The 106,764-nt window shown below is 45.8% G+C and overlaps 4 protein-coding genes across 18 annotated transcripts; 2 read left to right on the top strand and 2 right to left on the bottom strand.

Moving 5' to 3' along the window:
• Positions 1-18,726: 18,726 nt before the first annotated feature.
• Positions 18,727-59,451, bottom strand: SEC31B (SEC31 homolog B, COPII coat complex component). 14 transcript variants are annotated; one of them, XM_059169188.1, is made up of 27 exons: positions 59,120-59,451; positions 58,151-58,321; positions 56,063-56,186; positions 55,584-55,707; positions 48,957-49,152; positions 48,686-48,781; positions 47,621-47,764; positions 47,150-47,292; positions 46,249-46,348; positions 45,984-46,145; positions 45,330-45,464; positions 41,928-42,158; positions 39,929-40,003; positions 39,570-39,668; positions 39,116-39,215; positions 38,440-38,618; positions 38,053-38,179; positions 37,537-37,682; positions 36,659-36,832; positions 35,993-36,154; positions 32,961-33,138; positions 32,213-32,527; positions 31,910-31,968; positions 31,466-31,612; positions 31,052-31,171; positions 30,515-30,586; positions 29,134-30,282 (listed from the first exon to the last, which is right to left on the bottom strand). In XM_059169188.1, the coding sequence occupies exons 2-27, from the start codon at positions 58,178-58,180 to the stop codon at positions 30,103-30,105; spliced, it is 3,618 nt and encodes a 1,205-aa protein (XP_059025171.1). In that variant the 5' UTR covers positions 58,181-58,321; positions 59,120-59,451; the 3' UTR covers positions 29,134-30,102. The 14 variants fall into 14 exon arrangements, 13 of the variants coding, with proteins under 13 accessions (XP_059025172.1, XP_059025178.1, XP_059025171.1 ...); XM_059169194.1 differs by lacking the exon at positions 58,151-58,321; XM_059169191.1 differs by lacking the exon at positions 58,151-58,321 and having other exon boundaries at positions 56,063-56,149; positions 59,120-59,450.
• WNT8B (Wnt family member 8B) lies at positions 21,267-26,146 on the top strand. Its single transcript, XM_059172487.1, has 5 exons — positions 21,267-21,281; positions 22,472-22,610; positions 23,482-23,607; positions 24,345-24,487; positions 24,696-26,146. Exons 1-5 carry the CDS (start codon positions 21,267-21,269, stop codon positions 25,239-25,241), a joined length of 969 nt encoding a protein of 322 aa, XP_059028470.1. The 3' UTR covers positions 25,242-26,146.
• A 3,550-nt stretch (positions 59,452-63,001) lies between the features above and the next one.
• Positions 63,002-67,691, bottom strand: NDUFB8 (NADH:ubiquinone oxidoreductase subunit B8). Its single transcript, XM_059169184.1, has 5 exons — positions 67,531-67,691; positions 67,144-67,270; positions 65,755-65,854; positions 65,187-65,342; positions 63,002-63,187 (listed from the first exon to the last, which is right to left on the bottom strand). Exons 1-5 carry the CDS (start codon positions 67,613-67,615, stop codon positions 63,095-63,097), a joined length of 561 nt encoding a protein of 186 aa, XP_059025167.1. The 5' UTR covers positions 67,616-67,691; the 3' UTR covers positions 63,002-63,094.
• A 19-nt stretch (positions 67,692-67,710) lies between these two features.
• HIF1AN (hypoxia inducible factor 1 subunit alpha inhibitor) lies at positions 67,711-80,760 on the top strand. 2 transcript variants are annotated; one of them, XM_059169183.1, is made up of 9 exons: positions 67,711-67,826; positions 70,261-70,485; positions 70,767-71,017; positions 74,003-74,151; positions 76,179-76,324; positions 77,140-77,246; positions 77,666-77,729; positions 77,966-78,076; positions 78,903-80,760. In XM_059169183.1, exons 2-9 carry the CDS (start codon positions 70,303-70,305, stop codon positions 78,945-78,947), a joined length of 1,056 nt encoding a protein of 351 aa, XP_059025166.1. In that variant the 5' UTR covers positions 67,711-67,826; positions 70,261-70,302; the 3' UTR covers positions 78,948-80,760. The 2 variants fall into 2 exon arrangements, with proteins under 2 accessions (XP_059025166.1, XP_059025164.1); XM_059169181.1 differs by lacking the exon at positions 67,711-67,826 and adding an exon at positions 67,882-67,950.
• The last annotated feature ends 26,004 nt before the right edge of the window (positions 80,761-106,764 follow it).

Raw genomic sequence — 106,764 nt, 5'->3', positions numbered from 1 at the left:
CCTTAAATTTATACAATTTTTATGTGTCATTCAACCTCAATAAAGCTGAGGGGGAAAAGAAGAGAGAACAGAGGACCTAAAGTTGAGTGGGAGTCAAAACCCACCAAGCTTATATCACAGAGTTAGGAATCCCAAATAACGACCTGGTCTGGAAGATTCCGGGTGGATGACAAAGATAGTCAAAATATTTAGGTCAAGAGCCCTCAATCATCCCGCCTGAATAATTTGATAATGAATTAACCTGCTAATTCTTTATTTGTCAGTTGAGTTTGACAGTGTAGATCTGGCTGGAAAGGGTTCTGAAGAGTGAGCAACAAGGATGAAAGACAGACCATTGCCTCTGGGGAGTCCTCAGGAAAGGAGGTGCAGATGCCAAAGTAGGAGATGTGGCCATGTGGAAGTCAGTTGGGGGCCCTTTGAGGACCCCCAACACTATGGCTGAGGTGACCCTTCCTCTCTAGCGGACAAAAGGGGCAGCAACTCAGATGTGTGAGCAAGAATCTCAGTGCCCTACTTGCTTCACCACCAGAGTCTTAAGAAGTTAGGGTTTTGGTTACTTATTGAAATCTCAACCCGTCTTTGAAGTTCGGATTCTACCTTTTGTAGAAAACCTTCCCTAAATAAGCCTATGTGATTTACAGGCACTTTGAAACAAGTTAATACCTTATTAAATTACATTCTTATCTTACCACCATACTGGGCTGTAAGTGTCTCTAGGGCAGAAATCATGTTTTGTCTTTTTAAAATGTCCACGCTGCCTAGCGTGGGGTTGAGCATGTAACAGGCGTTCAACAAGTAAGTGTTCCCTGGAAAAGTTGAAAGGAAGAAACCCACAGGTACCCTAAAGTAGCCCAAGCTTCTTTCTAACTTACGGAGGTGGTTGGGTTGAATCCCCACATTTGCAAATCAGAGGGCTGAGGCTCACCCAGTACATGGTATATTTTTCTCTGAAGAAAGCTACTCTGAATGCAGATTAAGGCTCAAAGCCCTACAAAGGACAACCGGGAAAGCACAGTCTCTTCTAAATCCCCTTGGGGACCAGGCTATCCTCTCTGTGTGTCTCCGTCTGCGGGTGAGCGTGCATGGGTGGGGGAGGTAGGGGTGGGGCGGGAGGGCAGAGGCAAGAGGGAGGAGAGAAACCCCAAGCGCTGATTATGTGGAGGGGATTTGCTATGTCTCTGTTCCTCCCCCCCTTCTTTCTTTGTCCTCTTTCTCCGTGTTCCTCTCTTTGTCCCCTTTTCCTTGTCTCCTTCTTCTGCATTTGTCGGGGAGGATCCTGGAGTGTTCTTTTGATCGACTCAATCTTTCTCTGGCACTTGAGTTCTGATTGGCTGAAGGACTTAGAAGGGGGGAAAAAACTTTAATTAAGTAGATAATCTCTTCTTTGGAAGTTTGGCAGCTCCATTTCACCTCCCCTTAACTCTGTTTGGGATCGCTTACACACCACGAAAGTTGGGACTTGAGGAGAATTCCACCCCACTCCCACTGAGGAGTATATTTCCCCACCTTGTCTGGCTCCCACGTTTTTAGAATTTTCTATCTCTGTTGCTCCAGAGGATTATGTTGCTTACGAAGCCTTCTGTGTGCATCTTCCTTTTCACCTGTATCCTCCGACTCAGCTACACCTGGTAAGTAACCTGGACTCCTACCTGGAACAGGACTAAGTAAATGTATGTAAGGGAGAGAGCTCTTTTTCATTTCCTGAAGTGTGGGAAGATTTGGGATCTTTCCTAGGAAAAACTGTTCTATGGAGTAGGGGCTCTTCCTAAATTTATGGCTGATTTCAGTAAATCTTTAGGACCCTGACTAATTAAGTAATAGATTTAAAAGTAGATTAATAAATTGCTATACTACAAATATTCTAAGTGGTTTTGGGGGAAATGGACAGCAGTCCCCCCCCCTCCCCTTTTTAACCAAATCCTGATGTCAGCATTGTGGAGAAAAGGAAGGTGGTTCAAAGCAAGTTCTACTGTGTTTGAATCTGATCTTTGAGGTGAAGGCTGGAGATAAAATGCAATGGGCTCTTACTTTGCACTTTCTGACTTAACTTCACTTTTTTCAGAATATTCCAAGTAACTATGTCATCATGTCTTAGAGATAAAAATTAGCTTGAGCTGTTGAGTTGGTATTGGGTGAATAAATGAAATGAAATATTCTAGAAATCTAAACTTTCTACAAATTTATTTAATGTATGCAATTTACACACACTTCTACGTTGCTCTGAAAATGAGGCAATGTTGGCGAAAGTGCTTTGGAAATTATAAACCACCTCACCAAGGATAGGTGATGTTATTGTCAGTTTCATGTAGCTCTTGGGAATCACATGAAGTATCTATACATGGAAATGTTAACAAGTAACTACGCAATGGGATACAAAAGAAAGACCTGGGAAGTGCATGTTGCTAGAGTGTTTGGAGTTTCTCCCCAACTGAGATACATAAGCTCAGCCTCTTTATCGGTTTGCATTTTGACCATCTGTTTAACCAAGGTCTGAATCCAACTGCTGCATAAACTGTTGAGGAAGCAAGGGTAGGCATTTCTTTGCTGTAATCAGCTTCCTGTGCCAAGAAGGTATTCTTATCATAAATGAGTATAGCTATCTTTATTACAGAGTTGGTAAGAAATATGCCCAATTTATACAATGATTTGCAAGTTAACGCAGTCATTTGCAACACTTCCAGTTACAAAGTGAACCACCAAATAATTGGTTCATTTCTAACTGGCATTTTAATTAAAAATTTCACATTCAAAAAAAAAAAGTCTCTCTCTTTTTCCCCTCATGAGAACAAAAAGACAAAAGGGAGCAGAGACTATTTCAGAGCATTTCTACTGATGTTCATGGTATTTATTCTTCAGCTGATTCAGTATCAGCAAAAGAGAAACACGAGATTCCTTTCCCCAGTCACCAGGGCAGTGTGAAGAATTGTTCTATAAAAAATACCTTTACTGTGTGTTCCTTCCCTGCTGGAGGGGGTCATGTTCATTTCATTCCGATACTGACACAGCCACACTGAAAGGTGGCTGGGTTGCTTGTCTGTCCAAATTCAAGTGTCTGGATTCAAAAAGAAAAAAGAAAAAAGAGATGTGAAAGAAAGTTCTAATTTAAAAACAGGGTTTAAGAACCCCTCCTCGCCTTGCCTGACTTTGAGGAGAAAATGTACAAATCTCCTGTATAATGTAATTAGATTTTAATTGCTTTTTCTCTATAAGCTCTAATTTGAATTAAACACTTACACTTTGCCAAGAGTCTGTTTTTGGTAGCATTTGAAGAGTGATTTGTAAATTTAACATTAAATCTTGATTATTCTTATAATGGAACTATCAGGGTTCTGCATAAGGTCACCTTCCCCTTTGTGCCATGCAGAGAAATTTGACCAACCACAGCCTTTCACATATTTCTCTTAATACTTCATTGCCAACCTTTTATGTAAGGACCTCAAAAGCATTTAACAAATAGAGAACCACAATTTCTGCTTGGCTGTTCAATTGTAGGCTTGCCTGAAATTACTGTCAAAAAGTCCATCAACAGAAGCTCTTGGGCTTGAAAGGAGGAAATAAAGATGACACTGACTTACAGCATGCAGTTTAACTAGGGTTCTCAAGGCAAGAGGACTGGAAACTTTTTTAAAAAGCATTCTCTACCATTTCTTCTTGTTGGGACAATTCTGAGAATTATCGTTTGGTAACTTGAGAAAAATCTTTTCTTTGAATCTGTTTTCCTTAATCCAAATGGCTCCCAAAAAAAGAGAATGGGAACGCGTGATACAGCTAAGCAGAGAGTGATGGTTACAATGGTGGCCAGAGATGAGCCAATTTGAATTTTTGTTTCCATTACTCTTACTCATCTGGCATGAATGGTCCTACAACATGTTTTTCCTTAATTGTTGCCTTCATTTTACTTCAAATGATGTCTCATAATGATCCTAGGTTTTGCCCAGTTCTGCCCATTTCTCCTTTCTCTCTCTCTCCCCTCCACCTGCCCAACTTGATGACCAAATCAAAAAGATGCACTGGAACACAGAGGTTAACTATGGCTCTGCTCTCATTCTTTCCAAAGGCTTTAAAGGGGGTCAATTTCTTTTCTGCAGTACAGCAAGAATTTATCGAAAATCTTTGGGTTTTAAGACAGCTTTTGAAATACACCATTCCTTGGTTTGCTACATTTATGTATTTAAAGTAACCTTTTTATGAACTTTCTATGAATTTCTATGAAATTTAATCTGATGATGATTGCAGAACCCCTGATCAGCAAGGGCTTCAGTGAGTGTAGGGGGGCTGTCTTGCATCCATACTCTCTCCAAGCATCATCTATAGCAAAAATTATTCTCCACATACATGTGCTACTATTTTTCAAATATGTATTATGAATAATAAAAATACATACTTAAAAGTACTGAATTCATGATAATTTGTGGTTAAGTTTCTGTTAAGTTTTTCCACTAAAAGATACAAAAAAGAACAGGATGCACTAAACTTTGCTACCATAAAAAGAAATTCTCATCCTCAGAGAGGCTGGGAATCTCTGAAGTTAGGGAAGTAAAAGGTAAGTGAAAATTGCTTTGGAATCTGGAAAATAATATGCCAAAACCAAAGAGTCACATACCAATAGCTCCCCCGATCAACAAAAAATTCATAACCCATGAAAAAACTTGGGATTTACAGGGTAACTCTGAGGGGATTAGGTCAGTAGCTACAATGTTGAAGGTCCTACTAAGGGCTTGAGACACAATCACCGAAGTTGAATTCCCAGTTTTATCATTGATTTGTCAACAATTTGAGCCCTACATTTTTGCTTTCAGAGTCTCAATACTTCCTGCCATGAATAAAAATAAGTTAGCTAATAATAATTAATTAGTTAATGATATTTATTAGTACCATCATCATCATCATTTACAAAGTCTAAGAGGTCCTGGGAAGAGACACTTCATTACAACTTCTCTTACAAAACCAGTTTGTATAAATAAGGCAGATGCTCCATAATACATGTTTATTTTATGTGTGTGGATGATAATATGACACAAAGAAGCATCTCCTTTTTGTGATATTATATAAGCAGGGATATTAAAAAAGGATCAGAAGGAGTTTCAATCCAAACCCTCTCTCTTCCATGGAAAGAGTTTACTTTTTTCTCTTTTTCCCAGCTGGGACACTTGCTTTAATGCTATATCTTAGGGAATGCTATTCTCTCTTGGGACTATAAATATAAATCCCTTTTCCTGGGCTCCAACTACTCTTAGATTTTTTCTTTTCCAACTGATATGATCAAGTTCTCTTAATCTGCTGGATGTTTGCTATTATTAAAATAGGGGCGCCTGGGTGGTTCAGTGGGTTAAAGCCTCTGCCTTCGGCTCGGGTCATGATCTCAGGGTCTTGGGATAGAGCCCCGCATTGGGCTCTCTGCTCGGCAGGGAGCCTGCTTCCCCCTCTCTCTTTGCCTGCCTCTCTGTCTACTTGTGATCTCTCTCTCTCTCTCTCTGTCAAATTAAAAAAAAAAAAATCTTAATAAAATCAGTTAGGACATTTAGAAAGGTAATAAAATCAGTTAGGACATTTAGAAAGGATTTTATTTGTTTATATTTTGGGTGAAATATTTTTTGGCTAAAAGATTCCAAAGATTCCACTAGACCTTTGCCATCTACTCATTTTTGAAGACTTAGTTTAGGTATTCCCTCCTCCCGGAATTCTTCACAGTTAAATTAGCTACCTCTTCTCTCTGTCCCCATTATAGCCAGTGGCAGGTTAAGCCATCGTGGCACTTGGTACCTCTTACTGAATCCTGCTTTTGAATCTATCTTCTTCACTAGCCCAGAAACTCCTCTAGAATCAGACACCTTGCCTTATTTATCATCATGTCTCTTATGCGGAAATTAACCACAATTGTAATAATGGGTAACTTACTGTGTAGGCAGATACTGTTGTAAGTGCTTTACCAATCCTTCTATTAATCCTTCGAATTAGATACTATGGTCATCTACATCTTACAGGTGAGGGAGCTGAGGCCCAGAGATTTTTTTTTTTTTTTTAGGATTTTATTTATTTATTTGACAGACAGAGATTCTAAGTAGATCTTGGGGCAGGCAGAGGGTGGGGGGAAGCAGGCTTCCTGTTGAGCAGAGAGCCTGATGCAGGAGGCCCAGAGATCTTAAATAACTTGGCAAGATCACCTAACTTGTAATGATCCAGATGGAACTTGAACCCAGAAGACTTGGTTCTTGAGGCTTCATGCTGAATCACGATGATGATGAATGTGTTTTGAACTGACCTTTGCATGTAAACCATTTTACATAAGGGAAGAACCATGACAGGAAACCTTAACCTTAATTTAAACTTAATCTTTTCTTAAGTTCAGAAACTCCTAGAAGTAGGTATCAGTTCTCAGAAGTAGAGCATCTTCATATTTTCTAGTTTAAAGGTAGAAGACTCCATGGTTTACTTAAGTCCTTACTCTTGTATTGCTATAGTCTTCTGAAAAAGGATCATTTAAGATTAGCTTTGGCCCTGCCCCATAACCTGGGGCAAAATCTATCTCAGAAATAATGATAATGTGGGGGCACCTTGGTGCCTCAGTGGGTTAAAGCTTCTGCACTCGGCTTGGGTCATGATCCCAGGGTTCTGGGATCAAGCCCCGCATCAGGCTCTCTGCTCAGCAGGGAGCCTGCTTCCCTTCCTTTCTGCCTGCCTCTCCGCCTACTTCTGATCTCTGTCAAATAAATAAATAAAATCTTTAAAAAAAAAAAAAAGAAAGAATGATAATGTGAACCAACGCTTAGTACATGTTCACTAAGTAACTGGCCAAAGACACAAAAATTGTCACTGGTGAGACAGAATTTGAACCCACAGCACTCAAGGCTTCTCTCCAATAAGCCTTTCCACTTCAGATAGGACCTTGCTTTGTTTTCCCTGCCCACATTCATAGCCAAGAGCCAGAACACTGGACCATGGTCCTTCCTGTTGTGGCCATCCTTCTTTCTCTGTCTGATACTCTAATTCTTCTGGGAATGTTTAATAATGTTAACAGTAGTCTCATACACATTTAGAAGTCTGGCATTAAGAAACAAAAGCTTGTGCCTGATTAATATTTTTATATTAAAAAAATTAGTTCTGTTAGCTTATTTAAATTATCTTACACTTATTATCCAACAAATTTATATTTTTTCGTACTGTTATTTCATTCCTTTCATCTCACCGAAAACTGTCTGCAGGCTGATTTGGATTACATGTGTACTGTCACCCAAAACCTCAAGTTACCTGTTCTTTTCAATGTGGTGGGCCTGTGTTTGTTCGTAGATCACTCAAAAAGTATCTGTACTATCTGTACTGCTTCTGATGGTTAAGGTTTTATGTGTAGTATAAGAGAGCTAGTTCTGATGATATTTTCCTAAGGATAAAGACCCATTTTTGTAGCACATCTTAGGGTCTGCAGGAGCCAGAGAATTATTGTAGTGTCCTCCATTTCATTATTTTTCATGTCACAGCTTTTAAAAAGACACTTAGAATCTTTAGAGCTCTTTTGTCTTTTGATTCCCCTTACATTCAAAGTAAAAGGCAGAGGCAAAAACAAATTCCCCAAGATCCCTAATTCGAGCATGTGATAAGGAGATATAGTGAATAAAGGTACAGTGTTGGTCAAGAAAGAGAGAGAGAGTGAGAGAGAGAAGGAGGGAGGAAGGAAGGGAGGGAGGAGAAAGAAAGAAAGAAAGAAAAAGGGGCACCTGGGTGGCTCAGTGGGTTAAAGCCTCTGCCTTCAGCTCAGGTCATGATCTCAGGGTCCTGAGCCCGAGTCGAGTTCTCTGCTCAGCGGGGAGCCTGCCTCTCCAAGCCTCTCCCTCTATGCTTGTGTGCACAGTCTCTCTCAAATAAACAAATGAAATCTTTAAAAAGAAAGAAAGAAAGGAAAGGAAAGATCTCTGTTCTATCTCCTTCAGAAAGGCAGAGGAGAATTCACAGGGCTTGGAGAGAGAGGTCAATATAATTTTTCTTAGGATAAGCCCTGACTTTGCAGAAAGCAGATTTTTTATACTAAATCAAAGACTAGCCTGGAGGAAGCTGAGCTCTTTTCACAGAAGTAACATTCCCCGTTGCCTCCCATTGAAATACGTCTACATTCAGAGGACCTCTCAAAAGAAACTACCATTCACTCTGGACAGATTCTCTAGTCTCTTTATAAGCCAATAGCTTGTTTTTCTCAATTTTTTTTTTTTTTTTTTTTTTTTTTTGTAGGCACTGGTTATTGATCTGTACGCTTCTTAGGTCAAAGTTATCTCTAAGCCAAGAGCAATCAGACCATAAGGGGATCACTTAAATTCACCATTACCCAACCAGTCCAAATTCACTTTTGGTTGTTTCCCCAACTTCAGCATCCTTTTGGACCCAACACACCATGAGGCTGTGTTCCAGTCATCTCCATAAGGCCCTGTAAGTGGACCAGTAGTTCAGTCTTTCTGTACAACTCCGTAGATGAAATTCTTAGGTTTTCTAGGCCAAGCTTAAACCATCCTGCCTTGTGAGAAATTTCCTCTTCATTCAAAACTAATTCTCTTTTGCTACCATAAATCACAGTCCTTTTCCTTGACTCAAGCTCTTCAGGCTCACCATAGTTGAACTGAAAGATTCCATTCTACACAAGTAGCCAGGATAATAAATAGCGAACCATATTATCCTAACATTTCTTCACGTTAATCCAAGGTGCCCGGTGGAGCCCATGCTGCATACATGATTGGTTCAGAAGCAGCATATTGTTTAATTCTGTGTTATGGAAAATTTCATTTTTCAACAAAGAGAGAGAGAACAGTGTATAATGGACCCCCACAACTCTGCTTCAACAGCTGGCCTCTGCTAGCTCATCTTGCTTCATCTTCTCTCACATTTTCAACTGCATATATTTCTCTTTGTCTAAATCTTCTAAATACTACCATGGTTTAAAACTGGAAGAAGAGCAATAGGAAAAGAAAGCTCCTATTGTGTCTGAGAGATCTAGAGTCAGTGAGTAAAGTGAATCTTGGAAAACGTATAGATAAGACCAGCCGCCCTTGGGGAGAAAAATGAAGAATAAAAATTAGTAAAAAGAGAAAATTCATTCAAATACATTTAGTTTATTTCTGTTTGAGCTGCGGCTGATCAGCAAAGGCAACAGAAGTGGAGCGTTGGATTGGATTTAGTTCCATTAAATAGTTCCTTTAAATTGGATTTCGTTCCATTAAATAGTAAAAAATGATACTAAAGTGTCATAACCTGTCAATTTTCTCACCTTGAACTGTACAGCTAGTTGATTTGTAGGCTAATTCTCAGAGTTACCGTATACACCCACCTTCCTGATCCTGAAATAACCTGATATTGTATCCAACAATGCAGTTGAGAACATAAGTATTTTCTAAGGTCTATACTACAGGGACCAGAATAACAAAATCAACAAACAAAACAAAATCTTCTGCCTCCATTATGATCCCGGAAGAGGTTCCTGTAGTCCCAGGCTTTCTGGGAACAGTGGCTTGGGCTGTTCCTTAGCAGCTTTTTGCTTAGAGGGCACAGAACAGAGAAAGAATACAGCTTATTCCCAGTTAGAGTCCTCATTTAAATGCTAAGTGTTGAAGTGCTTTTCAGTAGCTCAGCGTTTCTCAGCAGAGTTTGCTACAATACATAGAGAAGGAAGGAAATGAGGACAAGGAAAGACAGCCTGTCGATTGATAAAACATCCTGGAATACACATGGCATTTTAGTTTCAGAGGAAAAGACTGTCCCTTCAACATTTGTGATTTGCTCGGGAAAGAATCGGCCTGGGATTGTTTTGCAGAGACCTAGAATACACAATTGTCCCATCAGCTCTTATATGGTCTTTGCCAAGAATTATTGGGCACAGGCTGGATTTGAGATATTATGGGAATTTATTATAAATTTTAATATGATTTCTACTAAAACTGATGCATCTGTTTAACTTTTTTTTTTTTTTTAAGATTTTATTTATTTACTTGACAGAGCACAAGTAGACAGAGAGGCAGGCAGAGAGAGAGGAGGAAGCAGGCTCCCCGCCGAGCAGAGATCCCGATGCCGGGCTCGATCCCAGGACCCTGAGATCATGACCCGAGCTGAAGGCAGAGGCTTTAACCCACTGAGCCACCCAGGCGCCCCTGTTAAACGTTTTTTTTTTAGCTAAGTGGTTTATAAGACTTTTCTTTTTTGTTGATTTTAGGGCACTGCATTATAATATGGAAAATTCACATTTACCAAAAAAACAGTTTGAGAATTATTTATAGGCCTGAATTCCCTTGGAAGAAAGAGATATAGATATGGGAATAGGATGAAAACTACACATTCTTTCATTTTTTTAATACTTACCTTAGGGAAAAAACCTTCACTGGGCCCCAGTCTGCACTGAAATCATGCCTGTCTTTACTTTCAAGGCCATCCTCCCTCGGTGAGTCTACACTGACGGCTTTCATTTCATAACTGCTCATTTGCTATAACCTCGCTTCAGTTCCTTTGCTCTACTGAAAATAGATCTCTCCGCTGCTATCACCTCTGTCCCTTCTGGGCAAATTTTTAAGTAGGAGGCAACGTGTCTTTGAATTCTGGGTATTTCTCTTCCCTTCAAGACTTCGGAGATCTGTGCCTTCTGTTTTCTAATCCCTTCCCCTAGCTAAATGGGAAAGAGCCTGATTTCAATTATTTGGACTTCTCAGTGAATAAGAACTAGCCACGCTGTTCACTCCTTAAAATTTTTTTTTGCATCTTAACTTTAATGCATTCCAATTGTACAGGGAATTGCTCCTAGCTTAAATATCCTTGGGTATTGTCAGAGGGGATAGTGAAAAACTTCGGACCAATGGGATATTATTTCACAGCCATTCGTACAACTTGCCTTCTATGTCATTGTGTGTGCGCCCAGCTCCATGTGTGCTGATGCGCCTGTGTTCTGCGGGCCCAATGCTGTAGAGGATGGAGAGAATCACAAGGAAACTCCCTCAGAAAGAGCTATCTTTGGGCTCTCCCTGGCCAGAGACATCCTGTGAGTTCTAGGAGGTGAAAAGCCGGCTGTTACACATTCCTTCTAAGAGAAGTTGCTTCACTGGGGCACCTTGTAGCTACAGCTCCAGGCAGCAACTCTCCTCAGGATCCTCCCCACAGCCGTTCGCTCCTTTCCTGTTCTCTCTCTGTGCTAGATCGCCGCCACACAGAGATCCGCACCTGCATTTGTTTACGGCCACTTCTCTGTTTCCCCTCACCCCAAGCTGTAATCAGACGGTCCCTTCCGAAGTAGGCCAGCTAGAGCTTCAGGACCCAGAGACTTTTTATGGACCTCGAAAGACGAGATTAAAGGGTAGGGAGAAGCCAAACCTATTATTCAAAATTTGTGAGGAAAGTGAAGGTGTGGGGCGGGGGGGTTGTTGCCAAACCAACAAGGTGTCAGAGTGCATTGAGATGAAAGTTTGGGGCCCTGAGAGGAAAACACTAAATTCTGGAGATTCACATTCAGAATTTTGCTTTTTAAAAATATGTGGGGGAGCGGGAGGCACCTGGGTGGCTCAATCGGTTAAGCGTCTGCCTTCAGCTCGGGTTGTGATCTCAGGGTCCTGGGATCAAGCTCTGCATCAGGCTCCTTGCTCAGCAGGAAGCCTGCTTCTCCCTCTGCCTGTAACCCCTGCTTGTGTTCTCTCTCCCAGATAAATAAATAAAATCTTTAAAAAAAAAAAAAAACCCTATACATAGGTGTGGGGAAGGCAAAAAGGGGATCCTAACTTAAATCTAAGCCCCTACGTTAACCACTGGGATTCAAATGAATCAGGGCACACTTGGCCAGATAGTGCTCACCCATGAGAAGTTTGCTGCATGGCACTGAGTTCTTCCCTGGGAAAGGACTCTCATACTCAGGGGAGATGGAGTCCAGCACATGAATTTGACCCATAATAAGGGCCTAGTGATGCAAAGGAAGAAGTAAGTCTGAAGACAGGATGGTATTTGGTACAACTGGTCCTGTGTCCATCTGTGCCCCAGATCATATAGAATCAGCCATGTGTTCTCACCACAGCTGCCAAACTGCTATGTGCTACAGCCTCATGGGCTACGCTACTTTGGAAAATGCCCCCAAACAGGAAGAAATTGTTGAAACTAATAGGATAGTGGTTTAAACTGCTCATCCATAATTAGACATAACTACCAGAGAATGGGAACTTCCAATTTTCTGTGAACTTCCTAAGGTGGTAAAATAAATTACGTCAAATGGTATCAAATGAAGAGGAGCTTTGAAAGTAGGGTGTTTGGATCTATGGATCATAAATGTGAGGTAAGGAAACACAAAGGAACAAAAGAAACTTGGAGACTTTCCAAGAGCTAAAAGAGAAGCTATGGCATTTGTATTTGGGTTGTCCAATGTCCCTTCCCTCCTGTAGCAGCTCTCTGGGAAAAATTTTTGCTGGTGACCAGGCTGATTATGAAATAGGCAACTCAGGAGGCAAAATGACTCATGAGAGAAGCTGCATAATACTGAGCTGTGGGTGTTTGGTGGTTTACAGTCCTGGAGATCAAAGAATTTTCAGTTGGGGTCAGATCGTGGCTGAATATAGCCACTGAGGTGTTGCAAGGCTAGGAGATCCATAGGGCAGAGAAGAAATGGGAAAAAGATGGAAAGTGCACAGGACTCTCCTCTAGCATGACCCATAGCTTCAAAACTACAAATGCATCTGTATCTAGATGGTTGTTTAACAAGAACTGAAAAAAATATTTAGTAATTAGGAATAGTAAAGACTTGGACACACATTGAAATGAAGGGGAAAGAACTGATAAATGTTGACAGTCGAGGAGCTAGGCAGAGGGCAGAGAAAATGGGACAAGAGGGCATGATTTAGCTAACCAGCCTAGATGGGGGCAAGGGACAGCAGAGGGTATGGTGAAACATTATTGTAAGAGCTGAGAAGGAATGATGGAAAAAGAGGGAAACAGAGAGAGAGAGAAATTACTACTCTCCCAAATTCTTACTGTTGGTAAATGAACTTGGGAGAAGGATGAGATGGCATCAGAAGCTTGTAGGAAAAAGTACAAACCGAGGACTGAGTTAGAGTCATTGATGACAGTGGATTGATCACAAGAATATGGTCTAAGAATATAAAATCATAGCTATGGCATTGAAGACTTCCATGAACGGAGGTAGTCAGCAAGTTTCCTAGAGGACAGATGGCCCTTAGACAAACACTCAGAATCCTTGTGGGCACATTCCACCTACCCCCCCCCAAATAGTTTATTCCTGGTATGACAAAGGTAAACATGAACAAGTCAGTTATAACTGCTAGGGGGGAAAACTACCGTACCAAGAAAAACCGCAGGGAAGGAAAGAAATCCCCATGATTTTAATGATCAGTGCAGCCAGAGACCCAGCCCCTCAAGGCAGTGACCAGAGAGAGCTATGAGAGCTACCAAAACCAGAAGGTACTCTATCCAGAAACAAAACAAGACAATGTCCATCCATTGCTACTGTTACAGTTGGAGCAGCAATTGTCTAGAAGACTGAAGCAAAAATTTAAACTTTCCAAGCCCTCAAATTATTACTTAGGCATTAGAGGCCTGTTCTCCCTCTGGACCAGTGTTTCTCGAAGTGGACTCTGAGGATCATCTTAGGAATGTGGTATACACAGATTCCTACCATCTATTCCCCCCATTACCACCACTCAACAGGAGTCTCTGGAACTGGGACCCAAGAATCTTCATGTTTAATAAACTCCCCAGAGGATTCTTATGGACTGTACCAGCTAATCCATGTGGATTAATTTTCAAATGCCTACACTGAAGTCTATTCTCCAAATCTCTTGGCATTCCAGACCATGTACGTACGTATGTATATATGTATGTAACATTTAATTTTTATATATTTATATATATTTTTATACTTTATATATTTAAATTATAAATGTATTTTTTAAAGATTTATTTACTTATTTGACAGAGCAGGAAAGAGAGCACAAGCAGGGGGAGAGGCAGGCGGAGGGGGAGGAAGAAGCAGGCTCCCCACAGAGCAGGGTGCCCGACATGGGGCTCAATCCACCTTAGCTGAAGACAGACGCTTAATCGACTGAAACACCCAGGCACCCCTATCAACTTATTTTTATATAAATGACATTTTACAGATTTATAGAAGTTTGCAAAGAACTGTACCGGAAAGTCCTATGTACCCTTTCCCCAGCCTTCCCCAGCGTTGAGATCTTATAACCATAGTATCTCTTCCATAAAGCTTACTCAGACTTCTCAGTTTTACATACAACACTAAAGTTTACACTCCATTGCCCTAGACTGGAACCCTCAAACAAAACAAAACAAAACAAAACAAAACAAAAAGCTGAAGCAAGACTAACACCAGGAGACAGGAGGTAGAAGACTGCAGTCCTGCCTAGGTCAGGCACTATGGCCACCTGACAGTTAAAGGGAATTGGTGGAGTGTGGCTGTTGCTTACACACTTCACCGCTGGGACTCACAGGAGGGCCAGGAGCAGGTCTGGGGGGATGCTCTCACCAAAGCCACCTTCTTTGGGCATCTGGGGAAAGGGGCAGGGCTAGTTTCAGGCAGAGTCTCATTGAAGAATTATCCTGCTTATCTGGCAGGAGAGCCCCATCTATCTGCTTTTAAGCCAATGGACACTGCCAGCTCCCAGCATAATAAAGAGTCTCACCTAAATCAGAAACTGCACTGGTGCTTATTCTTGAGGGAGTCGTCCTAGGGATGGAGGAGGTCCAGTGTGGGTGAATCAGTAATAGCCGGTGTGCCAAGGCCAAGGATATGGCTCCTGGGTGGACAAAGGCACTTTGAGCAGGAGGTCACTGAAAGCTGAGCCCAGGAAGGGTCTCAACAAAACACGAGAGAAAGTCTAGTTGCTACTTCTCTTCATCGCCCATTTCTTTGTGAGGATGGCACCTTTTGAAGGTGCTCCAGGCTGGGCCCACCACTTGCAGTCTGGGTATATGGGCAGGTCAGGAGTACTGGCAGGGCTGATGGCTTTAGAAATTTATCTAAATGAGTGGCTATGGAGTTTTCCCAGGATAGCATGGGATAGGGATAGCAAGATAGGGAATCAAGAAGATCCCAGCTAGGAAGCTAGTCGCTGGAACATGTTAGCAAGCCCCTCAGCTTTGGTCCAATGAAGAAGGCTGGTGGGTGATGAGGAGGCCATGTTACAGGCCAAACCTGAAGAATTATTTTACCGAAACCTTCTAAGACCATGCACACAAATGGCAGTTTTGATACCTAAGTGGAAAAGCAAAGCTCTAAAATGGATTAAAAGACATCTGTCCATGTATTTAAAAAAAAAAAAATCTCTGATTCCTCTAAGAGAAGTTTTAGGTTCACAGAGAGCTTGACAGAAAGTACAGAGTTCCTGTAAATACTCGCCTTCCTCCCCGCACAGTTTCCCCATTATTAACATCCCAAATTAGTGTGCTACATTGCTACTTTTTTTATGCATTGAACTCAGTCTAAGCAGAAACAGTCCTCCCTACGATGTGCCCAGGGAATATGGTGGTGCCCAGATAAAGCAGAGGCCAGGCCTGGCAGATATGGGTGCCTGGTGGACATACACACAGAGGGAGGCTTGGAGCAATGGAAGAATAGAAAAGCAGCAAAGACAATGTGATAGTTAACCGTGCTTGTTTATCAGTGTGTGCAAAACATCACTAAGACCTTCAAGAAGTAGTTACCAAGAACTTTTTGGGGATCAGAAGTCCTGAATTAGCAGGTGGGAATATGAGCAAGAGAAACACGGGTTGCGGAAAAGCATAGCAGCGAAGGAATACATGCTCCGGGATCACCCTGACTAGGTTCCCATCCTGGCTTCACCACTTACCCAGCTGTGGGATGCTGGCTAACCGCTGCATGCTTCAGTTTCTGGTTCTGTAAAATGGAAGACATTATAGTTTCTACCTTATTCAATGGTTGTGACAATGATAAGAGCTGAAAACGTGCAAAGAAAGCACTTAAAGTGTTTTCTGTGCACAGGATAAACATTCAGTATATAGCATAGTACCTACCCCATAGGGTTGCCATGGAAATTAAAAATGATGATACAGGTGAAGCACTGGTTTAGAAGAGACACACTCCATAAATGTCAGCTATTATTGTGTGATGGAGGTTAAATTTTAAATGGCATCAGTATATATACTGGAAGACTGTCAAAAGGAGAAGAAACAATTACACCATTTTTATTTGGCAGCATAAAAACAAAACTAACTGCAGTTATTTATGTAAATCACTTACCACTTATGTCTAATTACTATGAAGCACAATAACAATTATACATAACATTAAGTGTGTCAGATTGACTTTGCTAAAACTTTTGATTATAACACCAACCTCTGTGTACATATGCTTAGTGTTAACTGTCTGATGCTCTTGTGGTATGATCATCTGCTAATGGGGCATGGTCGTCTGCTCTCAATGTTAGAAAATTAGTGGGAGCACTGGCTTGCCAGTCTTCCTTGTCCATATCCTCCCTTGGATCTTTTCCAGTGATCCTATTATCCTACAATTTTCTGTTCGTTCTGATGATCTTTCCATCCTTTTTTCAAAACCCTTTAATTCAATCCATTTTTAAGGAGCACTTACTCTGTTCAAGGTACTGGAATAGGAGTTGGAGGGGAGACAAGTCAAATATTAGGGAATAAAAGGAAATCTTAATACGAGGCAGAAGAAAGTTACTATGAATCTTCAGGAAATGCTGGTTGTGGCTTTTGAACTAGATATTAAGAGTAAGTAAAATTGTTATATGGAATTGACTACTCTGGACATTTTGTATAAAGAGAATCATACAATTTATGAAGCAGAGAAGGGTGGGGGAGTTGCCGTTTTAAATAGGATGACCAAGAAAAGATTTAGGGAGAATGACACACAGGATTTAAAGGCTGAATGCAGGTGAAGGAACAAACTATGTGGAGATCTGAGTAAAAAGCATTCTGGGCAGAAAGAACAGCCAATGTGATGGCCCAGAGGCTGAATGAAGAGTGCCTGGTGTGCTGGAGGAACAACAAGGAGACCAGTGTGGTGTTAATGGGGGCCAGACTGCACAGGATTTTATAAACCATGATAAGGTTTGGCTTTCTGCTCCGTGTGAAAGAGGAAATCAGGGCACCTGGGTGGCTCAGTGGGTTGAGCCTCTGCCTTTGGCTCAGGTCATGATCTCAGGGTCCTGGGATCGAGCCCCACATCGGGCTCTCTGCTCTGCAGGGAGCCTGCTTCCTCACCCCCACCTGCCTCTCTGCCTACTTGTGATCTCTGTCTGTCAAATAAATAAATAAAATCTTTTTTTTTTAAAGAATATATTTTTTAAAAAAGAAAATCATTGGAAAACTTTGAACAGAAAGTAGCAAAATTTTTTTTTAATTTTATTTATTTATTTATTTATTAACTTTTTTATTTTTTATAAACATATATTTTTATCCCCAGGGGTACAGGTCTGTGAATCACCAGGTTTACACACTTCACAGCACTCACCAAAGCACATACCCTCCCCAATGTCCATAATCCCACCCCCTTCTCCCAAACCCCCTCCCCCCAGCAACCCTCAGTTTGTTTTGTGAGATTAAGAGTCACTTATGGTTTGTCTCCCTCCCAATCCCATCTTGTTTCATTGATTCTTCTCCTACCCACTTAAGCCCCCATGTTGCATCACCACTTCCTCATATCAGGGAGATCATATGATAGCTGTCTTTCTCTGCTTGACTTATTTCACTAAGCATGATACGAAAGTAGCAAAATTTGATTTACATTTTATTTTTCTAAAGATTTATTTATTTATTTATTTACTTGAGAGGGGGTGGAGGGCAGGGCAGAGAAAGAATCTTCAAGCAGACTCCCCACTGAACGTGGAACCTGACATGGGGCTCAGTCTCATTCCACATGGGATCATGACCGGAGTCAAAACCAAGAATTGGATGTTCAACTGACTGAGGTACCCAGGTGCCCCTGATCTATATTTTCAAGGGACTGATCTTTAAATAGACCAATCATTTTGAGAATAAAATGTGGGAGAATAAGGGTGGAAACAAGGAGTTCAGTCAGGAGGCTTTAACAATAATCCAGGCAATGGAGCTCCTGGCTGGCTCAACTGATAGAGCATGTGACTCTTGATCCCAGGGGTTGTGAGTTCAAGCCCCACATTGGGTGTAGAGATTGCTTAAAAGAAAAACCTTAAAAACAAAATGATCATCCGTGTTATTGAAGGTATCAATTAGTTTATCCAGGCAGGAGACAATGATAGCTTGGAACCAGGGACAGCAGTGAAGGTGTTAAGAACTGATTAGAGTCTGGATATAATTTGAACCAGAGTTGGCAGGATTTGATGACAGAATGAATATGGGATATGAGAGAAAGAAAGGAGCCAAAGATGATTACAAGATTTTTGTCTGACAACTAGAGGAGGAAGTGTCCTTTACTCCAGTGGGTAAGACTACAGAAGGAGCAGGTTTGGGATGATGGCAGCAAAGATCAGGAGTTAAATTTTGGATGGATTAAGTTTGAGATGCCCATTAAACACTGAAGTGGAACATGCAAGTCTGGAGTTCAAGAAAAGGTCTGAGAATTGTTAGGAGGGTAAGGCACAAACCTTCTGAATGACATTCCATCTGGGTGGTATCTTCAGCAACAGTCCATATGGGGTATGGGAAGCTTGTACTTCGTCTAGGAGCATGGTGATTATACCGTGTTCTATAGAGCTGTCTCCGCTTGGTAAACAAATTTTGGATCTTCTACTGTTTATTAGCATCTTGCCTCCAATCACATAATTGTCCCTGGGAAATATCCATAAAAACACTTAAATTCCTTCCTTTTTCGCTCTCTTTGCACTTTCTAACATCACACACTAACTATGCTATCTGTAATCCATATTGTATTTTACTCCCCAATAAAATATCTTGCCATTGTTTCATTAATTAAGAACAAGATCATCCTCCTTTGGTGTTCACAAGGACACACTACCTTTTTTTAAATTGAGATATAGTCAACACATAACATTATATTAGTTTCAAGTATACAACAGGATGATTTCATATATGTACATACTGCAAAATGACCATTACAAGAAGTCTAGCTAACAATCCCGAGTCTTTTCTTAATATTGGATGGTCTGGATATGAGGAAGCCAGCCATGGTTCACATATGTCTGCTAATAACTCTGGGGTTGACAAACATTAATTAATGGAAATGTCCACACAAAGCCTACAGTCTTGTCCCATGGCAGGTGTTCAATTAAATCTAACTGATTAATCATTTTGGCTCAAACAGCTCATCATACAGATCTTTACATATTGTAGGATCTTTTTTTTTTTTTTCCATATTGTAGGATCTTGAGTAAAGAATCCTCTACTATCCCCCACCATGGCTCTCTGTGATCCCAAATTAGTATCCTCTCACAACCCAGGCTCATGGCAAAGCTTTCTCTTTTCTCTACGACTTGATTTTTGTTTTGTTGCTGTTTTCTTTCCTGATACTGTCTATCCTCTGAATGGGAACTAGCCTCTATCTGGCCTGGTAATGTCCAAAAGCCTTTGCAAATTATGACTAACATAAAGATCGCCTCTATGAGCCAGAGCAAGACTCTCCAGTGTTACCCCGTTGTAGCCACATCCATCCCCAATCCCAAACCCCTGAAAATCACTAATCTATTCTCCAGCTCTATGATTACCTATTTCATGATTGTTGCATAAGTGAAATCATGAAGTATGTAGAAATCATGAAGATAGAACATGAGTGGAGTAGAGGAAGAGAGAGAATCCTAAGCAGGCTCCATGCCCAGCGGGGAGCCTGATACGGGGCTCTGTCTCACGACCTTGAGATTGTGACCGGAGCAGAAATCAAGTCAGATGCTTAACCAACAGAGCCAATCAGATGCCCCAATGTATGTATCATTTTGAGATTGGCTTTGATCACTTTGATCATCCGTGTTATTGAAGGTATCAATTAGTTTATTCCTTTTACCACCCAGTAATGCTCTGTGGCATGGATGAACCACAGTTATTTTATCCACTTACCCTGGGAAAGGTATTTGAATAGCTTCCAGTTTTGGAGTATCATCCATATACATCCATGTACAAGTTCCTGAGCAAAGACAAATCTTCATTTCTCTGGGCTAACTACCCAAGAGCAGAACTGCTAAGATGAATGGCAAGTCCATTTATTTCGGTTTTGAAAGAAATGGCCAAACTACTTTCCAGAGTCAGATTATTTATTTTTGGAATTTAATTATGACTCAGTTCCTAGAAAGACACTCTATTACTTCTTTCTTTCTTTTTTTAAGATTTTATTGAGAGAGAGAGAGTGCGTGTGCAAGCAGAGGGAATGGCAGGCAGAGGGACAGGGAGAAGCAGCCTCCCTGCTTAGCAGGGAGCCCAGTGTGGGGCTTGATCCCAGGACATTGGGATTGTGACCTGAGCTGAAGCAGACACTTAACCAAATGAGCCACCCAGGCTCCCCTATTTACTTCTTTCTGATTAGAGAACTATCCTTCTCAGAGTCCTATGGAGTCTGATGGCCTTGGATTTAATCCTGCTTTAATCACTTATTAGATGGGTGAGACTGAACAAGATATTTACCTTTTTTGTGTCTCATATTCTCTATTTAAAAAATAGGAACATTAACGGCCAATACAGTAAGAATTTAACAAGATCGGCATGTAAAATACTCACAGTAGAGTGCTGGTACACAGTACTAAGTTCAAGCTCTCTCTTCCCACTCCATGGCAAAAATAATAATCAAATATTACTTGCAACATTTTTGTTATTTGACGTTTTAAAAATCAAAAGAAAGTATGTTAGCTCTTTTTCTTCTTCTTCTTCAAATAATAATCAAATATTACTTGCAACATTTTTGTTATTTGACGTTTTAAAAATCAAAAGAAAGTATGTTAGCTCTTCTTCTTCTTCTTCTTTTCTTCTCCTTCTCCTTCTTCTTCTTCTTCTTTTTAAGCAGCTTCCACACCCAGCATGGAGCCTAGTGCAGGGACAGGGACTGAAACCACAATGCTGCGATCAGAACCTGAGCTGAGATCAAAAGTCAGATGTTTAACTGACTGAGACATCTAGGCGCCCTGATGTTAGCTCCTTTTGTGCATATTCTATTAGATAAATTTATCTTTAATAGCTCCCTTCTGCATAATTTTTCCTAGGAAAAACCATTTTCATTTCTTCCTATCAATTATGTTTGCTGAGGTAATCCCTATAATGCTTGGCAACAGAAATGAGTTGGTATATCCCCATTATGCTCTGTGGTTTTTGTCTCTTCTAGGTCAGTGAACAATTTCCTGATGACGGGTCCAAAGGTAAGAAAGAATGGCCTTTGATTTATTTGGATTTCACTGATTTTAAGTGAAGACTATACACGTCAATTTCTTTTCATGATATCCACATTTTGTATTAGCTGTGTATATTACAGAAGCAAAGACGTGGCATAGAGAGGGTTAGGGATGCACCCAAAAGAACACAGCAAACTACTGTCAAGACCAAAGCAAGAACTCAGGAGAACTGATTCTGAATTTATGGCCAGAAGTTCCAGAACCACAAAAGTCAATGGCCTTTCCCAGTGTCAGGTTGCAGCCACACATCCTTCTCAGTGCAGTGGTAGGACACAGCTCTCCATCTTTAAAATGCTGACTTTGTACTCCATGATCTCTAAGGACAGTTCCAGCTGCCAAATGTTCTTTTCTAAGACAGTAATGGGATGAGAACAGCCGAAAATTCATGAATTATGTAATTTGGACTCATTTTGGAGAGGCAGAATAGTATAGTGAACAAAGGCTAGCGAGGTCTAGGGGCACCTGGGTGGCTCAGTTGTTAAGTGTCTGCCTCTGGTTTAGGTCATGATCCCAGGGTCCTGGGACTGAGTCCCACATGGGGCTCCCTACTCAACAGGAAGCCTGTTTCTCCCTCTGCCCCTCCCCCTGCTTGTGTTTTCTCTCCCATGGTCTCTCTGTCAAATCAATAAAATCTTAAAAAAAAAAAAAAAAAAGGCTAGTGAGGTCTAGATCTGGTAACATTGAATTTCATTCCTACTGTTACCATGCTAGCTGTGGGACCTTGAACAAACTGCTTTACTTCACCTTTCTGGGCCTCAGGTTCCTAAGCTATAAAAATAGTACCTATTTCACAAGGTTATTTGTGATGTTAAATGGAATAGCATATTTAATTTAAATGCTTACTCTGTCATTATTTTATTTTTTAAAAAAGATTTTATTTATTTGTCAGAGAGAGAGCACAAGCAGGGGGAGCAGCAGGCAGAGGGAGAAGGAGAAGCAGGGTCCTCACTGAGCAAGGAGCTGAACTCATTCCCAGGACCCTGGGATCATGACCTGAGCCAAAGGTAGATGTTATACCGATTGAGCCACCCAGGCGTCCCTGTCATTATTTTAGAAGGAGAAGAGAGTGGGCAGGAAAAGAGCTGCATGGCCATTTCAGTGCAAATGCCTCCCAAGTTCAGCTGGGAGTCTGAATTTTGACCCTTGTGTTTCTGTAGGCCTACCTGATCTATTCCAGCAGTGTTGCAGCTGGTGCCCAGAGTGGTATTGAAGAATGCAAGTATCAGTTTGCCTGGGACCGATGGAACTGCCCCGAGAGAGCCCTGCAGCTGTCCAGCCATAGTGGCCTTCGCAGTGGTAAGGAAAGCCTCGGCCACAGCTCCCTTGACTCCCTGGCCATAAGTTAGAGCCCTGTTCTTCAGGGATGGCCTCCTGCTGCTTCTACATCAGCATCCTAGGCCTCACCTGGTCTCTATTCTCAGGTGATCCTGTCTCTGGGATCTTTTCTCTGTCCCTTTTCCATCTCCTCCTTCTTATAAAGCTTTTTTTTTTTTTTCTCTCTCTCTCTCTTCACAACACCCTCACTGCTCAATGCATAGACCTTGCCTCACCCCTAGTCTATAACATCCTTGGCCTCCCAGTTGGCTAAGGGCTTCCTCACACTATAAAGAGCATCAGGAGGTAGGCAGGAGTATTAATTCTTCATGCCACTTAGCCCCTTCTTTCAGCAGCTCAGCAGAGAGGTACAGGATAAGTGGGGACTAACTTGGACACCAGATTCCCAAGAAGATAAAGAGTGGCCAGACCAGTCAATGAAATAGCTGCTAAGCGAGGTTTCTTCCAGGACTAGCTGGCCCATGCCTCTTAGACTTCAGTATTTCAGGAAGGAAAGGGCATGAGTTCTTTACAGCCTGGTCTTCAGATTCATCTCCTTCCCCATTTCTTCCTCTGGCTCTTTGCCACCTAAATCCTTAAGAATCCTATAGGTCAACAGTCATCTAGCCACCTAGTCATAATGTGTGACCTGAAAAGATGGGAGGGGAGAAGCATAGCGCTCAGACGGAGGCTGAAGCAGACCGTGGAAGAGAGTAAGGTACATTGTAAAGGTGGGGAAACAGGTTGGAGCTGCGGACGAGAGCACAGTGATGGCACTCAAGGGAGACAGCACGACTGGCACTCTCTGAGTTGTAACCCCCTGCTCTGACTCCCCCATTTCTGTTCCTGCCAGCTAACCGGGAGACAGCATTTGTACACGCCATCAGCTCTGCTGGGGTCATGTACACTCTGACTAGGAACTGCAGCCTCGGCGACTTTGACAACTGCGGCTGTGACGACTCCCGCAACGGGCAGCTGGGTGAGTAGAGGTACGGTGGGTGGCCAGGGCAGGCCAGTGAAGTCAAGAAAAGTTCGGTGGGTAGTTTGGTGGGAGGACAGTGGTATTCTTCTAAATCTGGGGAAATCAGGGCCTCCCAGTTTAAGCCAAAACCCTAGAAGTGACAAACCAGGCTCAATGTAGCTCGGGGCCCTCCTTCTCCAAGTGGGGGGTTTCCTTAGTTTACACAACCAAGGAACACTCCCTGTGGATTCAATCCTGCTACTCTCTCAGAACAGAAGGAACATCATTCCATGTCCCCGTATTGGGGGACATGCCTACCCATTTCCTTTCTACGCTTTACCTCTGCTGTCCTCTGGAATCCTCTCTGACCTCCAATTCAACTTTCAACTTGGTTGATCCATATTATTTCTATTGTGCCCCTGCCCCCCAAGCTGGTGCTTTCCTCTCCTTTTTCGGGCCATTGTCAATCGCTCACCAGGCACGAACACACTCTGCCCAAAGACCAGAGACTGCGTGTAGAGGGCCAAGCCGCAGGCGCCTTGCAGAGAATCCACTCCTCAAGGACTTAGGTCATGGAGCCCAGAGCAGGGAACTGGCTGAGGCTGGAAGTGGAAGCGGAAATGAGGCCTAAACAAATCTAGGATGAAACTGATCTGGAGAGGATACTTGCCCAACGCCAAACGCAGTTAGAAACAGTAGCCCAGGAGCTCATGCTTGCCTGCTCAACGACCTTTCCTCCCCTCGTACCCTTCCAGGGGGCCAAGGCTGGCTGTGGGGAGGCTGCAGTGACAACGTGGGCTTCGGAGAGGCAATATCCAAGCAGTTTGTGGATGCCCTAGAGACAGGACAGGATGCTCGGGCAGCCATGAACCTGCACAACAACGAGGCTGGCCGCAAGGTGAGTCCTACAGCCCCTGGGGTGAGGCAGCTGGCTCCACCCCCACCAGCCCTAGGTGCGGACCCCTCTTCAGTTCATTAAACAGATTGGAAAAGCGAGGGTCCAAGCCCGCCAGCTACATGGACTAGCTAGCAGCCTCGCAATCCCCCAGCGGCCAACTCCCCCGCCGCTTACTCCCTGGCCAGCTCACTCCTAGCTCTCTCCCCAGGCAGTGAAGGGCACCATGAAACGCACGTGTAAGTGCCACGGAGTGTCCGGCAGCTGCACCACGCAGACCTGCTGGCTGCAGCTGCCCGAGTTCCGCGAGGTGGGCGCGCACCTGAAGGAGAAGTACCACGCGGCTCTCAAGGTGGACCTGCTGCAGGGGGCCGGCAACAGTGCCGCCGGCCGAGGCGCCATCGCCGACACCTTCCGCTCCATCTCCACGCGGGAGCTGGTGCACTTGGAGGACTCTCCGGACTACTGCCTGGAGAACAAGACGCTGGGGCTGCTGGGGACAGAAGGCCGAGAGTGCCTGCGGCGCGGACGGGCCCTGGGCCGCTGGGAGCGCCGCAGCTGCCGCCGGCTCTGCGGGGACTGCGGGCTGGCGGTGGAGGAGCGCCGCGCCGAGACCGTGTCCAGCTGCAACTGCAAGTTCCACTGGTGCTGCGCGGTCCGCTGCGAGCAGTGCCGCCGCCGGGTCACCAAATACTTCTGCAGCCGCGCCGCACGGCCGCGGGGGGGCGCCGCGCACAAACCCGGGCGAAAACCCTGAGGGGCTCCTTGGCCCCCTCCTTTCCCCTTCTGTCCTAGGCTTCTTTTAGAGAGACCCCAGTGATAGAGGAACCTAGGGAATGCCCCCGCCCCAGCATCCCCCTGCCCAGGGATCCCAGGAGCGAGAGACACCACCATCTCTCCAGTTTCCAACCCTTTATCCCACCCTTTCCCCCAATTCTTCTGTGCTCTCCTCCAACTCTGTCCCCATCATCCTCACCCGCCACACTTAGGTGTGAGAACTCCCAGTCCTGAGATTTTGAGCTCCTGATCTTCCCTGGACTAGGGTGAGAACAGGCACGTCTCCTCCCCTTCCCTGCTGCCCTAAGGCCTGGCCTGGCCTGGCTGATGGAGCCTGTGGAAGAGCACAGCCCAGATTCACAGGGCCTGGCCCGGGAAAGCCATGCTTTTCCCTTTCACCCATTTTCTTGCACCCCTCCCCCTATTCTTCTGCTGCCAGGTCTCTACCACAGCCACATCTTTTCTTTCTTCAGAGCTCCTTCCGTGCTTCTGATTCCCTGCTAACCGCTGGCAGACACCCCAGCAATCTCTAATGCTTTCTCTTGTTCCCGTTCCCTGAAGAAAAACTGACAAAACTGACCCTGGAAAAAGCATGTGTTTGGGGCTTGTTTCCCAAAGGCAGGGCCTGAGGATGGAAGAAATGGGAACCCTAGCAGGGTGACTTGCTGGAAACCAAGGGTACTACTCAACCATGTGATATTGACTCCACCCGTCAGGCCATGACCTAGTGACCTTCAGACAATCACCCGAGGTGCCCCAGGCATACCCACAATGTCTGGGAACTATGTAAGGGCAGACGACCAGCTACTCCCTGCCCCTGAAACTTCTCCCTGCTCCTAACCTATTCCTTCCTAGCAACCGACTTTACCTCTCCTCCTTCCTCAAAGGATCCTTGTTTCTCTGAGCCAAGACTGAATGAAATAAAGAACATTTCCCATTCAGACCCCACTCTGTACCTCTAAAAGCAGGTCATGAGGAAGGAGAAGCTGGGACCTTTCCTTTTCGCAAACCTGGATCTCAAATAGGCAGGATTCAGGGCATTGGATATTTGCCTTCAATAGGTAAACTTTCTGTGATGAAACTTTCCAGTTGGAAGCTCAGCACCTTGAACTTTAATTTATTGAAGTCCCTGTGATATGTGCCTTCTTGTCTAGGTATTGAACTTATTCTTGGGGACATTGGGGAGGGTGGGTGGAAGACAGAACTTCTAGGCCCTCTCTTCCTTCCCCGCGTTGCTAGAACACTATCCTCCCTCAAGCCTCACTTTCTCGATGGCCTACGTAGTTAACGCTGGGCTGACTGAGGCTAGCCTGCCAACAATTAGTGAATCATTCACACAAACCTTCCCTCAGTACATTCACTCAGAAGCTAAGAGCTCACTGCTTGTGAGCTCGCTGCTTGAGAGAAAAGCAGTACAGCAGGAACTTGCTTCTGAAAGAGGGCTCTGGAAAGGGAAGAGTCAATCCCTGACAGATTCTCTGTAGCCCACGGAGCTTCCCAGCCGTCTCCCTCCTCCTAAGCTGGTCATGGGTCTGGACACGGGACAGCTCTTTAGAACTGGTCAGATGCCAGCCCACCTCATCCTACCTCCCAGAGTAGGAAAGGGCACAGAGATGTGGCTCCAAGTAGGTAATGGGCTAAGGCTTTCGAGGCCAACCCAGGAGAGTGGAAAGGCTCCTTGTCTATTCCAAACTGGGACAGTGGCCAGGTCAGACTCCAAACCCCTAGCCTCATCCCTGTACATCCTCTGGTCAACTAACACTTACTGAGGGGAGAGGCTGCCTGCCCTTCCCCATGGGGGACACACTTCCCTTCAGGATCTCCTAAGGCTTCATTTCCAGCTCTATCAGCAAAAGCCTTTTTTTGCTCCTTCCCTCAGCTTTGATCTGGGCCTCGTGAATCTCCCAACTTGTCCTTCTTCCCTAATCAAGTAGCAGCATATGCTAACCTGGCTGTCCTACTTGGCAGAATTACTTGATAGTGTACCATAAGAAAATCTGGCAAGGCCGCTAGAAAATATAAAGGAACGGGGCTGTAAGGGAAAACTGCATTCTCCAAGTCTCTCAGCATGAAAGCAGGACAATTATTGTGCTTCATATTTGATAATCCCAGGCCGGTACTTGAAACCCATCATTGCTGCCGGAAAGTTCTTTCATAGGTTGTTGTTTTGTATTGCCAAATGGATATGATTGATAAGCAGATTCATCTGAGTTCTATAAAGAAAACATTATTGAGCTAACGCAGATCTGTATTGCTTTCTTTCCTCTCTTGCATTATCCACGCATTCCTCTGGTCAGTCAGCAAACCACGGGTGAACAAATACAGTGGTGAACAAACAACACAGAGACCTCCTTGCGTTCATGGAGTTTAAGTTCTCTCTTACGCTCAATCACCAGGGTTGTGCTCCCCTTTGCAAAACATGGATGAGTCCAGAACAGCTGCTTGGTAGGACACCTTGGAGGTCAACCAGTCAAACCTTTTGTTTTATAGATTAAAACCGATGCTGAAAAAGAGGTCTGTCTTGTTCAGCCAACTAGTAAGTTACTGTGGGGTACATCCTGGAACCCTCCTTTCCTTCCTCTTGCATACCCTTTAAGGCCCATGCGTCTCCACCAGAGAGAAGCAGAGGGAGATCCTGAGAAGTGACAAGGACACGGCGTGGGGGGAAGGGGGGGCGCAAGACACTCTCCTTCCTGTTGCTGGCCTGTGGGCCTACACACAGGCAGGGCTTTCTTTTCTTGAAAAGAATCCCAGCTTCAACTGGCCTTAGCAGCAGGTTAGGGCAAAGACAGAGCCAGGGTCGTGCTCAGCCCTGGTGGTGCTGGCGGTGGTGGGAGGGGAGGGCAGGCCAGGGCACCCGCCTATTGTGGGTCTGGATTGGATGCTTCCACTCATTCATTTCCTTTTAATTAACCCGCATTCCTGGAGGAGAAATATTTATGTTGGCTCCCATAGAGGCAATCCGCAGACTGGAAAAAAGGGGGAAGAAAGCCTGCCTTAGCAAAACAATATCTCTAAAGAGCTCAAGGAGAGAAAATAAGAGAACAAAATGCCATTAAAATAGCCTTCTACCCCCACTGGAGTCCATGAAAACTTCATTTCACATGCTAATCCCCCACTCCGCCCCTTCTCTTCTCACAACACCTTTCCTGAAAGTGTTTGGGAAAAGTCTCCGCAGTCAGTACACAGCTCCCTGCAGCTCAGACTTCTCCTTGTGTTAGTTCAGGGCCCCAAGTGGGGCTCTCGCTCCAGCAGCGGCTTTTTTCTCCCCCCCTTTAATTTAAACAAAGACTTCAGAGTTCATCAACCTCCCACTGAAATTCACAGCTGCTGAACAAACTAATCCCCTCTCCCTGCCTTTCTTCCCTTCAATGGGCTCTTGGCTTCAAAGACACTTTGGGAAAGGACTTTGCAGGGGCTCACACTGCTTCCTCAATAGAAGTTAGTGCAAGTATTATCTGAAGAGCAAGTGGCTTTACAAACAAATACTGCCTAACAATCCCTTCCTTCCAAACACACACATCTAGCCCACAGACATGATGGGATCTACAACAGGATTAGAGATAGTACCCCCAGCTTCACACCCAGCCCCTTTGTGCTGCTGAGCTCAGCCCTGAAGTGGTGTGGGGAAAACCCTAGAGCTGAACGTCAGGCACGGACAGACACATACACACACACACACACACCAGAGTGGCCACAGATGCTGCAAGGCCTCCTCCTCGCACCCCCTCCTTTCTTCAACTCTCTAGACTCCCCATGGGTCTTCAAGCCTCTCTCCTACCTTACTGGGGTGCAGGGAGCAGGAACAAAGAGAATAGGAAGAGAGGTCAGGGCAAAATAGGACCCAGAGGAGACAATAATTGGGAGATGACTGAGGAAACCAAATCAAAGCAGCTTTATTGCCCACTAAGTACATCAGTGCTTCAAATGCAAAGTTCAACCATGAAAAGTGCAGCCAGAGAAGGCAGCCCTGAGACATGTGAGGGCTGAGGAGAAGGGCCTCCAACCCTTGAGGAGCAGTGCCAGAAAAGTCTTTTGTTAATATGGCTCCTGTTGCAGAATGGGGTTGATAATCACAGAATGAATGGCCGAGGGCCTTGGGCCAGGGTCTGGGCAGGTCAAATCAGGTCAGGTCCCCGCAGGCAGTGGTCCCTCTGCTCCTGTCTCACAGCCTAGGGTAGCTCCCAGCAAAAGGCTGTGCGCCTTCTACTTTCCGCCTAACCCAGCCCATCTCTATGATACTGGCAGAAGAGAAGGTCTTGTAAAACGGGCCAAAGTTCCTCCTCTTGGTTCCGCCCAGCACCCACCCCCCATGTCCATCACTTGTTCAAAAGATGAACAACAAGTCAATTCTAGCCCAGTCTCTGGGGCTCAGAAATTAAAGGACCCGGAAATATGAAGTCAGAGGCAAGGAGAAGGTAAGGTCAGGCTCATAACCCACAGAAGGGGAAAACAAATCCCCACAAGATGCGTACAGCAGAGGTAGACTTGGAGGTAATGATCCCACTCAGCCCCTCCGAAGCCACACTTACACAGAATCCCCCTGGGGGAGAAGATGCCCTGCTCCGGGTCCTGTCAGAGCCCAGCATCAGGGAAAGGGAAGAACTGGCTCTCTCTGCCTCAGAGGCTGAGAGCCTTCGGCAGATTCTAGAAGGCCAGGCATAAAGGGGTGGAAAGCAGGCACTCTGCTAGCTTTGAGGCAAGCCCACTGCATCATATTCCTGGCAGCAAGGGAAGAGGGTGGGGGAAAACAAAGAAAACCCATTCCAAAATTCCCCCTTTTCTGCAGGGAGAAGTTAAGTCACAGCAGAAGTAGCTCCTGGCAAGGGAGGCTCCCTGGTTTACATGTGTAGCTTCTGCGCAATGGTGAGGACGGCCTTCAGGACGAGCATAAAGCTGGAGACCTCGCTGAAGCTGCTGCAGGCCACCACCTGGGCATGCACTGCCAGGCCCTGCTCGAAGTCTCCCGCATCCACACATCGGGCTACCTCATGAAGCCCAGCCAGGACATGGGGTGAGAGCTGTGGGCGGACGGACGCTTAGGTCAAGGGAGCCCAACCCAGCCCCTGCCCTGGGAGCGTGGAACAGTAAGAGAGGATTTAAGTTCTGAAGCCCAGGGTCAGGCAAGAGGTCTATGTGTATATTTTGTGGGGAACCCAGGTCACTGAGACCTATGGAAAAGGACAGGGGTCCCTCTGGTCACAGCTGACGGTGTAGGGCAGGGGACAGAGGAGCATCACTAAATGTACTTACTGTGCCCTGGCAGAGCTTATCATATAGGCATTCTAGACGTTGGGCTGCCTTTTCCAGCTTCCGTTTTGTCTTCTGCAGGGAGGGAAATGGATTCTGACCCCAGCCCCGAGACTAACACTACACAGGACTATAAAGAATCACAGTATGTCAGAGCTGGAAGGCCTTCATGCTACTGCTTTCATTTCACAGGAGACGAAATGGAGGCCCAAAGAGGGTAAGTGACTTGCGTAAGCTGACACGGCCAGTGCACGAACGGCAGGTCTCCTTACTCCTAGCTGCACCCTCCCTCCGGTGCCCCGTGCTGCCTTGCCAAGAGTTAAGCCTTGGTGCTGCTAGGCCCTGCTTCCTAGGTGCTAGACTCAGACCAGACGAGCCCCCATTCTTGTCCCACATGGAGATATCTAGTAGGTACAAGACACAGACAGCGGCTCAGGGACCCTGAGAAAAGAGGCACACAAGGAACTGATCTACAGCTCAGGAATGCTGGGAACAAGCCAGTGCTGTGAGGCGGACACTGTGGGGAAGGCTCAGACTTACTAAATCAGTGGCAGACAGGGAACAGCGTTGTAGAAGCTTCTCAAAGCTGGTCTTCAAGGACTGATGCTCTGGAGGCAGCTCTTTCCTTTCCACCTTCTCAGGGGGCCGCTGCTGAAGTTGCTGAGGAAGGAGCAGGGAGACAGGGGAGACTGGCAAGCTGTCCTTCTCACAGCTTCCCTACAGACTAGTCCTCCGTGACTCAGTGTCACACTGCTCCCACTAAAGCACAGTTGGGGAAAGGGGTACTCCCTCTTCTCTGGAGTAAGGACATTTGGGACCTGCCCACACCAGTTCCCCAGTGCAAAATCTGCCTGCCCCTTGATGCCTGAGACCCATCTCCCATGCTCTCTGCTTTTCTATACCCAGGGGGAGTTGCAGTTTCCAAGAGGAAGGTTAATGCACTGTTCCCCTCACCTGCAGGCTGAATTCTCCTGGAGCTCCTGGGGGAGCATGGCCCATCCCAAGGACAGAAGGCTGTGAGGAAAGGACCCCTCGTGGCTCAGGGGTGAGGCTCATCACTGGAGCAGTGATAGGTGCTGGGGGCATAAATCTCTCTGACAACTAGACACAGAGAAAGAACAGCATATGAGTCTAAGCTGAGAGACTTCCTAGGCCCTGCTTTGAGAGAGCAACAAAAGTTTTGAGTGAGCAAGGGAACAGAGTAGCAAGTAGGGAACCAGGAGACAGGGAGATTGATACATGCATACAAGAAGGAAAGAGAAGCTGGCTGAGAGGAGAAGAAAGAGTGAGGAAAGGGACAGGACAGTGTGTGTGCTGACAAGCAGACGGGCTGAATTCTGGAAGAAAATAGAATATGGGTCATTGGTGTATGTATGGGGGTAGGTGGCATGAACTGACCTTTTTCCTCTGGAGGTTTGCCCTGGGCATTGGGGCATTTTTCAAGGAGTCTTGAGGTCCTGCACAGCACAAAGATAGAGATATTTAGGGGCACAGTCAGGAACCCTGGAAATTCAGCCTGAAGGCCAGCAGAATTATTTGAGCTAGAGTCGATCACACCTCCCTCTGCAAACCAGACAGGCTCAGCTGACATTCTTCAACCCAATGGCCCCCACATCACTGCTGTGAGGAAAGATGGTAGTGGAGGGGGGAAGGGAAGGAGGCAATGACCCAGAAGACAGAAGCCATGGAAAGAAGACTGACCTGGGTGAGCAGTCGAGGGGCCAGTGATCGGGAGGGCACTAGAGCAGGCAGCACCTGGCCCTCCTGGAGGGTGTGTCGTAGAGAAGTTGACAGGAGGGGCTAGGGACCCGAAGCTTGCAGGACTGACACCTGGGAGTCTCACGGGAAGTGGAGGGAACAGTCGAGTCGTCTCAGCCAGAGAGGTAGAGCTAGGCTGTATGGCGTCTGAGGATACCACAGGTGGAGGTGGACCAGGAAGAGGCCATGCTCCAGGGAACCCCAAGGGGTTAGAAATTTGGGCTTTTTGCCCACTTAATAGAGGTGGCTCAAAAAAAGCTGAAAAGGAACAGAAACAGGTCATTTGCCACCAAACTTCAATTTGGGAGAGACTCAGAGCTTATCAGGGAAGAATAAGGCAGCAATAAAATACAAACAAACATCCCTAATAATGATAATGAAAGATGAGTATGTGTGTATGGAGACCAACCATTTACAGAGTACTTTTAACTATTCCTCATTTGACTCTGAAAACAATCCTGTGGGGTTGAAATGACCAATATAATAGCTATTCTCACTTTTCAAAAGAAACAGTGGCTAAGTCTGTTGCCCACAGATACAAAGCCAGTAAGTCATAGTACCAGGGATTCAGACTACAAATTCCAAGGTTCTCTCACTATACAGTAGACATAATGCCCCCCAAATCCATGCTGGCCATGCCAACTGTTATCCTCTGTGCTCTGCCCAGATACATCTTGACTCACTCACTCACCAGGCCTTACACTAGGGGCCAAGGGCAAAGGCTGGGCTGCCTGGAGCTCAGGTGCCCTGTAGGCACTGATATTCTGTGTTTGGGAGCTTTGATAAGGGCCAGGATGGGAAGATATCAAGGGTGTCACTAGTGATGACTGAGGTGTGAAAATCCTTGGCCTTGGAGATGGAGTTGGAACCTGTGAAGAGAAAAAAGGGTCAGCAGGAAAAGAAGGGTAAGTAACTGAAAATAAAAGAACAATAAAGAATATGGAACAAAAAGCTAGTTCTTAAAAATCAACAGAAACTATGTCTCTATAGAAAGTGACAAAGAGGGGCATCTGGGTGGCTCAGGTCTGTTAAGCGTCTGCCTTTGGGTCAGGTCATGATCCTGAAGTCCCAGGATCCCTGTGTCTGGCTCCCCGCTTGGTGGGGAGTCTGCTTCTCCTACTCCCTCTGCCCCTCCCCCTGCTTGTTCTATCTCTCTCTCATTCACTCTTTCTCTCTCAAATAAATTATATCATAAAAAAAAAAAAAAAAGGAAAAACAGAGTGGGAGGAATTATTCATCCTCATGTCAAGACTTACTACATAGAGGTAGTATTCAAGAAAAAGTGGTACTGTCAGAGAAGACACACAGATCAACATAATAGAACAGAGATCTGAGAAATAAATCCATACAAATATGCCCAGTTATTTTTTAATAAAGGAGCAAAATCAATTCAATGGAGGACAGACAGCCTTTTCTTTCTTTTTTTTTTTTTTTAAAGATTTTATTTATTTATGTGTCAGAGAGAAAGAAAGCGTGCGCACGGGTGCACACACAGGGAGAACAGCAGGCAGAGAGAGAAGCAGGCTCCCTTCTGAGCAAGGAGCTGGATGCGGGAATCCATTCCAGGACCCTGGGATCACAGCCTGAGTTGAAGGCTGATGTTTATTTTTTTAATTTTTTTTTAATTTTTATTTTTTTTGTAAAAGATTTTATTTATTTATTTGACAGACAGAGATCACAAGTAGGCAGAGAGGCAGGCAGAGAGAGAGAGAGAGAGAGGGAAGCAGGCTTCCTGCGGAGCAGGGAGCCCGATGCGGGGCTTGATCCCAGGACCCTGAGATCATGACCCGAGCCGAAGGCAGCAGCCCAAACCACTGAGCCACCCAGGTGCCCCTGAAGGCTGATGTTTAACTGACTGAGCCACCCAGGCATCCCAAGACAGCTTATTCTTTTTTCTTTATTTTTCTTTAAAGATTTTATTTATTTATTTGACACAGAGAGAGACAGAATGAGAGGGAATACAAGCAGGAGGGGTGGGAGAGGGAGAAGCAGGCTTCCTGCCAAGCAGGGAGCCCCATGTGGGGCTCGATCCCAGGACCCTGGGATCATGACCTGAGACAAAGGCAGACGCTTAACCACTCAGCCACCCAAGCGCCCAAGACAGCCTTTTCAATTATGGATATCCACTGGCCAAGAAAAGAAGGAGCTTGGCCTAAGCTTCACACCATATGCAAAAATTAACTCAAAACAGAACATAGCATAACTGAAAAACAAAAACTATAAAACTTTTAGAAAGAACACAGGAAAACTTTAGGGGAGTGTAGACTTGCAAAGACATAAAACGTGTGATCCATAGAAAGAAAACTATAACTTGGACCTTATAAAATTAACAATTTTTGCTTTGTGAAGGACCCTGTTTAAGAGATGAGAAGATAAATTCTTACATAGTTACACACACACACTCATGAGATCTGAATCTACAGATTGTACTAGTATCAGTTGCTTGGTTTTAACGTTATACTATGGTTGTGTGGGACACTGGCATGAAATGGGGTGGGGGAATGTGATGCATGAGACCCCCCCCAGTACATTTCTTTACAACTTCCTATGAATCTATAATTATTTCAAAACAGAAAGGAGAGAGGGAGAGGCAGAGAGACAGAAAGAGAGAGAGAGGGGACAAGGAGAAGGAAGAGGAGGGAGAGGTAAACAGGGGGAAAGAAGAAAAAACATTAGGGTGAGAACTAAAGGTGGGACAGGATGAACCGTCAGAGCTTCTGTCTGATAGCTCTATTTACCATCTTGCTGGATTTTGTTCCCCAGTCAGGTATTAGGATCCAGGCAGGTATCCTAAGTTAATAGCACCCTAACCATCTGGGCACTGGTTGGTACCTGGGGGGTCTGTCCCCCAACTTTGCAGACTCCTCTAAGCCGTCACCGATTTCTGTCCATTCTACTTATTAAGTATCTTAAATCTAACCTCATTCTCTAGCCTTAGGTCAGTCATTCTATGCCCTCACATCTCTTGCTATTGCCTTTTAGTTGCCTCCAGCCTTGCCCTTCCTAAACACATAGCTAATCATTCCCCTGCAGAAGACCATTCAATTTCAGGGTCAAGTCTAAGGTCTTCAGCACAGAATTCCAGGTCCTTCCTGCTCTATCGCCCACCTCTTACTCCAGCTTCATCTAATCTCACTTCCCTACAACAAATACCTGTTTTGTAGCCCCACTGAAATATCAGTAGTTCCTCAAGTGGGCTTTATTTACACTCCCTTCAGTGCTTTTTTACATGCTGTTCCCACTGCTTGAAATAACCTTTACCTATTCCTTCCTTTGCCTAAATAACTTAAATTTCAATACTCAGATCAAACATCATACTCATTCTAAAATAAGTCCTAAGCTTCTCCTGCTCCCCCAAAGACTAAGTTACTTTTTTCTGTGTGATCCCATGGTACCGTATCTTACCCCAATCACGGCATTTATGAATTTTACTGTACTAATCTTTTACATATCTGTCTTTCCATGAGACTATGAGCTAATGAAGGACATGAATCATGGTTAGGCCACATTTCTGTTCTAAGAACCTAGCAGTTGTTTGACAAGCAGTTATTAAGGGAAAAAAAAAAAAATCTGAATCTATATTCTACAAAGTTGGGAATTTTCATCATTTTTATTCACTAATATATTCCAAGTGCCTAGAACCACGTTTGGTACCTGGCAGACATTAAATAGGTATTTTTGAATGAATGAGCAAATGAGTGAACAAACCAAACCAGGCCCTACCTGGTGAGAAGGCTGGAATCCCAATCTGTAAGAGGATGTTGCTTTAGAGTGGGGGGTAGCTCCCACCACAACCCGAGCGAAGGGGAAAGGAGGACACTGTTGGCCCAAGACACCAGAACCCTGAGCGTGAAAAAGTCGATCTCTCAGCTGCTGAACTGGTGCCTACAAAAGTTATAATAATGAAAAACTGTGTTAACTAAAATTAAAATGAGTAAACATCCGTTCTTATAAGCCTGGCCCCATATAGCATTCAAACTTCAGTTGACCCTCTACATTTCAGCCACCTTAGATGACTCAAAGGTCCTAAACCCTGCCAAGCCTCCCTCCTTGGCGTTCCTTCTACCTAGAATGCCCTACATCTGCTGGGAAGCTGCTTCTCTGTGAAGGTCCAGCTCAACTGTTTTAACCACTGGAAAGCCTTCCTTGATGACTACTCTATGCAAAACCAGCCCCTTTCCTGGAGTCTCATAGCACCTAGTATAAGCTTCTGTTATAACACTGTAAGTTACTGACATCTGATTTCCCCCAAGGGATGGTGAACTTCCTGAGGGACTAGATCTCATTTATTCTAGAATTTCAGCATCTGCGGAGTGCCTGGAACATGGACGTGCTCAGCCAGTGTTAGATGACTGAAATGGTTTGCTCCCTCTCCATGGTCCCACTCACCTGAGTACAGTCCCTGGGTAGATAGCTCATGGCAGTGGCCAGGCTGCCCTGGGCTGCCAGGAGGCTGGCATACTGAGTGACCCTGAAGGTTGTGGCAGGGCCTGAGCTCACCCTGTCAGGACCCCGCAGTAGCTCCAAGCTCCTATTAAGGACCATCACCTTCTCCATCAGGTCCTACAGGAACAGGGATAAGGGCAGTCAGGTGTCTTCCAAGCACATCCTACTCTCTCAGGCCAGGCAGTTCACCCAGGGACTTCCCACTATAGGTCTGAGGGTATCTGGCCATGGCCAGGTACAAGCAGCAGGTGATGATTTGTAGAAGATGTGACAGTTAGAGAAAAGCCACTTGGCCTCACCTCCCAAGCTGTTAGCATTGCTCCAACTGAGTCCATCTGGCTCTTAGACTCTCCTACATCTCTGCCTCTTTTTTTGCTTTCTCTACCCTTTACCCTGCTAGTACAGCATCAACTTCATGTTGTTACACTATCGTTTCATCTGCGGCTTTGTCTTCCTGTGAGTCTTCTCTAGTTACCTGTGGAATGTCTTTCACAATTTAAATACACAGAACTTTTCATAGCAGCTAAGAGACCCAGGCTCACAATTATTCAAACAAAGAATAAACTTGTAAAACCAAACCTAAAGTGGGAAAAAATTGTGAAAGTTAATGCCTAAGCAGCTCTTGCTCAGTCTCCTCTGACTGAGGAGAGAGGAAGGTGCAAGCTCATCCCAGACACTGAAGGCCCTTTTCTACTTCCTAATAGACTGGTCACAGCCTGGGGACCCGGAAGCCTCGCCTCTGATGCCCCTGCACATCCCCGTCAACAGCCTCTCCAACGAGCCTGGTGTGGAGTGACCAGGGCCCTGCACACGGAGAGTACCTGCAGAGCCAGGGGGTACGAAGCCTGGTGGCACTTTGCCCAACACTCCACCAGCAGCTCCACACTCCCTGAGCACACATAACAGAGTCTGGCTTCGGAAATTAGTGCTCCGCCACCCTCCTGCTCCATGCGGGTACCCAGCATGTCTGCAGAGAGATGGAAAGTTCTTTAATGGCATAGCTTTCCTGTGCTTCTTCTCATTCTCCTATTTGAAAATAGGCAGAGGACCATGAGCTGTGGGACAAGTAACCACAATGGCTTTGGACAATACTGAGGCCAGTTTTGCTCTACAGTGAAGGGCAGAGTTCTTGCATAGAGATATAATGAGAAAAAGTAAAACAGGACAATATGTGATCACTACTGTAGTCCTAGCCTCCCAGCTGACCCAGACCTTGGCCTTGACAACACGGCCTGGCCTCCCAGAGCTCAGGCTGCTCCTCTGCCTCCTCCCTCAATTGTGTCTGTTAACTGCCTGCCAGAGTCACACCACTCTGTCTGAAACCTAGGGCTACCTACCACAGAGCTCAGGGAATTTTTCTGGCCCGGAGTATGTCAGTAGTAAGGCCAGTGCCTCCTTCCAGTTCTGCAGGTTACAGGTGTGCACCATATCCTCCCAATTCTTCCGCACAACACAGGCTATCAGCTATAATGGGCAGAGAGAGAAGGAGGTCATCAGCCATCCATCCAGAACAGGCAGTCGGAGTCACACACAGGGACATGCTAAGAAAGGCCACTGGTGAGCAGGCTTCTTGTTAGACCACTGACTAGGGGTTGCGGGTGAGGGAGGGCTGGTTGGAGCAGGGAGAGAGAGAGAGCCTGGCAGAGCTTCTAAACCCCGAGGTGTAGGCATCCACCTGACAAAGTCCAAGTAATCCCCTCCCCTCCTGCACAGTGGGCAGTTACCGAAGAGATTCTGGTTTTCTTCTTGGCCCAGTAGCACTCCTGTGTTCGCCTTAGCAGATCTGCGCCTCCAGCCTGGGCCAGGATGATGGCATCAGCAAAGCGCTCTTCCTTCAGACACAGTTCCACAGCAGGGCGCAGTGCTCCAAGCAGGAGAGCCTGGCTCAGGAGTCCATCCGTGTCTGCAAGCGGAGGCATCCCCTCCATGTCAGCCTGCCCTCAGACCCTAGCCTCCGGTCCCCTACAGGGCCCACAGTAGACCCCTTCTATCTCTGTATCTCCCTTGCCCCAAATAAAACTCCCAAGTTTCGTTCCTCAGCAACAAAATATAGCACACTATCCCCGAGTACCAGACCCAGGACTCTAAGGACAGGGCTCGACATGAGGGAGGGCCTCACATGGCAATACCAGAGGGACAGCGTGTGCTTGCTCAGCAAGAACAGGGTCGCAGTCTTTTAAGAAAACAGTAGGAGAGAAAATATCTTGCTAGAAGGCCTTCCACAGCAAAGATGTATCCATAAAAATCCAAGGAGGGCTCTAATCACTAACAGAACCACCCAGCACTTGTGATGGTGGGAGGGAGGCAGGAGGCAGGGGACAAGAAGATGTTCTCAAGTCCAAGAACTCTGAGCCCACCTACTCCCACACAGAGCATTTCTCTCCCTCAGGATCAGAGTACCTTCTGTGATGGGGATCTCCAATGGAGTCATATTCTGAGGGACCAGCTCATCAAAGAAGGATGAGGAGGCAGAGGCTTCCTCTGTGAGGTGTTTGGAGGTCTGTGCAAGAAAGGATGGAGGTGGCTATTTTGGAAATGAATTGAAAACAGATAGAGAGCTAGCTTAGTAGCTCTCTCTGGGAGCTTTACTATCTGGCCCATAATGATACAGATAAAAAATAACCAGATAAGGTCTAGGAAGGGCTCTAGTCCATGGTTAAAACAGAGCTCCACTCCAGCCCAAAAGTTTATGCACTCTGTGTCTCACTGTGGTTCCAAGAAACGAGGAGTCTGAAGACATCTATGGAAGCCAAGCACTTTATGAGAGCAAAACAAAGAGCCAGGAAGGGGCAGATGCCCTAAAGACAGGTCTCCTGTGCTACCCCAGGTCCAGCTTTCTGGGCTCCCACCACACCTGGCTGCAGAAGACCTGCTGTCTGTTACTGTGGAGATCGTCCCCCTTGGACTGAGGGCTCTCACCCAGCCCCACGTCACTCTTCCAACACGTGGCCACCTGCAAGGAGAGACCTGTGAGTATCCTCTTCCCAGCACAAGGTCAAACATCCAATATGCTTCCTTCCCACCTTCACACCACACTGACTGGACTCTCTAAGATCCTGGCCTATTTACCTGGGGAGAAGCCTACCTCCAGGAGGTACAATGTTTATATATGCATTAGTGAAGCCCAGAAAGAGGTCACTGAGACAGTTTCCACTGAAGGCCTTCTCTTCTTCTCTGCTTCAAGTATGTGCTTCTGATGTAAAAGCAGCTTACCTTCTTCTGAAGCTCATCTTTACTGTATCCTAATAGTTTTAGAAATTTCATTCTGGAGTCTTCCTCTAAGGTCACCTAAGGAACCACAGAACACACAAGTCTCCATTAAATCAATGTGAATGATCCTCTCTTGCGTAAGTCCAACGTCTGTGCCAGTGTACCCTCTAACAGAATTCTTCGTGCTACCAGAATCTCTCCCCTTTCTCTCCCCAGATTTGATTCTGCTGGGCTAGAGGCATGGGTGTTAACAAAACCCTTGCCCACTTCTACATGAGAACTAGACCTTCTGTTGACTTACTAGATCTATTAGCCTGGTTACCTGGTAAGAGTCAAATGTCAGCTATGTTTCCAGGCAACACTGCTTGCAATGGATAAACTGCATCTGAACTGGAACTAAACAAACAATAAATAGCCTCTGTGGGCACCACACCCCAGGCTGCCCTCATTGCAAGGACTCTTGTAACTGAACAGATCTTTTGCAGGGACTCTAGAAACGTTTTTGAAGTGGGTACAAGAGACATTAGCTTTTGTAGGCATGAGGCTTCTCTGCCGGGGCCACCTACATGCCTGCCTTGTGTGCATCTCATCTCCTTGCACCTAAGCTGTCTTCTGGGGTGTTGAGGAGGACTCTGAACTCCTGCATGGGCTGCTCCAAGAACCCCTACAGAAGAGCGCCACCTCCCACTGCCCCGCCGACAAGCTGTGGCTCCTGTCCCACATCCTTCTGGGCAGACTGATGCCAAGAGAACCTACAGAGTCTTGTAAGTCTAAAATATCTAGGTGAAAACATAGTTCATGGTGGAAGCTGCCCAGATATAAACCAAGTCAGCTTACCCAGGCAGCGTGCCAGATACTGAGGGCCAAACCTTCCTGAAGCCCTACCCTAATCAGGGTTAGGGAGCTGAGCCCTTCATTTGTCCTACACAGAACCATGAATTCTGACTACTCCTTTCTCACAGTCTCTCAGGGCTCCTGCCTTCTCCCATATTCATCCTTTGGAAATGTTCAACCACGTTCAGCTTCAGGACCATCATGATGGACAGCTCTTGGGGAGGTTTTTGACCAGACTCCCCTCTGTCCTTAGGTACTGCTGCCTCCTTTGTTCAGAAGAATAAAGGCTCAACTCCTGAAGGTGACCTCTATTCTCTTTCCCATTCCACCATTCCTGGAGCAGTAGATGCTTACAACAAAAGCATCATTTCTTATTCTTTTCTTCCCACACCTTTTTCTAGCTTCACTCAGCAGTTGATGATCTTTCTCAAATCTTGTCTCCTTCCCGGATTCCTGGTGTCTATGTTCATGAAGTTCTACTATGTCTGAAGCACCAACCCCAAGTCTTTCTTAGACCCCCAGGGACAGGATCTCTCCTTTTGTATTGTTTACTATGATCCCAAAGCTTTGAATAATCTTCTCACTGTCTGTCCAGTAGGTTCTCTTTCTCCCTTTAGTTCTCTCCTCCTATCTGCTCAATTTCCTTAATAGGTGGAGCACTCCTTCTGATGTCATGCACAACTTGAAATTTCATTAGCACTGGAACTTGATCCACGCCTCCAAAATAAATTGGGACTTAAGCCCTGAGTCCCATCACAATAACTTGCCTTGGGTTACCTGAAACAAGCTCAAAGCCTTCTCATGATGATGTCCCCTTCCAGCCAATCCTCTTTCCTTCCTTTCCCTTCTCTTCTCTCTTCCCATCACCTTATCTGCCTTTTGGCATGGCATAAAAGCCTTCACTGTGGCTTTGATAAAGTATCTAGGACATCAGCAATAGAAGCAAAAAAGGCAAGTATCACTTGTACCTCTCAGCTTCCTTAGCTGCAAAAGGTCTCTGAGCCACTGGTAAAAGGTGAAGAGTCTGTGTCCAGAGGGTGGTGTGGTGTAGGAAAAAGCCTGAGAGGTCAGGGCCTCTGTAATCTAGGTCACAGTGTGGTTGTTCATGTCCTAGAGTTTCCAGCTTTGAGGGAAATACTTCAGAGCAGCCAACCTTCATGCTTCTTACCTTCAGGAATTGCCAGAGCATCTTTTCGCTTTGCAGCGATGTTTGTTCCATCTTGTCCTGACAATAATTCAGGAGATTTCCTGATTCCAGGGCCTCCCGCAGCTCAGCTGACCGCCTCAGGAATTCAGATTCTATGATGACTTGACTGACGAAGACTAGGCGGAGGCAAGGCTGTGGCACCTGGTGGGCAGGAGTGCTGGGGAGGGCAAAGGTAACCAGCTTCCCCCCAAACTGGTAAGAAAAAACAAGGGTAAAGTTCATCTCTTCAGGCTAAAAATTAACACCAAGTCTACATTATAGGGAAGGCTATTTAACTGGTTGGCCCTAGGATAAAAAACCAATAGTAAGAACTCCTGGGGGTTGAACAGGATCAGGAAAGGAGCAGCAAATGCGCCCCCATATACGAAAACCACCTCTGCATTTTTAGCCCCATCAGCTTCAGACTCTGGCACATAGTTCATCTTCTCAGCTGTGCTAATAACAATCTTCTCCCAGTCACCTGGACTAAACGCCTTGGCATTATCACAGTCTTTATACCCACACAGCCACAGCCATGAAACAGCAGTCTCACCTCTTCTTGTGCAGTGTTTCTCGTGCAGGGCCCCTCTGTCACATTTCCAGGGCTAGCACACCTCGGTTATTGGAATAAGCTGCTAGCCTCTGGGTTTTCCTCCTGCAGTTCAAGCCTCAGACCATCACTCTATACCTACAGCTGCTTAGGAATGTGTTATGGTTTCACAAGGCCACAGAAGAAAGCTTAAACTTCTCTGCCCGTGGTGTACAAAATCCCCAAAGTCAGGGCCAGACTCTCTAGCCTTTGTCTCCCTGTTTATTTATGTGATCACTCCACATCCCCAAAGTGCCCAGTCCATTCCTGCTTCTGAGCCTTCACCCACAAAAACAGCCCTACCTGAGCGTCCTTCTCACCAAAACAGGCACCCTACCTAAAGCATGTGTCACCAAGCAGAGCTTATTAAAGTCCCTTGACTCCAGCAGGTTTCCATCGCAGCCCCACATTAACACAACACCACAGCTATCCCGAGTCATCAGGCTGTACTCTGGACAACAGAGTCCGAATCTGGGACGTGGGGGCAGGGAAGGGCCCGGGGATTAGGCTCAGTATATATGAAAGGTCTTCAGGTTGTAGCCATGGTTGACAGCTACTGCCTACTCCCCAACCTTTCACTATTTCCCTTCCGGAGACCTCCTCCTTAATGAACTTTCCGAGTTGGAATTCTTCACTGGATTCCTACAGCACAAACCTACACTACAGATCAGCACTAAACAAAACAAACTTAACTTTTGATCTGTTAATATTTGCTAGTCTTACAAAGTGCTTATGTATATTCTTGAGGTTCATGTCAATTCACTAACATAAGCTGACCAGGTATCACTATTCCTGTTTTACAGATAGTCCTGAGTTAAGCGATCTGCCCAAGGTCATCAGCTGATAAGTGACAGAGCTATAACAAGAATGCAGGCCTCGGGCACCTGGGTGGCTCAGTCTGTTGAGGGTCTGACTTTGGATTTCAGCTCAGGTGGTGATCTCAGGATCCCAGGATAGAGTTTTGTGTTGGGCTCCATGCTTGGTGGGAAGTCTGCCTGAGATTCTCTCTCTCCTCTCTCTGCCCATCTCCTCCAACCCATCCATGGGCATTCTCTCTTTCAGATAAATAAATAAATAAATAAATAAATAAATCTTTAAAAAAAAAAAAAAGTAATGCAGGCCTTTATGGGTCCAGACAGACCCATAAATACAGAGAACAAGTTGGTGGTTGCCAGAGGGTTGGGGAGTGGGAGGATGGGCAAAATGGGTGAAGAAGAGTGGAAGGTAGAGGCCTCTAGTTATGGAATGTATATGCCATAGGGATGAGAGGAACAGCATAGGGAATATAGGCAACGGTACTGTAATAGCGCTGCAAGCTGACAGCTGGTAGCCACGTGTGTGGGGAGCATTGCCTAATGTACAAACTTGTCAAATCACTAAGTTGTACACCTGAAACTGAATGTAACATTGTATGTCAATTACACTTCAATTAAAAAAGGCAGAAAATAATGATTAGAGCTGATGTAGAGAAAATGAAACTCTTAGGCATTGCCATTGGAAATACTGTGCAACTGCTGTGGAAAATGGTATGGTGATTCCTCAAAAAATTAAACAGAGAATTACCTCCTGAAACAAACAAATAAACAACAGAATGTACCTCTCTCAACATCAGAATTCTTCACCTCCCTGGCTCCTGAGTATGTCAGCCTTACCTCCACAATAAAACTGGTGGCTCAGAACACAAGAACCACATCTTTGATACATCTGTTTTCAATTCAAACCTAAATTTATTTATTTATATATATATATTTTTTAAATATTTTATTTATTTACTTGACATAGAAAGAGAGAGAGAGAGACAGCGAGAGAGGGAACACAAGCAAGAGGAGTGGCAGACAGAGGGAGAGGGAGAAGGGGGCTTCCTGCTGAGCAGGGAGCCTGATGTGGGGCTTGATCCCAGGACCCTGGGACCAAGACTTGAGCCGAAGGCAGATGCTTAACAAGTGGAAGTGAAGTTTGACAAGGGTTTAAAGACAGGCATTGTGGAGGTGGTGGTATTTAAGCAAGGGACCATAAAAGACCATAGGAGGATTCAGTGGCTCAGGAGGGAAGGGTACAGGCAGAAGCAGCAAAGTTGAGGAGTTATCTATAGAACAGAAAAGAGTCATATGGAACTGGAACCCAGGGAACACATAAGGAAAAGTTGGGAATAAAAACTGGAAAGGTGGGGCGCCTGGGTGGCTCAGTGGGTTAAGCCTCTGCCTTTGGCTCAGGTCATGATCTCGGTGTCCTGGGATCGAGAACCACATCGGGCTCTCTGCTCAGCAGTGAGCCTGCTTCCCCCCATCTCTCTCTCTCTGCCTGCCTCTCTGCCTTCTTGCAATCTCTATCAAATAAATAAATAAAATCTTAAAAAAAAAAAAAAAACTGGAAAGGTAAGCAGAGCCCTGTGTACATTTGGCCTTGAGTTCATAATGGAATAGAGGTCAAAGGTTTTGAGCAGAGGAGTGACAGGATGGACTTACAAATTTTTTTCTTTCCTGCTTTGTGTTTCTAACCCTTCCATGTCTGCACTCAGTCCCAGTCCAGACATGTAGGGGTTAGAGAAAAATCAGATGGAGCCCTCAGGCAGTTCTCTATAACCAAACAGCCTACAGCAACCAATACTTTTCAGACTGCACTGGCACAGTAAGCAAGGTGAAGGGATAGAGAAGAGAGCAATAGTGACTCTGCTTGAGCCCAAAAATGGGCCCTGATGTGAGCACAGGCAGTAGGAATAAATGTCCCATAGAACACAGCTATGTGTTGGGCATACGTGAGGCTTCACAAACACACATGCACAACTGTGCACTTACAGCAAATGAAACACCTGCTGGCCTTCTCATCCATTTGGGGGGTTTCTTTAGAGGAGGTATCAACGATGCTTGGGCCACTTGCTCTGGTACCTGCAATGGTGGGAGAGGCTGGCCTTTGCTGAAAGAAGAAGAGATCTGAAGGCAAAAGGACACCTGTATCACCAACCCCACATGGGGCCGCATCTATAAACTTTATTCTGGGAGGAATCCTGGAGATACCCAATCTGGACAAAGGCTGGACTCCCGTATTCTAGGGAACTGGTAGTGAGGGTAGAACTCCCATGCAGGAAGCTCTTGGAAAGCCTACTGCATCCACGGTCTACAGTGGAATATAGACACAGAATGGATCTACAGGAGAGAAGGAGATGAGACAGTTCGTATTTCCAAAATAATGGTCCCGGCATGGAGATCCAGTGTCCCCGAAATACTACAGGGAACATCCAAGAGAAAGAGTCAACATGAAGGTCTGTTTCGTATTGTAGCAGGAACGACACCGTCCCAGGAAGATGGGCACTACACCAAAAGTGCAGCCCTCCCATCCCAGGGCCTCCCAGTCTCCAATAGCTCCCCTTTCCTCCCGGGCCATTCGTCCTTTTCTCTCCCCCCACATAGAGACAGCATTCCCTCCAGCATTCTCCACCAAGCCTTTCAAACCTTGTCAGCCTGTCTCATCTGCTGGACCTCCCAGCTCCTACCCATCACGGAGTACAAACTGATCCAGCCGTCGAAGGAGGCAGCAGAGAACACTGGAGGGTCCCGGGGGCACCACTGCACATCAAAGCACCAGCTGCTCTGTGTGGGTAGCTTATATACTACCTGTGAGGGAACCCCACCATTAGGGAAACCCTGACTAAAAGGAAGGTAAGCCAGAACATAGCTTATTTCTTCTCCCAGCACGCCCACAGAACGGCCAGCCTACCTCACTGCTCCCCAGGTTCCAGCACAAGATCTGGTTGTCCTTGGCACTACTGAGCAGAAGCTCAGCATCAGCCTGGCTCCACGACATGGATAAGATCCCCCTAAAAAGGAAAGAGCAGCTAACATTTGTCGAATGCCTACTCTGAGTAGGGTACCTTATATATCTTGGATAAATTTCACCCCTGTAAAATGAGCAGTCTGATTTCATTTTACAAATAAGGAAAATGAGCTTTGAAAATTTGAGGAACCTTCGGCAGTCACACAACCAGAACCCAAGTCAAATCCCAGAGCCTGTGCACTACACACTCTATTACTCTGTCTCCCATAGGTTCCTGCAGAACGGCCTGCTTCTTTCCCCAGCTGCAGAGTAGGGACTATGAACAGCAAGAATCAGACACACACTCAACCATATGGGTGCTTGTTTTAAAAAGAAGGGTAGTGAGGACTCAACTCTTCAAAGTCCCCAAAAAGGTATAAAGGCAATATAGCCCTTTAGTAAGAAAGAACAGTGTGGGGCTGCTTTTTCTGCTATGGGCCCAAGAGCTACAGCTTCAGGGGAAAACCTTCAGGCTTTCTTAAAGAAAGAACATTATCCTTGAATCAGAGCCTGAAGATTCTCCCAGAGGCACTAAACATTGTCTCCAAATATTTCTCATGATCCCATCTATACGCCCTTTCTGGAAGTTAAATGGAATCTCAGGTTCTTTTCCACGACCTCAGGATCTCAAGGAGCTCCTCTTTATTGGAGCTACAGCTAGGACTTAGAGACTGTGTGTTCACTGGGAATTGCTTTGAAGACAGGAAAGATGACTGGTAACTAAAGTGAGCCATTCATTGCCTCCTACCCAGGTCAGTTATGCCCCACCATCCACCAAGGATGTAGACAGAATTTAAGACTTTACCTGCTGTGGCTCTCCAGCACCTTCAGGGGCGAGGAGGCAAAGCGCAAATCCCATAGCTGAATCACCGGGAAACGATCATCTTCTGAACACAGCACCAACTGGGTGGCTATGTCTGGGTGCCAGGCCAGGCCTGAGCTGTGCATCTGTGAACAAAGCAGACCGCAACAGGTGACGTAATCTGAAACTTCTGGTTATGAACCTTTTCTGCCTAGTTGGAATAGGACTTCTGAGGGTTGGTTTTATGTCTTTTCTCAGTGATAAGTGATGACCATGAGTAAGTAAGGAACATTAGCCTTTGGTGTCAGCTGTTTAGCTTCCCTAAGCATTCACTCTCAACTGGAAATCTGCTAAGAGGCTGGACCTGCAAGTGCAAGCTGGGAGCAGAACACTGGCCTGGGGAAGAGCAGCTCTGAAGTCTAGGCACAAGAAAGAAGCCAGAGCGCGAGCCTGTATTCTGCCTTCACGACTCACCCTGTTGCTGTGATCGCTGACTTTGATGATAGGTTCATTCTTCCTGAGATCCCACACAACCACCTTGCCGCTGGGGTGAGCAGAAGACAGAATGTGTTGAACCTGCCGGTTCCAAGCGAGTGCCTTGATGTCTTCTGGAGGCTGCTGAGGCAGGAAGTGGGGAGGGGGAAGGGGACAACTTGTCATCCCTTGGACCAAGAGCCATTTGCTCTTCCACTGTTCCCAACCTCCCCGCAGAAAGCCCAAGAGTCGAGATGGGGCTTCCCAAACCCAAACAGTGTCAGGGTGTGGGAGCTGAATTTTCCAGAGAGGATCCGTTAGGGGACTGGTGTAGAAGGTGAGAGAATGGCAGGCAGACTTGGAATTTACTCCTATCCCAAGGTGTTCCTGAGAGGATGGAGTCAAGATTTAAATCAGCCCTCTTATCTATGACAAAGAGAGTGGCAGAGAAGGAGGAAGGGAGGATAATAAAGACATGTAAGACATCCAGAAAGAATAAGGCAGAAAGACAAGCCATTGCTATTTTTAGGGCACAAGGTGCTATCAAATTTATACTTAACTTACCTCAGGATACTGTAAGCACAAGATAGAGAAGAGCCAGGAAGCAAAAAGACGGGCCTAGTTACAGACTGACAGGTAGGTATACTCAGAGACAGACATACACAAGATGCCCAACCACATGGGAGAACCAGATATAGAGGCAAAGATGACCCACCCCACAAAAGGACAAGGATGTATCTGGCCCCACTCCAGAGCCCAGGGTCTTACTCTACTCTGCCTAAGCTCTACTCTGATAAATAGTATTCTCACTCCTTTTCTCAATGTCTTTTACTGCCTTTCTTCATCTTTGTTCCAGAAACCCTAGGACAGTTAATGACCACAAAGCACCACCCTTCCCCTCCATCCCTGCTATGGGTTGGCTGGTAACGTGTTAGTCTGTGGCGCTTTACTGCCCTCCAGTGGTGAAGTCCAAAGTCTCCCGGGCTCTGGGTGCCTCAAGAATTCAAGACTTTCCTGGGCAAATCAGCTGCACACTCTAATCAGCAGCCCTGGGAGTCTCCTTACCTGTGACTTGGATCCTGGGGTCATTGGCACATTGAGGTTATTCAAATCCCAAATAAAGATTTCAGAATCACTGGCCCCCGAGGCCAGGAGGTTGGCCTGTATGAAGAAAAGGCCTTTGGAGATACACCATCCCAGGAAAGGGGGAAAGAAACCCACATTTGGGGCTTCCAAAACCTCCCCCATAACAGTGTGAGAAGGGCTCAGAATTACAGACTAAAGGTCACAAGTGGCTCCACGGCTTGGCCATGTTAGACCAAATGAAATGCAGTACCTGGAAAGGATTAAAGTCAAGGGCTCTGACAGGTCCCGTGTGCTTCTGTCTCTGAGCAATCACAGGTTCCTTCCCCGAAGACAGGATGTGGGTCACATTGTATAGAGTAAGCAGGCCATTGTCCCCGCCGCCTGCAATGATCCCGGAGCCTTCTGGAAGCCCACTGCCAAAGCTCCCCCAGATCAGCTTGTAAAACCTACAAAGAGGAGGAACCAGCATCAGCACCAGCTCAGATTCATGTCAGAAGAGGCATTTCTGTCAGCCTCTGTCAATACATAGGCATCCCCACCAAGATGGAGTCTGCCTGTCTCCCTCACTTACCAGACACACAACACAGGTTTGCTTGCTTGGTCATGCCCTTTCTCTGAAAAAAGATTCTATCTTTGTAAAATAAAAAAAAATAAATAAAAAAAATAAAAATAAAAAAATAAAAAAAAATTTTTAAAAATTTAAAAAATTTAAAAAATTTAAAAAATTTTAAAAAATTAAAAAAATAATAATAATAAAAAATAAAATAAAATAAAAAAGAGGGGCGCCTGGGTGGCTCAGTGGATTAAGCCGCTGCCTTCGGCTCGGGTCATGATCCCAGGATCCTGGGATCGAGCCCCGCATCGGGCTCTCTGCTCTGCGGGGAGCCTGCTTCCTCCTCTCACTCTCTGCCTGCCTCTCGCTGACTTGTGATCTTTGTCTGTCAAATAAATAAATAAAATAAATCTTTAATAAAAAAAAAAAATAAAAAAAAAAAAATAAAAAAGAAAGATTCTATCTTTGTTACACCAGAAGGCAGGAGAACACTGCCTCAGAGCTGTGTGGCATGCTTTTTTTTTTCCCCCTTAATTAACATTACTGGGGTTACATAGACCCAGGGATACATATTTCAAATAGATTACTTAATCCTCACAACTCAAATGACAACAACAACTAAGACTTACTAGATACTTCCTATATGCCCGGCACTGTTTTAAGTGCTTCACATGTATTAGCTGATTTAGTATTCAATAACCCTATGAAGTATTATTATGGACTCCATTTTTAATTGAGGAAACTGAGGCAGAGAGAATTTAATGAAACTTCTGTATACACAGCTAGTAATTTTATCCCTTTTGGACAGCTAGGAAGTGGCAGAATCAAGGTTTAAAGCCTGGCCCATCCTATTTTATTTATTTATTTTTGTAGAGCGAGAGTGAGAGAGAGAATCTTAAGCAGACTCCACACTCAGCATGGAGCCCGACGTGGGGCTTGATCTCATGACCCTGAGATCATGACCTTAGCCAGAATCAACAGTCAGATGTTCAACCGACTAAGCCACCCAGGTGCCTTGGTCCATCTTATTTTAGAGCCCAAGCTCTTAACTATCATAAAATAGTGTATTCTGCTTAGAGGAAGATCCAGACTCTTTTATACCTGACTATGAAGCAGTTTCCCTACACAAACAGTTGCTGTCCCCTCTTCCCTCTCAAACTGGAGGGAAGAAAAGACCCACAGACCTCTCCACCCTGTGTGTCTTCCATGTGACTGCCCTGGGCCAGCCCTACCAACAGAGAAGCGTAAAGAATAAACATACCTCTTGGGAAACACTTTTGGCTTTCTAATGATGCTTCTAATGAGACTCTGCCAGTGTCTTGCACAAAAGAAAAAGATGGACCCTGGGCTCCTGCAGACAAAGATGGTTCCTCTGCAAAGCCCCCAGGGAAAGCATGTGAAATCCTCAAAGCCTCCCAGGTAGCTTGTCCTTCATTCACAGTTGCCAGCCAAGGCTATTTCCACAGCCCTTCAGAGAAGCTAGATTTCACATCAAATGATACCATAAGATCCCAACCTGGAAATGAAATGTTCCCACACCCTGGGAACTGAGTGGGGTGACCAGGCAGGACCCTGTTCAGCTAGTCATGAGAGCAGCAACCGCCTGTTAGAAGTAAAGAGCTGAACACTGGTTGAGACCAGGTCAGCAACTGAGATAAAACAGCAGAGCTGACACAAACGGTGGCTCCAGAGCTACTGTCCAAATGGCAATGTGTTCTAAGGTCGCCCTGATCTTAATAGGGCAGAAGAATGTGTGCCACCCTGGTTCGAGAGGCTGCCATGTCCCCCTGGGGCTAGAGGTCAGTGTGGGCAGAGGGTAAGTCATCAGAGCAGCTACAGAAGCCCAGAATAGGTCTCACAGAAGTCAGAGAGTGTGGCCAGAGAAAAACTCACACACAGATGGTGGAGGATGCTACAGTATGGGCACAACTCATGACCTCCAGACCGAAGACAAAGGCACGTGACACCTCAAGGGGGAGTCACCAAAGGGCTGGAAAATAAATCCAGTTTTGAGAGACCAAAATGCAGATCACAGCGCGTGACAAAATGACTTCCTTTCTCTAAGCCTACAGGAAGTACAGTCCTACGGAAAACCATTTCACTGGCGAGGATGAAGCAGGAGCCCAAACAGTACATGACCCTTCAGTGGGCTCAAGGACTGTCAATCATCTCTGCTCTGCAAAAGGACAGGGAATCGCATGTTGCAGGGGCGGGAGTGGGTGGGTGGGTGTACGCATGTGTTTGGATGCAGAGAGAGAGCTCAGAAGCATGCAGGCAAATGCAACCAAAAATGAATAACTGACAAATCTAAGGAAAGGTATACGATTACTCATTGTACTAGTCTACAACTTTTCTATGTTTGAATGGTTTAAAAATAAAAACTTAAAAAAAAAAAAAAACAAGTTGGCCTTTGGCTTAAAAATGGGATTTTTCAGACATTAGAAGAAGAGAGATTTAAGGAGAAGTTATCGAAAGAGTTTATATAGAAAAATGGGAACTTCAAAACATGAGAATACCGGTAGAATTCTCTGCTGAAGAGGTTCCCATGCAGGTGGCAACAATGAGCACCACAGAGCATCAGGAATGATGGGTGGCGCCTAAAGTAAATACAGATTCTTTACATACCTACATAATTCACATTTTTAACATGAACCCCCAGGTGATTCTAACAAGCAACCAGGTTGAGAACCCCTGTACTAGATACATCAGACTAATACCAGCCTAGACCAATAAGGGAAGGATGTTGAAATCCATATTGATTCTGATGCATTTACGCACGCACTCTCAGTCTACTTATAGCCTGAGGCAGCTCCTTGTCTGCACTTGTACCCAGTGTTTCAGAGCAGTTCTCTTTCAGTCAGGTATTTCTAAATATGTAACATTTCTCTAATGCATCATGGATTAAGGATAAAGAGGTCTTCAGGATTCAAATGTGGTTGAGCCATAAAAAGGACAGGCAAAGGAAGGGGAAAGGTTTTGAAAAGTGTATGTTTAGGTAACAATGAAGAGAGACACAAGGAAGGTTTCTTTTTTAAAAAAGTGGGGAGTACCTGGGTGGCTCAGTTGGTTAAACATTCAACTCATGATTTTGGCTCAGGTCATGATCTCTGGGTCCTGAGATTGGGCCCTCAGTCAGGCTCCACGCTCAATGGGGAGTCTGCGTCTCTCCCTCTCCTGCTGCTCCCTCCGCTCTCTCTCTCTCTCTTTCAAATAAATAAATAAATGAATAAATCTTTAGGGGATAAAAGGAAAAGAAAAAAAGAAGAAAAAAGCAAATACATGACTTGTGTGTTGACTTGTGAACTGAGTACTTAGCTGCTGCTTTTTTTGCTATAAAAAAAGAAAGGGAAGGAAGACTGAACATTAGACCCGAATCTAGAGCCTAGTAGGTTCTTAGCAGCCATCTTGCACAACCTCTTCTTTATACATAAGTAAGGAAACTGAAGAACACTGTCAGAATACAACCTGCGCAGTCATGGACCTTTAGCGAAGGATGCAATACAATTGTACTTTCCACTAAACCATGCCAAAGATGACACAGAAAAGAGGAAAGCATAAAGCAAAGAATGGGCAGCTCTCTACCTACCTGATCAACTTGGTCAATAGTTTGAAATGTGGGTTTCTGAGTGAGTGACTGAACCCAGGCTGAGCCAAAAGAGGGTGTCTTAGACTCTGGAGTGTCTAAGATAATTTCTTCAACAAAACTCAATAGATTGGGGTGCCTGGGTGACTCAATCAGTTAAGCAGCTGCCTTCCACTAGGGTCATGGTCCCAGGGTCCTGGGATCGAGCCCCGCATCAGGCTCCTTGCTCAGTGGAGAGCCTGCTTCTCGCTCTCCCTGCCGCTCTGCCTACTTGTGCTCTTTATCTCTCTGTTGAATAAATAAAAATCTTTAAAATAAAACAAACAAACAAACAAAACCACAACTCTAATAGATCCAGGTCTAAAGGTAATTCTTTAGTTCTTTGAAAATGCGAATCAATATTTGGATACAATAATGAAGGTGGAGAAGAAAGTAGAGATGAAATACTATCAATAGGGTTAACTGTACCATTTATTTTGGTTATAGTCCCCAATCCTTGCAGGATGGAACAGGGTATGAAGTGAAGTTTATGATTCCTTTATTGGGTACCTACATTTCAAAAAGGGTCCCTTCAACCTAGTTGGCTGCAAAACCTACCACTCATCACCCCTGAAAAGCTCTCCAGGCATTAAGATTAACTGAAGAATAACTATAACAAACTGAAATTGCAGATACCAATGCTCGCTTTGGTAATCCAGACATTTCTAATGTCACTTGTTCATTTAACGGATTTTATTAAGCATCTAACGACAGGCACTGTTTTAGGAGCCAGAGATACAGCAATGACTAAAACAGACAAAATCTCTGCCCACAGGGATCTTAGGATTCAATTTCAAGATTTCTTTTTTTAAAAGATTTTATTTACTCATTTGACAGAGAAAGAGAGAGAGAGAGAGAGAGCACGCGCACAAGCAAGGGGAGCTGCAGGCAGAGGGAGAGGGAGAAGCAGGCTCCCCCCTGAGCAGGGAGCCGGATGAGAGGCTTGATCCCAGACCCCTGGGATCATGACCTGAGCTGAAGGCAGATGCTTAACTGAATGAGCCACCCAGGCACCTTCTTTTTAAAAAACAAGAATTTTTTAAAAGATTTTATATATTTATATATAAAATAATTGATTATATATATATATATATTTTATATATATTTATTGTGTATGCACAGGCATACACAAGCATGATACAAGATTTCTTAAGCAATTATATTGCCTCTATTAGGAACTCTTTGCCCTAAGGAGCCACTGCTATGCTAAGGCTGCTACTTTGCTGGCTGAGGAGAAGGGTCCTTGCCCATGCCCCTCTTCTTAACTCCAGGAGTACGAATGTTATTGCATTAGTTCACCCCTTTTGGGGGCCCTTGCTTAGATGCTAAGAATATTCCATGATTATTGGTAAACCCTCCAGTGGCTGCTCTTCAAAAGGAAAGGTACTGGAAATACAAAGATATGCAAAAAAACTATAAAATAAGGGATACTGCCGGAAAGTGACAGAGGGGCTCCAGGAAAGGAGAACAATAACTAACCTTTATTAGGTTAAACCATGAAAGGAAAAAAAAAAGGGTACTTCTGTTTAAATAACTTAATTAATCTCTCAGATGAACCAAAAAACGCACAAGAGAATGCAAAGTTGCATTTTGATCAGTGATCTCTAAAGTGGGATGAGCAAGGTAATTTTCTGAGCTGTGGGAAAAAGACTTACTTTTTAATGTATAAAATTATAGAAACTGCATTCTTAATAGTAGATTAATATATTACTTATATTCCCCATATAAGTATATAAGTGTGTGTGTGTGTGTGTGTGTGTGTGTATCAAGTATAGTGAATATTCACATTCTTCCTGGTGGTATGAAAATCTGGAGACCACTGCTGTAAGCCACATCTTTACAAAACCTATAAAGGTTGAATAATAGAATAATAGAAAGAAGGTAGATTTTGGAGTTAGGCCTAGAGGTAAATCCTGGCTTCTCAGGGTTTCAGTGTCCTCCTATGTAAAATGGGAATAATGGTATTTATGGCTTAGGCCCATTTTGAGGGATGAATAAATATACAGAGCTAGTGTCTGGTCTGTATACATACCCTCTGTGAATGCTAGTACTCAGCCCTGAAAGCCCACCAGAGGCCATGAAATCCACGAGTACCCAATCAGTGCCTAACCACGATGAGGAGAGGCTCACTCATTCTCCTTCCACTGGCAGAAAAGGAGATATTGTGTAAGGTTATCTTCGCAAGAGCTGAGGGAGGAAGGAGCCAACATCTCTGGGTCAGAGAGAGATCAGGTACTTAAGGGTTCAGCTCTGTGTGAGGTGTCTCTATCACCTGATTCTTTTTTTTTTTTTTTAAGATTTAATTCATTTATTTGAGAGAGAGAGAGAGAGAGAGAGAAAGAGCATAAGCAGGGGGAGCAGTAGAGGAAGAGGGAGAAGCAGGCTCCCCGCCGAGCAGGAAGCCCAATGCAGGATTCGATCCCAGGACCCTGGGATCATGACCTGAGCGGAAGGCAGACACTCAACCATCTAAGCCAGGTGCCCTCTATCACCTGATTCTGCCCAACACTGCCGCTGCTGCTGACCAAAAAGGTGCAAGTGGGTGTTTTAAAAAATCCTCTTGCAAAATAAACCCAGGGTTAACTTCTCCCCTCACGTATCTCCTCATGAGCTCTGAGAAGTACACATTACTACCAAGATTCCTCAACAGGGTCTATATCAGGATCTGTCCCACACACCCATCAACAATTAAGATATAGTACCTGCTTGAGGCAGAAAGGACTCCCTTGTGTTTCAAGTCCAAAGAGGGGTCCCTGAAATCAACCTCAAAGATTTCCAATGTGCCATTTGTGCTAAAGGAGGCATCTAGCTGCTGGGCAGATGTTCCTAGGCACAAGAAAAGTTAGGAAGAGGCAGCATATAAGCAAAAATACATGCAAGGGTTTGGGGTATAAATGGTTGGGGAGTGGAGAGGCAGAAGAACAGGAGAGGACTGTGAATACCCTTTTCCAAATGGTAATTCCAAGGAAAGGAAGAAAACAGGAGGTGCTCAGGCTTGAGCCATAGTTCAAGGCTGCCCTGAGGTACTCCAAACACTTAATGTCACTTTGCTTATGCTTCGAGCAAACCCCACCGTTCCATGACTCTAAAGCTTTCTCTGAAGCTCAGTAAGGAATTCTGGATATTAAGTCTCCCCTTGACTTATACTTTCAGCAGATCGTAGTCCACAATATAATCATACCTGTGGCCAGATACACAGGGTACTGGCTGGCTGGGCTCCACGCTTGGACAGCTGGCCGTTCAAGTTCCTTTAGCTTCATGGTCAGTCCTGTGTGGGGTAGAAAACTGACATGGCCCTCAGTCCACTGAAAATAGAAACCTGCAAACTTAAGGGTCAGATTCAAGGAGTACCTGCAGACATGAAATCTTGTTTCTCTCTCCCCACCATGGAATGGGGATTTCGGGAAAATAAGGGGTAACACACACATAATGATCTGTAGCTCTGCAAGGACAGTTCACTTACCCAATTACGGAAATCTAATGCATTTACCCCCAAAAGATATCCAAACATAGTGGCTGCCACAAGCCCAATGGTGATGATAATTATCAGATCAGATAATATCTCAGTGACCTCATCTACTCCCTTGGCTTTATATATCATCCATATGCTGATGCCCCCCAAATTTGTACCACCAACACAAATTTCTCTTCTGAGCTCCAAGTTCTTATATATGTTGTTAATCAAACATTTCTATTTGGATATAGCAATGATACCTAAATTAGTCTGTCTAAAACAGATTTCTCTATTCCACCATCTCCTCTCGCCAAATCTGTTCTTCCTCCAGTTTTCTTCATCTCAGTAACTGGTACCACTCTCCACCCAATTGCTCAACCAGAAAACCTGAAAATCCCTGATTCCTCCTTACCCCCTTATTCCCTTCTAATTCATCATTAAGTCTTTCTGATTTCACTTCCAAAATTATATCTTAATCTGTTTACTTCTCTCCATCTCCATCACCACCACACTCTTTGAATATACCATCATCTCTCACCTGGGTTACTGCAATAATCCTCCAACCAGCCATCTTCACTCTACCATCACCCAATTAATTCTCTACACAGCAGTGGAAGTGAACTTTTAAAATAAAAAAGGGGGGAGCCCTGGGTGCCTCAGTCATTAAGCATTTGCCTTCCACTCCGGCAGTGATCCCAGAGTCCTGGGACTGAGCCCCACATCAGGTTCCCTGCTCCACGGGGAGTCTGTTGTTCCCTTTCCCTCTCATGCTGCTTGTGTTCCCTCTCTTACTGTCTCTGTCAAATAAAATAAAATCTTTAAAATCAAAGAGGATTGGCATTCCATGCTTAAAATATATATATTTTTAAATTTATTTGACAGACAGAGATCACTAGTAGGCAGAGAGGCAGGCAGAGAGAGAGGAAGGAAAGCAGGCTCCCTGCTGAGCAGAGAGCCCAATGCGGGGCTTGATCCCAGGACCCTGGGATCATGACCTGAGCTGAAAGTAGAGGCTTTAACCCACTGAGCCACCCAGGTGCCCCTCCATGCTTAAAATCTTTCAATGACTTCTACTGCACTCAGAATAAAATTGCATTCAAACCCCTTTATGACCCTGCTCAAAGGCTCCAGCCTACCCCTTTAACCTCATCTCTTGCTACTTTCCCCTCTTATTCATTGTGCTGCAGCCACATTAGCCTTTTTTTTTTTTTTAAGATTATTTATTTATTTATTTATTTGGCAGAGAGAGAGATCACAAGTAGGCAGAGAGGCAGGCAGAGAGAGGAGAAGAGGAAGCAGGCTCCCCTGCTGAGCAGAGAGCCCGATATGGGACTCGATCCCAGGACCCTGAGATCATGACCTGAGCCGAAGGCAGCGGCTTAACCCACTGAGCCACCCAGGCGCCCCCACATTAGCCTTTTTTCCTTTCCTGGCTTTATACTTACTCAAAGCCTTTTTTTTTTTTTTAAAAGATATTATTTATTTATTTGCCAGACAGAGATCACAAGTAGGCAGAGAGGCAGGCACAGAGAGAGGAGGAAGCAGGCTCCCTGCTGAGCAGAGAGCCTGATGTGCGGCTCAATCCCAGTACCCTGGGATCATGACCTGAGCTGAAGGGAGAGGCTGTAACCCACTGAGCCACCCGGGCGCCCCCCTCAGAACTTTTGTAAATTGTTTTCCATACTTTGAACATTTCTTCCTTTCATTCTCTGCATACTGGTTCCTTATCACACCTTTCTGGGCTCATCTTCTCACCCCCTCCAAGAGGTGAGCCATCCAATGAAAATCAGACTCAATCTGTTTCCCCTTGCTAACCTTATCTGTCGAATGAAGGTAGACATCCATTTTAATTCTGTGGTTTCCAATCCAATTCTAACGCATATTCAACGTGCGATCCCAACAGGCTGGCAAAGTGGCAGGAAAGTGTTTTGTTTGTTTGTAATGTAACACTGAACTTGAGGGAGGAGACTTGGGACCTGCTGTGACCTGCTTAAGGAAGCCACCATCAGGTTAGTCTCAACCTAGAAAAATAGTAGGTAGTACTACTCAATCTGTAATGTACTTTCCAGCCTGAAGAAAGTCTGAGGCTGCCAATTCAGTCAAGATTCTCAGTGGGCCTCTAAACACTTGAGGCAACGCAATCACGTACGGACTTGCGGCACAACACATCATATAGTCACCACCGCCACCTGCTGGTCAAAGCCATTTTCACGTTTCCGGGGAAAGCCCTTAACAAAAGTAGAAGCTGTGTTTAGCACTACTCATTTAACGTGCAAATCTCAAGTCTCCCAATGGCTCTCCGTGGCAAGTACTATATGATCCCCATTTTTACGGGGAAGAAAACTGGCCGGGCCGAGACGTGAACCCACAACAGCCCCCACAGCCCAGTGCTTTTAACCATTATACTGGTTCAAACTAAACTCAACCGCACATGAGGTGTTAAATCCCCGACGATCTGGAAACTGGGAAGATGGGCTTTTAAACTACTTTCAACCAAGAGCCGAACGGACTCCTGCAGTGATGGAGGGCGGGCGGCAGCGACCCGGCCAGGCCCACGCCCGGGACGCACGGGAAGGCGCGAGGGCGGCGCTCAAGGGAGACCCTCGTCGCCGCAGCACCGCCGCGAGGGAGCCGAGCCGGGTCCAGCCCGAGGGCGGGCGCGGTGGGGCCCTGAGAGGCGCGGGCCGGGGTCTCCGCTGAGGGCAAGCTCCCCCGCGACTCTCTCCCGAAGGAGGGGAGGCACTCCCGGGCGCCCCCACCCCCAAAGAGGTGGGCAAGACCCACCTGCACGGGGAGCCCCGGTCAGGGTAGCGCGGCGCAGCCAGAGCCGGTCTCCTCCGAGGGCCTATGGGCTCAAGTGGGCGCTGCGGACGGCGGCTGCCGAAGGCCAAAAGTAGTCCTGTCAGGGCTTGGCGCGCGCAGAGCGCGGGGTCGAGGAGCTGGCTGACCCGCGGAGGAGGTCATAGGATTCTCGCTTTTGCTCCGGGCTCCCTCACCTGTCCTGTGGTTGCGCAGTTCTGCGGCGGTGGGTCAGATCCTGCGACGACCAATTCTGACCTACTCGATTTGAGCCAGGTTCCGGGAACAGCCCCCCAACCCCGCGAAAAGGGAAAATACTAATTCATTATTTGTTGAAGTGGAGAAGACCTGGTACTAGTTCCAGAAGCTCTCAGTGGAATCCTAATTGAAAAGGTAAATAGCAATCGAGGCCATAAATAACAGCAACGCACTATAGCCCAGCACCAACTGGTAGCCAATAGCTGTTGGCTTTGTGAATTGTTTTTTGACTAATGAAAAGGTACAGGCATGCAGGGGGGTTGGCATTGTAGACCAGGGGCTTCCTGGAGGGCTTCAGGAACATGAGACAGGTGGTCATACGTTGCAGCAGCAAGGTAGGTGATATCTCATAGAGAAGGAACAGCCCAACGAGCTAGTGGGCCCCTTGGCATTTCCGTTACCATGAACTAAAGAGGCCGGATACAGGTTGGGAATACGAGTTCAACTCTGGGGGTAATCGGTAGTTACAGAGAATTATGAGTAGGGATGCAGTAAGATGAGGATTGTTATTTTGAGACAAGTAATATGGATTCCCTTGAGAGAAACCAGAGCTGGAGGCAAGGACTCCAATTAGGTGACTAACAGTCCAGGTATCAGGTGATGACAGCCTGGATTAATATAGCGGCAGTGACTATAAAGGAAAACTGGACAGACTCTTGTGACTGATGAAGGTTAACAATTGAAGAGGGAGGTGAAAAAAATATCAGATGGATTTTTTTTTTTAAAGATTTTATTTATTTGACAGAGAGAGATCACAAGTAGGCAGAGAGGCAGGCAGAGAGAGAGAGAGGAGGAAGCAGGCTCCCCGCTGAGCAGAGAGCCCGACGCGGGACTCGATTCCCGGACCCTGAGATCATGACCTGAGCCACCCAGGCGCCCCTCAGATGGATTTTTTTATGTTGACTGAGGGAATTACAGCATTTTCAAATAAAAATGTTCTGCCGGGGGCGGGGGGGGGGCGGTGCGCCTGGGTGGCTCAGTGGGTTTAAAGCCTCTGCCTTTGGCTCAGGTCATGATCCCAGGGTCCTGGGATCGAGCCCCGCATCGGGCTCTCTGCTCAGTGGGGAGCGTGCTTCCTCCTCTCTCTCTGCCAACTTGTGATCTCTGTCAAATAAATAAATACCATCTTCAAAAAAAAAAAAAAAATGTTCTGCCGGGGCACCTGGGTGGCTCCGTGGGCTAAAGCCTCTGCCTTCAGCTCAGATCATGATCTCAGGGTCCTGGGACAGAGCCCCGCATCGGGCTCTCTGCTCAGCAGGGAACCTGCTTCTCTTCCTCTCTCTCTGCCTGCTTGTGATCTCTGTCAAATAAATAAATAAAATCTTAAAAAAAAAAAAAAAAAAAGTTCTGCCAGCAGCTAAAGAACTTAGACCTGTTATCTGTGATTCAAAACTTTGGTTTAATGTGGAAGTTCCACCATGTTTTTGCTGACTACACCTCCAAAGATGGTGAATTGGTTGTTATTTTATGACTGAGCCCCAAATCACTGTGACACAAACCTAGATTTCCTTTTTGGGTGGACTGAAGGGTTTTGAAGTCAAGACAGACCATTCACACTCTTCCTGTGTATTAAGTACTTACCAAGCATTTCTGGAGCATCTTAGCACAACAGTGGATGAGATGGGAGGGCAAGTAAACAGGGTGGAAAATGGAATCTTAGAATATACCTCAAATTAGGGAATGAGGCAGAAATGTCACTGATGGGAGCACTCTGGAAGAAATCTGGACCAAAAGTATAAGGCAGTTCCAAGCAGGACAGGATTTAAAAAATGAAAAGTACAGGCATTCCTGGGTGGCTCAGTTAAGCCTTCAACTCTTGATTTTGGCTCAGGTCATGATCTCAGGATGTGAGATCGAACCCCTTGTCTGGCTCCACACTGGGTGTAGAACTTCCTTAAGATTCTTGGGGCACCTGAGTGGCTCAGTGGCTTAAAGCTTCTGCCTTCGGCTTAGGTCATGATCCGAGGGTCCCGGGATCCAGTCCCACAGTGCACTCTCTTCTCCGCAGGGAGACTGCTTCCTCCTCTCAATGTCTACCTCTCTGCCTACTTGTGATCTCTGATAAATAAATAATCCAAAAAAAAAAAAAAAAAAGATTCTCTCTCCCTCTCCCTCTGCTCGCCCAAAAAATAAATTTAAAAAATTTTTTTAAAAATTAAAATTAGGGACACCTGGGTGGCTTAGTCGGTTAAGTGTCTTCTTTTGGCTCAGGTCATGATCCCAGGGTCCTGGGATCGAGTCCCACATCGGTCTCCTTGCTTAGCGGGTAGCCTGCTTCTCCCTCTGCCTTCCACTCCCCATGCCTGTGCTGTCTCTGACAAAAAAAAAAAAAAAAATACACTCTTCTGTTTACACATCTCTTAATTCTTTCACTTTATTTTGTTAACTGCCAGTTTCAGCTTCTACGTAAGTACTTAAAGGCTTTTTGTCCTGTCCAATTTTATATCCCCAGGACCTATCAGTGTCTGATTTTATATATATATATAAAATCACACAGTATTATATATATTAGGTACACAGATGTCTGTTTGTTAAATATATTATCAAATGTGACTGAGGACAGAAAATGAAGACAGATAAAAAGCAAGTGGAGACACTGAAGTAGAGGCATTTTGGTATTAGTACCCACCCCCGATCTCATAAAAAAGTCCCTTTCAGTGCCTGAACAAAAACAAACTTGGATGGTCCTGCTTCCATAGGTCATACTGAATGTGTGCTTTTTTTATGGGACAGGTTTTCAGGCAGCATGACTGTTACTTTAAGAAAATGTCCCCAAAGGGCGGGCCCCTGGATGGCTTAGTGGGTTAAAGCCTCTACCTTCCGTTCAGGGTCATGATCCCAGAGTCCTGGGATTGAGCCCAGCATAGGGCTTTCTGTTCAGCAGGGAGCCTGCCTCCTCCTCTCTCTCTCTGCCTGCCTCTCTGCCTACTTGTGATCTGTCAAATAAATTAAAAAATCTTAAAAAAAGTTCCCAAAGGGACAAAGGACAAAAAGAAAATGAGTTGGTTTACTTAGCATTAAGATAAGTCCTCAAAAACAGGAGCAAAAGCCCTGCACAGGTTCAGAATAACTCACTGAACTGTCCTCTAATTCATAAATGTAGGATTCAGGATACATAAATGTAGGATTCAGAAGTGGATTCATGGAAGCCACACTCTTACAACACAAAACAAATTAGAGACTGTCACAGCCCCAGGTTGAGTCCAAAAACAACTATTTATCCTGGAGTATACTTGACACATGTTGAAGTATAATTTTTTAAAAAACTAGCCACTATAAAAAGGTGTTTTTTTAAATTGGAAATTCTTTTTGTTCCAACTTGGGAACTGAGGAACAATTTTCCTTCTTCTTCAACCCTGTAAAAGGGAAAAGGAGCTCCCTTACCACCTGCTGCACAACTTGAACTCTCAAATACCCTCATGGCCCCAGCAAAATTAACAAATTATCAAATTATCATTTTCTTGTGCTTAACTCCCCCCACCTCCTATCTTTCTAATCTCAGAGAGGGTAGGGGTTGGGAATGGACTGCAGACCAAAAAAAAAAAAAAAAAAAAAGGAAAAGGATGAGGTCCTCACGGTAGTGCTATTCCTGCAGAAATGAGACACAGATACCAAGCACTACGTTTTATTAGGGATTTCATTAAGGTTAAACCTCTAGAAATGAGGGAGTCAGTTCAGGGGCACAAAGTTGATGAAGCCACCTCAGATCTCATAATGAACCACTGGCTCAGGCTCTTTGGCGGGATCGCCGCCTCGTTCCAGGTACAGATTATTATAAGGATACTGCTTTGGCCCCTAAGGAAAAAACACAGGTCAGCAAGATAGCATACATCCCAGTCAATACCTGGCTACACCCCACTCTGGGTTAACAATCACACATGGCAAATGGGTACAAGGTAGCCTTTGGTCGGACCCAGCTGGGCTGGAACAGCAGGAACTGCACTTCTCTTCCCTAATCAGCCCAAGGCAGAGAGAAAGCCTAGATTGTAAGAGAAGTGGTGCCTACACTGTGCGCGTGCGTGAGAGAGTGTGTGTGTGTGTGTGTGTGTGTGTGAGAGAGAGAGCGAGAGAGCGAGAGAGAGAGAGAGAAAAGGAGAGAGAAAAGGAGGGAGGGAGGGAGGGTAAGTGCTTTCTAAATGAGACGATGCATCCATCCATCCCACTCTCTCCTGGGGTCTAGACAGACTCAATCTCCTTTAAGTCACTCAGCCTCTAATGGTTCCACCACTAAAGTGGCCCAGCAAATGAGGCGTGCAGGAGCAGCGGTGGGGGAAAGCACAGAGGAGACACGGCTGGGACGTGCTTTAGGGGCTGCTGGCTTTACCAACAAACAGCTGTCAGAGAACACAGCTTAAGGGGAGGAGAAAAGGGTGATGTGCTTACAGAACTGAAAAACGGAAGAGCCACACTGTGTTTCTTGCTCTCCTGAAGTGAAGTTAGTGCTCACACCAGCCCTATGTGCACTCTCCAGCCTGGAGCCCCTGGGGCTTGGTAGGAAGGCTCGTGTCAGTGCACACCGACATGCCAGCTACCATCAGGACACTGATTATCTCTGCAGAGGTAGCACTGAGCAGCCAACTGAAAACACAACAGTCTTCCTGCTTTCAGTTCCTTCCAGTACCATCTACCCTGTAGATGACTCCCAGATTAATCATCCTAAAATCCTAACCTTCATCATGTCATTTCTGTTCAAAAATTCAACATAGTTCCCTTCTGCTTAGAGGCAGACCCAGTCATCACTGGATCCCCAACCCCCAGCACAATCTGTATCTGATATATAGTTGGTCTTCATAAATATTTGAATGAATGTCTTACTCTGAGTCCAAATCCCTAACTTCTCAGTCAAAGCATCCCAACCTAAATGACCAACTCACCTCACAATATTTTTTTTTAACATGGCAATTTCCACACCTAATTTCCCAGAACATGAAAATTACCTGGGAACTTGTTAAATACTGATGCTAGAACCCCACCATGGAGCTACTGAACCAGGAGTCTGAATTTTTACAGCTCTCCAGGTAACCAATATAACTAGTTATCTAGGAATATTGTATGTCTCTATTCCATTCCAGCTAACTAACTCTCCTTCTCCTTCCTTCATTCTATTTTCTCTTGCTCCAAATGTTCCCTCCAGCTTCTGCCCACCATCCAAATTCTATACATATTTTTAGTATCTAGCATGATCCTTCTTTTCAACAGGACCACATACCCCTTAATACACAGGTTCACTACATACATAAAACTGCCACCACATTCTTGTATCTCCATTCAAATGTTGTTTGTTGTGTCATTTATCTATATCTTCTTGTTATCCAAATCAAACTTCCTTAAACCTAGACAATATATTTTCCACGTCCTTTACGCTCTCCAGGATAAAACTGTCTGTGCTCAGAGTAAACCAACTGCTTCCATACCTTGTAGGACCTAGTGTCCTTCACATCTCCAGCAAAGAATAAGGTTTCAGCTCCAGATTCCTTGACTCTACCTTGGAAGATCACTTGCCAAAATATAATTGGTAAGTAAAGTCCCCAAATGGCAACTGTAGAAGACTAGTTGACTTACACATTCTCATTTCTCATCTAGTCCTAAACTGTTTCTTCTCACTCAGACTGACCCAAGAAGTAGGCATGGAGCAGTGCTCTGAGGCCTGTGCCAGGTCAATGGGTGAGGCCTTCTACAGGCCTTAACAGGAAGCCAAGCGTGGTATTGGCTGGATCCCTACTCCAGAGACTTCATTCCCTCAGGAAACAGCACTAAGTAAACGTACCTACCAGAGCACTTCTCAGATACTCACCACAGGCTGGTAGGTGGGGTAAGTCTCCCCAACCCAAAACATGAACACCATGAAGGCCACGAAGCCGAAGAGGTGCTTACACATGACATTCCAGGAAACAGGCGTGGGGGATGTGTCCACACGGTTCCTGATATACATGTCAAGGTCCCAGTGTATCTGAGGCAGAAAAAGAGTTCAATGTCAAATTCTGCTCTTCCTGCAAAAAGGTGTTCAGAGCCTGATACAAGGTTCAATAAAGGTACTCTACTGCCCCAGGACAATATTCTGCAAATCAAGTGTGAGCTACTCTACTACAGAGGTCTAGGCGCTGGCTTAAGCCGAGGTTCTGCTGACCAAAGACTGCATGGCAGTTCATAATTTTCAAAGTACAGAGCTCTGATTATTTACAGAAGTCTCATTCCGTGAACCACACATGGACCCTCAGACCTCGGATCACCGGATCTTGCTTTCTTAGGCATAAAACCTTAATGTTGCTTAGACGGCAAAATACCATTTAAGCTAAAAAAAGAATCCTCACGAAGATATTAGGGAGAAGGAAGAAAGGTCAAATGAGATATGCATCTCTTACCGGTTCACCCCAGTTCAACCTCAGGTCTGAGTGGTCCCAGTTATACCACGGATCCCTCTCCTGCTGTGAGCGGTCAGGGAGCTTTGGGTAGTCGCCATACCTGAGAGACAGAAAAACTTCTGGAAGGGGCTTTGAGCAGCATCACTCAGGCAATTCAAAGTACCCTCATGTTAAGAGATGAGCAACCAAGTGTCACACAACTGCCTCACCTAAGGACAGAGAAACCCACTTTCAAATTAAGATCTCAATTTATAGTCACTAAGTACAGAACTAATCACAGAAGTCCAAAGTGTAAGTCAAAGGTCATGTCAAACTCTCAAACACTGTAACATACATTATAACATACATGCTCTTCTTACCTTCTTTCAACAACAGTCATGCAATGTTATAATGTTAGAGCTGGAAGGGAATTTAGCAATCAATCACTTAGATTCCCTCATTAGACAGAAAATGAAACTGAAGTTTAGTTTGAACCCAAGGTCATCTAGCTAATTGGTATACAAACAAAAGGGGTTCAGATTAGGAAAGCATTCTCTTCATAGCAAATGTGCCCCTCAACCACCGAGTTAACATACATCTCCATGTTTCAAACACCTCATGGGACTTCCTGATAAGCTGAGTTTTCCCCCAACAAATCCAGTTTCAACTTTAATAGACTCCTACCAAGGCTACTATTGTCCACAACAAAGAGACATAGGAAATGATGACAACTAGTCATGTGTCACAGAAAATGATTGGAAAACAAGAAGAAGAATAGGAGCTGCTAAAACCACTACTGAAAGAGTGATGCTAGGAAAGAAAACGAGGGTGACCGTAATCACTTCAGATAATTAATTGCAAGGATGTTATGTAAGGGGGGGGATGGGTAACATCAACTGGAGTAGGGAAGTTGGCTGTTTAATCTGCTTGACAGTTACTTCAACTCCACAGCCCTAACAGCAAAGAAATTTTTTTTTTTAAAAGAAAGATATATACACGAACACAGAGTATCCTATCTACAAATAAGGCTCTCAAGACTGGAGTCCAGCTCCAGCGTGATCACGTGCCTGGATGACAGCACCTGAGCCCAGCAGATGCTCAATCTAAATGAAACCTCGCACTCTGGTTGAAGCCAAGGAAAGTTCCTGCTATTCAGGGGTCCTCAAGGGAGCTATTAAAATCTCGGCTTCCTCATTTGAGGAAACAGCCTGAGCCAAGGAGAAAATTGAAGTCCTCTAGGCTGCAGCTGCTCACCCATCACCTCCCACCTCCCTCCACTGAGAAAGGCATTCACACCATTGACTCTGAGGGGTCACGAGAAGGTTCAGGGAAAACAGTCAGAGTCGAGCCACCCAACCCAGCTGGCCATGTCACATCACTACCCAGCTGCAAGCAAACTTTGCATCTCACCCCATGCCATCATCAGGGTATGGTTCGTAGTCTTCTACCCGCATATTATATTTCTTGGCGGCAGCGGCCCGTTCTTCCGGGGTTTTGGGATAGGGTCCCGGGAGCATGTCCTTCGTAATGTGCGAAGCTAGAGAGCAGAAAAGGGCGGGTCAGGAAAGACCCTGTCCTTCCTGCCGCCCCGAAGGCTTCAAGCTGCGGTGGCTGCGGCGGCCCGGGCTTCAAAGGACCAGTAAGATCCTTGACCCCCTTTTCTGGGTATACTAACACCATCCACCTCCGCCCCGTCGCCGGACAGGCCACCGCAGTACCCGCAATACCCAATGCCCAACTCTCGACACACCAAACCTCAGGCATCCCTGCATTCAAGCCTCGCCCGTTCTCACGGACCTGTCCGTGCACCCAAGGGCACCACGGTCCGGGTAGCCCTTTGCAGCCATCGGACTCCCAGGACCCGCGCCCTGGCCGTCGCCATCTTCACCTTCCTCTCAGTTGACCCTGCACATGCGCATAGGCCTTAGCACGGCGGCTGAGCCGGGCCAAACGCTACGAGGGAAGCCGAGAGCGAAGGAAGGTCTTTGGGCTCCCATAAGGGCGGGGCTTAAGTCGCTTTGGGAAGCCGCAGGGAACATGAGAGGCTGGATAGAGGCAGAGAGGGAAAGTGGAAAGGAGAGAAAATCAAACAGGTGACTACTTTGACATTTCATATTGTTGTATCCTTTTCTCCGCCAGCTGACTTAGATACTTCCAAGGATAATGGGGACGCAGAACGGAAGCATCTCAGGTGGACAGCTAACTTACCTCCCGCAGGTGCAGTACAAATCAAACCAGCCTGTCTTACTTTCTTTGACTGCTTGTCTGTTTCCTCTCTTTCACTGGCAGTTCCTCCTTTCATCCCCAAACGTGATCATTCTTCAAATTCAGCCTCTGGTCTTTCTTGCTCTTGTTTTGCAAATTGGTTGATCTCCTTCACGTAGAGGAATGATGCAACACACCATTCGCCCCAAATTCTCTTCTCAGTTTTACTCCATATTTATATTTGAATATCCCAGTTACCTCAACTCAACAAATGTAAAATCAATCCTAGCACCTAAAGCAGCTCTTCCCAGACTGGCTAAAGCCTCAGATTGGCGAGGACTTGTAAAGATTTCAAGCTGGACCACAGTTAACAAAACTAGCTTAAAGAAGAGTGGGGGATATTATCAGGTTTACATATGAATCTATTTTCATTTTTACATAAAGAGCGTTTGCATAATTTACACAATATAAATGTACACATATTTCCAGCGACTTTTAGGGTGATGACTGTTTTGGTGCAGAATCTATTATTACAGACATTCTCAAATATATATTAGACCAATAAAAATTATGTATACTACTTGGCATATAAATTTGGAGGAAGGGATGCCTGGGTGGCTCAGTGAGTTAAGCTGCTGCCTTCAGCTCCTGTCATGATCCCAGGATCCTGGGATCAAGTCCCACATCGGGCTCCTTGCTCAGTGGGAAGTTGGCTTCTCTCTCTGCCTCTCCCTGCCCCTCTGCCTGCATTTGCTCTCTCTCTCTCTCTCTCTCTCTCTGACAAATAAATAAATAAATAAGTAAAATCTTAAAAAACAAGCAAACAAAAAAACCCCAAGTTATCTCCAAGATCTTTAAAAAAAATAAATAAATTTGGAGGAAGACTACCTCACAACAACTTGCCCTCTTGTAAATGAACATCACTAGTTCATGTTAAAAATAATTGTACAATATCTGCATTCGATCAATAGCAAGCCCTGATCTAATTTGGATTAAGAAACAGTGTTGGCCTAATTTACTTACTATTATCAAGATATAATTCACATACCATAAAAATCATCACTTTAAAGTATACAATAAGGTGATTTTTAGCATATTTACAAAGTTGTGTAATTATCTCCACTAATTCTAAATAGTTTTCACTACCCCTGAAAGAACCCCCATCCCTATTAGTGTATTTCCCTAACCCCTAGACCCTGGCAATCACTAATCTACTATCTGTATGGATTTGCCCATTCTCGACACTTCATATAAACAGTTTCATACGATATGTAACCTTTTGTGTCCGACTTACTTATCTTAGCATAATATTTTTAAGGTTTGTCCGTGTTGTAGCATGTGTCAGTTTTCATTCCTTTGTATGACGAAATAATATTCTATTATATTGACATACAACTTTCTGTTCATACACTCATCAGTTGATGGACAATAGTTATTTCTAGTTTGGGGCTATCATAAATAATGTTGCTGTGAACATTCTTACACAACTTTTTGTGTGGATGTATGTTTTCAATTCTCTTCAGTATATTGCTAACAGTAGAATAGCTGGATCAAGAAAGAAAGAGAGAAAGAAAAAAGAGGGAGGAAGGGAGGAAGAAAAAAAGAGAAAGGAAAGGAAAGATAGAGAAAGAAAGAAAAGAAAAAAGGAAGAAGAGGAAGAATTGCTGGATCATAGGATAACTCTATGTTTAACTTTCTGCAGAACTATAAAACTTTTTCAAAGAAGCTGCACCATTTTACATTCCCACCAGCAGCATGTGCTTATTGACCATGGTATCTTCTTTGGAGAATTGTCTACTCAAGTCTTTCATCTGAATTGGTTTGGTTTTCTATTGTTTAGTTGTAAGAATTCTTTATATAATCTAGATACAAGTCACTTATCAGCTATATACTTTGTAAATATTTTCTCCCATTCTAAGGATTAAATCTTTTGTCTAGGCCTTCAGAGCAACCTTTCCCCAAAATCCATCAGTCTGACAATTGCTTTTCCTTCTGATTTCTTAGGCTGGTCAAGAGTTTGCTTCTCTCCCCATCCACGACTGTACAGTTATTAATGCCCCGCTAAACTGGCCTCCTTTCTCTGCTTCTTGTGTAGACCTGAGCATACTGACGCAGCAATAATACTTGGTGTATTGGTTAACCAGGTGATCAGTGGGTCTAACCTCTGCGCCCCAGGACTTCACAGGCCGAGCTTAGGGTGTAAAGCTGTAGGTCACCATGAGGAGGCGCTCCCCCACGTCCCGGTTCCGCGTTCTTTGTGTCTCTGGACCACTCTCGTGCGCGTGCATCTCTATGGTTTCCGTTGTGTTTTGTCCGGAATAGGAGGAGTTTCCGGTTCCGGTGGGGGCGGCTGTAGCGACGGAGATGGCGGCGGCGGCGACGGCGGCGGAGGCTGTGGCCTCCGGCTCTGGAGAACCCCGAGAAGAGGCCGAAGCTCCGGGCCTCGCCTGGGATGAGTCCCAGCTGCGTAGTTATAGCTTTCCGACTCGGCCCATCCCCCGTCTGAGTCAGAGCGACCCCCGGGCGGAGGAGCTTATCGAGAATGAGGTAGGAGGCGGGGCCCGGTCTGAAGGGGAGGGGGAAGGGTCCAGGTTGAGAGGAGAGGTCAAAGGCGAATGAGGATACAAGTGGGGGACTGTCAGGGCTGTGGACTAGGGCCTAAGGGAGAGTGGAGAGGGAGACGAGGAGAAATGGAACTTAAAGGAGTTTGTGCTTGTTCACAAGAGAAAGTATTCAGAAGTAGGGAAGTGGTTGGAGTCATGGGACAAGAATCCACCGGCTTCTTGGGATGACTTCATTTGTTTTTTTCACTTGTTGTTTTCATTTAGGAGCCTGTGGTGCTGACAGACACAAATCTTGTATATCCTGCTCTGAAATGGGACCTCGAATACCTGCAGGAGAACATTGGCAACGGAGACTTCTCTGTGTACAGTGCCAGCACCCACAAGTTCTTGTACTATGATGAGAAGAAGATGGCCAATTTCCAGAACTTTAAGCCCAGGTCCAACAGGGAGGAAATGAAATTTCACGAGTTTGTTGAGAAACTGCAGGATATACAGCAGCAAGGAGGGGAAGAGAGGTAAGTCCCCAGATTGTGGCGTCCCATTGAATCTAGGGCATCCTTTTTCCTGTCTTGTAATTGTTTGAGCATATGGAGGAGTTGGGTGAGCTCCCTAGTTTGAGAGATGAGAGAATGATTAGACTTGAATTGTCACTCTGTCATTCTTTGTTGTTTTCACAAAATGACAGTCACAGCTGCCTAGAAGGGTTAAGTAGGTGAGTAATATGAGAGACGTTGTCTGGGTGAAAACGACAATGAAGCTGAAAGCATGTGCCATGTTCAGAGTGAGAAGTCGTTACTTGATTCTTGTTTCCAGTTAGGAGTGCGGTCCCTGGGTTGCCAGATACTTTCATTTTCAAGAGAAGCCAGAAATTAGGATTTTTTTTTTTTTAAGATTTTATTTATTTATTTGACAGGGATCACAAGTAGGTGGGGAGACAGAGAGAGAGGAGGAAGCATGCTCTCCGCAGAGCAGAGAGCCTGATTTGGGGCTCGATCCCAGAACCCTGGGATCATGACCTGAGCCGAAGGCAGAGACTTTAATCCACTGAGCCACCCAAGAGCCCCAGAAATTGGGATTTTTATTTAAAATTTTTTTTACCTCGGCAGCTAACTCAAATTTTTAAAAAAGCTGTGGGGTGCCAAACAAAACCAGCTGTCATTGGATTTAGCCTGAGATTGCCAGTTTGTACCCCGTGTCCTAAAATATTGGGCTGGCTGAGGACAATGAAAGCTAAAAAATTTTTATAGATTGTTGTGATTCTTGGCTGAAGGGTGTCAGGGTCCCCTAGATGAGGGAGATCAGATTCGGTTGATAACAGAGTTGCACATTATACTAGAGATGGCAAACACAAGACGCACTCAGAAGTGATTCTTTTTCTGTGCTTTCATCTTTATATGCGAGGCCAGCCTCCTCGGTAGGTCCCAGACAGCATTCAGTTCCACACTGTAACATTGCTTCTGGGGAATTGCTTTCACTGAGTACTTTATGGTGAATGACCATCTCCATCTCACACTTGGTGCCCAGCCCTGGGCTTCTTTTAGTCTCCTGCCTCAGTTCTTTTCCTGACTCTGTTAGCAACCTATGGCTGCATGAATGGATTTGCAATATCTTTTTTTGTGTTTTTATGTCTTTCTGACACTTAGCGGTTATCATAGTGCTAGAACTTTGACCAAAAAGAGTTTCCAGGGTTACAGCTGTGATTGATCAGTTCTTTACGTCTTACAAAGACTAGTATAAGTCATCTTCTGCTTAAGTTTCCTCAAATTGAACATAGCATGTACATGTGTATGTGCACACATCCACACATCCCCAGGGTTGCGAGATAGGGGTCAATTTAAATGGTGCTGGTGGAGTGTAATTCCATTGCATGAACATTCGTACTGGAAGGAGCATGAGATGAGACACCTGAGTCCTGGTTCCTCAGTCGCTTCAAGTTTCTTACCTCCTATAGGGAGAGCAGTTTGCCTTACTAAGTACAAGTTATGAGTGTAGTTTTTATGAGTGATTCAAGGAAAATGTTTTCCTATGCACGAGTTTTGCCTGACTAGCTTACTTTACCACCAACCAATTCCACTTTGGAATTGTTAGGATTCAAGGAGTTCTATAATTTCTCTTTGAGCTCTTTTGACCATTTACTGTTCTGATGTAATAGGAGTTGTTTGGATTCATGTTTGGTGAGTGTTCTGCCTCTTTTAAAGTTACTTGACAAAATTTTTGTATGATATATTTTATAATTTCTAAGGAAAGGTTGTATTTGAGTCTTGAGGATTCTTTGTCCCCCAAAAGGTAGCTAGTGTTTACAACTTACCAAGATTTCTAGTTAATATTGCCTTAAACATCCTGATTCTAGGCACTGAGATACTTTTGAGCCATTTGAGGTAACATTCTCGGGACTAGAACAGGACTGCTTTTGTTTTTTGTCTTCATGTTTGCCCTTTTATTATGTCCCTTATGGGACTTGAGCACGTGTCTGGGTTTTCACATCCCTTAGGTAATTTCTGATGTTCCTCCGTGATTGGGTCTACAGAAAGCCTGATGAGTCTTTCAGCTGTGGAAGGTGGCTGAATTAGTTAAGATAAACTAGGTTTCAGGCCAGAGGCAGTGACTTGAAACAATGAAGGTTTATAACAACAATAACAGTCGTGCTACATGTCCATCCATGTCCATCGAACGTCACATGGAGGCTCTACTCTTATGTCATCTTCCTTATTTTGGGACCCAGGAGCTACCATCTGAAACCTTGCAGTTGATTAGCAGAGGGAGAGAGATACGGTAGCAGTGAGTACTGCTTCTTCAAATTACAGTTTGGCAGCAACATAAGTCATATTTGTGGACATATCATTGGTTAAAGCAAGTTGAATAAGGAAGTTTGGCTTCAAGGGGATATAGGAGAATTAACTCTCCCACAGATAGGGAACTAGATCTTGGTGAACAGTAATACAATCTATCATAAAGGCCATTGAGGACCAAAGGGGATGTCTGAGGCTCTGAGAGTTTCTAGAGAAAGGCTGAATAATCATTTTAGACTCTGAATAGGTGTTGAGGAATCTGAAATTGTATGAAAGTTCCATGTGTATGTACATTTTTATGGAAACATTTCTTGGATTCTTTGATTTATGCTGTGACCCAGAAAAGGTTAAGAATAATTTCTTTTAGGGGCACCTGCCTGGCTCAGTTGGTAGAGCATGCAACTCTTGATCTTGGTCTAGATCTTGATCAAGATCTTCATCTACATCTTCAGACCTCACATTTGGTATAGAGTTTATGTTTAAAAAAAAGGGGGGGGATCTTTTCTTTAAAATAGCAAGTTTGGTGTTGAACAGAGCTCATAGGACGGGCAAGAATTCAGTTCTGTGAGAATCTGTCTTGGTTGACACTTGCATGGCTGCAGCTGGTCTCTGTGGGAGGTGCTGGTGTGGATTTGGATTTCCAGATGTGGGGAGGCCATGCCAAGGGACTGTGTATGTGCACTAATGGGATTTTATTCTCTGGAAACATAGGTTGTATCTGCAGCAAACGCTCAATGACACTGTGGGCAGGAAGATCGTCATGGACTTCTTGGGTTTTAACTGGAACTGGATTAATAAGCAACAGGGAAAGCGTGGCTGGGGACAACTGACATCCAACCTACTGCTCATTGGCATGGAAGGTAAGAAATCTTTCAGAAAGCAGCATAACTTGGAGTCATTCAAACCTGATTTCCAAGCTTGTCTTCACTCGTTTGCTTTATGACTCTGAACAAGTCATCTCACTTTTTAAAATCTCAGTCTCCTCTTCTGTGAAAGGAATAGCTTATAAATCACTATGAAGATTAAAGAGATAATGTATGTAAAATGATTAGGCTAGTTTCCCGCACTTTGAAAAGAAAATTAGTTCTCTTTTCCCTTCCTCAGTTGCCGCATGAGCGTGTATACTCAGATATGAGGGGTCTTCCTGAAAAACTGTCCTTATCTATTGGATCTGCTTGTATTCAGAAGATTTTTTATTCCAGTCGAAGAGGAAAGCTTACTTTTTCAGTATAAATTGAACCTTATCTTTTGAATGTTAATATATTTATGGAGTTAAATTCAAAAGGTATAAATAGGTGTGTAATGATAAATCTCTCTTCCACTCCTCTATTTCCCAGCCTCCCGCTAACTCTCCTTGGAGGTACCACATGTTAGTTGCTTGTGTATACTGCTAGAGGATTTTATGTATACACAAGCAAATATGTGAGTATGTTCATTCTTTTTCTAATAGAATGAGAGGAGAGGCCTTTGAACTCCAGTTCAAAGGAATAAGAGGCTTGCAGTACAAAAGAAGTAGAGCTGCTTACTGGCCAGGGTCGTTGTCTTATTCTTGTTTTTATTTCTGGCACTAGCCCAGGCCCAGGCCCGTAATAGGTACCTAGTAAATGGTGAATAAATTGGATTAAACAAGGAAGCAGAGTAGTTATTTGTTGTCATTCACCACTGGGTTCTGAAGTCTCTCCTTTGTTCTTTCTTCAGTTTTGGATCCTTTGCTGCCAGTATTCATAAAGATTTCTAGCAGTGCAGCTTATGGATTGCACCTCCAACCTGTCCCTTTGAAACCAGCTCTTCATTAACCTGCCAGGAGCTAGTTCTGACCTACTTAGCTCTAAGTTTTTCTTTTGCCTTCCTGTCCTTTGGTAGCGTGCACTGAAGCGGATCCCTCAGGTAGAGATGAGAGAGCAGATCTCCTCTGAGGATGCACATGGACTCCGCATTTACGAAAGCGGCTGTCTTGGCACACTCAGGCAGGCCAGGGAATGTTTTCTGAACTCCGTGCTCTGAACTCCAGATGAGAATGCCATGTCCTGGAATATTTTCCAGGAAGAGAGTAGGTTAGTGTGTTTATAGGATTGAACAAAAGCCTTGTCCCTGCCCTTGGTGGACATAGAATGCTTCTGCACAGGGCACTCAGCTCTCAGGGATTGTACAAAGGATAAACAACAGATAAGGTCCCAGTTACAAAGAGTAGATGGAGCAAATACACACTAGTGCAGAACCAATTCAAGTTGGCATTTAAAATAATTCCCCTTACTCAAATTATACATCAGGAATCTGATATGCTCTCCTCATGCCCCCACGACAATTAACAGCCTCCGTGTTGCTCTAAGAAGTATTGCATCCCACAGATGTGTTGAAGTGAGAACAAAGGTTGAGAATCTTTGAGCTCCAGAAGAGCTACTCAAAGCAAGTACTTATTCATACAACTTCAAGTGACTGATTAACTCCATCAAAGACGGTTACACATGCATTGTTGATACCAGTCACTTCAGTTGTTTGTTACTCCTGTTTTATTTACCCTTTGATTCGTGCCATAGTCAAGACGCATACAAGTATGCATGGTGTATTACTTTGCCAGACTTGTGAATATCATCTCGATGTGCTACTGCTTCCAGTAAGGGCAGAAGCATCATTTATGAAAGTTTGCTTTACTCCGATTGATGGTGAACCCTTAGCTAGCGATGGTTTCTGAACAACTTATTGCCCACTGAAAGTTTAACAATTTGCTGAGAGTTGTAATTGCAGTCGCCCCAGTTGTGCTTGAAGTTTTAATTAGAAACCCTTAGCTGAGAGGGCAGGCTGGGTTTCTCTCCAGCATTGGGCCTTGTGTTCTAGCCTCTGCAGTCAAGCCACCGCTCTGAATAAGAAAATGTCTTTCCTCCTACAGGAAATGTGACACCTGCTCACTATGATGAGCAGCAGAACTTCTTTGCTCAGATAAAAGGCTACAAGCGATGCATTTTATTCCCTCCGGATCAGTTTGAGTGCCTGTACCCATATCCTGTTCATCACCCATGTGACAGACAGAGCCAGGTGAGCTTATGTGGTCTGAGGAGGGTGTAGCACTCCTTTGGGATCCAAGGTTGGCATGTCTTTCCCCTTCTTTGTGGATAAACTCAGGATAATTTCACAGTGTAGCTCACGTATTCCAGGCCCTTGTGGTGGTTCTCTTTAGATGTGCATAAGGATAAACAGTTCTGTCGAGGTAATTCTGGAGGGCAGACCATCACTGATGCTGTTGGACTCTGGTCACTCTGTTTGAATGTGTATGTCTCCACTGGGTTTAATAATTGCTTTCTGTTGTCATGGATGCTGCTACTTTTTGATAAGGAGAAGGGTGAACAGAATTGTCATATGTCATTTACTGTCTTTCCTGGATCTAAAAGAAGTATGTGGTTGACTTTATGGCCAACCAGGGAGGGCCTCTGCTTTCTTGAGAGAACTGCCTAGCCACTTCATGTAGAAGTTTTTGCTGACAGGAATATGTGTGTGGGAGAAAGTTTCAGAAGATTTGGCTGAAGGGTGCATCCTCATTTCTCATGTCTGCAGGCCATGACTAGGTTTTCTGACCTGTGAGCTGTGATGATTGGCTTCTGACCTCAGGAGTACTGAGGCCCAGTATTCTTTAACACTTAATCCTCAAGCCTGGCTTGTCTTATACCGCTCTCTGAGAGAGTGTATATGTTTAATGTGTGTGGTATCTTCTGCCGGATGTAAATTCTAAACACATCTTTTATTCTTAAAGCCATCTTTTTAAAGAATCACTACCAAACTAGCACATCGCAGTTTATATTAATAAAGATTTGGCAATTGACTGATTTTTTTTTTCTTTCTCTTGAACCTCTCAGGTGGACTTTGACAATCCTGACTACAAGAGGTTCCCCAATTTCCAGAACGTGGTTGGTTATGAAACAGTGGTTGGCCCTGGTGATGTTCTTTACATCCCAATGTACTGGTGAGGAGGGGGTTAGGACTGGGGGCTTTTTGGGAGCTTTCTTTCCCATTCCCCGGAAAACTGTATTTATGTCCCTTTCAAGTTGTGGCAGGATTGGTTTTATGTGATCTACAGAAAGGTCAGCATATCCAGATGTGACCATACTGAACATGGGAGAAATGACAACACAGTCTGTAGGACAAGATGACAATTCCTCAGGTCCAAAGAGATCCCAGAGGTTTGAGGCTGAAGAAACTGTTCTTGGCTCTTCTGTAGTTGGAGACTGAGCTGAACACCCACTGCCTCTGGTCCCAGGGTGTTTGGCAGGATGAATGTAAAGATAATGTGCTTGTCATTTGCTGTAGCCGGACTTTACCTAGTTTTCTCTCTCTCTCTAAGCAATATTGGTGGCAAACAGGAGCATGTTTATTTTCTTGCAGGTGGCATCACATAGAGTCATTACTAAATGGGGGGATTACCATCACTGTGAACTTCTGGTATAAGGTGAATATGGGGTTTTTTTTTTCCTCCCTAGATGGGATTGGGGTGAGGTAGGTGTAATAATTTGGGGGCAGGGTGGGGAGGTTGGCTTTCTCTGAAAGTGATTCCCAGGTCTTTGGAGAGATGAAGAGGGGTGGGATTGAACTGAGTTTCTTAGAAGGGGTAAAGGTGCTAGAACGGTGGGTTACACTGAAGCCTGCTGCTAAAGGCATTTTCCTGAGCTGCTGCTTCCTTTGCAGGGGGCCCCCACCCCTAAGAGAATTGAATATCCTCTCAAAGCCCATCAGAAAGTGGCCATAATGAGAAACATTGAGAAGATGCTTGGAGAGGCCTTGGGGAACCCACAAGAGGTATGTGGCTACCCCAAGGTGGCACTCCTGTGGCCCAGTGGGCAGAGTGACCAGGGAAAGTCAGAATTGATGTCACATTCTCCATAGCTCTGTTTCAGTATCCAGTGTCCTTTCTCTCCATAGAGGTTATGGGCGTGTTCAGAAAATCTTTGTTTTCTGGTGAGAGTTGGGCTTGACTGGTGGATCAATTATAATCTGTTCCATGCTAGTGGTAATGTTCCCCATGGGGCTTGTGTGCCAGCTGGGGACCCCTGGGGGGATTCTTCTGGAATGGGAAGTGAGCGGTAAAGCATCTCCTCACGCTCTCCCAGCTGTGCCAAGGCTGCTCTAGGTAATGTTGAGACCTGCTTCCACACAGGTGTGCCAGTGGCCCACTGGGGACCCAAGGGAGGTATTTGTAATGCTCTTGCCTTCTTCCCATGGATAGCCTCAGCATCCAGAGGACCTGTGGGATTGGAAAGTGGCACCAGCCCCAATTGCGGGTGACCATTTCAGGATACAGAGGCATTTAACCTTCTTAAAGCTCATTTAAGAAACATGCAGGCACTCTTGGGTTTGGGGGGATTATTGGCTCCTCTGACCTTATGTCAGTTTGGTGCTATTTATAGGGTATTGTGAGAGAGAAGGTAACATACAAGAGAGACCCAGATGAGAATGCCATGTCCTGGAATATTTTCCAGGAAGAGAGTAGGTTAGTGTGTTTATAGGATTGAACAAAAGCCTTGTCCCTGCCCTTGGTGGACATAGAATGCTTCCAGACACACCACGTCTGGCTCCAGGGCCAGGGGACAGACAGTTCTGACTGGCTCCTCATGTCTCTTCACAGGTGGGGCCCTTGTTGAACACAATGATCAAGGGTCGATACAACTAGCCTGCCAGGAGTCGAGGCCTCCTGCCAGGTGACTGCTAGCCCGTCCACACCGCTTCATTGATGAGGACAGGAGACTCCAAGCGCTAGTATTGCACGCTGCACTTAATGGACTGGACTCCTGCCATGGCCCTGGAGGCAGGTGTTTGGGGCAAGGCAGGGTGGTTGGCGCTCCACTCCCATTTGGAGGGACTTCTTGCCCTTGCCTCTGTGCCCCAGCATCTTCCCTCTCTGCCCCCACTAAGGCCTGCATTCAGTGTGTGGAGTCCCAGCTTCTGGTTGTCATCACGTCTATGTGCGTCAGTCTGTCACCCTTGGGATGTGTGTGCGTGTGTGTGCATGCACACGCGCGTGTGTATCTGTTCCTTGCTTTCTCCTTCTGAGTCAGGATGCCACTGCTGGCTCTTGGGCCTGTCTCCTGCAGCCTCAGTGCCTCAGCCTGAGAGAGAGGAGATGGTCTCGGATGCCCACTATGTCTGGGCTGCGGGGCCAGAGCACTCCTGACCACCAGGTCAATCTGCCTCCTTCCAGTTTTCACAGTCAGGCTCTAGGCTGGGTGGGAATGGTTACTGGGACTCTTCATGGGAAGAGTGAGAGGGGGACTTGACTCTGAGAGCCTAGATAGCCTTCCTGTCAGAGTTCCAACTTGGACCTTTCAGCTCAAGCCATACATAAAAAAAAACCCTCGGGACATGAGAGCCAAGGATTATACCTAAGTTCCAAATTGCAGACACATACAGCTTCTCTCTTAATAGCACCAGCTCCGGCTCCCTGTGCTGAGTACCAGGGGAGTTCTCTTAGTAGTGGCTTCTCTAGGTTCTAGGGGTATGAGCCTCTGTGTGGATGTGTGTGTGATATGTGTGCACACACGCACGTGCATCTGTGTCCGTGTCCACACTGGCCTGCCTCTTGGCTTACTGAGTTTCTCCACTGCTTAACCTTGTCCAGTGGGACACACAGTGTAAGCCCCAGGGAAGTACTGCCTGACCTAGCCTAAAGCTTTTAAACTCAGTTTTAGCCATTGGACGCTGGTCAGGTCTCACTGCAACCTACCTGAGGCTGAGTGGTGAGAGCCTCCAGGTCCTGTGACCCTCCCTGCCCAGGCCACGTCCTCCACTCCTGCGGAGCTTCCTGGCCAAGTAAATGAAATGGGGTCAAACCTAGGCAGCCAGCTTGCCACCTGTCATCCACCTCAGGGCAAGGACAAAAATATAACCTTGCCTCTTAAAGCCAGCACCTCTGCCAGACCCCTCAGTAATGTTCCACAAACACCCTTGAAAGTCAGGGCAGCTGATAATGGAGCACAGAAGTGGAATTTCTTTTTCTGTTCATTGTTACTTGTGGGAACCCCTCTTAGGGCTGCAGCTTGGAGCTGGGTACTGCACAACCCAGAGGGCCATCGGTCACATGATTCAGTGGAACTGGGGCCGCTGGAATTGGGCAGTATGGTGGCCCTGTAGTCCTGTGTCTTCTCACCTCTACTCCCATCTCCATGCCACTTCTCTCTGGAAGGAAAGAGGAGTTGGAAAACTCTGGGTTTTTTTGTTTGTTTGTTTTGTTTTATTTTTTGCCAAAGGTTTACTGTCAGCTTCTGAGCTGTGGCTCTAACCCCCAAAGCTCAGTTTACAGTTACAGTTACAGCGCACTGATGGTCTGAGAGGATGTATGTGTGTGCATGTGTGCACCTGTTTGGGTATTGGGATAAGGGTGTTTATTTTTAGTACCCCATTCTGGGGTTCTCTGATGCAGCGTGGGTGTGCAAACACGGTACCTTCTCAAGTGTAGTTCTTTCAAATATAGCCAATGCTGGAAAATATGATTGCAGTGATCTCCATCCCTCCATCTCTTGGGAAAGAGGAGTGCAGCAAAGAAAACAAGGCAGACAGGATAAACTTCAGCCCAAGCAAACTTTGAAAGATAGCAGATTATTTTTGTTCTCTTTAGGAGGTCTGCTGTGCCCCTGCAGCCTTCAGAGATGTGGGCGATGTGCAGCAGGGAGGCATGTGGCCCTCCGTTGCTCCTGGCTGGGTGCTGGGCTGGCACAGATCTGACCTAAGGCAACTGGGTGTGGGGGGAGGGTCCTTTACAGGATTGGTGCTGACTCTTGGGTAATACAGTAGTGACCCTGATTATTAGATACTCAGTTTCTGCCTAGTGCTCTCATTTTTGTTCCTCACTATCCTGCAAGGTAGGTATTTCCATTTCACAGCTAAAGAAACGGGCTCAGAGGGGTTTCAGTGATGAGTGGCAATCAGGATTTGAACCTACTATTAATTTGACTACGGAGTCCCTGCTGCTCCTTTTCCACCATACACTTATTTCTCCTGCCTTGCTGCCTATCTTGTCCTACAGGCTGTCCTCAGATCTCACCACACTGGGCATTGCCCAAGAGGGTGCACAGGCTACAGCTTAGGGTAAAAGCTCTTTTGGGCTCCAGCTAAAGACCTCTTGTGAAAACTGTCAGGAAGCCTTGTTCTGAGTTAAGACTGCTGGAAGTAGTTGTGGGGAAACTGAGTTCTAGATCCCAGTGCATTATTTGTCCTTTAATGGGTACCATAACTCTTCCCAGCTTGCTTTTGTACCTTTAAGATTGAAGATCCAGTTCTAGATAATAACTAAGAACATCGATTGATGTTCTGCTGCCTCCCTTTCCCCCAAGGAAGAGAGCTAGTCTCCTCCCTTCCCTTAGGGCTAAGTAAGGGCTTTTTAAGCTCAGATTCTACTTGCGGCTAAGGAAACATATCTGCTCTGTTGCTTACTCCTCTGCTGACCAGCAGTGTGCAGGCCACACTCCAAGGGAAGGTGGGGCTTTGGACCTGAAAGGAGGTCAGCCATATTATAGGCTCCCGTTTTTACATCAGCAGGTATATAGGAAACTGTTCTTTTGTGAAGTCAAATATTTGTTGGGGAGTTGGAGTTCAGGGGAGGAAGGAAGGGCTGTTCTGGGCATCAGTTGAGCAGATGCCCAGGATGCCTGGGGGAGACCAGCTTCCCCTACAAATCAGAGCTCTAAATTACAAGGTTTTTACCAACGCGAACAGTTGGGGGAAGTCGTCTACTCTCATTTGCGTAATGGTTTCTGTCACTGGTGATTAGACACAGGATGAAGGAAAAGAAATTTGACAATTAGGAATGAGCGATCATTAATCTGAATCTGTTAGGAGACAGAGAAGGGAAGGATCCTTATCAGTGGGCCAGTCCGGTGTGGGGAGACCTCCTTCTGCCCCCACCAGAGACTCTCAAGCCACATACCCTTCCGTTGTTCCCACATGTGGGCTGAGCTGATGTTTCTTTACAAAGCCTGGGTAGGCCCATTCCCCAACCTGAGGTAGAATACGGGTGGGTGGGTATAGGAGTGGGACATCAGAGAGAGAGAGAGATGGGTGTCAAATGCAAGTGACAGGGCAAAGAATACCAATGGAAAAGTTTTGACGCATTTGCTGTTCGTGGAAAAGTTCTTTTAATCAACACTCCAGGTACCCAGCCTGTGACAAGTGTCTGTTACATTCCAACACTGCAGGATGTAGAGAAATCCCGGTTTTTATCCTCTAGGTTCTTCTTAGTGGAAGAGGAACCACACAAAATAGAGGTTGTGAAGCCATGAATCTTGAACCTTGTGAGGACAAGATGAGAGATTGTTGAGAGGAGGAAGATCAGTAGAGAGCAAGCTCTGCCCCCAGGATCCTCTGAGTTCCTGGGCTCTCCTGGGAGGGACTCTTCCTTCCAGGCCTCCCAGCATGCTGGTTTTCCCGAGTCATTGCAGCTGCAGTGCAGGAGCTAAGGGGCACTGACGACCCCATCTGGGCATGTGAACAGGTGATGAGAAAACTTCAAGTGGGCTGAGTCTTAAGGTGTAGAGAGTCCCAACTTGGATTTTCCTGGGTCCCTGTTGCACATTATTATTCATTCTTCTGTCTTCACACTTCAAGGACTATATTAATTTGCACTAGTTGGTGGTATTTGTTCCTCAGTTTCGTGACTTGTGTGTGGTAGGTTCCTTAGGGTATCAGAACGTGAACTTCCCAGAGATAGGACTGTGTTTCTCCCATGGTAAACTCCCTACCTCTGAGGCTTCTACCCTTTCAGATCGGGTGCGGAGTTTAGTAGGGTGACAGGGAATAGCCCTCAGTGACTAGTTTTACCCAAACAGGTTGGATGCTGGGATGCATCTGGAAGTGGCTTCTTGGGGTTCCAGAAGCTCTGACCTTTCAGCCCTGCTTTCCTCGTCCTCTGAAACCTGCAGTGCTTGTCCTCCGGTCCATGCCAACTTCTGATGTCCTCTCAAGCTCCTTGCATTGAAGAGCTATTCCATCTTCCGTTTTCAGGGCTCCCCCTGTTTCTCGCTCTCCCACTCAACTTCCTTCTGTCGAGTCTCTCTCAGGCAAGTGCCTTTTCCCTAAACGATTGAGCTTTCTTCAGAAGCCCCATGGCTGCAGGTGTTTGGATAGACTTTCTCTAGGATCTCTCCCCCTAGAGCATCTTTGCGTTATCGTCCTTTTTCGACCTGTGATTAGTCCATTTATTCTGTGTCTGCTCTGCCCTCTTAGTGTTCCTTTGTTAATTCTGTGCAGCCTGCTTTGCTTTTCTAACTCTGGTGGCCCTTCTGCAAGTCTTCAGCCGTCTCTGTTTAATCATCATCGGTCTTAGGATCCTCAGTGGAGCCAAGCTGAGTGCTTTTGGCACGCTTCTGGGGGATGAGGCCTTAGACACTGGCAGCCTTGAGGCCCAGGGACCAATGGGCCTTGGGGCCTCCAGAGGTGGGCGAGGGGAGGGTGGGTACCTAAAGTCTTGGACAGTGGAGAGCCAGTGAGGAGGAACTGGGTAGGAGAATCCCAGGATGGGGCCAGGCCTGGCAAGCCAGGATGGAACAAGCAGTTTTGTGCTTCCACCTGAATGCCTCCTGTGTGCCTTACGGCCCAGCAAGCAGTTCAGGGATGGTGGGCATCTTGTGAATGTCTCCTAGCTTCTCTTGGGTGTCTTTGGCCATGCCTCAAGTCACCAAGTTTGGTGACCTCTGCATTCCAGTGTTTGCTAGAAGGGAAACAGCGTATTGGTAGTTTTATGTAAGGATCGGAGGTCTTAGATGAGAAAAGCCATGGAAGCTGGGGTAGCAGGTGAGAGGGACTCATTGGTCAGCTTACCCAGGCTGTCTTCATTCCTCCAAGTGTTTAAGTATAAAAACTGATTAAAGAAGTGAAAAAATGAGGCCTCGCCTTTTTCCCCCCCTGAAGTCTGGGTTTCAGATGGTGTTTGGGGAAGGAATATATGCCCTTTAACTTCCAGTGAGAAGCAATCTAGCATAGTGTTTTAAAGAATGGATTTTGGAGTCCGATGTCTTTGGTTCACTTTTGTAGCTTTGCTACTTACCAGCTGGTTTGACCTTGTTGATTGATTTCTTCTTTCTGAGCCTGTTTCCTCTCAACTCTAATGGTACTTACTGGGGTGGGGGGTAGTGTTGAAAATACCTACCTCAGTGTTGTCAGATAACTGAAACAATGTAAAGCTTGAGCAAGGTGCCTGGCAAGCACTTACTAAATGGCTGTAGTGGTGGTGGTGGTTTATGATGTGGCTTTTTCAGAAACTTGATTTCCGTGATTTGTGAGCAGATAGATGTCCAGTGATTTCTTTTCTCTAAAGAAAACCATAGGGAGGGATGCCTGGGTGGCTCAGTTGGTTAAGCAGCTGCCTTCGGCTCAGGTCATGATCCCAGGGTCCTGGGATCGAGTCCCATATCGGGTTCCTTGCTCGGCAGGGAGCCTGCTTCTCCCTCTGCCTCTGCCTGCCTCTCTGTCTCTGACAAATAAATAAATAAAATCTTTAAAAAAAAAAAAAAAGAAAGAAAGAAAACCATAGGGGAAAACAAGGAAAATGCCCTGGAGATGCCCATATTGAGTTGGGCAGACAAAAGGGCCCTGGTACCCAAAACTGTCCTAGAGGGAGGGAAACAGGGAATTGTCTGATACCTTTTGCCTGGGTCAGTCAGACATGACCACTCTCCACGACAGTCCCAGGGTAAGGGTGAGAAGCCATCTGGCGTAAGCTCTCCTTACACCATTGGAGAGGTGAGGGCAGCTGAATGGGTTCCCATCACCCTTGGAGAAGCTATGCCAACTTCACGTCATTAGATACCAACGCAGTCAAGTGGGGCCCTGTTCGTTCAGTTTTATTCTGTGAGCTTTAGTGTATTCAAATTGTATGTGTGTTAAGAGGTTCTAGGGCAGAAGGGTATTGATAAGCTGGTATCTGGAAGATAACTGGGGACTGGGGAGTAGTGAAGAGCATACATTTCTCCTCTGGCGTATTTCCCAGTTCCCAAACACTGTCCTCCTCTGTGTTTAAGGGTTCTATTAATAACTCCTAGGAAGGAACTGGGTGATGGACCCCAAAGGAAGAAAACCCTTTGGTTAGCCATAGAAATCTTTGGAAATCATTCTGGTTTGGTTGCTGGGCCAGGTTTGTCCTGGAGTGCAGAGGGATTGGACTCGCTCCTTTGTAGCCTTTCTCCTGTCCTCTTTCTCAGAGGTCTGTCTGCATTCTGGCCTCTGGAGCCACTCTGCCACCCTACTTGGAAGAGATTTCTGAATACAGTCACTCAGACATCACCCTGAGGTATATTCTGGCTGCCTGGAATTCTCAGCTTCTTCTACACCCCCACCCACTCCCCTCCTCCCCACGGTGAGCTGAGCCAAGCCCCTCTGTAGCCATGTACAGCCTCTTTCCTGCAACCTTGGTCCCCAGCCTCATGTGTGAAGACAACTCCTCTCTAGCTTATGCCAAGTCATTTCTGGACTGTAGGTCATCCTGTAGTCACCTTGTATTCATTCACCTCGTTGCTTCTAGATTTCTTTGGCTGTGGGCCTTAGAAGACTTCTCCTTGGGCCCAGAAAATGTTGCTGTGTTGTATTCTGTTTGCTTAAAACCTACTCGGTCATTGAGGTCAGTTCTGCCCTTAAGGGAAGCTCTGCTCCTTAACCCAAAATCTAAGCTATATTTGGGCTAGGTTTTTATTATCTTTCTAGTATATAGTGTACAGTGCAACATAGGGTAGTGGTTGAGAATGAGGGCTTTGCATACCTGGCTTTGAATCCTAAATCTGTTATTCTGTATGACGTAGGGCAAATGACAGACTGCTTGTAACTCCATATGTATGGGACAACATTGCCTACCATGTCAGGGCTAAGAAAGTCTTAGCAGAGAGACAGTTCCAGAGCAAGGCCCAGCCCTTCTGTCTTTCAAGGCTCTCACCTCTCTTCCTCATCTAACTTTCCAGTGAAGGTCCTGCTTCTGGTCTCAGGGCAAGTCTAGTCGTTGACTTGTGAGCAGGGCAGAGGTATGAGCATAAACTCTTTTGCTCATTCCTGTCTCTACCCCTTCTCAGTGACCTGATTTGCAAGGACCCTCTCACACTACTATCACTGGGGAATGATCTTCCAAAATCTCTTTTCTGTAATATTAAAAATCCCCAAAACACAATGTCAATGACAGTAGAAAACCTCAGAACTGCTACTGAGGGAGTGGGAGTCACTGAAGGTGTGTGCAGGCTGGAAATGCGGGAGAGATGGAGCTTGGTGCAGAGGCCACCATGCTAGTCCAGAGGCAGCAAGACCTTGGGCTTAAGAAGGTTCCCTCTGAGTTTTCAAATAGTGAGTTTTTGACTATGTTGTTTCAGCAAAATCCTATGCATTTTACTGTCACTGTGGTCATTGTTTTCACAAGAGTTTGTGTGATGTCTTGATAGGAGTAGAGGCATTCGATTTGCCTCCTGGGTTTGAAATCCCTATTTGCTGCTTCCTAACTCTATACTTAGGTGAGTTTAAGAGCTCTTGGGGGCGGATGGGAGAGCTCTTGGTCTTGGCCACTTCACCTGTGGGAAATAGGTGGGAAATAGCACATGGCTTGCATTATTGTTTTCAGTGTATGTGGAAATGTTCCAGAAATATTCAGTTCAGTGTGGGTGCTTAGGAGATAGTTTATTATGAAGATCCGAGTGTCTGTGAACAGTGTTCAGTTAGTGCTTGGAGAGAAGGAAACTGTGACAGCAGGGCTTTTTGGATCCTACTTTCTCAGGATACAGTGCTCAAAGCAGAATCTCCGAAGACATGGCTTGCTGGGGGAGCAAAATGGAAAAGGTCATAAGGCTTTGTAAGAGCATGAATGTCTGTGAAAGGCAGGGCTGAGGACAAAGATTGTTTTGCCAGGATGGGGTCTTGAGGAACAGAAGCAAAGAGCTAGACTCTAGTTTACCATGTAACCCCCAGAGGAATAAAGGAAATGGAGCAGGAGAGTGTCTGTGGAGGACACTGGCTAAGTAGAAAGAACACAAGTTTCAGGGATAGTGAACCAACGTGTGAATCTTAGGTGTACTTTTCAGAGACTGGGCGACTTTGAACTTGATTGTCTCTAAGCTTCAGTCCCCTCACCTTTAAAACTGGCTAGTAACTGCTGCTACCTCGCTTACAGAATAGATGGGACAATACATGTGAAAGTGCTGTCTAAACCAAGCACTGTGTGTTCGTTGTGGTTTAGGAGAGCTTCTCCAGAGTGGATGGGTTACAGAATTTTTAAGAGTTCCCAGATCCCCCCCCCCCGCCCCGCCGCCCCCCTGCAGCAGAAATGGTAAGACGGCGTTCTTTTAGTCTGCCACCATTTGACTAGGAAGGATTTTGACTCAAGAAGCAAAAGCAGTGTAGTGAGAAAGGACAGGTTTTGGAGTTGCATGGACTGTGTTTAAATCTTATTTTCACCGTTCCCAGAATTGAGTTGGTCAGATCACTTATGGTATCTCAGCTTCGGTTTCTTAATAGTCCCCTTCATGTGGTCATTGGGAATAAAGGAGACACCTCAAGTGGAACAGCTCAGTGCCCAGTGCCTACCTAGTCAGTGCCCAGGAAATGTTCATTCCCTTCCTTTCTTTCATTTCTTTTCCCCTTAGGAAGCATCCATTTACCCAGCATAAAAGGTCTCGCTTATCCATGCCTTAGTATCAACAAGTAATATCTGATCTTCTCCTTCTTTTCTAGGGTGAGATTGGTTGCCTTAAAGAAGTGTGAGTGTGAGTAGGGGCGATTTGAGGTGAAGGAGCCAGAACACCACAATATTGGGGGGGGATGGAGTACAGATACTCTGGTTATCTGGTCAGCATAGGGGCAGGTGAATGAACAAAGGGTGATATCGAGAGGTGAGAATTTCAAGAAAGATGGTAGGTGCTCAGTGCTAGAGGGAAAGCTAGTTGAGCAAGGGGTTTGGAGTAGAGTATGGAGTGGAGGACAGACAGTGAACTAAGTGCCCGAAGACCAAAATTCTACCAGGAAAACCTTGGGAATTGTGATTAATGTCAAAGTTGTGAAGAAGTCTTGTATTTTGCCAGCTATCATTTTAATACCTGTAAGGATTGCGATCTTCCCAGAAAGAAAGAATATAAAAAGAAAGCAGGAATCCTCAAGATGGAAAGACTCTGTTTTTTTTTTTTTAAGTAATCTTTATGCCCAACATGGGCTCAAACTCAACGACCCTGAGAGCAAAAGTTGCATGCTCTACCAGCTGAGCCAGCCAGATACACCAAGATGGAAAAACTTTCTAAGTGTTTTCAGAGCCAAGGATTTGCATCATCCAATGAGGGCATATGGTAGTCCAGTTGGGGTTCTAGACTTCTATAAGAAAATGTAGTTAGGTCCTAAAGAGCATAGACTTCTGGAATCTGAGCTGGGTAACCACCTCTGTAAGTAATGGAGGTCCTTCAAGCTTTCAGAGGCTGCAAGTAGGACTTTCTCTGTCCCTCAGAATCCAGTCACTGGTCCAGCCAGTGTTTCCAGTTGTTTCACACCTTCAGCGCTCTGAGAAGGCAACCTTGAAACTCTTCAGGGCAGCATCAGTTGCTTCCTTGATAGGTCTGTATCTTTTCATGCTGGAGGACTTAGAATGAAGAACAGACGTATTTAAGAACGTGAGAGCCACAGCATTACTACATGTGCTGTAAGGAACCTATGCTGTTGGTATTTTCAGTCCTTGACACATGGAAGAGAGTTTGCCTCGGTTTAATAGGTTTACTTTGTAATACCAACTAAAGAGTGTTGAGTAATTTATTTAGACTTGAATTTTACATTGAAATCTTCCCGAGTGTACAGTTTTGGAGCATTTTAAATGATTTAAGATTTGCTGTTTTTATAAACTTAATTTATTGGCGATATAACAGTTAAGTACTTCGGAAGGTTTGCATCAGTCAGATAAATGAAATACTTGAGGAAATCAAATACATAACCTTCCATGAAATCATACCCCTTTGTTTTATAAGCAAAATAATAAGGTTTGTAAGCTGAACTTAAAAGCTTAGACAAGAATTGGGATTTTGAGTATGTAACTTTGAAACTGAATATAGCTTTTTAAAGTAATCTCTGGTTAATTATTTCTGTACACAAAAGTCACCCTTGTGGGTATCAAAAAACTCAGGGACTGTAGTATTATCACAAAACCAAGTCTTTAGTCTCTCCAAGTACCAGCTGACAAGATGGCCAGCATGAGTCAAATCAGAGCTACAGACATGTTTTTTGAAAGCTTTTAAAATTCTTTCACAGCATTTAAGATAAACTCCGATCTAAAAAGCCAGATTTTGGCTTCTCTGGAAAATCAAAAGATCGGACAATAAAATTGCATTTTCTATATGACAACAGTTGGCTAGGGCTGAGTAGCGGCACCTACCCTCCATTGGGGGGTGGAGAGGGGTGTTCCTTCCAGTTTGCTATAGTCACTGCTTCTCATTTTGGTACCTTATTCCTGGTTTGTTTAATTTCTGTGCCCACATAGATTTTTTGAGTTGTGTGGCCCCTGAACTAGAGGTTCTGAGGTTCCTAACAGCTGATGCATAGTCTGGGGTAAGGGCTCAGGAAAAATGTAGGCCCCACCCTTCTCTCTGTCCTCAGTGTATGCACTCCCAACTCCACTGTCTGCCCATCTGACTTGGCCCCAGGACTGGGTTTTCAACCCCTATAGGGAGTATGTAAGAACTTCCCGGGTTCAGACTTCCCTGTGTTTGCTGCTTTTTTCTGTGACCAGAGCAGCTCCAGGTCTTTTCTTGCACCGACAGTTTGCCTAGGCTCTCCCCTCGTGTCTCAATTCCTGTGCACTTCTGATGGTTACCTTTGTAATTTGACCACTGCCTCACTCTGTTGCATGAGGATCACCAGGCTCTCTGTTTTAGCTTATACTACCTGATCTCTCTGGCCTGGTTGTGGATCTTCTGACTCAGACTCCCAAACCCTGACCCCATCTCCACCATCACTGCTCACTGTCTGGGCAGTGTGGTTACACGGCTGAGGGGTGGAAGATTGCTGAGGGTTCAGGAAACATGGGAGATGAGGTTGGAAGTGTTTGGATTTTCCAGAGAAGGAGGCAGAGGCCAACCACAGTTTAGAGAGGCAGCTAGTAGAAGGCTCTTTAGGGGAGGGAAATCACTGCACGTATTTGAAGGCAGAGGAGAAGACAGTAGGAGAGAATTTAAATGTGAGAAAAAGGTCTCAGACAAGACACAGGATGATAAGCTAGGAAATGGCAGTAGTTGCTTTTACTCGGGGATTCTAAAGCTCAGAAATATCCACAGAGGCAAGACATGCAGGAGGGAGCACCACCGGGAGTCTGTAATCCCCGACTGTTCTAGTTAAATAAATGACACTATATACTTTGGAAAGAGGGGCCTGGTCATGATGTTGGGGTTATGGCATGGGGCGAGACGCTCACAATATCTGTAGATGTAGTAGAAACATCTGAACCAAATGGTCATGTTGCTTGGTGAAGAGCCAGACCCAGCGAGGGTTGATTTATGGATCCATGTCATCCTAGACCAGAGGGAAGTCTCCAGCAGAATGCTGTAGGGCTCAATCTGGGCCTGTGTCCTGTCTGACATTTTTATTGACAACTGACCAAGGCAGCAGGCTCATCAAGTTTGCAGGTGATAGAGCTAGGAGGGGCAGCTAATACTTTGCATGAAAGAGTCAGGATTCAAAATGATTTCAACAGGCTGGAACACTGGGCTGGAACCAACAAGATTAAATTTAACAGGGATAAATGTAGAGCCCTGCACTTAGGTTAAAACAAAATCAATGACATAAGTACTGGGCGGGGGGTGGGCCCAGCTTGACAGCAGTTCATGAAGAAAAGACCTGGGGGGTTTAGTTGACTGCAAGCTCAATATGAGTCAACCATGTGATGTGACTGCTGAAACCTCTAATACAATCACGAATTGCATTAACCAAAAAGGAGCAGCCAGATCAAGGGAGGCCATTACCCTGCTGCTTTCTCAGATTGTCAGGCCACCTCTGGAATACTCTGTCCAACTCTGAGGTTCTTTTTTTAAAGGTCAGTGACAAATAGGAACATTTTGACAAGCAGCCAGCGTGGCATTGGGCCTGAATACTGCCAGAAACTTGGTAGAAACTATGGTGCCATGGTTCTGGGATGAAGGGCAGGGATGTATGATCTGACCCCAGCAAACAGTTGAATCTAGAGTACTTCTGGAGGTGGGGTGAAAAGTGGGGGGTGGGCTCTGGTTTTTTCCACTTCCTTGGGATACCTGGAAGCATTGGCCTGTGAGTTTCATCCCAGGCCTTTCTGAAGTCAGATGACTAAGGGTTACTTAGGAGGAGTCCAGAATGGGGATCAGTGGGAAAGTAAAGAGAACGGGTTAGTAAAGTGTGAAGTAACCTGCAAATCTGTGCCTCCGAACACCACCTTTCCGTCACCTTTCCATCCTTCTCCACCCTCCCCCGGGATCTGCAGTCCCCACTTTGGTCACACCGTGGCGCCCTCGCTCCACACGGATGCTGAGCCAATGGTGGATGCGGAGTGGGCAGCCAGGCTGCTGCTGCACTTCCCGCACTCCCCGCTATGGGGAGCCCGAGGGGCCGCTCCACTTAGTCGCTCCTGACTAGGGACTTCTGTGTGGCAAGAAAACAACTGAGGTAAAACAAAAAAACAACTGAGGTGTGGAAAAGCTCGCCCACGGCACAGGCACACGTGGATCCAGATGTGACTCCATTAGGACCATGTATTCCTACCTGAGCCACACTACACGTGCCTCTTGTCTGCCCTAGCGTGGAGCCTGCGGTACAGAGGGCTACTCCTATGGCAGGAGGAATTCTGGGGCACCAAGAGCTCCATCGCTGTGTGGTGAGGAATGAGCCTGAACCCCCCTTACAGTGACTGGCTGTATTACTGCCACCAATTTACCTAAGCTCTGTATGTCTTGGGTTCCTTAACTGAAGTAGAATAACACTGCCAAGTTCATGGAGTTGTTAGGATTGAATGAGTCAGGCATCTAGGGCAGTGATTCCAAACTGGTATAAGAATCACCAGAGAAGCTTGTTGAAAACACAATTTCTGGCCCCACCACCAGTCATTTAATAGTTCTGGATGGAGCCCAGGAACATGTCTGTCTAACCAGCTCCCCAGGTGATTCTGATGTCCATGGTTCTCTGACCACATTTTGAGAAACTGACCTAGGACATGCAAGGTGACCTAGTTGAGTATGCATTAGTTCTTTCTCAGAGCCTGTGGGAGAGACCGCGGGGATCATGGGGCTGGGCTAACAAGTGTATCAGCTTACTCTCCAGGTGAGTAGCCTTGATGAAGAAGGAAGGTAGATCTGGAGATGGGGACATGATACTAAAGCTCAGAATGGATGTTTGAGACCTGACAAGATTGGATATACTGAGGGCCATTGAGGACTGGGGAGTGCTGGCACCAGCACTGGGGGACACTTGGTGGGGTATCAGGGTGTGTTGCTGTATTGGAGTGTTGGGTATAACATATTGTTGAAGGGAATGGGGGGGTCAGAGTGCACCTGGAGGGGAGGGAGCTAAGAGGATGCCGTAGGGAGCATTTGCATTTTCTTAGGGGACTGGAGATGGAGGTTTGTTATATCATCACTGGGCCAAGAAGATCTAGCGATGGGGATTGCGATGCTCATTGAAGCCCCGTGGGGGCAGCCGTGATTTGTGATTTGTGATGCGGCATTGAACCCAGGCTTCTATTCTTTTTCTTTCTTTCTTTCTTTCTTTTTTTTAATAAGAGGGGAGGAGGATGCTCCTTAAGAGCTTCTGGGGGAACTTTCCTGCCCCAAGAGGGCATAGGGGTGTGTATGTGTCTGTGCGCGCGCGCGCATGTGTGTGTGCACGCGCGCGCTCACGTGTGTATAGGAGGTTAGCTTATGTAATGAGGTTTTTGAAAAGACCCTTCTTGGATTTCATGATTGACTTGAGAGGAGTCAGTCTCCAGGACACACTCTTCTCTACCTCCACACACACGGTAACATTTGACCTGCCTGATTTCTCATGGGCCTCCGTTCCCCAAAAGGGGGCACTCTCGTCAGCTGCTCATGAGCATGTGGATGTCTGCCAACTGAAAACACCTTCCGGAAACTCTGAAGACCTTCTCACAGGAACATTCTAGAAAGAATCCTCAAATTTCAAAGCCTCGAACACTGGAGCTGGAAGAGCTTACATACCATCTCATGCAGTCTCCCTCCGCTTGGTCCTGGGGGAAAGACACCTTGTGTGGACACTTACTTTCCAGGCTTTTGGGGACCCTAGAACCTGGTGTGGGAAACAAGTGTCACCCATTACCTAGCAAACAGGGACACTCAGTAGAGTAGGGTTGCGGGTTCTGCTGGGTGAATGAATAGCTATAAAGAAGGCTTCCTCAAACGGGACAGCGAGACCTGTACCTTAAAATGGATAGGGTTTGTTTTTAGTTGTTTTTTTTTTTCAATGATTTTATGAAAAATGAAATAAAAAATACTGAATGAGAGGGTGGGGCATGTTGGTCTGGTACAGGGGAGCAAAGCCTCAGAGGCCTGGAACAATCTGAGGTTTGGGGGGACAAAGGTTTGATTATAGAGGGTGGGTGGGGACCTCTGCTGGCAGAGTGAGAGAGAAGGGCAGAAAGGTATGGCTGCAGTAGGAGGTATTCTGAGGCTGGAGGCCAGCTTGGGCTCATAGTGGGGACACTGAAGATTGAGGCTAGAAAAGCAAATGAGAGGAGCACCTGGGTGGCTCAGTGGGTTAAAGCCTCTGCTTTCGGCTCAGGTCATAATCCCGGGGTCCTGGGATCGAGCCCCGCATCAGGCTCTCTGCTCAGCAGGGAGCCTGCTTCTTCCTCTTTCTCTGCCTACTTGTGATCTTTAAAAAAAAAAAAAGCAAAGCAAATGAGAGCAGCCAAGGAGACAGTGTGAGAAGAGAAGAGAGGTAAAGGGGCAGTTGTGAACGTACCAAAGAAGCACTTCATAGGGCATCAGGAATAGAGCCAAAAGAGAGGGGGTCATTAGGGTGGGGGGAGGACACAAAAGGGGTGGTCACAAGCTTGAACTCGAGTTGGGTGTAGAGGGTGGGAGTGAGGAAGGAAGGTCATCAGATTCTGTGATTAAGAAGTCAGAATGGTGAGGGTTAAAGAGTTGGAGAAGAGATAGGAGCAGCAAGTATAGACAACTATAGGCTATTTGGGAATTAATACATGGAGGGCTGGCCACAGGCCCAAATTTTGAAAAGCTGCACAAAGCTTTGTTAGCCAGAGGTAGAGAAGCAAATTTGTGGTCAGAAGACAGAGGAGAAGGAGCCATTAGAGGGGAAGAGATTGATGTCACCAGAAGGACTAGACACTGGGAAGAAAAGTTCTAGAAGAGAAAAGGAAGAATAATGGAAACAGCCTAGAAAATGTCAGAGTCTCAGATGGGGGAGAAAAGGGTGAAGTGAGAGACTCCAGTTGGACCCAGGCTTTGATCTAAAAACAGGAGTCCTGATTGAGGTCAGGTTCTTCAAGTAAAGGTAGCTGGGGTGGGGCTGGTCTGTAGAACATAGAGGAAGGCCACAGTGGAATCAAAGGAACAGTTGAATGTCTGACATGTTGTCCGGTGGGGCCGGGTCTGATGCTGTGCCTCTGAGAGCAGGATGGAGCAAGCGAGCCACAGTATGACCAGGTTACAGCAGTGGCAGGAGCCTAGAGACCAGGACATAATGAGGGCAGTGAGGGGCCTTGCTGAGGGGAAAGGCACAACTCTCAGAGCCCAACCTGTGAGGGCTTGATGGAACAGTGTGGGCAGCCATGCAGTTGGGGGGTTGAGTCTAGATTCAAATGTGAGGAACTACTGTTGTTAACCGTTTTTAGGTGGGCTCTGAGTGGAGAGAACATGAGGGGATGCAGAGAGGGAGCATTGCTTTGTGCCAGACACTGTCTATATTAACAAATTGAATCCTCACAAGAGCCACTCCCTCTCTCCTGCCATGAATACTATTTCACAAATGAGGAAATTGAAGTTCAAAGAGGGAGAGTACCTTGGCCAAGGTCTCATAGCAAGTTGGTGGCAGAATTTGTATTTGAAAGGTTTTTCTGACTCCAAAGTTTGTGTTTTCTGCTGTTTCTTTTTATTAGTACTTAACAGGTGGGTGACCTTGAGTGAATTACTTAATTTCCCCCTCACTTTCGTCATCTGAAAAGTGGGATAAGTTGTGAGGTTTAAACAAATGAATATATGTAAAGGCCTTAAAACAATGTCTAGTACATAGAAAATGCTACTTAAGGGGATGTCATTAATTGTTGCCATTATTTTATTACTGTTTCTATTTCTTCTAGCCTCTTACCAGAAGCTGAGGACTTTGAGGAAAGTGAATGAAGGTCCTGGGGCATATTGGTCATTTAGAGAGGGTCAGATAATGGGAAAGGGGAGAGAAAAGATTCCAGCCAGTGGTTCTCAGCTGGGGACATGTTTATCACCGTGGCCTGGGTTTTGGTAGTCAGGAGCCAGGAGTGTTAACAGTGGGCAGTCACAATCTAGTTTAAAATGTGCAGGAGAAATAGTGGGAAGGATACTTGAAATTTAACTCCTCAGAGAAGTAGCAGTTCTGGACATTAGAGCAGATTGAACAAGTGCTGGGTGTTTGGAATGAACTTACAGGTCTGTAGGGACCTGGGAAGAATCAGACCCAGATGGAGACAAGGCTCCCTGGAGGGAATGGCAGGGAGGGGCCACAAAGGTAGACTGAGACCAACCCCCAGAAGGCCAGGCTGAGGGGTCTGGACACTGAGCTGGAGAGCTGTGGGATTCTGGAGGAGGGCATGTTGTATTTAGGAAGATACTTGTGCAGTCAGAAAAGAGATTGGTTGAGAGGAGGAGAATGTGGAGACTCACCAGGGATGTGGGGCCAAGCCCTGGCAGGAAAGGCACATGAGCTGGGCTGAGTTTGGAGTTGGAGTGAGCAGATAAGTGGAAACACGAAGGAAACTCCCAGTGGAAAGATGTATGAATGGCAGTGGGCTGGCCTGGTTCTGGCAGGCACTGACCTGGGAGGGAATTCTGGGAGAAGTGGACTGGGTTGGGACCCACGTCTGGTGTTTGGGACATGGTGATCATGGTGAATTTAAGGGAATTTAATAGGGAGTCAGAAAGTTTAAGGGAATTTAATGAGTCAGAAAACATGTCGGTGAGGAGCCAGAGATGCTAGCCGAAGTCAGAACTGAAGTACAGATTTGGGAGTAATCCACATCTGTTGAGTGCCCATACACATATGAAATAGGGCCCCTTTGAGGGCCGTACCTGTGGGATTGCTGGTTGAGTTTGAAGTCCCACTTGCAGATAAAGTGGTCATGAGAGAGAGTGGAAGGGAAGCACTGAAGCCTTCAGATAGCCTGGGCCTCTGCATGTAAGGGAGGGTCAGGCCATGATACTAGGAGGAGGCCAAGAGCTTCCTAGAGGGCCTCACCAGCATCACACACCACAGAGAAAATGCCCAGGGGCTGACTGCTTCTGCAGAAAGTAGCTTCAGGACAGTGACAGTGGAGCCACTGAAGGAAGGAGGCAGTGAGTGAGGATGGCTGGTGAGCTGGAGGTTTTGGAGTTCAAGGAGAGAGGGACAGAGCTAGGGTTCTGCAGGCAGGCTGAAGAGAGTGTACACGTGAGGAAGCAGTGAGGCTGGTGGAGGGGAAGAAGCGAGAGAGGAGGTTCTCTGACCTAAGGGTTCCCAAGGAGCTGTCCTCGCCTTAGGTACAATGGATTTCTCCAGACTCAATTCTGTGGCCTTTCTCTGCACCTCTTAACCCCCAGTTTAGGCTATTTCCTCTGCTCTTCCAAAAAAGAACAGATAGCCTGTGTCCTATAACTATTCTGATTTATCTGGCTTTCCTACCCTGCCTTCCAGACTCTTGATTCCTGCGCTTCATCCTTCCCTTCCCAGGATAAAATTCACTCCCGTGAAGTGATCTGACCATAGAGTTTCTTCCTGTTTGACATCCTCACTGCACATAAACTTCTTCAGGAAGCTTGTGGACCACCCTGTGCCCTTCTCTCCCTCCCCCCCATAGTCTTTTGCTACTCCCATTCAGGCCAGACTTGCCCGTTTTTGGCCATCACTTTGATCACCGTTCCTCCTGGGAAGTGACACCCCGATCCCTTCCTCATCCGCTCCCTGATCTCTTCAAGTCTGTCACCAGAGTTAGGAATCAGCCCAAGATGTTGGATCAGCCCAAGATGTTGAAAACTCTCCTCTCCTCTAGGACTCCTCCTCCAGTTGGGCTCAGTCACTTCTTTTTTTTTTTTTTAAGATTTTTATTTATTTATTTGATAGAGAGAGATCACAAGTAGGCAGAGAGGCAGGGGGAAGCAGGCTCCCCGCTGAGCAGAGAGCCCGATGTGGGGCTCGATCCCAGTACCCTGAGATCATGACCTGAGCTGAAGGCAGAGGCTTAAACCACTGAGCCACCCAGGCGCCCCTGGGCTCAGTCACTTCTTACTGCTCCTTTCCTCTGTTGATTCTGCATAAGGTGGGGGGGTCCGCTTAGAGAACTTGGCGGATAAAAAGCAGTACGTGCTCTGTTATCTTACTGGTTTGGAACTATTTTGCTTCTGTTGCATTGTAATATTCTGGAAGGGAAGTAGAGACCACCTAGTCCAGAGATTTCAAGGAATATTTTAAACTTTAGAATCTTCTGTTCAATTCTGAAAACACACACATGCATACACACACACACACACACACACACACACAGCGAGCGAGCTAAAAGTAGAAGTGGCTTTTATCAGCAAGCTTCCTTACCCTTGCTCCAGCCTTTGCCCATAGCAGCCTTGGATGCTTCTGAGGACCCTTAGAGCCCCACGGCGCATATTTTGAAAGTCTGATGCCTTCATTTATAGATGAAAAAACTGAGATGAAGGGACTTGCCCAAGGTCACACAGCAAAAGCAAAAACTCAGGATTTCCTAGGATCACTCCCAGTCCTAGCATTCTAGGAATTAATAACTTCTAGCTGAGCTATGCCTCTAGTGTTCTTTCATGTGCTTTGTGTTTGTCATTCATTTACTTAGCGGCTGTTACTGAGCACCTGCTATGCATTGAGTACACAGTAGGCACCCAGGACTATTAGGTACCAATCCTGGGAGTTAGTAGAAGCAAAAGCAGCCACTGTCTGTCCTCATGGGGCTTTCAGTCTAGTGGTGGGGGCAGAAAAACTACATCTGTGGCCAGTACCATGAAGGGGAGCATGGTGTGGTAAGGAGTTACAAGTGGGTATCAGGCCAGTTGCGCTGCTGGAACAGAAATACCATAGAGTGGGTGACTTAGAAACAACAGAAATTTAATTTCTCACAGTTCTGGAGGCTAGGAAATCTAAGATCAAGGGACTGACAAACTTGGTGTATGATGAAGACACACTTCCTGGGTTACAGAGGACCATCCTCTCAGTGTCCTCACTGGGTGGAAGGAGTGAGGGAGCTCTCTGAAGTCCCTTTTATAAGGGTACTAATCCCATTGAGGAGGGCTCTACCCTCATGACCGAATCACTTCCTAAAGGCCCCATCCCAAACACTACCATCACATTGGGGGTTAGGTTTCTACATATGAATTTGAGGGGGACACAAACATTCCGTTTGTAGCATGAGGGATTTAACCTAGTTAGGAAGTGACCTAGAGCCCAGACCTAAAGGTCAATAGAGGAGGAGAGAGGACAGAAGTGTCGCAGGTGGAAGGAAAGGCATATGCAAAGCCCCGTGGCAAGTGCGAGCAAGCAAGGTAGATGGAACATGCCAGGCTAGAGAGGCTGGAGAGCAGGAAGCCAGAGCACAGCCAGGCAGGGGCTGTGGCCGTGCACGCCACAGGGCCACACAGGGGCTTCATCTGAGGATTAGATTTGTGTTTTGAAGAGATGTCTCCAGTTGTAGAAGCTACCTGAATGCCCTGTCCCCAACCCTGTCTCAGCTGAGTTCCTTTCATTTCATTTGCCATCTCCTTTTCTGACTTCTGTCACACACTGCTTGGGGTGCTCTCGGCAGGTCTGGTTGCCACTCTTTGTGGCATATGCATTTAGGCTCTGAGACATATGTGTGTGTTTGGTGTGTGAGTCTGTTGTGACTGTATCATTCATTCAATAAATATGAAGTTATTAAGTGTTGCAGTGAGCGGGCTACTGTTCAGTTACCACGATGTGCAAGTCACCATGATAGGTGATAGTGTGTGTGATGTTGGTGCATTGTGTCATAGGCGAGTGCTTGTGTGTAAATGTGTTAACCGTGTGCTCTGAATGGTGGCCACTGTGGGTAACTGTGTCAGGCTCCTCTAGGTGCCATCATGTATGCCTGTCATTGTGGGTGTTCTGTCTAACTTCATGTAAAAACAACAGCAGGTGTGGCTAAGGTGGGCTGTGTGTGTTGTCAAGTCATGTGAATGTAGGGCTGTGGTGTCTGTGTGTCCTGGCAGGGGCGGGAGACCTTATCTCCTGCAGTAAATCCAGCAGAGAAAGAGCTTCCTGGAACTGTTGGAGGCGCTCTCCATAGCCCCTGGAAGGATCAGTGCAGGGAGTGGAGCCTCCCCTGCGGGCGCTGGAGGCAAAGGGGAGGTGAGGGCCTGTAGGCAGGCCTGGCTGGCCAGACGGGGCCGGATTAATAAAGTGGGACCTGGGAGAGGGCAGGCCAGGGCAGGCGGCTTTGGCAGGAGGCGGCTGAGATGAAAGTGGCCCAACTGGCAGGCAGGCAGGTGGCCTCTCCCCTGCCCTGTCAGCACTTTTTAATGTCCCCTTGGTTAGAATGTGTGGGAGGAGTGGGGTGAGGGAAGCTGGAGCTCACCTTTCCCAGGCCCTGAAGGAGGGGCTGGGGCAACCAGGAGCCTGGGTGGGAGGAATGTGGTTCTAGGGGTAACTGAGAGCAAGAGTCCCAGCCTCCTCCGTCCTGTCTGCCGCCTTAGCTCCAGCTCTCCAGGGAGGCAGGATGGCAAGTAACTGGAGAAACAGAAAACTGAAAGGGAGCAGAAGGGGGTGGCTGAGACTGTGCGCCCGCATGCAGGTGACTGTCCGGGTGTGACTGTGAACCTGCGTCAACAGATGAGCGTGAGGCTGGGGTCATGAGAGAGTGAGCAGGACCGTGTGCGTGTGTGTGTGTGTGTGTGTGTGTTCAGCTCGCTGCATGTGGGAATTTGAATCTTAAAATAGGAGGCTTGCTTCCTGGCGTTGGCCTGTTGCTGGTGCTTGGCTCTGGGCAGCTCATTCACCCTTCCTGAGCTTGGCTGCTTCAGCTCCGAAGTGAGGATGAGGGGACCTGTTCCACAGGATGATCGTGGGGGCTTAAATAGACTGAAATAAATGGTCAACTGTAAATCTCTTTATAAACGTGCAGTATCATTGTTAATAACTGCATGTGGGGTGTGTTGGGTGACTGTGTGTGATGGTGTGGGTGTATCTGGGGCCCTGGATGTCTGTGCCTATCAGTCACAGCGGGTGTCTGGGTGAGAGAACCGAACGTTAGTGAGCGTGAACTCTGTTTGTGATGAGTTTGTTGCAGGAGTGAGTGAGTATATAGGTGTTAGATGTGTACATGGTCGTCATAGTGAAATGTATGAAAACATCTATACGATCCAAGAGCAGTGAGGATGGGTGTCTTTGTGTGACTCTGAGTGTGTCTGTGGGTGTCTGTATCATTGTGTGGGTCTGTTTGCCACGGCTGATTTTGTGTCTTGGGTACGTCTGAGTTGCCCTGGCCCCTGAGATAGACATGGAGAGCATGCTGGCTGGGGGGGGGGGGGGGGGGGGTTGGCTTTAGTGTGTCCATGTGCCTTGTGTGTGTCTCTGGGTGTTTGTCCCAGTGCGAATGTGCTTGAATGTGCCTTTGTCTTGGTCGTGTGAGTGTGATGGCAGGATGTGGTGCCTTGGTGTGTGTGTGTGTGCGTGTGTATGTGTGTGTGTATCTGCGCGTGCGAGTGTGTGTTTGGTGAGCGGCTCTGCTGCCTTAAGCACCTTTCGAATACATTGGCCACAGCTCATTGAATCCTTTAACAATCTGACTCTGCTCTTCCTTCCCCGTTTTTTCTAATTCAGTTCCTCTTATTACAAAAATAAAAAATAAAGCGCTGCCCCTTTCCAGTGGCTGGCCCCGCGGAGCCCCCGCCTCGGGACCAGCCTCGTTTCACTCCATTTCGGAGAAAACGGGAAGTCGGTAATTTTAAAAAATATTTTCTACTTTATTTGGGATTTAATGTTCTTACAGAATCCTGCTGCCTCCCTCTGTCCCCCTCCTCCCCAGCCACCCCCAGCCCCACATGCAAGAGGTGTAATGGTCCGTTCAGCATATTAGGGGAGCCAAGTGCGCGCCTGTGTGTGTGTGTGTGTGCACATATACACACTTTGATAAAAACACACAGAGACCCACAGCAGACACACATAGGAATACACAACAGCTCAAATGTATACTCAAACATGAACTCAAACACTGTCCTATGCAAATTGCACACAAAGACAGAGACCCAACCCCAGACACTGTTACATTCTAAAGGGAAACACAAAAGCAGGAGCATTGTCAGGAGGACCCTCTGTAGACAGGAAGCCAGACAGGCTGAGAGGGGAAGAAGGACAGAGACATGTTTCCAGTGAGAGATTGCAAGCGACTTTTCCACCACAGAGGAGCGTGAGTAGAGTAGTTCAGAGAATGAGAAAGGGTGGAACATCCCTGGGCCAGACATTGCCCCTGTTGTACAAGGGGATACCATGTGGTCAAAACTGATGAGTCAAGGTCATGCAGGGAGTCCAAACTGGACATGGGATCAGAAATAAGATCCCTTTGCCACTTGCCTGTGCCCTGCTTTTGGGGTTCCAGGGTAGTAAAAACTCTGTAAGTATGTGGACATGTGTGCTTTTAAAAGAAAGATAAGCTTTTGAACAGCACTAATTTAAGTGCCATACATGTATTTTTTTTTTTTAATTTAGTTATTTGACAGAGAGATCAGACATAGGCAGAGAGGCAGATAGAGAGGAGGAAGCAGGCTCCCCGCTGAGCAGAGAGCCCGATACGGGGCTCGATCCCAGGGTCCTGGGATCATGACCTGAGCCGAAGGCAGAGGCTTAATCTACTGAGCCACCCAGGCGCCCCAAAGTGCCATACATGTATTAGGCTCAACAAATGTTTGCAGAGCCTGAGTGTGGCTGTGTATGTCTGTAAATATGTATTTGAGAACCAGTGTGTGCACACATGGGAGCATCTCTCATGGTGTATAAATGTGGCTGTGTGGACATGTCTATGGATAGGTCATAAGACCTGCAGAGGCAGGAACTATGTATCCCCCTTGTATCCAATCACCAAAAAGAGGGCTTGGCAAATAGTAGGTAATCAGTAAATATTATTCAAGAACGATGAATGAACAAAATTGTTCTGGGAACTCAGGTAGCTTAGGGAGGGCCTGCCTACCACTGGTAGAGATCATGAACAGTCCAGCCTCTGGGCAGGACCTGGAAAGAGGGGAGATGGTGTACCATGGGGTGGTAGGATGAGAATTATGGTGATCTTACCCTGCTGCCCTCTCTCTTGCTAGGAGATGTGGGTCCTGAGGTCTGCACTTTGTCCAGAGTGATGAGTTTCAAGAGTTTTAGACTATTCTGTGGTGAAAAAAGGAAACGAGCTATCCACTTGTTAAATATGAGACAGGTGAGGGATAGAAGAGCAGTAGTGGACAGAAACTCAAGATGGATGGATGGACAGAGATAGATAGACATACTGACTAAACACACAAACTGATTAATAGATTTATTTATAGACAAATCAAAAGACGAATGGAGACACAGATAAATAGATGTACAGGTAGGCACACAGACTGATGTGAATAGCCAGGTGGGCCGACAGTCTCTAGGAGTGACTGACAGACCAACAGACAGGCAGGCCAATCAATAGACAGATGAATAGCTGATTGCACAGAGAAGATGGATGTATAGCTCAGCATCCAGAATGGGCCTATAGCCATGCCTCATATTCCATCTTCCTTCCTTACTAATAGAACCAATGTTTTTGTTTGGTATTTAGACACCAAGTGCTTTGTAGGGGAGGGGTTGAGCCCCCTCCCTTATCCCAGAGGTGAATCCTAGTTGGTCCAGGAAAGTCATGGTAATTCCATCCAACTTGCTGGGGATTGATTTAGGAATGACGTGTTACAATTCTTAACACTGAAATGTGGGAAGAAGTCTGTTAAGGAGACTTTGGAGAAATTCTATCTCATACTCATAAAAGGGCCCAGGGAAGAGCTATGTGCCCCTTTTCTCTTTCTAGATTTTGGACTTCACTATATAAAAATTTAGTATGCTGAGCTGTTGCAGCCTTTTATAAAACCTTGAGGTTCCTCCTGAGTCAAAAGCTGACATGAAAAGAATGGCAGAGGAGAGATGTGAAAAGAATTTGGGTGTTAAATGATGCCACTGGGCCACATTAATCAATTTAGGAATCCCCTTGCCCCCAAACTTCTTGTTATGTAAGATAATGTTTTTCTTACCATCTGAGCCACTTTTGGTAGGGCCCTCTGTTACTTGCAGCCAAATGTATCCTGATTGCTACACCAATCAACTGACAAATCAGTAGACAAATAATGGAGGACTGAAGAGATTACATGAGTGGAGAGACCAACCAATAGACAGCAAGACTCACACAGATAGATGACCAATAGATCAGCAGTCAGACAATAAACAGATTCTTCAAACTGACAAAGAAATAGGCAGATGATTTGTCGATGAATATGAAGCAAACAGACAAATGGACAGAGGTGAATTAGACAAATGGAAATAGGAACTGAACCATGGAGGGATAAATGGAAGGACTGGCAGATGGAGACGTATATAGACAAACAGACTACTGACACCTCCAGGAAACCCTCTCTGGCCCCAGTCTGATTTGAATTTTCCTTCTGAGTGTTCCCATGGCCACCTATATACAATACCATATCAGCCCTCACCCACTGTGTGGTGAAATTTGTTTCCTCATCACTCTCCATGGTAAGTTCCAGGTCACAAGTTCCTTACCCACCTTTAATATCCCCAGACTGGCACAGAGCTAAGCACACAGTAAGTATTCAATCAATATTTATTTATCAAATGAATGACTGAATGAACAGCTATAGATGGGGGGTGATGGATGGATCGAAGGAAGGACAGAAGAGGAGGGGGGGAGAGAAGGAGAGAGGGAGAATAAGATGGACAAAAAGTTGTACGAATAGATAAATGGAAATAAATAGACAATTTGGCAAGCAGGTTGGATAGACCATCAGAGAGGCAGATAGTATGTTCATGTAAATACCAATAGACAGATGAACAGAGAAACATAATGGCCAGATAAATACACAAACAGACATGTGTGTGAGAGAGGGAAGGAAGGAGACAGAGAGTCTGAAAATTAGAATATGGATGAATAGATCACGAATAGGCAGGCAGGTATATGATGGATGGATAGTCAGTCAGATGGTTAGATCAAAAACAAGTAGAAAGGGGTGCTTGGGTGGCTCAGTCATTAAGTGTCTGCCTTTAGCCCTGGTCATGATCCCAAGGTCCCTGCTCAGTGGGAGCCTGCGTCTTCCTCTCCCTCTCCCCCTGCTTGTGTTCCCTCGCTCGCTCGCTCTCTCTCAAGAAATAAATAAAAATCTTTTTAAAAAGAAACGGGTAGAAACACAAATATGCAGGTAGACAAAGACAGGTTGTCAAATGTAGGACATACAGATATCTGGCTAGACAAAAAGCAAAAAGAAATGGATGCATGGATGGATGAATGCTTGGATGGATGGAGAGATAGAGATAACCAGATAAACAGGAGAGCTGGCAGCTGGAAAGACAAACTCCTTGACCCTAATGTTTATGTTTATCCCTTGGTAGATAATTATGTCTATTATGTAATTTTCTTACCTGGGAAAAATTCTCTCTGTCCCTGTCTCCATCCCTACCCTCCCTCTCTCCCTCTCACACTGTATCTCACCTCCTCTTGCTCTTCTTCTCTTCCTCTTCTTTTCCTTTCTTCTTCCTTTCCTTCTTCCATGTCCTCCCTCTCTGTCTTCTTCCCAACTCCTTGCCTGTTTCTGTTATACCCACAGATGACCCTCTGCCCATCATAAGGCATGTATTTGTGTGACAGAGGCTGCCTCTGAGCAAGGCCTGGATTTAGGATGGTGAAGGAACATGAGACCCATGGGAGGATGGAGAACATCTCTCACCCCCATCCCCACCCTTGGCAACCACAGCACAGTCTTTCCCCCGAATCCAGCAACGAAGTCCTGGCCTAGGATTCTTCCTAACCACCCCTCCCCTCATCCTCCATGCCAGAGATTCCAAGAAGCTGAGATTGGGCCTTTGAAGTTTTTCTCTGAGATCTGATCACTTTCTAGGCTTGAGGGAGGGGAGCAGGCTCAGGGCTTGCTTTTTTGTTAAGGGGCATGGAAATGGTAGCAAATACAGATGGCAGCAAGGGAAGAGAGGTCCACCAAGCGCAACCCAAAACCTTGGTTCTCTCCATCTTTTTTGTCCATCTCAGTTATTGGTCACTTTCTGAATCTCCACTGAGTCTCTTAATTCAACAAGTGCTTCCTGAGGTCCTGTGGTATACCAGGGGACAAACAGGAAGACAAGTCCCTCTCCTGGAAGCTTCTCATTTTCTTCTTCCCGTTATGTGTATCTCTCTTTGGGTATCTCTGTCTTTCTCTTAGTCAGTGGGTCAAAAACCAATCATAAAGTAGCCACTATCTGCCATTCCCACCCACCCTCTGTCTCCAGTTCCCACTTAGGCTGTAGCAGGTGCAGCAGGCACTTCCCAAGTACTGAAGACCCGGGAGATCGATGACTCTGTCGCTGTCCCCTCCTCCTTTCCCCAGAGGTAGCCAGCCTGTCAGGGAACCAGGGGAGTGGTAGAGGTGACTTTGCGCAGATGCAGGCAGTGGGTGGCCCCTGGGGTGTTCCTGCTGGCTGTCCGTGCCCCCTTCCTCGTCATTGCCCTTCATCCCTTGCTGCCTAGTTATTCTTTCTGCAGCATTACTCTGAGCAGGTGCCACTGTTGAAGATGAGTCAGTGTGCCATTCAGAGCTCTCCACTACAGGCCCGGCTTACCCCTTCCAATCCACTCACCCCCACAAGCTCTTCAGGACTGGTCACCTTCCTTGCCAGGCCTGTGGTTGCCTTCTTCTCCACCAAGCACATTCCATATCTTTTAAAGCCACACTCTAATGTCACCTGTTCCTGGAAACCTTCCTTGATTGCCCCTACAAGAGGGTCCAATTCAGACCCACATGTACCAAATATGCCCTTATATATGTATACACTGACCTCCAACTACAAATGTTGACACCAACACCAAGAAGTTCCACTGCCATGTCTTGTATGTACTTCCTGCCTGGCTTTGCTCAGAGTCCAGGTTTTTCCAGGCCTATGGACAGCTCATCCCCAAGACCTTTCTTATTCTTGGTTCCACTCTCACCTGGCAGGCCGTTGTATTTTCTTTGGGTTACCTGTTCCCCCACCCTTCCTCATTACTTGCCCAGATGGTGATTCTTTCTTCCTCGCCTCACTGTCTT

Source organism: Mustela lutreola, chromosome 4, assembly GCF_030435805.1.
Source record: "Mustela lutreola isolate mMusLut2 chromosome 4, mMusLut2.pri, whole genome shotgun sequence".
In the NCBI taxonomy this organism is placed as follows: domain Eukaryota; kingdom Metazoa; phylum Chordata; class Mammalia; order Carnivora; family Mustelidae; genus Mustela; species Mustela lutreola.
This window is presented reverse-complemented; position numbering and strand designations above follow the sequence as displayed.

What these genes read in the sequence shown, in the direction of transcription:
- WNT8B (XM_059172487.1), top strand. An exon ending in CCATAGTGGCCTTCGCAGTG is followed by an intron (nt 22,611 to 23,481) that starts GTAAGGAAAGCC and finishes TGTTCCTGCCAG; the next exon opens with CTAACCGGGAGACAGCATTT. An exon ending in CTCCCGCAACGGGCAGCTGG is followed by an intron (nt 23,608 to 24,344) that starts GTGAGTAGAGGT and finishes GTACCCTTCCAG; the next exon opens with GGGGCCAAGGCTGGCTGTGG.
- SEC31B (XM_059169185.1), bottom strand. Translation starts at nt 56,309, where the DNA reads ATGTGTGTGTTACCCCTTATTTTCCCGAAATCCCCATTCCATGGTGGG. An exon ending in CCCCTCGACTGCTCACCCAG is followed by an intron (nt 31,969 to 32,212) that starts GTCAGTCTTCTT and finishes TGTGCTGTGCAG; the next exon opens with GACCTCAAGACTCCTTGAAA. An exon ending in CAGGAGAATTCAGCCTGCAG is followed by an intron (nt 31,172 to 31,465) that starts GTGAGGGGAACA and finishes CTCCTTCCTCAG; the next exon opens with CAACTTCAGCAGCGGCCCCC.
- NDUFB8 (XM_059169184.1), bottom strand. Translation starts at nt 67,615, where the DNA reads ATGGCGACGGCCAGGGCGCGGGTCCTGGGAGTCCGATGGCTGCAAAGG. An exon ending in TACCCTGATGATGGCATGGG is followed by an intron (nt 65,855 to 67,143) that starts GTGAGATGCAAA and finishes TCTGTCTCTCAG; the next exon opens with GTATGGCGACTACCCAAAGC. An exon ending in GGTTGAACTGGGGTGAACCG is followed by an intron (nt 65,343 to 65,754) that starts GTAAGAGATGCA and finishes TTTCTGCCTCAG; the next exon opens with ATACACTGGGACCTTGACAT.
- HIF1AN (XM_059169181.1), top strand. Translation starts at nt 67,897, where the DNA reads ATGGGGACGCAGAACGGAAGCATCTCAGGTGGACAGCTAACTTACCTC. An exon ending in CTTTACATCCCAATGTACTG is followed by an intron (nt 77,247 to 77,665) that starts GTGAGGAGGGGG and finishes ATTTTCTTGCAG; the next exon opens with GTGGCATCACATAGAGTCAT. An exon ending in CCTTGGGGAACCCACAAGAG is followed by an intron (nt 78,077 to 78,902) that starts GTATGTGGCTAC and finishes GTCTCTTCACAG; the next exon opens with GTGGGGCCCTTGTTGAACAC.